Source organism: Larimichthys crocea, chromosome XVIII, assembly GCF_000972845.2.
Source record: "Larimichthys crocea isolate SSNF chromosome XVIII, L_crocea_2.0, whole genome shotgun sequence".
Classification (NCBI taxonomy): domain Eukaryota; kingdom Metazoa; phylum Chordata; class Actinopteri; family Sciaenidae; genus Larimichthys; species Larimichthys crocea.
In genome coordinates this window covers 11,575,484-11,692,779 of record NC_040028.1, presented here as the reverse complement: position 1 = coordinate 11,692,779, position 117,296 = coordinate 11,575,484, and the positions used below count along the sequence as shown (strand labels likewise).

The 117,296-nt window shown below is 40.4% G+C and overlaps 3 protein-coding genes across 10 annotated transcripts; 1 reads left to right on the top strand and 2 right to left on the bottom strand.

Annotated features, from left to right (window-relative positions):
- The first annotated feature begins 31,477 nt into the window (after positions 1 to 31,477).
- On the top strand, positions 31,478 to 47,002 carry prpf40a (PRP40 pre-mRNA processing factor 40 homolog A). Of its 3 annotated transcripts, XM_010730917.3 has the most exons (27): positions 31,482 to 31,617; positions 33,684 to 33,764; positions 33,910 to 34,053; positions 35,348 to 35,431; positions 36,031 to 36,049; positions 36,150 to 36,169; positions 36,296 to 36,337; positions 36,486 to 36,596; positions 36,862 to 36,982; positions 37,219 to 37,243; positions 37,432 to 37,647; positions 37,822 to 37,927; positions 40,022 to 40,086; positions 40,187 to 40,351; positions 41,420 to 41,528; positions 41,628 to 41,778; positions 41,915 to 42,048; positions 42,151 to 42,265; positions 42,573 to 42,664; positions 42,777 to 42,893; positions 43,118 to 43,255; positions 43,901 to 43,996; positions 44,086 to 44,172; positions 44,281 to 44,371; positions 44,468 to 44,529; positions 44,626 to 44,781; positions 46,015 to 47,002. In XM_010730917.3, the coding sequence occupies exons 1-27, from the start codon at positions 31,615 to 31,617 to the stop codon at positions 46,102 to 46,104; spliced, it is 2,640 nt and encodes an 879-aa protein (XP_010729219.2). In that variant the 5' UTR covers positions 31,482 to 31,614; the 3' UTR covers positions 46,105 to 47,002. The 3 variants fall into 3 exon arrangements, with proteins under 3 accessions (XP_010729220.2, XP_010729219.2, XP_019115399.1); XM_010730918.3 differs by lacking the exon at positions 33,684 to 33,764 and having other exon boundaries at positions 31,478 to 31,617; XM_019259854.2 differs by lacking the exons at positions 31,482 to 31,617; positions 33,684 to 33,764; positions 33,910 to 34,053 and having other exon boundaries at positions 35,346 to 35,431; positions 36,296 to 36,336; positions 36,484 to 36,596.
- Positions 47,003 to 47,788: 786 nt separating this feature from the next.
- On the bottom strand, positions 47,789 to 101,069 carry fmnl2a (formin-like 2a). 6 transcript variants are annotated; one of them, XM_027291042.1, is made up of 28 exons: positions 100,315 to 101,069; positions 83,363 to 83,446; positions 79,282 to 79,362; positions 73,642 to 73,718; positions 68,954 to 69,037; positions 67,669 to 67,824; positions 64,484 to 64,592; positions 64,170 to 64,246; positions 63,021 to 63,114; positions 61,693 to 61,767; positions 60,116 to 60,226; positions 59,696 to 59,845; positions 59,168 to 59,269; positions 58,587 to 58,911; positions 58,305 to 58,502; positions 57,164 to 57,184; positions 56,152 to 56,276; positions 55,866 to 56,068; positions 55,418 to 55,652; positions 55,260 to 55,328; positions 55,092 to 55,172; positions 54,873 to 55,002; positions 54,616 to 54,779; positions 54,424 to 54,525; positions 53,596 to 53,691; positions 53,067 to 53,190; positions 50,198 to 50,297; positions 47,789 to 49,816 (listed from the first exon to the last, which is right to left on the bottom strand). In XM_027291042.1, coding segments are annotated over exons 1-28 (3,288 nt in total). In that variant the 5' UTR covers positions 100,429 to 101,069; the 3' UTR covers positions 47,789 to 49,815. The 6 variants fall into 6 exon arrangements, with proteins under 6 accessions (XP_027146843.1, XP_027146842.1, XP_019115395.2 ...); XM_027291043.1 differs by lacking the exon at positions 50,198 to 50,297 and adding an exon at positions 51,539 to 51,658 and having other exon boundaries at positions 49,692 to 49,816; XM_027291041.1 differs by lacking the exon at positions 50,198 to 50,297 and having other exon boundaries at positions 100,315 to 101,068.
- A 5,662-nt stretch (positions 101,070 to 106,731) lies between these two features.
- On the bottom strand, positions 106,732 to 111,520 carry sumo3b (small ubiquitin like modifier 3b). The gene is made up of 4 exons (XM_019270580.2): positions 111,383 to 111,520; positions 110,551 to 110,679; positions 109,013 to 109,084; positions 106,732 to 108,099 (listed from the first exon to the last, which is right to left on the bottom strand). Exons 1-4 carry the CDS (start codon positions 111,401 to 111,403, stop codon positions 108,034 to 108,036), a joined length of 288 nt encoding a protein of 95 aa, XP_019126125.1. The 5' UTR covers positions 111,404 to 111,520; the 3' UTR covers positions 106,732 to 108,033.
- Between the last annotated feature and the right edge of the window lie 5,776 nt (positions 111,521 to 117,296).

Below are 117,296 nucleotides of genomic sequence, written 5' to 3'. Positions count from 1 at the left end.
GGCTTCACACACAAAAAAAATCCTCTCATTACATTAATTCAATTCACTCAACTGATAATAATGAAGTATCTATATATTCTGGGAGTGTTGTGTAACAACCTATAGTTTCTGTCAGAGTCAGAATTTGATCCACGCAACGTTTCACATCCTTCCGTCTTCTATCAAAGCGTCTGTTGTGCTCTGCTCCTGGCTTACCTGGATGCCACCTCCCCAGGGTGAAACCAGCAGCTTCAGAAATGACTTGTCATGTCAGCCCAGGGAGGATGAAGCCACCGGGCAATATGCTGCCGTCTGATTACCCACCTGTGCTCCACGTGCAGAGTTACGTAGTTTCAATCTTGCTTTTTTTCCCTCCCTAAACTGTCCTTCACCTCCTCCTGTTTTCCACAAGTCCTGCTTTGACGAGGCCTTATTCGGTCTGGCTGCACTGTCACACTCAGCACTGTCTAAGAAAATCCGTACAATTATCACAATAAGTATTTATAAAATGTTTTGTGTAGAAGGCAGCTGCTAAAATTTCAGAAGGCAAAACAAAAAAAGGAAATTGTTTCATCACTAGTAAATGAAATAATTTGGTTTTCCATCATTTTTTAAGGATGGGCAAGACCTTTCACACATATTGGGCACAATTAAAACAACCCCTGTATAATATATTTTGATCCAGTGGAGTAAAAATGTGCATTTCTTCAATTTGACGTGAAGCGTATAATGCTCAGTTTGAGGCTTGGTGCCGTCGTTCACAGAGTTGCAACGGATTGCAGTATGTTGCCTCTTTTTGATTGTTGCGTGGATATACTAGGTAGATCTTGCAATTCAGTACAACCGAATATAACACCACCGAAAATCAACAGCTTCAAAATGGCCACACTTTAATCAACACTTCTCTGGCACCGTCTCCTCCAAAACTCAACGCTGTAAGGTTCAGTCCCCCTTTTTGTCGTTGCTTTGTTTAACCCTCCAACAAGAAAAGACTGCAGTGACGCATGACGTCTACACTGAAACGTCTGCTGTCAGTGCAGATTAAAAATAGCATCTAAGTATACAAATCACACTGAATACATTAGCACAGACCTATCAAGGTCTCACCTCTACATAATCAAGCAAACAGCTTTATTCTTGATGGTCCATACTCATAACTGTGTATTTATTTGTCTCATTTGGCCTCAGACAAGATTGGGCATTATGGGAATAACACATTAACCAATTAGCTGAAATCAAGACTTTTATAATATAGATATAGAGTGGATGTAGAAAAACAAACTGAACTTAAACAGACCAACATTTCTACTTCTAGACTTCCAAAATAAAACCTCATTCTTAAAATTCATTGAACAGATTAAATATGGGGTGGGGAGGGGGTGCTGATTTAAGACAATGCAAAAGAGAGAATCACACCAAGTGTTTCTCTCTGCTTTGTGTGATTGCTTTCATTAGTGAGTGCTGGGAATAGCTCCCAGGGAAATGTTGTGGCAGTTTAATATCCAGCAGAGAACAATCTTGTGTCTGCAGCTGAACCATTGTTAGTGTATCCAGCTGTGTCTCACACTCACATTTATTCAGAGTAGATTCTGATCGATTTTTATATTTATTTATTTTAAGAGCTAGATGTAAAGTTGGAGATTAAAGATAAAAGAAAAACGAGGACTTCATTATAAAGAGCATTTCTACAGGAATTTACTGCGGAGAGTCAGTTTGTTGACAGACAGTTGTTACTGCCGACTCAAAGATTTCACACACCTGTCACACACCAATGCTCAGAGAGATTTAGGAGATAGCAACAGCAAACAGTCTTCTATACCCCTGGTACTCCTGCTGTCAACAAAATGATAGTCCTCTTCGAGGCTTATGAGCAACTCCTCCCTACATATTTAGGAATGCGCTGAGAGACTTTCTCTGCGAACACCAAAAGACCTAAGCCAGGACACTAAAAAAAAAACATTTCTTCAATTCACAATTTTTGCCTGAGGTCACAATATGTCCTGACATTTGTTCCCAGAGGCAAAAACTGTTATGTGTCAAACAAGAAAAAACAAAAGAAAAATCACTGTTCACATTTTCATCATGTATCTGCAGCATATCACCAATGTAGCACAGGTCAGAACAGCATCTGTGCACTTTATCCTATGTCTACTGTATGTGAGCTGTGTTCGACTGTGACAGCATCTGCAGGGTGTTGATTGTGGGCTAAAATGGGCTTCAGGTCCCTGCTTGCTCGTATGCGATTGGCTGGCGAGAAGAGGTCCAGTCGATGAACTGGATAGTGACTCAAAGCTCCAAATAGCAGCAAGGCAGCCACCCCCCGTTTACTCCTATTCTCCCACAGCTCCTCATCCATCCGTCATCAGTTTGTCATCATCGTCGGTTCGGGCTTGAGTAAGAGCTTTGACACCAGTGGAAACTGCACTTTTGATTAAGACTCTAGACAGATGCTCACCTCTGCTTAATCCAGTTTAAAGTGGTACACAGGTCTTATATTTCAAACTCCAAGTTATGATTACAAAATTATGTTGCATTTATCCTGAGATTAGTCCTTACTGCGACAAATGCAAAAGTGCTGAATCCCCTCTTGTCCATATGTACTGGTCAGCCTCAACAAGTTTTGGATGGAGATCTTCCACAACCTCTCTTAAGTGACAACATTTTCTGGTTGCTATGTTTGGGGTGACTGGAGGGGAGATGCAATCAACTGCTGAAAAATGAAATAATTCATTGTTTGGTTCCCTCCTGGCTTGCTGAGTGATCCTGCTCAGGTGGAGAGACGCAGGATTTTTCACACACAATGATTATGATACATCATGTCCTGCATAAAAAATGTAATTCCTGGAAACATGGGAGACCTTTTTAAAATCCAGATATTGTAAACATTTGATTATTAAGTGCATCTTAATGACTTGATGACAAGCCCATGGGGTGGCAAGTAGATATCAGAATGTACGGTTGTACATTGTGTACGATGTCCCTGGCAGTGACTGGGGAGAGATTGTTTTATTGTTTTGGGCATATACTCATCTCCCTTTTTTTATGATCAAACAGCACCGCACTTTTCTTATGTCCTGCAAAACCTTAATAAAAAGATTTTGTGAATTGCAGACGTTTCCACCAGCAGCAAAGCCTAGTCAGTCTCAACCAAGCTGCTGCCGGCATCATGTGGCGTCGGGATTCTACAGCAACAGCAGTAATTGTGGAAGTCAAGCTGTGACAAATCCATGCAGACTGGTTTTGAAGAATGATTCCATTAGTTGACGTCTCTGATTCCAGTTATGGGATGAGTCATGGCTCTGTTGTACCACTGATTGTTTCACACTCAAACATCACAGGGATTTAACATCTGAACAATCCTGCCAGTACTTCACTGTAATCCAATGTGTGTGTATGTGTGTGTGTAATGTTGCTGGAACAAATATGTTTTCATGTAGTAACACTGTGGGGCATCGCCACTGATTGGGAGACAAAAACCAGGTTACCATGTAAACCATTAAAATGAAAGGTTAAGACTTATTTTTGGTTCAGATTAATTAGGTAAAAGCTGCAAAAGTCAATATTTTTATATTAACAATGAGTCAAAGACTGTTTTGAAAGTTGTAACTTTCCGGAAACCACAAACTACTTTGCAGTTACCCTCAGATGTACAGAGCGCTGCAGCACCTCTCAGCTCCTTGTTTTATTTTTTACAACCTGCAAATTTGAATTTAATTTTGTTCAGCTGCAACAGATTGCTGTTTTCAATGAAAAAAATCTCTCATAAACCAATCTCATCTGATGATATGAAAGCAGATGGGTACAGAGATTGATTTTCGAGCAATGCGTTGCGCTTCTTTTTCTCTACATATGTTGCATGACTGTTGCAACCAAAGCCTGCTCAAAAATGACAGACTACAAACAGACACCAACGCTTCCAGGGCTACGTTCATGGTTTTTTGCCTCTCTGCCGATTCTGCATTCATATGCGGATATCTGTTTAGAGAGAGATTAAAATAAACACACTGTAAACTGATTGCCAATCACTACTTGGCAGAAAGCAAAGAGAGTGAACATATTGGAGTATCTAACAACCTAAAGCCAACTGCAGTAGCTCTCTGTAAGTTCAGACGTAGTTATAACGTGGGTGTTTATTGGAGTGAAAATCTGTACACCAGTCTACCTCAGTATAGTATTTATACATTATATTTTATCTTCTGCCTCATATTTTGACTTTAGATTTTTTTTTTCTTTACTTTTCATTTTACTTCTTCTATACGCATATTGTATGAGTGTTGTTGGAGGGAGCCTGGAACAACTGCTTCTCTGTTATTGTTGTGCTTATGACACATAAAGAACTCAACTTAACAAACGTATTAATAGTTATTAGATAGTGCAACTGTTGCAAACTTAACTGAATTACAAAGCTTGCCAATATATAACCACTTCAGAGTGACAAGTCTTTATAAAATGCAGTTTAATGATCAATCAAATTACATTTCACAAACGTTTTTTTCCATTAGCATTACAATAAATGAACAACAAATCTGTTGAGCTCGTGTTTCATTTGCTCTTGCAGTGAATTAGTTTTGTGATCCCAGGCTACAACCACATAGTAACACATCAGCAACTTTGTCACTTGTTATGCAGTAAGAATGTAATGAAAGTAAATCACTGGTTTGAAACCAGTTAGTAGTTACTAAGAATAAGGAGACCATGCACACAAGTTAATGTATTTATAGCGTGTATAACGCAGCCCAGATACTTTACTCAGGAATTGATGGAAATCAAAAATCAATGTTATATTGAACTTACATTTGTTAGCAGGATAGAATAACGACTCCAAATAAATATTGTCCCATGCTATGATTTCTCTCCTGTTGTCTTGTCTGTTTTGTTTTTTTTGAGGTAATCAGATTATTGTATTGCTCTGTTCAAGAAACAAATGCCCTCTTGTAATTAGATTTTTCTAAACCAAACAATTTCCCGTTTGACTAATATTTGCATTTATTTACACAAGTGACACAACGCAGAATCATTATGGACGACCAGCAGGAACTCATTACTCATTGCAGTCATGCAAATGTGTAATGAGTGTTTGTTGCTTTGAAAATAATAGCTGTGATGATGTGATATTGACCCTGAAATCCATTTCAATTCTTGCGTGAGCGTGTTTCAGGCTTTATTGACCTTCTAATCATGCAGCTCTCTGGCAGCTACATCAGCGTCAGCACAGCCATGTCTCTGAAAGTGAACTATTACTTTGCTTTTAGAGGAAAGTTTCTTCATACACCATAACCACAAAGGTAATAACCTTTTCAAGAAAGCACTCAAAGCACTGATGGAGTTTCAAGTGTTTTTTTTTTTTTCTGTAATAAGATATATTTTCAAGGTAGCTTTCAAACTCACTTCTGAAGAATGTAAGGATTTGCTACCGCTTTTAGTGTGATATATGCAGTTTCATAGGGCAGACATGCTTTTCCTATATGATTAGGCTTTATAGATCATTTTTATCTCATCATAATCACCTAAAGTATTCCTCAGACTATGTATTACAGAGCATTAGCTGGCCTATAGTGCATTCTCTATGTACAGTTATATCAGTAAGCATACTCTACTGCTATTCAGTCTAATGCCCTTAAACCCCCTCAGTACACACTATTAGCTGTCATTTTCTAAATCCACTTTGACTTTGCAAATCATATTTTTCAATGCACAGCAGCCTGTCAGCTTGGAGATAGCCATTACTAATGTATGGCAGGTGTGATGAGCAAAGCTTCCTAATCATACAGCAAGATGTAAAATAGAAATATGCATTATTTAGCCGGTCTCTGCACACATGACCTGTGTCCGTTTACTGCATGCTAGATTACTGTTGTTCTCACTTTTCCAGCACCTATAAGACCTCAGTTCACTCAAGCCTCTTGTTGTGGTTGTATACAGGATGCAAGAGGGGCTAACCGTACAACTACTTGTGCACTGAATAGCCTGTCCCAATAAGAGATACTGCAAAACATCACCTGATTCTGTATGCGACTATCTTTGTGTAACCGTTGGACATTTTCTCTTGCTATAGTATTTTTTTTTTGAAAGATTACTTCAACAGAGCTCCACAAAGACCCACAGGCACTCTGCTTCCTTTATCCCAACCTGTCACTGTGACTCAAGTGTATTTGAACGTGCGTTTGTTGAAAAGGTCTTTTTTTGAGACGATTGTGCCCAGAGCTCTTTGTTGTTGGGCTCTGACAGGTGGTTTCAGTGGTCATGAGGAGACCTCAGGACCTCATCTCTAGACCTAGCTCACATTGGTATCACAGCTACGGATTCATTCTCAGGCCATATGCTATCGTAATCAGTGTTGTCATTATCAACGTCATCATCACTTGCCCTCCTGAGATCTGACTGACTCATGGAAGCTGTTGCTGACTCACAAGTTTAAGCAGAATTGTGTCTAGAGCAAAACAATAAAGAATACCACCAATGTCCATCATAAGTGATACTGGATATTATCTTTACAAACACAACATTTGTGCATTTTTCTTCTGTCATGCAAACAAAATAAAAACATTGTGAGGCCACACATAATTACAGTCCTTTCCAGTACCCTTGGCTGAGCAAAGATACACTGATGAGAAGTGTTCTCTTCAGACCCGACTGTAGAAATCAGCCATGACAGTTTGGACCTGCCTGCCAAGTAGCAGTGTCCTGCCAGCCTATGTGGCGCACTCCCGTGCCCCAGCTGTCAGCTGCATTAAGTCACTGTACCAGTAATGAAGCACCTTTGGCTAAGCCATCTCCATACCACTACGTACAGCGTGTCTTCCCGTTATCATCCTCTATGTATGTACAGGATTTAAGCATAATGCTGTTTTTGTCCAGCATACAGTTTTACAGTGGAAATCATTCGTAGGAGATTGTAGATGGTTCTACAGGAGCACCCACTTCACAAACTATACTGTCAGCACACTGTACAAATGGTATCTCAGCGGAGCAGTGTCACATGTTTCAAATCAGATGCTACACCTTGGGAATTCATGCCTAATGGTGCGCCTCCTGGTTCTGTCACAGCACATGAAAGTAAACCAGAGTGCTGTATGATAGAACCTCTGCAGGGTCATGACTTATTGAGCTATCTCAAATTGCTTCTCACGGTGCTGCAGGCTCTTCCTCCCTCAGGCCTTGGTGGCCATTATCGCCTGGTCCTGTCTGCAGGAGCTCTTTGGTCACATCAATGACTTCCTGCATTTAGACTGATGATGTTGCAGTTTCGCTCCAGAGAAAACAAATAATAACACCGATGATTATGACACAGCATTGAGTAGACCTTTTTCACAGCAGACATTTTGTCATGAAATAGGGTCCACACAGGTGTTACCAATGATACTAAATAAGGTCCATTTATTACTGAAGAGCCTTTCCAGCGAACCAACATGCACCACAGCAGCACCCTGACTCTGTTCATTGGTAACACCTGTGTTTACCTACTAGTTGATGACAAAATGGCTGCTGTGAAAAAGGTCTATTAGAGTATTAATGGTGGACAGAAAGACCAACCAATCTGTGGTTGTAAAAATAAAGATGAGATTCATATTTGTGAAGATATACTTTATACAATACCTAAGAATTGGTATAAGAATAGAAAAAGAACAATTCCACTGAGCGTGAAGCACAGTGTGTGGTTAGATTATTTACACGATATTATCAAATGAATGTTACTAACACGATACCGGTAATTCATTTTTTATATATCATTCTTATCGCCAATACCGCTATGACTAGCTGACTTTCTTAATGACAGTTCTGCCTTTGTGAAAACGAATGATTACTCCCACGTATGACTTCCCGATTAAAAGTATCATATTTTATAAAAGACGTAATCCTTAAAGGGGAGACTTGGCGTGCAAAGATAAGCGGTTGCATTGACAGAACAGATCTATCATAAAGCAGAAGAGATACAGGGAGACTGAGAGAGAGAGAGAAAAGCCAAGATTAAAAGGAGAGGGGAAGTTAAAGAAAATTAGTCAGAAAAGAAGATAACTTGTGAAAATGTTATTCTGTACAAATGATGTTATCTGAGCAGAGAAAAAAAAGCGTCAATCACTCAGTGTCAGAACCATCCACTTTACTTCACAAGCTGTGTGTGACTTCACAGCTACTGAACAGGATGACATTCGAAAATGTCACTAATATAACACAGCTGGTCCCGGTTACAAGACAGTCGCCAAACTGTAACATACAGAACATCTTTCCATACGTGCTGAATTTGTTGCCTTATTTCACAGCTCTACAGGCCAAAACAACAGTGAATAATCTTGGATTTCATCAACAGCCGCAATCACCCCGATAAAGTCTCCCTATCATGGTTCTTTTGTTCAGTTCGAGCAGACATCCCTGTCTTCTTCACAGTGTTATCTCTAGCATGTGGTGCGTGTGCGTTTGTGTGTGTGACACCTTTCTCTCCTGTGCTTATGAAGCCACGCGGGTCAGCGTTACAGGTGCAGCTGTGTGTCCACAGAGTGTTGCAGCAGTGTGTGTGTGAAATGACATCCCAGCCTAGCAGAGCCACACCTTACAACGCAACAGCTGTCACAAAGGATCAGCATCCAGCCCACCACACTCCAGGAGCCGCTTTCTAAAAGACCTCTGCTGTTCTGTTGTCCACACCGCTTATTCTTACAAATGAAAGGTCAGCTGCATCACATGACCAATAAACTCTCGCCTGTTTGAGTGTGTCAGTTTGCATCAGCTCAGGTTTGCAAAGTAGGCTATCGTTTTCAGTTAAAATTGGTCTATTATCTTTAGGTCCGACCCCTCGGATGCCACAAATGACACCGGTTCTCCTTGAACATCTCCTGAATTCTAACGCAACATTTTAATCACAATCACAAATATGCCATTTAGCCTTTAAGTAGCTCTTATTAGATGTCATAAATGAGCTGCAAACCACAGCTCCTCTAAAGCACCAGTCATCCAATCAAGCATTTCAGATATGATTAGCCTATTCATGACTATCCTATGTGACCTCAGTCCATTTACATGAAGACTGAGCTGTAGCAACCATTTAAAAAAAAAAAACAACACAAAGGCTGCCTGTAATATTGTGGATCATCTACGCAGCTGCTCCAGTCCCCACATAAAAGCTTGGCTCTCAGAGCTTTGCACCTGGCTAGTGTTAGAGACGCTTTGATCTGTTTCTCTGCTTGTTTTCTCCTCTTTGTAACCATTAAACAGCTCCCTGGTCCCCCTTGAGAGGAAATTGATTAGTGATTTGAAAAAAGAAAAAAAAGGAAAGAGGTGGAGAGGCGTCTTTGTGTCCAAACAGACTCCCAGTTGTGTGAGTGAGAGAGACGACGTCAACAAACCAGCTAAATCTGAAAATGCAGTCCACGCTTGCATGCTTATTGTCCCAACCTAAAATATTTTGTCTCGTTTTCCCAGCACCACTCATGGATAGCTGACTACAATCCAATGAAAGTATAAAGAATGGACAGCATGAGTGACGTCCCACCCATGGATTTTCGAGGTGCTGGACATCGCCATGTTGGATGTACTGCTTCTTCCTCCTCCTGGTTAATCTAAATATCAGAAAATGAAGTGGATCATTGGTGGACTTGACCCGGACCGAATGATGCCTGGGTCTTCAAATAAGCCATCTGTAACAACACTTACTTGTCAATTAAGTGCCAACGCTGTTAATTATACATAACTTTAACTGGTGACCAGAATAGTTTTCTGAACCAGGCTGTAAACATGTTTATTTCTGCTGTGAAATTGGGCATTTTAATACAGCTTTTATGGAGATTGACTGACTTCTGCAGCCAGCCTCAAGCAGCTGCTCAAGGAATTTCAGTTTTTAGCACCTTCACATTGGGTTAATTTCCCAGCACTGGAAGCTGGATGTGTCTCAAACCATGAGTATTAATAACATGACTGGTTCATATATTTTCTTAATTTGCATGTGTTCAGTCTGTTTGCATCTGTTTTCTTTAGGTTAAGTGATTTAAGCTCTCATGGCATCATTTTAAAGTAATATTAAGATGTCTATATCGATGTTGAAGGTGAGAATGTCACAGTAAAAAGACCCAGACTGTCCAGTGAGCCAACATGTGCAACAGTAGCACCCTGACTCGGTTTGACCTGAATGGAACCAAACCTTGATTAGTATCATTGGCAACACCTGTGCTTACTCTACTATTTCATGTCAAAATGGTAGAATTTGTATAATTTAATGAATTATGTGGTAAAACAGTGAGTTGATGGTTGTTATCAGTGTTTTCCGACTGTTGAAGCGGACATTAAAGTGACAAAGTTACACAAGAAAGCTATTCCCATGCTTATGCTTTACCCACAAGTAAGTTAATTCAGTAACAGTTGAATATTTCAACCTGCGCGTCATCCCCGGGCTTTATTCGCGTACTTGATAAACTTACAATGACAAGAGGGAAAAGAGAAAGTGGAGAGAAATGACAGGACCTGCTGAGTTCTGAGATCAGTCAGAGGCTGAGCTGACCACACACACACACAAACAGTACTGTGCACACACACACACACAAACAGTACTGTGCACACACACACACACACACGGTAAGTGTGTACATTAGGGCCAATAAACAGAGACTGCACAAACAGTCCGGCAGTCAAATTCACATAAATAACAGCAGGCAAACATTTTTTCTTTCAGTGTTCTGTCTGAACACACATTCATGAACATTTGTGTGTCAAAACAACACAGACAACACAAAGTTGTCTCCTAACTTTAATGTCACACTGACAATATCTGGGAAGGCGTACGTCATCTTTCTATGAAAAGCTTTGTTTTTCCCGTCTATGATTAAAGCCATGCAATGACCATTTTTTTTTTAAAGAGCCCCATTTCTGGGTGAGAAGAAAAGCCAGCTTAGCGGGCAGAAATGGGAGCATTTCCAAATTTAGATGGCTTAGCTTATCCAGAATAAACCAGGCAGGTCTATGTTTGTGAGGGAGTGTCATGATGTGGACATTCTCTTATAGTGTCGAAATAAAGGTGTTTTGAGTGCTAACAGCCTGCTACGCCACTGCTGCTGTGAGAGAGGTGTGAGAGCGTCATGGCTGTCATTAATCTGAGCCCTGCAGTCGCAGCAGATCTCAGCAGCTGCAGCTGGTGTGCACCATTTTAGTCTTGACTCCCCGACTCCCAACTCTGACCTCCATCCTTGCAGAACTGATCACATCCCTTGACAACGCCTCAGGGCTTCACCTGACCGATGGTGCCTTTCACTACACCTCTCATCACACATTTACCTGTCAATGGAACTTGCTCGGGTGTCTGACGCCGAGCATCTGTCCCGTCTGTGTGTCCTTTTCAAACCGGTTAAAGTCACTCCGCCAAGATCTATTGTGAGCGTTGACAAGAAAACCCGCAAGAACATTATTATTATTTAATGTTATTAAATTATGTGTTTTTGTAAATTCTTAATGTTTTCCAGAAATGACACGAGAAGAAGAAGAAATTATTTAAAGTCTTGGAAAATGTGCTTACTCACAGTACAGTGATTATGAATCTACAGCCAGAAGACAGCTATCTTAGCCTAGAAAAAGTTTTTGCTAAGCCAAGTTAACAAGATGCTCGTTATGGCCAAGCGGCAACCTCTGTGGTTGTGAATGAAGCCATTGCTGTAGTGCCAAAACGGCAAACTTAAGTCTGGTTACAGACTTAGTCAGTCTCCCATATAAAAATGTCCAACTTCACAGCAGAAATAAACATGTTTACAGCCTGGTACAAAAAACAGCTTTGGTCTTTTTCCCTGTTCAACTGTACTGAGGCTGATTTAACTCACTTAAGTTATGCATAATAGAAAGTGTGGGTGCTTTGACTGACTGCCATCACAAGTGGCTTGTTTGAGCAACCAGGTGCCATTGCTTGGTCTCATATCCAAGCATGATCCACATCCTAGGCGATTTTCGGATTAGCCGGAAGGTGGCAGATGCCAGAAGAAGTGTAACTAATCAAAAAATAATATAATCTTTAATTTGTGTGTATGCATATATGTAAAAAAAAAAAACACTTGTGTAAGCACCATGTGCATTAAATAGTGTTTCTATAATAGCCGCCATGAGCATAAGGCTCCATGCTGCTATTTCTCACTGAAAATTGCACTTGAAAAATGTTCAGTTCACACACTGCCCAAACAAATGTTCCCTGCTGCTGCCACCCGCACATTCATCCCAGCAGTTTTCATTTATGAGGCAGAATTCAAATCAATGTGTATGAATCCATGAGACTTTCCACTGCAGCCTGTCACGTGTCTCGCTCAAACTGAGAGCACACAGGAACGCCGCTGTTTCACCAAATGACTTTCCAATATGGCAGATTGATAACAGGACAAAACAGTCTACCTTTATCACCGGTAAAGACAGTGGCCGGCATAGTAAGCCTCCCCACGTTAGACCAATTCAACATCAAGCCCCTCAGCTGACAGCCAGTAAAGGCTGAGCAGGTCCCTGCTGGAGCGACCCCAGGGCGGAGAGAGAGAAAGCAGCGCTCGGCTGCCCCCCACTTTCATCACGCAATGCACATCAGAGCGTCCCAAAACAGGCAACCTCTGAGGGGGGCCTCTTTGTCATATGTCAGACAAAGGCATTACTTTGTCTGGGTATTTGAAAGATTATTGGCGAGGCAAATTGGTTTCCAAAGGTTTTCTCTAAAAATAACTCAGTCAGTGTGGTGCCATGCCATGTTAGGTTATTTTTACACAGCAGATGTGATGCACAGGGAGTGTCACGGTACAAAATGGATGAAACTAACATGAAATGGGCTGATAATACTGCTACCTCCTTTAATCTTTGCCAACCTAAGATGATACCAGCACACAACAGAGGCTGTGATGAAAGGACCAGAAAGAAATGCACTTTTCTTCTCAAGCATGGCATTGTATAAGCATTTAGGATTAATGTCCTCTGACAGCAATGACAGCAGTCACCCCTTAAGCCCTGAAGCAATGGGCATATAGGGGCTAGTGAACTCCAAGCTTTCTCAATACAGGCAACGCACACATATAATTTATAAGCACATGCACACATACACATATAAACTTGTCTGAAAAGGTGACAGCTCTGGCAAAGACCCCTGGGAGTGTATGACAAGCTGCCTCCATTACAGTATATTTCTGCTGGTCAGCTGCTGATGGATGAGAGCCCTGAAAACTGCAGGTGACATTTAGAAAATTGTTTATTTCATGATGAAAATGTAAAAACAGGCTGTGTCAGCTCCTGAATTTCTGAGGTAGACAGGGCTTAAAATGGAGCTTATTTGAGCAGAGGAATATGAGCACTTCATGATGAATAAAATCAGATCTGTGTCTCTCTTTGCCTGTGTCTTTCTCTCTCTGTTTGTCCCTCCGGTTTTCAAAGGTCTTCAATCTCTCCTCTCTACCTTTTTCCATCTGTGTGTGTGTGTGTCACTCTCTCCGGGGTCCTCAATGTCCCCCTGGTTGCTTTCAGCCCACATTTTGGTGACAGCTATGTCAAAACATATCATCTGTATCCAGAGCAGAGCAGGTTTCAGTGCCACCAGGCTCTACCACCTGGCTCTGTGAATGCAAATGGAAAATCTCTTGCAGAGGCTACAAACGCCCTAATTTTTCCCTAAAACCATGACATCAAAATTGCTCCCACACCCAATAAAATAAAAGCATTGTTTTTGTAATCAGTGCCGGACAGACTGCTCTAGGCTAAGAGGAATATAAACTGAACTCTAAAAATACCCATAAATGTGATAATGTGTTTACTGAGGAATGATGAGTCTGTAGATAGCAATGTACATAGCAACAAGACCACTGGAGACAAGAGCAGGGAGTGATGTAAAAGCTAGAGGAGCTGCCATGGCGAACAGGTACAGTGATTAACTTTGCCATTAAGATTCAGCACTTCTCTCTTTTATTTCTCATCTGAAAAAACAACGCAACCCTGTTCATTTTTGGTAGTCAAGGCTGTCTGTAATCAATCGTTGTCATTGTGAGTAGAATAGAAAAGCTCAGCTCATGGCCCATGGTTGGAAAAGAGCCAAGTGCACACTGCCATTGAGTGTCTGAATATTGGTTAGCTTCATAATCCCCACTTGATTTTGTGGCATCCAATTTCAGACGCTCTTCTCGAAATACTCCCTCGTGGACACTACCCTTGTGGCGATCTATAAGGAGAGAAAGAGGACAACTGCAGCTTTAAAACAAATGACATCATAAGGGTGAATGTAGAAAATGGCATGCTGCAGACTGAAGTTGCTTAGCTAATTAATATTTTTACATTAAGAACGGATCAGAAGTTGCTTAGCTAATTAATATTTTTACATTAAGAACGGATCAAACAACTGTGTGATGTGAAATGGGTCAATCATGGTAATAAAGAAAGCTGATAATTATCACCTGACTGAGCTCTACAAAGCGTTTTAGCCTCTTTTAGCTCGCTGTATTGTTTTGGTTCAGTCTCTGATCTCATTTACAGTCACAGGAGGCAGCTGTCTCATAAATCCACTACCAGGCAGCAGACAAACTGGTCAAGAGCAGAGAATTTAGCTGTTAAAGCGCAGGATATTTTCTCTAAGGGGTTGGAGACAAAAACAGACCTAAAAGTAGCATCAATACTGAACTTTAAATGGAACTCTACTCTCTACTCTACTACTGCACTTTGCTGTTGCATAATCATCATAATGTTGACAATCAGTATTATTTCTATATATTTTATAATATATAATTATATATATAATTTTTTTAGTTTACAAAGCTTGCAATAAAAAAACAATCTTTAAATTAAAACAGTCGTAAAGAAACAAAATATTTCAAACTAATCAAATATTAAATTTAAAACACACACACAAGACTATTCTGTGTACCAATTATGCATGTCTGCTTTGCATACGCTATTTCAGACACACCAGAAAAGGGAAAGAACTTCTTTTTTTTAAAGGTTTCAAAAGCTCTCATGAGGGACATCTGTCAAATGTTTTATTCTCTATACATGACTTAACAAACTATATTTCAAACAGAATTATTTCCTCCTCTGGTGACACTCTGAATATCAAATGTCTAGAAATTGATTATCAGACTACCATCTCTATCTAACATGTATTGTCTAAATAAAGGCATCTACGCACTCTCTTTTTTTTTACAGTAATACCAAAATAGCTGTAAGCAGTATATTGTGTTTGCCTGGAAGGATCCAGAGGAGTGATGTGCAGCATGGGTTTGACAACTGTCACGTTATATTAGCCTTTTAATGCAAGCTCTGATTACTGGCAGGTTGGACAGATTTGACAGAAGGCAACTGACACTTTGAGATTCATGTTCGAATATCCAGGACACTGGGCTGGAATCTGAGAGCTGGATGATAAATATTCAGCTGTGCCCTGAGCCCCTCTCAATCCTTGTTTTTGTCTGGTCCAAGCATCACACACACACACAGACAACAAATTTCTGTACAAAGGATTGTTCTTTCCTTTTCAGTCTTTTATAACTGAATTAATGTCTGCAGCTCCTGACCTTTACTTCCATGTCCAGATCTAGAGATAATAGGCATCACATCCTTCAAAGATTCTTATAATGGAAATGAGCATGTTAGTGGACTTGTGAGTGGGTTTGCAGATTTAATAAGTGCCTGTAACAAGGAGCAGCTGCCACTCAAATATTAACACCACAATCACTGGTGGTATCGCAGGAAATTTCAATCAGTACTTCAGCAGACTAGCATTTAAATGACTGCATTGTACATGATGGCATTTCAGTTAATGTTGGAGTCAGCAAAGGTGAATGTATATTTGATTTTACATGAGAGTATATGACTGAGAAAGTCAGTCTACAGATATTATAGGGGGTTTGCAGTGATGAAAGATTGGTGCACGAGGTTACACAGATGGTGGAAAAAAGAAATAGTTAAATGACTCATACTTATTCTCAACCTTTTCTCAAGAAGTGGGTGAATGCATGTCTAGACAAGTGAATGCTTGACCTAGATATTGACTGACCCTAAAATGTATTGAATGGTTTGGAAGAAATGCACTGGTGATTACATTAACCAAGTTTATTATGTTTATTATTGCAGGATTTGTTGCATGCACATGTTTCAAGGTGTTTCAAATTGTATAAGATAATTTTTCAGGTCAATGCTGGTCATTCACATTGAAGAGAATATCACCAGTTGCACACATATCTTCACACATGGTCTCATCCCATCCATCCTTCGAATCATTTCCTTCCACTTATCCAGGGTCAGGTCGCGTTGGCAGCAGGTTTAGCAGGGTGTCTCCCCAGCAACACATTTCAGCTCCTCCTGCGGGATCCTGAGGCGTTCCCAGGCCAGATGGGTTATACAGTCCCTCCAGCAGTTTTTGGTTCTTCCCTGGAGTCTAATACCAGTCTGACATGCCCAGAACATTGCCAAAAGAAGGCACCCAGGAGGCATCCTAATCAGATGCCTGAACAACCTCAGCTGCCTTCTTTCGAAGCAAAGCAGCAGCAGCTCCACTCCCAAACTCCCTCCGGTTTTCTGAACTCCTCACAATATCTTTAAGGCTGAGCCCAGACACCCTGCAGGGGTCTAATCTCATTCACGAATGTTACGAATTGTGTAAAAACAGTGTGGAATCTGTGGAAATTAAGACTTATGTCCATAAGTTTGTTGCCCCTCGCACATCTGACTGCTACATTGCCCATTGCTCTGTGTAGCACAGAAGGGTTTGCTGCACATGTAGTTCTAAGTAGTCATTTCCTCTGCCGGCTTTGGACCCTCTGGAACTCCTGCTGTGTGCAACAGAGACGGATGTTAAAGCTTCTTGTTTTAATTTGAATGCACTGTGCACTGGACACAAAGTGCAACTGAGGAGTTTAACTGAGGACAATCATTTCAATCTAGCCAATAACTGTTTCGTCAAACAGTAAGATGACCACCAAACTCATTACAGTTCTCCATCAGTAAGCCATGAATGTTTGTACAAACTTGTTAATTCATCCAGTACATGTGATATTTCACTGGAAAGGTAAAAAAACATAAACCTATTTCTATACAGCCCCTTAAATCTAAGACGTTGGACTTCTAAATGTGCTTTCAATATGTCTGATATATCTGCCCACTTGTTTCCAGACTGTATTCAGTTTCTAAAGGAGCTGAAAAATGGTCTTTCTGTGCTCTGCTATCTGTCCCCTGTGGCTGCTCTGCTGATGAAGTCCCAAGACAGTGTTTTGTAAGGGAACTATGAGACTGACACAGACATTCAGTAGAAGAGAAAATAGGGACAACAGGGAAAACACAACTTTTAAACTGTACTCCTGTACTTTTTTGAAAAACACAATAATACAATACAAAAATAGTCATGGCTGCGTTTAAATCATTTCATTTCAAGTTTCACGGTTAACCTTAATGGAATCTGCTAGTTTACATTGTCACTGGTTTGAGTGATATCAATTATCATCAGGCTAACATTTGCTCGCTACAGAGTTGTGAGCGAACTTATAACGTATCTGTCTGACCTCAGCTATCGTCAGGCCTCACAGACACTTACTGATCTGAATGAGTTTTCAAATGACAAAAGAAGTTTGATGTTGTCATCAGAAATGCTTGGTGGGCATTCGCACGTTCTCTTCTCTTGAATCTGAAACTGACGACTCTTCGGACAGGCTTGATGATGATCATAATTTGATTTGATCCATAGATCTGTGCTGCAAGGAGCTTTACTGACAGGGTAGTCATCCAATCATGGTAATGCCATTTCCAGTATGTGCTTGCATACTGGGTACACTACACTGACACTTATCAACATTGACAATGTTAAACAAATTAATTTTTATTTTAGTTTAATATTTAAATTGAAAACATATCCTGCCTCAAGTCAAGTCATGTGTCTTAAATGTCAAAGTTGAGTCTCAAATCATTTCTTTTCTTGAGATATTATTACAAAGAAGATTTCACCACTTTTTTTATGCATTGTTAAATGTCAGAAGCCAAATAACTTTATATCATATTTTACTCTCAGGAATGATAACTGTTTACTGTCTTTATTCATCATGATATATTGTGCTGTGGGCCCCATTACTCTCTCTGGAAACTACGTATCAAGATGATAGAGTACATATTTGTCTCTTGGTGGACGGTATAGCAGATATCTGTTTTGATCTTTTGTAACTAATGCAACACATAGCGTTTCAGTAGAGCTGACATTCTAGCAGACTTTTTTAGATGTTTGCTTCAACTTTGAAATCAATACCTGTCGATAATTTGGACATTGGGTTTCCACCCAAATGTAGCACATTTGAACCAAAAAGACAAGCAAGACAAGACAAATGCAAGTTTATGCACTACTGTTATGCAAATACAGGGAGTTGGTTCAACAAGATAAGCACTAATGCTCCAGTCAGGTGCCATTATACCAGTGTAGAGGAAGACAGTGCGATACTGTAGCTAAAGGAGCACCAGCCTGAAAAAATGGATTGTAGCATCATGCATCAAGACGCCAAGCATGAACAAAAAAACACTGTCACAGTCATGCTGACTGTGAAAAGTGATGTTTCTTTGGAAAACAGTACACAGAGTTGAGCTTTTAGAAGAGCAGCCTTGCATATATAAACACACAACATCAGAGGAAACAAGATACATTTTATTTTATGGCACTTTTATACTTGGAAACATATATTCCATTTCCTACTTGTGACCCCACCAGAAGTGCCACAGTGCATTTCAGATATTTCCCAGAAGCAGCTCTCAATCAAGTTGCTTTCCAAAGAAATACACCGTGTGCAGACTTTTTTCTTACACAGAAACCAAATAACAAAGGGAACAAAATTAATTATGTATCTTACTTACTCATGGTAGAAGCACATAAACCATGGAAAATTACAAAATTGGGTGTGACACGATGACGTAAACCTAACCAATCCTCGATCATGACATTGTCAGATCTTAAAACATCATGTCAGTTATGGTGTCGTATCATATAATATCATCTATCACCTATAAAATAGCAGCTTAATTTCAACAAATTTCTGAAATATCCCTAAATCTTGTGGTTTTTTGTCTTATTTCACATCAGTGATCACAAGCAACTTGTAATCATCATAGATTTGATTCAGAGACCGTTCAAAAAGAGCCTAGAGGTGTCTATCAAATGGATATCTCATTTTAAAAGATGAAATACCAAAAGTTAGGGTCTGAAATACCTCTTGACCCAGTGAAGTGGAAGTGATATGACTCAAGGGAAGACAGTGAAAAACAACTCAGCAATGCTCTTTTAATTAAATGCCTGTCTCAAGTCTGACAGGACAGACCTGTGGTATCAGAGCTTCTGAGAAACAGCACAAAAGGATTGCTCCATGTGTGAAGTCAACACGATTACACCAGCCTAAACGAGAGCCATCGAAGAGATGGCCTCAGCCCAACTGTTTGCTGGAGATAAGGGGGAAGAGAGCATTTGGGATGGAGCAAATTAAATAAGTCAGACAAACAGAGAATGACAGTTTAACATGATATCTAATTAAAAATCAGGATTGCCAGATGCAGACACATTCAATTTGGCTCCAATTTGGCTCAAATGTTGCACTGAGGAATTGTGAAATTCCCCACATCGTTAGCAGCTATATTTTATCATTGGGGGGGAAGAAAACCTCAATGGTTTCATTGAAGCTTGAAAATTTCAGAAGTGTTGAGAACATAATAGTCAACATAAATTGCCGTGAACTGCAGGTGCTAATGCAATTTAAAGTGCAAACAGCAAATAATGAGTCAGGTCAAACGTATATATCAGTGCACAAATAGCAATAGCTATAATATACAGTATATAGTACAACAAACACTATTAATAACTCTGGTTCATTTTTTGCGATTTATCATCACTAGTTTTGCTGTCGGTGTACATTTTTTATAATTACATGATCAAAGCTTTTGCCAATGACTGAAAGCCAGTCCGAGATGTACTCTTGTCCAGTATCCCCCTCAGTCACTCTCTCCTTTTCCTTCTTAGCTTCCTCTGTCATCATCCTCTTCAATGTAACTAGCCAACAGCAGCTACAGTTTGAAACACTTTAAACAACAGATAGTTCCAACCAATTAATTTGATTGGAAAGAGTCACTCCATGAGTACTGATGGGACTTTTAGCTATGTGTACTACTCCGCTTTACAGATGTTACATTGGTTGTCCTCATCTATCTTAGATTGTATTTGTTAATTTGAAAAAAAAAATAACATATTTCTATTATTTCTAGTAGTTTAAAAACACACACAAAGGGGCAACCGTTCACTGCATACTGGAATTAGAAACTGGATACGTTTAGCTGAGAGTAAATCAGCCAGTGTCAATAATCAATACACAACCATTAATCAAAACAATAACTAACAACAACAGCCTTGTCATGCTTAAGAGTTAGCTAGTGTTTCTGTAGTCATGACAAAACGTTAAATAACATATCTATTAGCAGTCTGATTTTTAATTTAAACCATTTCTTACGTGTCCGTGAAGACACAACACTCTAGAAACACAAGATAAAGGTCATCATATGTCGACATTTTAGATTTTGTCGCCTCACAGTCTAAGTGGGAGACAACTGTAGGATTGAGGCAAACGAAACAGCTGGTCTGTGGTAACATCTGCATGTACTGTAGGTCTACAGTAGAAGTACCTTGGGAGATAGTGTTCAGGAAATGTGACAGCAGTACAGTTTTAGACTTATTTGTGTCAGTGGAGCCAAATAAATGAGTAAATAAACAATCCAATCATATTCTATTGTCACTTATTACTGTTAGCAAATAAATGGAGCCTGTTTAAGATAAAAGCGATATCACACTCATCAATGATCATTGTCGAGAATATCAGCACACTGTGATTATCTCGGCCTGTGGCCTCGTGCTCGTGACGAAATCGCAGTCATGCTGATATTCATTACAACAGCACTCCCTCTTGTGTGATATATTTCTTTAGTACTAATATAATGAGATTTAAATGTGAAAATGTAGGACCCTTCCTCATTATTTTCTAAGATTTTATCACAAAATAATGACTGACCTTTCACTGTGGTGAGAAATTGCTTTGTGGATTGGAATAATTATGAAAACAAACCTCAGCAGAGAGAGAGAGCTCAGAGAGCAACACGAGATCAGTTCATCACATTCCTGCGGCAGCTTAAGGCATCACTTTAATGAAATATCAAATGTGTCAGCGAGTTAAAGTGGTGAGGGATTTTTAAATGCAGCCACCCTGAGCTTCAGACTTTAGGTCATTATTTTTTGTCTGGGCTCACGGTTTCCATCAGGTTTTTGCCATTTGGTTCGTGCGCCGCAAACTCTGCATATTCATTACAGATTGGGAGCAGGTGCTTTCAGCTAACTGAATATCATAAGCCTGTGTCAGTCACCACATCTGGGAGGACAATAGGTCTGCCTGACTCTGTGAGGATCTTACGGGTCCCTGGGAGGTTTTAAAATTGAGTGTTCAATGTAGGCAGGAAAATAGAGTGGTGAGAAAAAAAAATCTTCCAAGAAATAAATTCAAAAGGTATAAGGCATAAAATGGATTTTTTTTTAAAATAAAATATTAACTTCACTTTTCTCCTGACATGGAAAATTAATTTACCAGACCACTGTTATAATTGAAAAAGCATGTCTTAAATAATGACACAGCAATAGAATTAGGTGACATTTAAATTAAAATCAGCATCGTTGACTGTCCATTTTAATTATGTACTCAACATATGCCACCCACACATTTTATATAGTTAAGTTTTGGCAGCACTGCTGTAGCTATTGTTAAGATCAAACACAGTACAGCTGAGACTGATTTTCACTAGTTTGCAGGTAATAAACTAAAGTATTGGACAAATTAGAAATTTGCTCATATGCTGGCACATTATGCATATAAAGGGATATTATCAAAATGTATCCTCTGGGAACCATGAATGCCTGAACCAAATTTTATCCAACAGTTATTAAGATATTTTAGATAGATACTGTTGGACAAACCACAAAACGACATTTCCATCCCTACTGTGGAGCCATACTGTGTGCTCAGAGCACCAGAGGAGAGTTGGGGCATACTGGTAGCACCAGAGCTTCGGGCCGCCAGGAGGAGGGAGTTTCCAGTGAGACAGGGAGGAAAGCTGATGGAGAACGGTGCCTGTGTCATGCCAGAACCGGAGCTCAACAGCTTCTATGGCCATAATGGCAGAATCAAGAAACTGAAGAGGATGATGACAGATAGGGGAAAGATAGGCTTCTTGCCGATACGAAGTACCAAAAACTACAATTTCTTCGAAAAGCCACACAGGCTAGCTATAAAACAAGTCATTCTCCATAAGTCCCTATAATAAAACAGTCAACTTCACAACAGATATAAAAAATGTTTACAGCCTGGTACCAAAAAACTGTTTTGGTCTCTAAAGCGAATTTCCCTGTTTATGACAACTGATTTCAAGATGGAGCTAAGTAAAATAAGTAAAAACTGAACCTCTCACTCACATACCACTGGGGTACATTGTCTGGGACCATGAATGTCTGTATAATTTCATGACAATTCATCCAACAGTTTAGATATTTTAGTCTGGACCAACATTTCCATCCCTGGTTAGTTTAAAGCACCAAAAATCTAAGATTATTTTGTCACTCATTGTTCCTAATGGTCAAGACAGCAACATCCTTTACCTAATATCATCATGCCCTGCAGCTTTTGGAGTCTCATCTACAGCTAACACATTAAGCTGTGACAATTTACAAAAAAAAGCAGTTGGTCAATATGCATATTCAGAGCATGAATCTAGTTAACTCTTCACAACACAACTTCAAACAAAACAAAATGTTCTGTTCTCTTGTGGCCTGAGTGGTCAATCTTGCATGTCTAATTGGTATTGCCAGATGTTCTAAGCATTCCAGTGTGTTACAGAATTAGTCCTCTTGCATAACAGATGTCAAATGGTTCCTCCGAATGAGCATTTTTTGGGATATTTATCTCCAGTTTGTCAAGTATTATGGAACTCAAGTGTGGCGAACCTGTCATCACTGTCCTATTTTACACTACACTTCCCACAGTGTCCCCCTCTGGGATCTACGTCTCATTCCACACCTGATGTTGGTTCCCCCACCTGATCTCGGCAGTCTGCGCTCAGTTTCACAAACAGATGCCACATGAGACCTATGCGTAGTTATGATCATGAATCTTTGCCTTCTGAGTTGTTTGTGCCAGGATGACTCATGCATTTACATTGATGAAATTTAGTGAGCAATATTATCTCCATGGAGTCACTCTGTCTGATTGAAAGGCAGGGTATTGCATACAGACAAATGAGCACTGTAATAGCTAATTGACCGCTCATTCATGTCCCGAACACAATGTTCTGTGAAGAGGGGAGCAACTATATAAGAGCAATTACAGTCAGCAGTGGAAGTCAATGTGCTTATCGATTCTGCGTATTTTTCTCTTCCTTTGGGTGAGAAAGTCCTATGCTGTTCCTTGGAGATAGGACTAATATCAGATTGGTTTAAATGGACTACTCCCTTGAAAGTGGTCTATATTTCAAAGTAATCTTGCGAGACCAGTGTGGTTAGTGTGGTTAAAAGCCATAGCTGATCCAGAGATTACACCATAACCCACTTGCTCTTTGTCAAGATAAGCTGAAAAAATCCTGTGGGTAAAATATTCATCCCACATTTGAGCATAAGTTCCCATGACTATTAATATATGTGGTCCTGCGCTCACTAGGTAGAGAGTTCATGTTTTAATTAAACCTGATATGTTTAGTACAAAGCTGTAATATGTGGTTGCATAATGCATACATTTAATTTAAGTGCCTCTTGCACGAAATACAGAACTGTTGAACTGATGAAAAATGCTGCATGGAAGGACTGAAAATGAGCTTAATTCATACTTATGTTGTTGATTATATGATGGGGTAAACAAGCAAGCAAGGAGACAAGATAACACAAGATAATACGACAATACGTGGCCTGGCAACAAATAAAAAATCGTATTTAAACAGTGCCAGAAGAAGCCATCACAAACTGTCTTGCTATTAACAGATTCATATAAAAATACCACACAAAACACATTGCAGCAACGGTATATTTGAAACGAAGGACATGGAGCATAAAGGCCAATTTCGTAGACAGCTATTACACATAAATCCCCTGGCATCCTCTTTGTGCTCCCACTGCCCTCCCCCCTTTTTCTCCAGCCATTTCCTCTCATTATAAGGCACATACACGGCAGCCAGCGAGTGCCAACAGCTGGACATCAGTTCTCAAATGAAAACCACTCACCACCTTCATTCGTACCTCTGATGCATCAAACTAGAAATTATATTTTATGCTACATTTCAAAGTGGAGCCTCCCTGCAGAATTGCATGTACTCAATGACTGAGTAAAGACGAACTGCATGAGAGTGAGAGTGGTCTGCCACATTAGAAACCATATGTGCCACAACTCTTCTTTTCTTAGTCATTAAAACCTTTTGTTTTAGCAAAAGTTGCGTCAATAGTTGATGGTGGTGGGGCTTTGTAGAGTTTCATTCTTATACAACATACATGTACCAAGAAATGTATTATAACTTGTGGCCTCACTTTAAAAGATTATTTTGCCTTGGCTTTGTTGAAAAATATTATTTACTTTATTGCCAAGAGTGAAATTGACATGATGTAACTTTTCCATCTTAAATAACAGTTTTACTAACAATGCTGCACTGAGTAGGTCAAAAATCGGCTCTGACGTTCAAACTCTGTGCCTCGTACACCTGTTCTCACAGTGTATTAACGTACAGTAAATGTCAAACTATACCTCCAATTACTGAGCTTTATCGAGAAGATCCAAGCTAGATCAATGCTTCTAAGATATCCGGCTGCTGACGGTAGCTTTATATACCATATAGATGTTAAAGTGTTGGTTATGTTCTTATGTAACTCTTGGCAAGAAGCACAAATAAGCACTTGTTACTTAGGCGAACAATTCCTACTGCATCGGCCTATTGTAACATCTTCTTTAATACAGTATAGCAATCCAAGCCCACAAATCCCAATCATCCACTACTGACAACGCTTTGATGACATACTGACTTGAATTGAGAGTTTCATGCAGCACTAATTGTGAAAATATGAAGAAATCCAATAGTGATTTAAATATATTTATTCATGTTGGGAAGCAAAATACATCAATCAGGCAGCATCCATTTTGTCACTTCAGCCTTGAGCGAGCAAGTGTGTGTGTGTGTGTGTGTGTGTGCTACTCTGTGAACGCTGTCTTTATACCCATCTCTCCTATATCACACATGCACACACAGCCTTTCCAGAGTGACAACCTGTCAGCAGAAGCCTGACCAATTCATTTTCTGACAGATGACAACGCATCTTAGATTCTTTCTAAGTGCTTACACGTCATCGAAGACCACAGAAGAACACATTCAGCAGAAGCTCCCAAGTTGTGAGCAATAATGTGGAAACTATCAGACAGGAGATATTTATACCCGATGCAGGGAATCTTCCTGAGTCTTCACGTTGAGACATATATGTATATAGTAGTAGACACTGAATATCCATGAAATCAGCAACTCTTTTAAACCACGAGACTGTGAATAGCTGGTACTCAGCAATCAACAGCTTTGTGTGTTCTTGCTTGATAATTGCAACCCAGGGAGGAATCTTACCAAAAATAGTTTCTCGACTCCTGTAATAAATTTGCTGTGCAGAGCTCAGTGTAGCCGAGGTTCAAATCTATGATCCCACTGTTCGATAGAAGTAGTGCCATGTAAAGCTGCACATAAACCAGACTGCATGTAGAATATGGATAATGTTTGAGTCATACTTTAATGTGGCACACGGGTCAATGGGCACCCAGAGGACTAATATGCTTTTAGAGACAGGGAAAGAAAAGAGACAGGATTATGCTGTCAGCCCTTGGTTTTTAATAGTCCAGTGTACTTCTATTTACAGAATATTGTATTAGTGTATAATCACCTGAAAATAAGAAGAATCACATTTTTGTTACCATCGAATAAACCTTTCACATCTACAGATGCCACAGGTCCTCTGCCATGTTGAATCACAGAAGCCCACAACAAACTAAACACTGGCTCCAGATCGGGCGTTTTATATATTTTGCATGTTTTGTGTGAGGCGAGGGAGTTGCAATCAGCAACTACACCACACACACACTGGTCCTTTAAATGAGACGATCCGAATAATTTCCTGAGGACAGATTATGGTATGCTACAATGATACAATTCAACATATGCACATTTGAAATAAGAGAGAATGATCCCAACCCTTGTAAAAATCTTCCCCTCATGAAAGAAATGGATTCATGGATCATAAAAAGAAAACTGCATGACTTTGCAAGAAAGCAAACAAAAAAGAAAATCAAAGCAAACAAACTTTGTTTCATAAAGTCGACTCACAACTCACAATAACCTAATTTTGTGCTATTCTGGCTCCTTTATCGTCACAGGGGAAATTGAAAAGCATGCTGCAAATGTAATAGTGTGTGTTGATTGTTAATGTGACTGTGGTTGACAGGAAGCCAATTGTTAGATGAGAAGAGAGTGCCTGTAAGGCAGGTCAGCAGCATGCTGGACTCAAAGTCACTGAGTAAAATGGCCAGAGGCAAACATTGACCAGCTCATATATTGTGAATCAATCACACACACAACACTGAGGCACTGGCAAACTGTGTTAGGGTGTATAAATAGCACAGTAAAACATATAAAATACTCTGCATACATCTGTAGGGTATGGAATCAGTTGAGAAGCGGTTTCTGCATTATATCAACATTAGGAAGGAAATGAATGATGAATAAAAGACGATGGTGAGATACAATTATGAATCCAAAGAGTTCTGCCAGTGTGATATTTGATTTGTGTGAGACATCTTTTATTGACTGAAAATCTTTTTTCACATGTACTCTGCAGTTAGGTCTGGACGTGTTGCCAGCCACAGGACAGCGCCCCTGCTGGCAGCAGAACCACTAACTTAACTATTTTCATTTTGACTTTAGTTAAATAACATCTTGTCCAGAAATTTATTTAGAACGATTACATTTCAATGAAGCAATATCACATGAGATGGAGTGCTTTTGTACTGAATATAAGCAAATATCAGACTGCATCAAAGCCATCAGCTGTGCTGATATTAAATACAACAGCACAACCTTGAGTGTGATATTGCTTTTATACAACAGCTCTACAAGCACCATGTATCATTTAGCAGCAATAAATGACAACAGAGTGTTACTTTGGTAACAGCTTTTGATAGCATTTATATTTACATATAATACAAATAACCCATCCATCCATACTTTATCTGTAACTGCTTATCGTCATCAGGGTCGGAATGGGGTTGGAACCTCTCTCTGCTGACAGGGTGAAAGGCGGGGTACACCCTGGACAAGTCACTAGTTCATCACAGGGCACATAGAGACAAACAACCGTTAACACCCACAGGCAATTTTCACCAATTAGCCTGTTAAGTGCATGTTTTTGGACTGTGCCAGAAAGCTGTGAGTGCCTGCAGACACGGGCAGAAACTTCACACAGAAAGGCCCCCGGGGTTCGAACCAGGAACCTTCTTGCTGTGAGGCAACAATGCAACGCACTACAAATAATAATATTTTAAAAATATCAAATTTGTTTCCTGATATATATGATTTGTCTGAGTTCTTGCTTTTTGTAAAACTAAAGTTTTAATAGGTAAAAAAAATAGACATTAAAAGCAAAAAGTTACCATTTAAGAGTACCAGGTTGAGGAAAAGTCTCTGATGCCATTTTGGCTTTTTCTCTAGTATCTTAACTTTAAATAATCTTTTTATTAAATCATTCAGTCCAACCAAAAAAAACAAACATTTGAAGCTAGGCAACAGTCTTGATTCATGGCTGGTTTGATGTTTGTTTGTTTCCCTGAAGACAAGTGATGCACTGTGGGTGACTGACTCTCATCATTAGGTTGAAGCTCGATCTATCACTGCCCTTCACTGTCGCCTTGTTGTCTTTTTGGCTTGTTAAGAGAATGGATAGGGAATTCTCCTCCACTTGTCAGTAAATACATCAGAGTTTATTGCAGTCTACCTTCACTGTGGGCTCATCTGTTTCCCAACTCTGTTGCATGCTTCACACTCCAACAGCCCACTAAATCCCAGGGACGACTACACAGTAAACAACAGCACAAGAGCAGCATATAGATAAGCTGCACGTCGTGTACATCTGTAATAACCATCTTTCACTTTGAAAAGATCTTGAATACACAACATTGATCATTCAAAATCTAGTGCACATGGCATCTTGACAGAACAAGAACAGTAATAAATGAAAATCATTGTGTTCATTTGGCCATCAAACTCATTTTCTGTTTGAATAACCCTCATAATGGGTGAGCTACTGCTTAACCTTGTTTTGTGTGAAGAAAATATATGACCAGGATCCAGCAGAAAAGGGAACAGGGGAAAAATGAAGATCATAGGCGTGTGAATGGCACTTAAAAGAGGTAAAGAGTTTGGAGATAGACTGCTCTCTAATTTCCCACCATCCTCTGGAATCATTCCAGCTAGAGGCAGCCCAGAGAACTGTGTCACAGAAGCCAATAATTGGAAAATCACAGCCAGTTCTCTAAATGATCCCCAATACACCGAGGTAATTTTGCTGTGTCTGAACACCATGCTACTCCAGCTACTGAAATGGGCACCTGTTATAACATCTAAAATAGCACTCATTGTAACAGTGTTAAGAATAACCTTCTGGCAAATAATTCTGTATCATAATAAGGGTGAGGGTGAGGATTGCAAATAAATAGTTAATGGAATGTAATTTAGGTCATAATGACGTTTGACAGCTAGAAATAATGACATTTGGGGAATACCAATACCAGTTTTTGTTAATTGCTATTTTTAAACCTATTGGTCTGTACTGTAGCATTTTGTAAATATTTTACATAAGTACTTTAATTACTTTACTTGAGTATCTCCATTTTTTACTCAAAAAGAATGGACAGCATATGCGTGATGTCACCCATAGCTTTCTGAAACTGGGCTGTGGTGGCAATGGATGCCACCATGTTGGCAGTCCTGCCTCTTCTGCCTCCAACTTAATCTAAAAATGGGCACAGACGTGGTTCAACGGTGGACCTGAGGGGGGCTAAATGACGCCTGGGTGCTCAAACAAACCATCTGTAATGGCACACATGTCAATCAAAGCAGTTACTGTACAGAGTCTATGTATATTTCTCTTTGTATATTTTGTATATTTCTTACATGGATAGAACAATATGTCCTTCCAGGATATAGTGCCACCTAGCAGTGAAGTTGCAGAATGCAACCAAATTAATACTCTCGCCACGCCTCACCCTCTCCTTTCAAGCATGTAAGGAAAAACTCCAGTTCTGGGCTACTGTAGAAAAATGGCAAGTTCAACATGGCGGTCTCCATGAAAGAGGACCCACTCTCTCTCTCTGTAGATATGAGGGGCTCAACGAAAGACAACAAAAACATAATGATTCTTATTGTCAGGTGATTATACACTAATGGAAATATACTAAGGAACATTGTATTCAATTACTGCCAATAATTACTCTGAAATGTTACACACGGGACCTTTAAACTGTAAATTTATACTGTGATGATATACTTTATTTTATCTACCTTGTGTCTTTTCGTACATAGTATTGTGTTTGTAATAAATCTATCTATCTATCTATCTATCTATCTATCTATCTATCTATCTATGTCGAAGTGTCCTTGGGCAAGATACTGAATCCCAAATTGCTCCCTGTAAGTCGCTTTGGATAAAAGCATCAGCTAAACGCCTAAATGTAATGTAATGTACTTGTAAATAATAATAATAATGTAATAATGTAATCCCTTTCACATCACAACTAAAGAACAGCTCTGTAGCCCAGATGTTGAACTGCTAGCAGTTGGACTCCATCCATACTATCTGCTGAGAGAGATTCTGCATGTCATCATCGTTGTCCTGTACATCCCTCCCTCTGCATACCCAACATCTGCCTGCAGCACCATACACACCCTCCTCTATTCACCTGACTGTCCCCTCCGCCTGTCTCACCACCATGGGGAGCAGAGCTTTCAGCCACTCTGCTCGACAGCTCTGGAACTCTTTTCCCCCCGTCATAAGGAACATCAACTGACTCTCACAATTCAAGTCTGCACTTAAAACCCACCTGTTTAAAACTGCCTTTTCCACCTGACTGATTCAATTGCATTGTCCTATTTTAACCTGTTTTTAATGTTGTATTCTTGTAATTTGATATACTTTTATGGTTCTTTTTGTTTGTTTCTGTTATTTGCTGTCTACTCTCATTTATTGTAAGGTGTCCTTGGGTGACAGAAAGGCGCCTATGAAATAAAATGTATTATTATTATTATTATTATCATCAGACATGGGGACTTGAGACTTAGTGACTTGGACTCGAGTCGACTCGAGTCACCGTTTTTATGACTTGTGACTTGACTTGACAAAACATGAAATACTTGAGACTTGCCTCGGACTTGGAAGTTTAAGACTCGAGACTTGACTTGCCTTCAGACACGATGACTTGAATGACTTGAGTGTTATTCACATCATGTTTTCAATGAGAATATGAAATGTGAATATAAAATGTATTTATTATTATAACTAATAATTATGTTATCACTGTTTTGTTTGATTCCATGATGTATTTTACTGAACATGAGTATTTACAGTACAAATATTTTTTTAACAGGTTGGGCACATTTGCCAGTGATGTTTACTTACACTTACTTATATATTGCCTTTCACTTTATTAAGATCAGATTCTGCAGCTAAAATTACAACAATACACCAAAGGTGACTTGACTTGGACTTGACTTGTAGCGGAGACTGGCACTGGTAGTATAGTAATCCACGGTAGTACTGTCATGTAGAATTTCTAGTATATAGTAGGAACCGTTATGATTTGGCACCGCAGCGTACCGTGGGTATCATGCAACTCTATTTAAATATGCAACATAAATAATGATTTCATTCATTTATATTTAGGGTGACCACATTTCAAAGTGCCCCTTTTCTCTTACTTTAGAAGTGAAAGTTGATTTAATGTCGTGTCTTCTATAATTATACTCAAATAACAATGATGAAGATAATAATAATAATAATAAAATGTATAATAATATAATAATAAAGTTTCTGAACAGGAAAACAATAAATATCTTCTATTTTCTTTTTTCTTTTTTTACTTGACATAGCCTGTGACTTAACTTTCCCAAGAAAAAAATACTTGTGACTTACTTGTGACTTGAAGGTTGCACATGTGTGACTTGGTCCCATGCCTGATTATTATTATTATTATGATTATGATGACGATGATGATGATGATGATGATGATGATGATGATGATTATTATTATTATTATTATTATTATTATTATTATTATTATTATTATTACTAGGTAGGAACTAGTATCCGAGTACTTCTTCCACCACTTGCAAATTTGCGCCAAAATAAAAAAGTCGTGTCACGGTCTTCCTCTGCTGTGTGTTGGAGATGTTTATGTCGTTGCGCATTTCTGCACTTCACTAACGCAGCGTGACGCTGCAGACTCTTCACCTTTGACCCTCTCCTCATTTCGAAGAGCGCTGGACCAATCACAGCGCTCGTTGTTGAGAGGCGCTGAAGTTCTCGGAGGTCCTTACCCTCTCGTCAACATGGTGAGTACAACCATTCATAACAATTTGTTGTTTACAGTGAAGCTAAACGGCGACAAACGACAAAAGTCTGCGTGTGTTCACTCGGCTTTTTGCTTAGCAACCGACTCCTTGTCTCCATGGTGATAGAATTAAGTTGCGTGACGTAGAACACCACCGGTTAGCACGTCGTGTTAGCGCTGAGCTAAGATAGCGGCATGGTGCAGACTAAGTCCTGGAGCTGCTGCTGCTCAGTCTTAAAATTAGAGACTACTAACAGGTAGATACATTTAAATACATGTAACGTTATGAAATACATGTAAGGGCATTCACGACTTAAAACTTTAGACCGGTAGAAATACGCAAAAGTACGTTAACCATTATTCTTTACCGTGAATTAGACGGAGCCCGAAGTCATTCATCACGGCAGCGAGTTGATTAGATACTTTATTCATCCCACCACGGGGAAATGTACTCGTTACAGCAGCAGGGGAAAATGTAGCATACACTACAGAATTAGAAAAAAAGTAGAGAAAGGCAAAAAAACACAATGAACAGACAGAAATATCTATAACCTACACAATAAACCCGAAAAACAATCAACCTTCAAACAGACAAGTACTGAGGGTAAAAGTGGCATGAGATATAAAATGAGTATTGTAATGTAAAGTGACCATAGTGTGAGAAATATTGCAAAGAAAGTGACCATGATACAAATAATAATATTATTGCAAGAGCAGTGACCATAATATAAATACTATTACAAAAGTAATTGACCAAGATATAAATAATAACTGCAAAGGTATAAATTAAATAAAAGAAAAAAAATGCAATGAGACATGAACAGGAGAATACAACATGCTGCATATAAGTAACGTTTGGTGTGTTTTTAAACTTTGAAAATTAAAATACTCTTGTGGTTATTATATGCATAGTCCATTATGGGACAAGATGTGCAGATACAAGATTTGAGAGCACAAAACAAAGTAGTTAGTGGTAGTAGTTAACACAGTATAGAGCACTATTAAGTAAGTAGGTTTTCACATGCAAGCAGTTTGTCTTGGTGTCATTGATGCATAATAAACCTTATAAGGAAGTTAAAAAAAAATTTAACTATTTGAAAACTGAACTACTAAAAAATAAAAATATTTAAATAGGCTGAAAAGAGCTGGATGGTCAAGAGTTCACAGTATGCAGAATATTTTAAATATGCAATGTAATTAATGATTACAAGGACCCCCTCGAAAATGAGATGATACATCTCAAGGGGTTATCCTTTGATAAATAAAGAATAAAAGAATAAAGAATATTTAGGGTGACCACATTTCAAAGTGCCCCCTTTCTCTTACTTTACAAGTGAAAGTTAAATTTAATGTCCTGTTTTTTAAAATTATACTAATAATACTAATAATAATTTATTATAATAATAATTATAACAACAATAATAATTTATAATAATAATAAAGTTTCTGAAAAAGAAAACAAGAAAAATCTTCTATTTTCTCTTTTAGTTTTGGGATCTTAAAATTTAAATCAGTCAATCAATTTCAATAATTTCTTATTTATTGATTTCTGTCATTGACGGAAACATACACGGACTTCACACGCATCACTAACAACTGGTTAAAAGTGTAAACCATTCCACAAATATCAAATCCACCACAGCGTCACATATTTTATAATAATTAGTCCTTGTCCTTTTCAAACCGTCATCTGTCTTGTCTTTGTTCACGTAAAGTCATTCATTAAATATTCAGAGTCCCAGATTCCCTGCTGTTAATTTTGCATTCCAGTAAATAAAACAGAAAATGTGACATATTTGAGAAGTCTAGTCGCTGTCTTGGTCATTAGGCAAATTGGCTGGCTCGCCCGGTGCTTTCTATGGTTAACCCGACCCGGCTCATGTTCACCTGTCAGCTCGACCTGCAAGTGAAGGCTTGTCCTGTTAGACGACAACTCCTTATTCTTTTTTACGTTTTTATGAATAACGGTGGCTTTATTGCATTAAGCACGCTGCTAAGTACACACTACACACACCACTGGCTGCTGTGAGTTCACTAACTCTCTGTGGTGTTTCTTATTCATGACAGTCTTCATCGGAGGCTAATAATGGCCCGAGCCAAGCGCCACCTTATCCAGGTGTACCGCCCTCAGGGATACCTCCCCCATTTGTAAGTCAGTGACAGTTTATGGCAATTAGCTTTTTACCTCTTGTTTCCAGTTGGTATACAGGGCTGATCTAAGTGTTGAATAGTAAAGGTCTTTATTGATGTTTAATCTAATCTAACGCATCTTGTCTCTTTCCTTTTTGTCTAGATGGGACCACCAGGAATACCGCCTCATTTCCCTCCCATCGGAATGCCACCGATGGGACAGCGACCGCCCAGCATGACTCCTTTGCCTCCTGGTATAATCCCTCCTGGTATAATGCCACCTATGGGAGCACCACCAATGGGACAGGTGAGCATTGTAGTAAGCCTGTAGGTTCGTCTCTATTTAGCTGATATTTCAGCCGTTCAGACGGCTTTGTGAGCTCACACACACTGCCTATTTTCAAATGTGTTTCTAACTAGTGACAGATTTTATGACTTATATAACATATCAAGGAAAAATTCAGAGTCTTGTATTGTAATTCAATTCCATACAAGCTACTCAGAGTAATCACAGTCTACACAGTGTATCTGTCAGCGACAGGGCCTCTCTCTCTCTCTCTCTCTCAGTAGGTGTGATCCTATAGCTTCAATGTAAATTAAAAAAAAAGCTGAGTTGTAAATATTTTCATAGTCTTTTTGACCTTCTCTCTCACTCCTTTTTCCGGATCTCTGGATTAGGATGGTTTGATTGTTTAGCCTATATGTAAATTTACATTGTCCATCATCAGGTTTACATATGTGTTTAGTTCAGTTGAGTTCAGTGTCCATCACAGTTTACAGTCTGGCTTCCTGGTTTAAAATCTTCACTGTAGATGAGTGCACTCGTGGATTTTCCTCTTCAGTGAGGGTGTGAAACTTTATTAGTGCATTCATTTATTGTTTTACCTCATTTTAAAGAAAAAAAGAGGAAGCTAATTTGGTAAAATTGTTGCATTGGCTTGTTTGCAACCTGTCTGATCATCTGACTGCTAGTACTTCTTTCCCTGTTGGATCTTATTTTAGCAATGTTCTCATAAGTGATGGAGCTGCCGGTCAGAAATAAACAAAAATGAAATAAGTTTATCCTCGACACAATTATGTCTCAGTATTAAAAAAAAATCTGTTCAGAGAAGTTGGTTGTTATTTCATATAATGCTCATCGTCCTCTAAAGAGATGGATTAACTGAAGATTGCTTGTTCATCATTTTGAAACTCAATTTGTCGAGTAGATATTCCGCTGAGGTAGTCGCACTCTTTTTTTAAAATAAATTACGCCCAATTATTTATCTCACTTTCCACAATTGGCCTGCATATGTGATCCTGTCATGCATATAAATAGGGGTGATTGTGGGGGGTGGTGGGCAGCAACACAAGTCTGAAAAGGTGGTAAAGCGATGTAGTCTGGTGTGTTGCTCCTTCACAGATCACAAGCTGTGGCATCACGCCATTAAATAAGCACAGCAGACTCAGTTTCAGTCTCACCTTCACCCCCAGTGGCAGGCAGCCTTCCACACACACTTCCACACACCAACACCCTGTCTCACACTGTGTCTTAATACTTCTGCCTGCACTAGGTGGTATGGAAATGCCAGATGAATATTTCATGATGCTTCTTTTATTAGATGCCAGGCATGATGCCACCTATGATGCCAGGGATGATGATGCCCCCTCGCATGCCAGCTGCGGCCGTACAACCGACGGGACCGGTAACTCTCCTCACTACTTTTTTCATCAGCGCTCTGCTTCACGCTTTTTAAAAATACACTGAAATCTGTGAAATGCTAAATGAAGTATTTGCACAGCCAAGTTCTCACTGCTGGATATGAATTTATGCCGTTTCAAAAAAAAAACACAATTTAAATACACTCTCTGATTCAAATTAAAATGAACACCTGCGCGCAATATGTTTGTTATTGGTATTGTTTTGGCCTTGGTTCTGCTGTAAATCCTGTTAATCGTAATGAAACACACAAGCCTCTCACTGTTGGCCTTGTGTTAATTTTTATCGAGTAGTAAGCAAGTTATGCAAATGAGCAATTTTATGTATTAAATGTGACAACATCCAGGCGGCGTTTGAGATCCACTTAATCATCACGAGTATATTTTTGCATCTTGAGGGTACAGACTTCTGTACTAATTAGGAAAGCTTTGTCAGTTCCTGTGTATTGTGAAAGATGAGTCTGTATTCCCAGCTGAATTCATCATTCAGCGGTAGAGATTCGCTGATGTAAACTTCCACATTTGTGAGTCTTTCCTGGGGAAATGGTCCACTAATGAAATTGTCTTTTTTTCTTTTTCTCTACAGCCTGGTGTTGAGTCGACAGGTAAGATCCTTAATTTGTCACTTTCCTCACAAATCATACTTTTGTATTCATTAGAAGCACATCCTCTGACTCATTTGTGCTTTTTTTTTTTCCCTCACAGCTGCTGCACCTGGAACAGCTGTAAGTGTAACATATCTCTTCATATGCTAAGTTTAATTTTGAGTTTTGGTCATTAGCTTCGGATCTTTCTCTTCTTTTTTTAAACTGCAACTTGTCAAACTTTGATTTGTTCCTTTGCCCCTGCAGAGCACCACAAATGGATCTCCACAGGAAGATCAGCCAAAAAAGGTTTGTGTATGTGAAAATGGAAACATGGAAGTTAAAGACATTATTAACCAACAACTGTAAAATCATTTAAAATAGAAACAAAGTTAAGCGGCTGCTTGCTCTGTCACACGAAAACAGCTGAGTTATCTGTTGTTTTTGTCTGCCTCAGAAGTCCCTGTGGACAGAACACAAATCACTGGATGGAAAGACCTATTATTACAATACAGAGACTAAGCAATCCACATGGGAGAAACCGGATGACCTCAAATCTCCTGCAGAGGTACAAACCTTTATCACTTACATAGCATGTATTACATGTTTATGCACTTGCAAAGTCACATTTTACACATAAAATCCAGCATAATTTCTATCCTGTTTTGTTTTTATCAGTTCAAATTAATGTAAAGGTACCAGATTCAGCAAATGTTGACTATTTTTGTCTACATGTGCGATATTAATATCAACTATGCCCCACTTGCATATATAAATAAAGTCTGACATACTTTTATATATCTCACTCTCCCTTCTATTTCTCCATCTTTTAGCAAATGCTGTCTAAATGCCCTTGGAAGGAATACAAGTCAGACACAGGGAAGCCTTATTATTACAACTCCCAGACAAAGGAGTCCAGATGGACCAAACCAAAGGAGCTTGAGGATCTGGAAGGTAAAGAGCCACTGTCTGATGATGTCAAATATGTTGTGAGAAAGGAAGCGATGGTCAATACTGAGCGATGGATGAACCTTTAACAGCATGACGAACGGCAGGCTGCTGAGGAGGTTTTGGACATCGTTCACACGAAGCACAAATACAGAAACATATGATGTCTCCCGCATTTATCTGCAGTATGCTTTGAAATGAAAACAAGTGTCCTAACAGCTGTCTCCTTTTGTCTATTGCAGCTATGATCAAAGCAGAGGAGAATGGGTAAGAGCTTCCTGTTTACCTTACTGTTCACTGCTGCGCCATGTATTATGGCAGCTATTAAAAACGATTTCTTCCACCATGATGAAAACCCTTTTATTTTTTTAATATGACTGTTTTTCCAGCGCCATTGTCCTGGTATTCACTGGGTCATGTCGTGTGATTTTTGACTTGTCATGGTCTGATTACAGAACGGTGGAGGCAGTGGCTCCCGGTACCACAGCAGCTCCTGCAGTGCAAGCAGATAATGCAGCCACTATGGCAACCGTAATGGAAGCGGAAACTGCAACAGTGGTCTCAGAGGAACACCTGTCTCAGGCGGCCGTGCATCACGCAGCTGAGGTCAAGACTGCAGACGCACCTGTGACTTCCTCAGAGAGCTCAGCCGCCACCGAGGCCACAGTCAGGTAAGCAATTAAGTCTGATACAGAGACAGGCACCGTCTCCAGTGCTCAGATATACACCATATACGTCAAGCCAGAACCAGAGTTGCAATGACACTGCACCCTTTTCAAATTGATATTCATAATTAATATTCATGGATGAGGAGGTTATACATTAATGTCTTACTTTGCCCTCAGTGTTGAAGTCACAAAGGAAGAACGCCCAGAACTTCAGAAGAAAACGTACAAATGGAACACAAAAGAGGAGGCCAAGCAGGCTTTCAAAGAGCTGCTGAAGGAGAAGGTGAGTCAGTCAGATAGAGTGCGGCAAGGTGGTACTTTTGTAGGCCAACCTGGAACATCACCCTGACTTCCTCGGCAAAAAGCCAATGGGACTTTTCCACTGGATTTTGGAATACTGCAGAGAAAAAGCAAAAATGTAGTTTTGTTCAGGAAGATAATCTTCACAAACGGACACCACTTTTCAAAGTTTTCAACAACACTGTAGCATATACATTTAGGCTACAAACAAACAACATCACAGTCACATGACTTCAACATCACCACCACAGCTGTGTGTTTGGCATGATGACGTTTAACGTCTGTGACAACCTCTGCAGTGTCTACGTATTAGCAGTCGCTGTTTTTAAAGGTCCAGTCTGTCCGATTTTAGGGGGCTCGATTTGCAGAATATGGCAGAAATAGAACATAATATGCATTAACTATAGTGTATCATCACCTGAAAATAAAATGATTTGCTTTTGTTACCTTTAGAATGAGCCTTTTATATCTATGTGGGTCCTCTTCGACAGACTCCACCATATTGGGCCACTGTGTTTCTTGAGTAGCATAGATCTGACAAACTAAACACTGGCCTTTCACATGTTTGGTGGCCTCTGTAGTTTCTCCTTCATGTTAGGAAGGATAGGGTAAGCCATGGGGGTTGTACTCAGCAACAACTGCCACTAAATCCTGCACATTGATCCTATAGCTAAATTCAAAGTGGGGTATTTACTGGCATATTTTATGTCGTAGAACAAAGCAGACCTTATTTTCATGCATCTAACCAAAAATCTTTGGTTTTCCGTTCCTGCAGCCGAGGTAGACCTGTAGATGAATTAGAGAGTAGAGAGACTGTGCTGTCTGTGTCAGCCTGTAGTGCATGCGCACATTACCTGACATTTAGCAGGTCAAATACACCAAAATCACTCAGCTTGTATCAGCGAGCTTGCCTGGACATACTACTTTAGTATCCACTAATGTGCTTTTAGCTGTGACCAGCACCACGATTACTTAATTCTGTGGGTTGGTTGGAGCCGCGCTGTCACATGCAAAATAAAATCTTTTAAAATCTTTGACCAAACACTGTAGGGCTGCAGAGTGCCTCATCACTTTGAGTGGAGCTCAATTTGAAATATCCAAGAATTTAATCTGGACAGTTTGCCCTCAAGGTGGATGCAGTTTGTCAGTCATTGCGTGCTTGTTGTTTTTGTCAGTACACGAGCGAGTCTTTCACTAAAGGTTCCTGCCTGTTTTATACATTTTTAACTAATAACATTTAGTTCACTAATACAGCCACATTAAACCTCTCAATAAGTACAAGATCTCCACTTTATTATTAAATATTTTCATCGAACTAGCTCCAACAAGTGTTTTGCTGATTCAGTTGTACACCATCATACATAGGTCTGTTTTTAAGGTTAATCTTTACTGTCTCCCTGATGTGTGTACCTACGCATCCTTTGCATTTTGATCTGGATCTAATCCCTGTCCCTTCTTGCAAGCCCCCGGGAGGTCTTAGCACGATTGTTAAGCCTCATCTCCTGTTGCTGCGGATGTGTTGTGTGTTTGGTTGTAAAGGCGGCCTAGCGCCACCCACCTTGAACGCTGCTATATTTAGGCTCTTTTTAATTTTGTGCACAAAGCTCTCCTCTGAGATTGCTTGCCATTCCCCGCAACATCTTAATGGCTCTGTCTTTATGATTAGCTTTATTGGATCAAAGGCACAGGGCTGGGCTGGGATTAAGACAGTGAGAGAAAGTGGCATGCCTCAGTGAGTTAGAATAACTGTGACAACTGACAAGACCCGGCACACGGTGGAATCGGTTCATAATGGATAAAGGAGTCACTCCCTGGGAGAGGGAAGTGGTGAAAGGGTCCTTACATAAGTCCTCAGCGGCACTTCTTTGAATTATTGCGACTCCACACCTCTTAACCAAGCATCAATTAGTAATTAAGAAAATGTATGGAGACAAAGCAGCACAGCTCATTGTTCCTCTGCCCGCCTCACATGCAATAAAGCAATCAGTTTTCCTTTGTCGGCTGGATGCTGGAATAAATTTCTTATACTCTTATAAGTACAGGCATCATGACTATCATTTTATTCTCTGTTTTTCAGGGTGTGTCCTCAAATTCCTCTTGGGAACAGGCCATGAAAATGATTATTAACGATCCCCGCTACAGGTACGATATTCTCCTGGGAACCGTTTAATCTCATTTACAATATGAGGTGAGACTCGTGCCCAACTGACCTCCCAATTCTCGCTTTTCTTTATCGACAAAGTGCACTTCCCAAACTGAGTGAGAAGAAACAGGCGTTCAATGCCTACAAAGTCCAAACGGAGAAGGAAGAAAAAGAGGAGGCCAGAATCAAATACAAGGAATCCAAAGAGACCTTTCAGAGGTTCTTGGAGAACCATGAGAAGATGACATCTACCACCAGATACAAGTAAGAGCTCTCACCATAGAAAGTTTTTCTTTTTTTTTTTCCCTGTATTGATTTGTGGTTCCCCGAATTGTCAATATGATTATCCAGATAGGATCAGTGAAAGGTCATCTATGGCTTATGCACGGCATCACGCAGACACGGCACTGTTAGCTTCCACTTAAACAGCTTTGACCCGTTCGCTCTTGTCACATTGTTGCTGCTGAATTGTGTTTGCCATAAAATAATGTTGCAAGGTCAAAATTGAGTTAACAGGGTATTTAAGCAATATTGCGAGTTCTGATATTGGGGCTAAAGTTCATATGATATCTTGGTGTAATTGGATTCACAATGTTGGCGTTCTGTTTTAGCCTCTTTGTCATCATTATCAATGAATTTTCCACAAATTAATGCAACAAAGAAGCCAGAAACTCCAACATATACTAGAAAATCTCTTACTAAATTCAGTTATTTAGTTGGTTCAGGGTTTATTTACATTATAAACATGCAGTAAGGCATTATGCATTGGAAATTATGCCTGCAGCATTTAAAATGTTTAAGGTCCTTGGTCTTGTTTGTGACATCCAGTTCACCAGCGCACTTCGCTTTGGCATTTGGATGAAAGTCACTGTGACGGACAGACTGACGGATCGACTGATGACCTTGACAAAGAGCCAGTTTCAGAGTTCAGTTGGCACTGGGGCCGTAATCTGGGATGGTACACAACAGGCAGTCGGACTGGACTGTGTGTGTGTGTGTGTCTGTGTGTCTGTGTCTGTTTACTACCTTATTTCACTGTAGTCGACCACAGCTGCTTCTGACTCTTCTGAGCATCAAGTTTGAAACGGCCATCAAAGAAATGACGTATTCACTTTGCACATCAGGAAAGACAGCGGCTCTTAATAAGTTCAACTCCATTTTTCCATTTTTATTCCATGTTCCATGAGTTTTGCACTAAGATCTAAGAACCAGTGTGTTACAGGTAAATTTGGCTGGTGAAATGCTGCCCTCATGTGGGTTGTTGTGTAAGCATATAAATGACTGTTTGTGTGTGTGTGTGTGTGTGTGTGTGTGTGTGTGCTTGCAACACAGGAAAGCAGAACAGATGTTTGCTGAGCTCGAGGTGTGGAGCTGTGTACCAGAGAGAGACAGACTGGAGATCTATGAAGATGTGTTGTTCTACCTTGCGAAGAAAGAGAAGGTAAGGCTTGGTTCAGATCTTTCAAGAGATTCCCGGTCTGCATGGTTATCGTGGGCTTTGTCTACAACTTTGGTTTCCTCCTCTACAAATGGTTTCTAGGAGCAAGCCAAGCAGCTCAGAAAGAGGAACTGGGAAGCTCTGAAGAACATTTTGGACAACATGGCCAACGTCACATACCGTACCACCTGGTCTGAGGCCCAGCAGTACCTGTTGGACAACCCTACCTTTGCAGAGGATGAAGAGCTGCAGAGTATGAGAGAGCACACATTCATCATTTAGTTTGAAACAGATGTTAGAAGCATGAATGAAAAATTTCCATCTCACTTAAACCCCACTGAGACTCCCACTGAGTTCTCCCTGTTGATTGTGTTGTCATCTGCTCACAGATATGGACAAAGAGGACGCTCTCATTTGTTTTGAGGAGCACATCCGGGCACTGGAGAAAGAGGAGGAGGAAGAGAAACAGAAGACTCTTCTCAGGGAGAGGAGACGACAGCGCAAGAACAGAGAGGCCTTCCAGGTGAGAGGAGGGGAATGGTGGGAGGAAAACGTGCATCTCAAAGTCAGCCTGTACTAAATTAGTCGCTGTCCTGAATTCATACTTTCCCCCTTTTTCTCTCAGAAATTTCTGGATGAGCTCCATGACCACGGTCAGCTTCACTCCATGTCTGCCTGGATGGAAATGTACCCGACCCTGAGCTCAGACATCCGCTTTGCCAACATGCTCGGCCAGCCGGGTAGGACAGCAGGATGCAGCACACATGGCTTCACACACCCGGCATGAGCTGAATGCTCTGAAGCACGTGGATGCAACATGCAGACAACAGCACATGACACGAACACAGAAATGAAGCATACACAGCTCAGGGTGTAAATACTGCATGAAGAACAAAAACAGCAGAGTACTGTTGCATGTTTGAAATCCATTCATTTTAAATTTGTTTATTTTTTATTTCCCAAAAGCACTCAGCACACAGAGTCTTAGAGTTTTTAATGCTGCGTATCTCTCTCTATGTTGTTTGACTTATTCAGTCTGTTCTACAGGTTCCACTCCTCTGGATCTGTTCAAATTCTACGTGGAGGACTTGAAGGCCCGCTACCATGATGAAAAGAGGATCATTAAAGATATTCTGAAGGTAAGATTGTTGTAACTTTGGAGGAAAATCTCTTTACTCATATCAGATTTTCCGCTTAAGAGGTTTGTTTTTATATTTTCCAACAACTTGTTCTTTTGCTTCCCTTCTCCAGGACAAAGGCTTCCTGGTCGAAGTCAACACTAGCTTTGACGACTTTGGGTCAGTCATCAGCTCAGACAAGAGAGCCACCACACTGGATGCAGGAAACATAAAACTGGCTTTCAACAGTGTAAGACTCTACTTAGATTTGTTGCTCCTTAGGACAAACACAGATGCTGGTAAACATTTAAAATAACTTGGCTTAAGGTTTAGGAAGTTTTATTTTTACATCCGATTATTGGCTTCTGACCAAGGTTAGTCTGTGTCTTTTGATCTCAGGTACAAAAACTTAATATTGGATCCTTTTCCGAGTTGTTTTCATATTGATCTGAGTAACCCGTTCTTTCTGTGCAGTTGCTGGAGAAGGCAGAAGCCAGAGAGAGGGAGCGAGAGAAGGAGGAGGCCAGGAAGATGAAACGAAAAGAAGCAGCCTTTAAAAACATGCTGAAGCAAGCCACACCACCACTGGAGCCCGAGACTACATGGGAGGGGGTATGTGACATCACAGCACCAACCAGTTTCTATTTATATCCCTCCCCACTAGTGCTGCACGCTGTACTAAAAATACAAGTACTTAAAATTCCCCCAAATCCAGTACCAATAATAAAATTCCACCTTTTTTTACTTGCACAAGTTTGACTGTGGGGTTATTTTTGTTTATTAACCCCAAAAGCCTGTGTGGCTTACTGCTGTAGACGGATAGAAATGCAACAGTAAAGATAAAAATAAACTTTTTAAAAAACTAAACTATCCTCCTGCCGGATCAGAGGTTCATCCAGAAGCTCTGGCTCTGACCAGACTCTCTTCTCCAAAACTCCCCAGCACTCAGCTGCTGTTATGTTGGTCTGCTCTGCTTTTTCCAGTCCTCGTCACAACAGCAACTCTCTGCAAAGCCTCCACAATTGACAAGAAGTTTTCTCTCAAGTTGCATATTTGAGGGTCACTTATTTGCTCAAGATTAAAATGAAATAGCGCACAGGATTAAGCGTCGTGGACTCTGATCTAGTATCATTTTAATGTCAAGTATCATGATGCTAAACTTGGGGTTAATCAAAGTCAAAATTTCTAAATTATTTGTAATAAACAGTAGCTTGTCTTTGCTAATGTCATTGTACTACTGACATTTTACAATTTCAGATCAGAGAGAGATTCCTGAAAGAATCTGCCTTTGAAGACGTGACTCTGGAGTCAGAGAGGAAAAGGATATTCAAAGACTTCATGCATGTCTTAGAGGTAAGTCTGTCTCGCCTGAGAATGGGCTGAACTGATCTTGGCAAAAAAAGATGATTATGTTTTACATGTCATGTTTTTTTTTTTAACAGCACGAATGCCAACATCACCACTCGAAAACAAAGAAGCACTCAAAGAAGTCCAAGAAGCACCACAGGAAACGATCCCGCTCTCGATCGGTTCGTAGTCTATAATCAATAATCTACAAGAATACCAGTTTTTGTCTATATCTCTCAATGCTCCATATCACGCCTCGCTTATCTACGAATTACCAAATGTATCAACAGGGCTCAGAGTCCGAGGACGAAGAATACCACAAGAAGAAAAAGAGGTCACAGTCCAAATCTCCTTCTGAACGTTCGTCCAGTGGAGAATCTGGTGAGTGGCTTTCAAAGCTTGGATGATTTATTTATCGTTGTGTTGAGAAAGTGCAGCAGTATTGACATTTACTGACATTTTACTGCCTGAAACCAGAGAGAAGCTATAAAAAGTCCAAGAAGCACAAGAAGAAGGCCAAGAAGAGGCGTCACAAGTCTGTAAGTACACGTGAAGACTGCACACACAGTATGTATGAAAGAAGGATGTGCATGTTGAGTTTGTATGCGCACTAACGATGATTATGACAAACCCAGGCATCGCCAGACACTGACAACGAGAAGAAAGGAAGAGAGCGCGAAGGAAAGCGTGAAAAGGACCTAGAGAAAGATAAAGAGAACGACAAGTCTCGGGGGAAATCTCGCTCGGACTCTAAACAGAAGTCTCCTAAAAGAAAAGCGGCGAAAGAGGAGGTTTGTTTTCTTTATTATTATCGTGGATATGAAAAAATGTGAGTACACATTGTCATGGTTAAGGTCGGCCTGAGGGACCTTCACACTTGGCATACTGATGATGTGCGAGGAGGCTTGGGCTGTCTGGTAGATAAACTGAAGGCCTTGGAGATGCTTCATGTTCATAATAAGCAGAACATAATACAAAAGTATTATCACGTACCTACAAATGAATATATACTAACATCTTCTGATGGGATGATTTGGGTTGAAATATTCCAGTACAGACAACTGTTACCTGGACGTTGAAGCTAATGGAGATTTAAGTAGTGACGTTTAAAATATTCAATCAATCAGACTTTTTGTATAGCAACAACTCATTAAAAAGTATAAATAGTTTTTAAAAAATAGAATAAAAGTAAAGCAAATAATACAATCTACAGATAAGCTGAAAATAATGGTTAAGATATATAAATAGACAAATACTAACCAAATAAAAAATATATATAAATACAGTCCAAGTAAAAGCTGGATTAAAGAGATAAGTCTTAAGTTTTCCCCTTTTAAAATATGAACAAATTACTAAACAGAACAAAGATACTACTTGTTTTTTCAGTAAGTTCATGAGTTGATGTCAGAGATTTAAGACTTCTACACACACAAACGGTTTATTCCTCTTAAGTCTTGTGCACAAATCTGTAGGTGAGCACGTCTTTGCCAAAAAATTACCCATCCACCTGTGACAGATGTGGAGATTACTGATAGCAGTACTAGCACTTGTTGCCTTTGTTGGAATATCAGTCCTGACTTTGCCTTCCTGGAGAAAAAAAACCCAAATTCACCATAGTTTGCTTTAGTTCAGTGCCTAATAATAATAATAAATGTATATTTCCAAGATAAAACTGCACGTTTTGTTGGAACCAGACCAAGGAACACTTCTGTCATGTGCTGCTCATGTGGCACACGTCCAGTGGATGAATTTTCACTTTAACTTATGAAGAATAATTACAAAAACAAAGTGTTATATTTTCATTGAGTGCAATTACTTCAACTGTGATTTAAAACCCAGAAAAGCAGCTTTGTGTCATTGTGTGTGTGATCGTGGAGGGAGGTTTTTGTCCAACAGCCAAGAGTTGGTCTGTTATCCGTCATCGTGAGAGGAAGTAGACACGATTGTTTAGATGTTGTCTGATAAACAACACACTTTCATCTTTATGAGCATCTCTGACTGTGTGTTTTCCGCGTTGTGTTCAGGGCGGCTGGGATACGTCAGGCAGCGAGCTGAGCGAAGGCGAGCTGGAGAAAAGAAGAAGAACTTTACTGGAACAGCTGGATGCACCTTGATGATCGCACTTGCGCTGGCCTTTTATTTGTGTTCGTACACTTCAAGAAACATGCATTCCCCTCCGAGCTCTGCTCTGCTCATACCACCACGGGCGGACTGTGTGAGATAACACCCTTTCTCTGGCATTTACGGGAATGTGCTACACTGAGCTTACACACTTATTTGGAAACTAATTTCATATCAGGAAACTGATCAGCTGATCAGCCGTTAAAGGTCTGGTTGTCTTTTTGTTGCTTTTGTTAGCTTTAAGTATTTTTGTTTATTAGTTGATTGTAGTGTACATGTTTTTCCATTGCCAATACGTTTTTTTATATTCAATTAAAAGTTTAATTTTACTGTCACGACATGATAACATCTCTGGACACATCTGGATGAAAAATGTTTTTGGTTTGATCCAGCTTAATCTGCAGCTGTTCTTGAGGAATGATCCAAAAAGATTTTAATTGGAGCATTTGTTAAAATTGACATACTGTAGTGAAATGTAATAAAATACTGTTTCAATGGATCACGTCTGTAATTTGATAAATTACAGGCAAATGTCCTCTTATTAGTTCATATGCGACTTCTTACTCTAAAGAGACAGAAATGCCTTGTACCAAACCCTCCAAAGGGTTTGCACGCTCTTCTACCACATAGACATAACTGACAGTGAGTTTCTCATTAAAGGACCAGTGTGTAGGATTAAGTGACGTCTAGCCTTGTAGTCGCCTTCGTAGCGGGAAGGATAAACTATGGTGTCCACAAAAAACACGAAATGTATCTATTTGTACTGTAGAAACATGGAATGGGACCCACAGCGTCTATTCTAATTCTTATTTTCTGGTGGTTATACACTAAAACTTAAGTTATGAATATTATATCTTACACACTGGAACTTTTAATAGATAAACCAGCAGATATCTTAGTGGATATCAGTCAAACGCTGTATGTTAGAATTAGACCCACCTGAAACGAATGCATTCCTGTAATAAATCCTCCATTCATGAAGTTTATAGTCTTCATTTGCTGTTGAAACTTTTGCATGCCGGCATAAAATCTGTGCTCCGTTTATGTCGAGCTCTTTTTTGATATAACACATTTACACCAAAGCACAATATACTTGAATAGCACCAGAGACTGCAGCCTGAAGTGACAAAAGTTAAATCGACACCTTTATGCAACAGTGTTAGCAAAAACTTTAAATTCTAACTCTGGTGGAAGTAGAATTTATTGCGCAGGTGTTTTACCTCCACATCACATTTTAGTTACTTACTAATTACTAATCATGGATGTATGCACTCTATGTGCATAAACATGGTATTCAAAACAAAGTGTTTAATTTTTGTAGTGTGTGAAGGTTCTCAGTCATCCAGGTCATCTTTCTTCAAGAAGGGTTAAATCTGGGGCAACTGGATATGAATGTAAATCTTAAGGCTTCTTCAGTGAGACGTCTTCACAAACCTACCAACTAAGTCCAGTTGCCCCAGATGTAACCCTTTTTTTGTTGTTTCTAAATGAATTTATTTTAAAATATATATTTCAGAGACTCCTCTACGTACCAGTTTGAGGACCACTGTCTGACTTTAAATACTTCTCTTCATGCAACAAGTCAGTCCTTTTCAAAAAACAGTCAAATATATATTCAATGTAAATAGTTTATTTGATCATATTCGTTGAAAAATCTCATATCACCTATTTTTTAAAAAAAGCTTGTTATTTTGTAATAAGCACAAACTGCCTAAAATACATTTCTGGTGAAAAGTAACAAAAAAACAAACAAAATAAAAACATGCCAGTATTATCCAGTTAGAGAAATTATTACATGAAAACAAAATATTACAGAAGTTGAAAGAGAGAGAAGAGATGAACGGCAGCACGTGCTTCAGTGGAGATAATTACAGGAGGGTGTATCACAGAGCCACAAAACCAGCGAACCACAGGTCAACCAGTGGAAAACTAGTTTTTATTAGATACAATGTTTGATTTAAGAGTTTTAAATCTGTTCAAACGCTTCCACATCACACGCGTGTTGCGTGTTTTTTGTAGCTGGCTTCGGCGTCTCTGTGACACACCCGCAGACAAAAGTCAGTGATCCGCTGCCTCCTGCTGTGAGACATTAACGAATGATTCAACGCACTACTGTAGATTCATTTGGCTTAATTAAATATACAAAAAAAAAAAGGAAAACAAAAACTATAAGTTAAAATAACATTCAAGTTGTATAGCACAAGGCAATGAAAACTTTTTTGTTTAAACAATATGTACAATATTAACCATCTGGTAATGGGAATTAAGAAAAAAAAACATGGTTTGTAGCAAAATATCTGTACATTTATGGAGCTTTTTTTTTGTGTACTTTGTTTTGCCATGTTTTTAAAATGACCCACATTTAGATGAGAACATGAGCTTAAAGGAAATCCTTTCAGTGGTTAAATACTATACATTAAAATTACAATAAAGTGAGTAGACACAGTAGCCTGGAAGATAATTAATTTGTAAAAACAACAACAGCAACAAAAAAAAAAAAAAGGTGACAGAGATGTAATGCAAAGTTATATCCAGTTTTGACAATGAGATCGTCCAGTAGGGTTCAGTATCTTTCATGTGGTTTCTACGTGTGGTAGAAAAAATGGATTTCGTGTTGCTTTACAGGCTTGTTTACTCTGTTTTTATTTGTTCCCAGAAACCAAACCAATTGCTGTGCTGCTACAAAAATGCAACATTTACATTTTTTAAATGGACGGTAGACTTTTTTTTCTTTTTGTGAATAGGAGAGCCTACTTCTGTTTGATTTAGAGCTACAAATTCAGGCTTGATCCGGTGCGAAGATGCCTGATATATACAATTCGCATTAGCCCGGTCTTGTTTTGACATGAATGACTGTCTTTTTTTCTTCATCATCCTTACTTTACTACAAATATAGAGTTTCTGATCTCCGTGCCTTGATCAGCAGCCCTTTTTTTTTCTTTTTTCTTTTTTTAAAGTCAAAGCTGAAAAGCCTCATGAGATGTACAAAAAGAAAGTGCAGGTTGAGCACGTCTGTATGATACAAGGAATGGGGGAGACAAAGAGCGCTGGAATGTACCAAGATACTACAGTGTCAAACTCAACACTTCAAAGATGGAATATTTGTAACAGCTAAAGGGAACGCGTCCCATACATTCTACGTTATGTTTCCAGAGGAAGCATCTCTCTTTACGTGGCTCTTAAGGCCACCGCAAGTCCACTTTTACACACCTTTTACAATTAAAGCCAGGTCAAGTTGTATTGCTTAAAGTGGGGGAATAGTAAAAAAAAAACAGCCATCAGACAGCATGACAGTTAGCCCACAAATATAAGTTCAGGCACTTGGCTTGTCTAAGGTTTGTGAATCAACCTTTCAGACACTTTAAATTCAGTCCCATACATGTCCCAGTCCTTCATAGTTAAAAGCTACTATACCACAGACATGGAATAACGTGTATTCTTATGTAATATATATACATACTCATCTCTATGGTTGCTACAGCACTCTTTCACTTATCGTCCTTCAATCTGCATCCCGTCTCTCCCTCCCTACTTTACACATCCTCTCCATCTTTACCCCCCTTTACCCCCCCGAGCACATGCACTGTTTCCCTCGTCACATGACCACTTCGCCGTTGTTCACCGGCCGCAGGTTCTGATCATCAAAGCGTCTCCTGACGCTCCGCCGCACAGCGTCCGCTCGCCTGTAAGGCTGATTCCTCAAATCTGAGAGTGGAAAGTGCAAAAAGATGTGTCAGTCATCTTTGTCGGGGCGTTTTTTTTTGATGAGCCCACATGCTCAGAGTGCTGGCAGCCTGTCTTTCAAAGCAGCGGGAGTTTTACACAGAAAAAAACAAAAAACTAAACCCTGGTGGATCAGCTGTCTGGCGGTGTTAACGGCTGAGACAGGCCACAGGCTTCCGACTTGTAAACCTTACATGCATCTTGTGAAAACGAGACGCATCATCCCCTTTAAAAGGGTGAATGAACCACTAAAAAAGTTTTATCAATAGCCACTAATTTACTGTGAAGAAGGAGAAAACAGAGGATGGGCCTTAAAATGAGAAGACAGTAAAACAGGAAGGGAGGTAATAAAGAGATGCTTGCCAGGTTTGGGACACATCCACCACTACAGGGGTGCTACTGGAGGAGTTCCTTACCCTCGAGTGGACATTGGGAAATTTAGTAATATTATTCTTCTTTAAGGCTAGATGAAGAGAAGAACAAAATGAAGGTTAAAAATGGAGGAGGAGGCTGACCGGAGCATGTCAGCCTAACATATTCAACACTGGCTTTGCTAAAGAGAGCACCAGCAAAGCAAAGTGGCAGCAGGGGAAAGGCCAGAGAGGGATAAAGGCATGAGAAGGGACAGAGCTTGAGGATGTTAACTGGTTCAACTGGCAGGAAGGAGGATGGAGTAAAAGATCAAAGCTTGTATAATTGTCTTTTTTTTCTTTTCTTTTTTTTTTCTGTGTTATAAACCCAGGCTGCTTTGCAGAGTGGCTACCAGCAGGACAGAAGAAGAGCCTGTTTCAAACGTCCAGTACAGAGCAATTGTGAACTGCAATAAAAATAAATATGGTTCCAGGATACAGCAGGATTGTTACGTTCAACAGCATTTTTCACCAAAAAAAAAACAAACAAGCAAAGCATGCACGTAGCCGGGGGAAAAACACTGATGAATGAATGAAACACGAAGCAGGTGTAAACGCAGTGAAACAACCTGTTTGCATGTTAGTAGCGTGCACACACACACAGACTGCTTCAATGTGAATGTGATTATTTACATGGAGACGTCATGCAGCATATTACGCGCAGGTGACCTGCAGGGGTCAAGCGCAGTGCAGGGATGCATTGTGGGAAAGCCGCAGGGATGCAAGCAATCGGCATGCAAGAAGCTGAATCAGCGGATATGTGATTATGAACACACAAACATTCATTTTTGATTGAAACACACCAAAAAAAAGCAAAGTTATAATGCCACAGGCACTTACACATTAGTCATACCTGCCATGTAGGTGATGAATGAAATCAGTATTTGTTTTCACCACTAGATGGCAGCTTAACTTTTCTGCCTCTGTTATTTGACGAGGGAAAAGCAGCACTCTGCACCCATTTTTATTTTACAGAGTTCAAGAGTTTGACCTTGGAGACAGTTTCCTCTGTGACATTATGGTTTGCCATGGTTGATAAAATTAGGATAAATGAGGGTGTCACACTTGCATGCAGGTGGGCAGAAAAAACACCCGACACCAAGTCATGCTCAGAGAGGGTGGTGGAGGAAACACGTGAACACACACAAACACAAACACAAACACACGCACTCAGGCGTGTGTGTGTGCGCATCTCAGGTCCGAGGTGTGAGAGTCAAATGTGCCGAGTTAAAAAGAGGAGAAGGGTGTGACGACACATGCAAGGATAAAGAAGATAATGTTTTGTTCCAGCAACCTTAGAGAAGAGAGACAGTTCTATAAGCTTAGTAATGGTACTCCTCATTGAGGGCGGGCTCGCAGAAGAACCGAGAGCCGCGTTTGGCTGTGCGGGCGGTAAAGGGCACTGTCTTCAGCACTGCATTGAGAACAACAAGGACAACAGCCAGGACAAGACAAGACAAACATAATATAAGAAAAGCAGACTCCTACAGAGGTTTAGCACTTGTTAGCACTAAGCAAATACCCAACAACAGCATCAGAGGGGGGGCATAATGTCTTTAAAGAGTATTACGTTACTGAAGGGCCTGAACAACAGTTTTAATATGAACTCTTTGTGGTTTTGTTTGTTCGACTATAGCAAAGTTATATTGTTACAGAGGTTTTAAGAGATTAATTTAAATTCAGGTCTTTAACACTAGAAGAAAACTTACATTATTCCTGTGGCTAGTGGTGGAAAACATGTTAAGAACCTTTACTTTACTTACTTTCAATGTACCACTAAATATTCACATGTAAAAGTACTGTGGGGAAAATTTAATAACGTTATTAAATTGTTAATATTAATGCATTTAAAAGGTCCCGTGTTTTAAGTTTCATGACCACTGAAGGTCTCCCTTATGCTTGAACCGAGAGGGAGATGTGAGGGGTTTTCAGTTGGTTGCAATCTGAAACCTCACCATTAGATGCCACTAAAAGCAGCTGATTGAACTAGAGCCAATTTCTAATGACCATAACCCAAACAGTATTTAATCTATAACAATGCACTTGTCACATGTTTGACACACTTACAGTATATTGCCTGATATATTAGCTTATTCCAGATATACCGTATATATATTGGTGTAACTTCTCAGTTCCATGTTCCTTCATCAGTATTATTGTATTATAATATTGTATGGTATGTTATGTTTGAAAAAATGTACTATACTGTTGCTACATTTCTAAAACTTCCTAACATCAATACTAGCATCGGCCTCAAACATCCTATATTGGTTGGGCTGTACTATAGAAGTCGCATGTACTAGAGAAAAAGTACAATATTTGAGTATGAAATGTAGTGAAAGGCATATTAAGTGGCATAAAATGTAGATATTATCATATAATATATGAAATACAAGCTTCTCCGATCTGTACAGCACTTGATGCACTTATAAGTTCCACCAAAGCCCTTTAGTAACCGGAAGATGTATTTGATCCCTTCAGATTAATTAATATTCTAGGAGCCCCGTCTGCATACAGATGGTGTTACAAAGCAATGACAAAGCAGATAAGATAAGCAATGATCATCAGACACATTTGAGCTTATTGTCACTGGATTAGCTGAACTGTCAGTGCATGTTTGTACTCATTCGGTTATTATACCTTTGGTTCTCAAACATCTGACAGCTGAATTTTGAAAGAGCCAAAGTCATTGTGTTAGTTGGTTTAGAACCCCTTTGTTAACCAGAGAGGACCTTCATGCAGAGCGCCCTGTATAGATAATAGATATATATATATATGTATATATATGTGTGTGGCAAGAGTCTGTAACCAGGTGATGTTACCCGTGATGATGTCCTCAATCGCTCCGTCTTTGCCTTCGTAGACGTGGCGGCTGTCTTTCACCTGTTTCCTCCTGAGCTCCTGGATCAGCTCTTGCTGCTGCCGCTTGTTCTTATGAGATGGAGACTGAGGAAGACACACACACACACACACACACACACACACACACACACAGAAACACACACATCATTTCACATCTATTAATATGTCAGTTTTCAGTCTGTTTGTGCACGTCTTAGTTAAATGGACCGTTTTAGGTATAAGTATAACCGCTGATCCTGAGTTGATGTGATGTGGCTCAGCAGGACTTCAAACTGTAGAACCGGATATAACTACACCCGGTGGGCTGTCAGTGCTCAACTAATCCTGTGAACAGGATTCTGGAAGATGAAGCAGAAGGGCAGGAAGTGGAACTGGCTTACCTTCTGATCGTCGTGATCCACTGTGGCCTCCTGCCCTAGAAAGCCAGGGGGTGAGGTATAGGGAGGATGGGGGATGATTTAGAGAGTTGTGGAAAGAAGCACGACTTACCTTCTGGTCTTCCTCCATCATGGCCTCCTGTTCCAGAAGTTTCTCCATCAGAATCTGCTCCTGTCTCTTTCTCTGCTCATTGTCCTCCTCCGCTTGCTGAGGAAGTTACATATACATGTCACGTACACAGAAAAGCGGTGAATGGAGTCATTAACAAAGTCTAGAAAGAAGGATTGCACTAAACATGAGCAGCTGGGAGACACAAGCAGCTAAAAAACTGATCTGGCCAAGTGTTAAAACTGAATCTCAGTTCACATAAACCTGCTGCTTTGAGTAAAATATAGAGCTATTCATTCACAAAGAGTCAAACATTGTCAAGAAAAACACATGGTGTAATGTTTGTGATCACATCCAGACCAACTTTAAACTTCAAAACATCTTTGTGTCTCCACACTGAACTTCTCTAGACGCTCCTGTGATTTAAGAGGGACGTTTGCAGAGTCCCAATAACTCCCCAAGTCTAAAACATATGTGAACAAAAGTTGTATAAACTCTTCTGTGGCTCTAGAGGGAGCTGCAAGAAAATAACTTGACTCGAATTAGGTCACTTGAGGCAGCTTTCACCAGGGCTGAGTATACAGGATGTGGAGTTAGAAACAAGTCAGCTTAGCAGACCTCTTTAGCCTGGCTTGAGGCTTGAGGTCACATTAGCCGCTACTAACTTGACACGCTTGAATTTCTGACTGAATTTTCGTTGGTCAATTGCATTGTGGGTAATGTAGGAGGCCAGGTTTTGACAAGAATGTGTGGAATAAAAAAGACAATAATTCAGGTTCTGCTGTATCAGTGTTTTTTTGTGATCGTGTGAGAGATTATTATCCGACTCACCCTGTAAGCTTTAACAAATCGCACAAACACGGGGAAGAAGACGGAGGGCGGCGTCGTTTTGGAGTTCTCCCCGAAGAATTTCACTGCCTCGTCAAAGGCGTCCTTTCAAAGACAGACCAGCGTTTCACCAGAGCTCAACAAAAACAAAGGCACTATAAAACAAATCACATAGCGCAGGTGCGCTCATGTTACCTGTGCAATCTTGGCATCATCCTGCAGCTTCTTCAGCTTGCTCTCATTGTGTGCGATGAAGTCTTTGAGCATGGTGTTGTGGCCGTGCATGCTGTACTCTCTTTTGGTCAGCTCCATGCCTCTGTTCAGCTCCTTGACATCCAGCAGAACGTTCTCCAGCGACACTGTGGGCACGAGCAGCAGAGTGAGTAACGTGCAGAACGGTAAAAAGTCAAACAAGCATGCACAGCAGTCAACACGTGCACCGTACAACTCACCTGCTGCAGCTTTCTCCACGTAGTGCAGCTCGTTGTAGAAGAGAGAAACCTGCGCGTATTTCTCCTTCACCACATTGGCTATGTAGTGTAACAGCGTTAACTTACGGTCTGTCGACTTGGTATCAAGTAGCTGTTGAGAAAGTGAAGGAGAAAAAAACAAAACTTTAAAATTCTGTTACGAAGAAGAACGCTTTAAAAAGGCAAAACGAGGAAACTCACCAAGTCTAAACTCTGCAGTTTGAATCCGTACACCGCTCCTCTTTTGCTGCTGTTCATGTAGTTACCAAGCGCCAAGATAATCTGAAGAAGGAGACGAGAATGTGAAAAAAGTGAAACCACGTGTGCATTTGACATCACGTTCGATCCAGGCACAAATCATTCAGTAACCTCGAGGATTTTCTTTAGCTTCTGCGATGACTTGATGGACACCGATGCAGCGATGACGGCATGAAGTTGCTGCACAGAAACAGAGAAGACGACGACATGAGAAAATGTTCAGAGCAGCACAGTCACTTTCTCATAGAAAAAGAGATCCCGGTTCTCACCGGCGTGAGCATCTGCACGCTCTCGGTGAAGTTGCCGATGAACGCCATGATGGTCATCTTCTGCATGAGCCTCTCGATTTTACTGAACTGCATCATGAAGCGGTCCTCATCGGTCAGGCTCTCCAGCGGCTTGCGCTCCTTCTCAAACTGCCGCAGGACTTTAATCTCGTTCTCTGTGGGCTGGAAGCGCATCAGACACTCCACAAAGTCCACCGGCAGAGTTCGTAGGTCAAAGCTGAATGACAAATGATGATGCATATATATTACATACAGGAAAGCCAATTACAGAAAATTTTTGATAACACATGCTTATAGTCTTAAAAAAAATCATGGAAACACTTGTACAATCAAAATAATCCTTTCCCTCATTTAGGAAAAAAATACAACATGCAGAGAAACATGAAAGAACACCGGAAGGATTTGGGTCTTTTATTTTGAAGGGGCTTACATCTGAATGGCCTTGCTGATCTCCTCAGGAGTCTTGCCCACTTTCCTCAGTGTGATGGCCAGGTTCTTTGCTCTGTTGGAGTCCAGTAGCGTCACCTTGCTGGGCCCCTTCTGAATGACCTTCTGCTTGCTCATGTTGAGGTCGATTGCCGGGCCCTGGGCCTTCGTCTTGAACATCTCCTCGAACTCGTCCACGTTCAGGTCCTTAAAAAGGCGGCAACAGAGAATCAGTTAACACTCTGTTAACTGAACAATTGAATAGAAAGAGACTTAGAGAAGACTCCTACCTCGAGTATCCTCTCGTCATCAATCTCATTGAAGACAGTCCCGTTGATCTGGTTTGGTTTCAAGGCTACCCAGTTGAAGACAGGCATACGGAACTTTGTCTTGATGGGTTTCTTGATCTTAACAGCTACACAGGACACAGAGGAGTTAGCACAGCGTCCTTATCTACCATCAGACTACACACACACAGACACACATACACATTCACACACGTGCAGGTGAAAGGGTAGACTGATGACACACATGGATATGACTCTAAATACACACAATCATACTTCAAGTTGATCGCAATTTCGACCGACGCATTCCTTTCTTTAAATTAATAAGGACACTTGGTGATACAGAGTGAAGCGCCTGAAGTTAGCCTCTGGCACAAGTACACAGCTTATGGTGAGGATCTCCTGCGGCGAGGTGACAAACTATTTATCGGACAGATTACGGCCATTTGTGGCCACCATTCTTTGAGGCGGCGGCGAGAAGATAAGGGATGCCGTCATGGGAAAGGTAAACAGCATTCCAGCCCTTCGCGCCTATCGCGCTTTCCATCGTCTGCATGCCACAGCAGGTCATTGTGTCCCAGTATGCATGCAACACTTTGAGATTGTGGCAACATTTAATTCATACAAACACACACACACAAACACACGTGATGACAAAACTACAGCAAGATGCGAAGGTAAACCATGCAGGATTTTGAAATTTGGTATTTTCTGTTTAACATCAAGTCTTACTACGAGAGGAACAACAGCAATGACAGAAAGAATATATAAAGCTCATGTGTTTTATATGTCGAGAAAAAAAAAGAATGAAAATAAAAATGATGTTTGTAAAAAGCTAAAACAATTAGGAATTATTTCTAAGAGATTTGAAAGGACACAAATGGGACGTGTTCCTGCGTTTTCTACTCAGAGTAAGAGACTGAAAATACCATTTTCAAAACGTGTGATCGAAGGAAGGAAACAGTTGGGAGGAGGGAGGGGGGACAAAACACCAAACATGACAAGCAGAACCTACAGAAAAGTTTGATGGGTCCCTCTGGTTGGCAGAAAAAGAAACAATTCAAAGACAAATCATTAAGAAGTCGGCAAGAGTTAGCGAGAAAGCTTTACACATGCACATCTCAAACGCGCATCAAAAGATCTCACTGCTGTTTACTGATTGGTGGAGCCAACAAAAACTGGCCTCGCTGCATTTTACACATGCAGCAACAACGTACATGCATACATACCAAGAAATGTGCACCCACATCTACATATAGTACAATAACAGGTCGATCTGGTTATAGAGAAGTCTAATTCACATGAGGGGAAGTTTGATAGCTTACTATAGGTTATAGGTTGATTTGTAAACCTTATTATAGTTTAGTCGCTCAAAGTTAAAAGGTTTGTTTGTTGTCAAGAGCAAAATAATCACATTTTCAACAAGATTAAAGATATTTTTTTTGGCCTTTTTCATGCTTTATTTTGATAGAGACAGCTGAAGAGTGCCAGGAAATGTGGGGAGAGAGAGAGAGATGGGGTATGACATGCGGGAAAGAGCCACAGGTCGGATTCGAACCCTGGGCTTCCGCAACAAGGACTGAGCCTTCGCACATGGGGCGGCTGCTCTACCAGTTAAATGCCGCCCCACATTTTCAACACGTTTCACATTAGATTATCACATTCTATCTATCCAATTATAATTGCATAATATACTGTTCTGGTCCACCAACCAATGAACCTTTGGAAAACATACAAATACAGATTCAGACTCGCTTTACTTACACAACAAGCCGTAGCCAATCAATAGCAATCACACGCATGCAGCTTCACAGTAAAAGCCTCAAAGCCAATTCTTTTATAACATTCTCAGCCACTGGGAGGCTTTTTACTGTGAAGCAGCTGCAGGAAGTGTTAAGGTGGCATTTAAAGTTTGTAAAGTAGCTGGAATACAACTGGATTTCTGTATCGCTCTGACAAAGCAAGCATAGCTGAAGCAGCAGCTGCCAGCAGTGCGGTTATCGGTCCTTCTGACTGCAGCGCTGAATGATGTCTTTATTAGAAAAATGAAAATTGTCCTTAAAAATAAAAAGCACCACTATCGTGTATACTAATGCTACTAATACTGTATGTATAAATACATGTACACTGCTTTTTTCCCCACTAGATGACCTTACCTGCTAACCCAGAGTTCATGATGACAGTGGGGGTCCCACAGCCGGGCAGCGGGGGAGCTACAGGAGGAAGCGGAGGAGGCGGAGGCGCTGAGAACGCCGAGGCTGGCCCTGGAGGAGGAGGCGGAGGTGGAGGTGGAGGGGGAGGCGGCGGAGGTGGTGGAGCTGCTGCAGGTATGACCGATGATGGTCCGTTTGACACTGGGAGAGACGGTAAATGGAAATAAATGTTCTGCATTTCATGACAGTTAATACGCTAATAAACTGGGCCTATATTAAACATACATATGCCATTCACAGGCAGTGGAGGCGGCGGCGGAGGCGGTGGTGGTGGAGCGGGCGCACCCGCTACAACTCCCATGTGGTACGGACCGACAGGAGCACCGTTTCCTCCCACCATCATGCCACCCGGCAAGCCCTCCGCACAAGAGGGTGGCGATGGCAGGATGGAAATGTCTCCGTCTCCCTTCTTGTGGATCTTGATGGTGCCTTGTTTCTCCAGTTCGTGGATCTTCTTCTCCAGTTTACTCTGTCGCTGGATGGCCTCGTCCTTCTCCTTCAACATCTGCCGCAGCGAGTGAACCTGCGAGCTGGTGTCTTTGTAGACTTCCTGTGTGGTAGAGGGACAGAACCATACGTAAAAACCATGAAGCAAGAAAAAATGGGTCTAATGTTTGTCAATAATATCTGTTGTGTTGATGTAAATTTCCCTCATCTTCCCATGAAACACTTCAAACCTTTTGGAATACTTTGTGTCATATGTGGATGCTTTATTATTGCCTTTTTATTTGTACTTTAGCGAGCACTGTGTGTGCTTAAATGACAACTCAAAAGATGGACGTGAATGTTTAAAGTCGGCGTCTGACCCTGATGGATTCAAGATCCTTGTTCCTTTGCATCAGCTGCTTCTCCAGCTCCACGATCTTGGACATGGCCTCATTCTCCATGTCCTGCAGCTTCTCCGTCATCTATATGAACAACAGCCACAAGAGGAAAAAAGGAAGGGTCACACGGGGGAACTTGTTGCTATGATGTCCAACTCAATATGACAACATAGAGATTCAGTGGAGAATTGATGTAATGTGTTAAATATGCATATTTCACTGGATTAAAAGTAATCATGTGGACTTAAAGTGGCAGAAAGAATGTGTGTATGTATGTGTGTGCCCTTGCTGTCTTTTTTATGGTGGCTGAAAGCATGAGATTCCACTCTGAGAGGGCACTGCGTGATAACAAACAAGTGTGACAGAGCTTCAAAACAGACTGCCATCGCTTCTCTGTGTCATCAACATCCTGACATGTTGGACGTTAATACGTAGTGATAGAAAAGGAATAAGTCTGAGTAGTTTGGGGGATTTCTCATAGAGTAAAAATTAATCGTCGAGGGCGCTCACATGTGACATATTCTCCTCCAGCTCCTCAACGCGCTCCAGGGCAGCGTTTTTGGTTTCTGCATCCTCCAGAAGGGCTCCCACGTCAAAGACATTATCCAAGTAGGCCTGGATCTGGACCTGCAGCTTATCGCTCTCTGTGTGCTTTAGTTTCTGGAAAACATACACACCAAAAAAAAGAGATATCATGATGATAACAGCAAGGGAGTTCATTTTTTCCAACATCTCCTCCTGCAAGGCCAGCATTGATCCCAAGTATGGATTTACAGGACCGACTGTTTTTTCTGAAGTAATGGAAAAGCCATTATTGACCTGCTTTTCTGTCTCAGTGGTGCTGTAATGACAACCTATACTCTAGACTGAGCTTAATATTAAAGAGTTCAGTGTGTCTGCTTGTCCCGCAACCAGCATGTCTAAACTCACGTCTAAGTAGTCGTCCAGACACAGCTTGGTGAAGTCGAACTGTAGATGAACTCTGAAGTTCATATCCTCCACCGAGTGCACGACTATGTTGATGAACTGCATACAGGCCACCTAGAAAAGAGAAAACACAGTTAGTTTTTTCCAAATATTTTTATTGAACCACAAAAAATGATCGATGCAGTATATTGTTGTGTCAGTGATCACTTTCATCTACAAGAATTAACAGAATATATTCATGCACTTTCATAGAAACAGATAAAATAATAGGGTCACATCAAAGTATCAAACAGTATATAACACAAGTGATGAAGCATTTATTCCACCTTATTCTTCCCTTTAGTCTTTTTTATGTTATAATACTAAATACTTGTCTTTTTATTCTGGCTTTTACTTCAACTATATTTATATTTTTTTCTGTTTACATACCTTAATCAGTTACACCATTTTCACTTTTATTTATTTGGTTAGTATTTGTCTATTTATATATCTAAACCTTTGTTTTTAGCCATCTGTAGATTGTATTATGCTTCACTTTTATTCTACTTTATCTTAATATTTATACATTTGAATGAGTTTTGTTGTTTTGCTACTATAAAATGGAAGTAAAATCATTAATAGACTATGGCCTGGCACTTCTGTGAAATGGTTTTATGCTCATTGTCACATTTATTTACTGGAACTGTTTATAAATGTATAAATCATTCATCTTTGTCCCTGCTCGGTGGGCAGAGTATCTTGTCTGGCAGATTAAAAGGGATCTGAATAAATAAATTAACAAAATCAAACAGTTCAACTCATAAACGGATCAAGGGGGATCTCCTCGTGCTATCTAACGTACATAAACACACACACAACGATTCCTTAATGAACTTCCAGTAAGAAGCTCAGTTGTCTCGCTGCGACATGGAAGCTTTGACAAAGTCTGTTTGCTTTACTCAGATGAAAGCCTACCAAGGGACTGTGGGCTGTGGGCTTGTGACAGAAGTCCCATTGAAGTACTATTCAAACACTTTACTCACACACCACCACACACACACACACACACACACACACACACACACACACACGTGCTGTATTTGCCTCACATCAATTAAAGACACTTAGACGGACACACACGCTGGATAAAAATCACGTCTAAGTTGGCACTTTCTTCACAGAGTCTTTTAGGCCGATCTGCCAGGCTAATTAGCACTACTCAGCCTGGAAATGACAGACTTGGCGAGGAATCCTCGCTTAGGGCCGTCCTCCTTGATGTGCTGCACCGCACATCTGTAGGTTGTGCTGTGATGAGAAAAATTAGAGGGCTCGCTCAAAGACTTTGCAGCCCTGTGAACGTGTACGTGTCTCCTCGTGGAGTTAATTTTGGACGACCGCGTGAGGACAAGCGTTCAAAATATTCAGATTTAATCCCGACTGTTTCCTCTAAACGTCTGATAGTGATGATGAAGGAGGAGGATTCGCTCAAAGCTTCACAAGCCATGTGTGCTGGGTGATTTAGGAGTTCCAAAGGGTTGCAGTGTGATCGATAAGCCATTAGGAGCATGTGTGTGTGTTTGCGCGTGGGTGTGTGAACATACCATGAAGTCGATGTTGTTGTCCTCGTTCTTGAAATACTCCATTAGCCTCTCGAACCGCTGCATCTCCATACACACCTGCAAAACAAGCCACGTCTCACTTGTATTTGTTGGAGTGACCCACAGCGATTTATGCATAAATGACACCACTGACAAAAAAACTCCCAACACAAATACATTCCTTTCAGCATTAATTTCAAGCAAAGTGACACTAAAAATGAGTGCAGTGTTTGGTGAAGACTCAAAGTGAACGACTGCTAAATACACCACAGGCCACCACGACCTCAGAGAAAGGCAGCTGATTTGAGAGCGATAATTATTTTAATCAGTTGTCCGTGGACTGCTGCTGAATGATTCTTCTTGTACACAGTGCATGTGAGCTTAATATTGCTTGTGGTACAACTTTTACTGCATAGACTGGAGACTGGAGAATTTGGGAAAAGTGAGCGAGAGGGATGCTCTGCAGTTCAGATGGTTCATCTGAAGGGCAAAAAGGGAGATGGAGCATGATAAAGAATTGAAAAGGAAGGAAAGGAAGGAAAAGCAGAGGGGTGTGTGCGTGTGTGTGTGAGTGTGTGTGTGTGTGTGTGTGTGTGTGTGTGTGTGTGTGTGTGTATCCAAAAACCGCGACATCAAAGTCACTTAGCAAACTAGATGCAACGACGCTGCATTTAAAAGTGTCACTTGTAAACAACCCACCTCCGCGAACTAGGATGCAGATCTTGCCCTCAGATGCTCCCTCCTACGCTATCATGACATCAACCTTCGTCTCATTAGACGAGCTGTGTTCTCCCTAAGCCTTTTTTTTTTTCTCCCACTAATGCCACTGAGAGCAACACTCAATATTTCATTCAGGGGTGTAAATATTGCATTAACTGCAGTCGGCCCATTTTTGCGAGCCGTATGCTACAAAATTGGACTGCCGTTAGCGCCCACTCCATCATAAACCTCCCACTCTTTTCTCTGGCAGCCAGACTACCTCATCCAGACAGGCAAGGGTCAGGCAAGGTTGTCTGTTACATCTTTCTTTCTGCTATTCGGAGCTTTGATGTGTTTGCCAAAATCCCGTTGCACACGCGATTAAGTGTTTTCTCTGGATGTCGAGTGAGTCCTCCTGCGTTCTGCAGCTAAACGGCTGCCTGTAATCTGCAGACAAAAGAGCTCCTAGATGGTATCCCCCTATTGCAGGAATGAGGAATTTGCCCGTCTCACATCTGCCCGTAGGGAGCATTCCTCCAGGGCTGAGTCACTGTTTTAAACTGCACAGTCGATATGTAATGACATATTCGTCTCCTCGGACCCCGCTTCCCTTCCCTCCGTGCAGCTCCTACCTCCTTAAAGTTGTCGAACGCAGAGAGAATAATTTCATGGCCTCCTCTCACGAGACAAACTGCCGCCAGGAGCTCCAAGACCAGAGCTTTAGTTCTGCAAAACAAGGAGAAAAATAAAGGCAGGGATGTTTAGTAAATGACAAGCACCAGCGCTGTGACAAACCAGTACTTAAACACAGAGCAAACAAAGTGGAAAACTGTCTCATTGAACATCCTGCCAATGCAAAACCTCTGTTACCTATTACAGTGTCATTTACAATTAATATCTTAAGTTGTTTTTAAAATAACACAGCTTCATAAAAATGTATTAGTATGCTGATATATCATGGAGACGAGGTCTGCCTTCAATAACCCACTCAAAAAAGTTTTGTAATGTCACAACCCAGAGAGGAAGAAATGAATAAAAGAGCTCCACATTTTCATTTTATGGATTAAAAGGCTGGTATAAAAAATGAATACTTCAGGCCTAAAGCATGCGTGTGCGTGCGTGTGCATCCACTCTCCAGTTCATTCAAGCAGGATTTCTCTGCGAGGATGAGACGATGTGTGACAGGTGATGCGAAGTGGTTTCGCATCCACTTTTGAAGAAATCCTTGAGCCTCGGGGCACAAAGTGAAAACACACACACACACAACCACACACACACGCACACACACACACACACACACAGAAGTGGGTCCTTCTGTTTGCTGTTTCAAAAGCAGCTGCCAGTGTAGAGGAGTGTGCCAGCGGTGCCCTGACCCGTCTGTCGGGATGAATGCGCCCCTGAGCTACAAAGACACTTAGTCTGGATCAGACTGTGCAGGTGCACTGAGGCTAATGTTGGACTAGTGCTCCATTGTGAATTTGGGTCTTTGTTGTTGTTGGTCCTCTAAAGCTGTTTTAGTCAATGAATTAATATCTGATTATGATATTGATTTATTTTGTCTCACTGATGAATATCAAATCAGATTTTATTTGTATAGCCCAAAAGTCACAAAGTACATTTGCCTCGGAGGGCTTTACAATCTGTACAGGGAGTGACACCCTCTGTCCTTAGACCCTTGGTTCGAGTGAGGAAAAACTTGCCCACAAGAAACCATTTTAACAGGGAAACAAATTTCTTATTATCTTTCTGCAACGCAAAAACAATGATCTTAATAATCTTACCGTGGGTTTTTATTGTTGAGACTTAGTGCAATTTCATTCACAGCATGTGGGTGTGACATCACCATGTTGAAGCCATACTGGAAGATGAAAAACAAAAAAAAGGAGGGAGTAAGACAGAGACAAATAAGCTAATTAACAGAGAAGAGGAACCACAGAATAAGCAAGTGGGCGCATTCCTCTGCATAATAAATGAAATGTGGAGAACTAGCAGTGGAACAAATTGGATTTAGCTCGAGTTAGATAAGTGTGTACTTTAGTCCAGAGGGACATGCAGTCTGAGTGGGCGTCCCCCTGGGGACGGCAGAGGGGCTGACCTGGTAGTTCATGATAGCACGCAGGCACATGATGCAGACGTGGACGTCGTCTTTCTTGCAGACCAGTCTGGAGTTTTTCAAGGTTCTCCGGCTCGGCAGCGTGTTGCAACTAAAACGGCAGAAACAATTCAGCGTTAAAAAGGAAACTCAAAGAGGTGTGCACTGGATAAACAAGAAAACAGATGCTATTTCGGAATGAGCCTCCATCATACTCCACCTCCTTCACATAGGGAGGCTATTAAACTGCCACACCACCTTACATTAACACACACAAAGGCTGTATAATCTACGGCCGGGGCCGCAGGATAGCCCCTCTTTCAATTGTTTTAATTTAACGTCCTTCACAAAGATATCATTTACAGCTAACACAATATAAGCCAGTCATTTGCATGCAGCACAGTGATTGTGCAGCTTTATGTGGGCAACAATAAGACCTTTTTCTCGTGGTGCAGCCCACAATAAAAAAGAGAAATGCTGGAGCAGCAGTATTACTGAATAATATGCAGAGCCAGTCAGAGCAAAACGGTTTATTTTCAGACTTTTGTCATGAGGTTCAATTACCAGCCCGAGCTCTGAAGAAAAACGTGTCTCCGGGCTACTGATAGGCACGCCAATTCGTGTCCGCTCCCATGTCTGAAGGCATGACTCTGTGAGTCACAACATGGTGTGTGTGCGTGTGTAGTAGTAGTTTTAAGACAAAGACGGTTAAGATCTATTCTTTAATTTAATCAAATTCGTGTTTGTGCTCACGCCAGTGTACGTCTGACATTTACTATGCCAGTCTGTTGTGTTTCTGAGATTCCTTCACGTCGTGTTAAGTAGTTTGTGGTGCCGACTGGGTACAAAACAAACTGGCTCCTAAAAGATCTTGCAGGGTTTGTTTTTTTTCCCTCCACTGATTTATCAACACACAAAGGAGTGGCACAGTATGAAGGGAAATGAGTAACAGTATTTCTTAATCTCAATTCAAAGTGCACTAATGATAAATGATTACATAACACAAGCAACCTGTGTTGGCCTGCTATGGCTCGTCTGAAATGACTCAGCTGAACTTTATATAACACGTCAAACGTGACAGAAAAGAACAAATGATAGAACAGATTAACATAAATTCTGTATCGTTTCAGTAAAATAGAGCAAAGCAAAAAGATGCAGATACAGTTTAAGATTGCTGATGATGATCGATAAGATCAATGAACGTGGGAAGGGAATTGCCTTTACACAGACTTTAACGATGGGAAGCCAAAATCAGAGTAATATGGTGCCTGTATTTTAATCTTGTTTAAAACAATGTTGACATTAGAGACAGAATAAAGAATTCTGAGTTACACCATCACATACAGAGACGCAGTATTAATAATTATCGCTGAAGGTACGTTGGGACGTCCATGTTTCGAGTCTTTCCTCAAATCATTCCTCTAATTTCCTCTCCAGTTTTTTTTTTTTTAATTGAAAAAAATATATGAAGGTGTGTGAGACAAGCAGAAGAGTTTAAAGAGTTAACCAAACTGGATATGACTCTAAGGAGATCAGGCACACAAAACTGAAGGAAGAAGAGAGGTGAAAGGTGCCTGTCCTAGTTACAAAAACATGAATACAAAAAAAACTTCCTGCCCATGTTCTCAAAACTTCATGACCATAATACAGAGTATGTTCTAAATAACACCAAAGAACAACATCGACCACTACAACTATAACTAGATGATAATAACTATAAAACACAGCTAGCAAACTCTACGTATCTCGTCACATACCGTCTTTTTTGAGAGCACTTTGGACAGCTCAGTGTGCTTGATGTCCTTCACGATGGCAGTTTGTAGAAGACACATGCAAATCTTAATCTGACACGCAGTTGTGTGCGGTTATTGAGCTGACATCATTCTAACTAAAAGCTAATCTAAAGCGAAATAAGCACAGCAAGGGACAAATATTCTGTGCAATGGACATTTAGGAGTTATAAAACAGTAGCAGTAGTGATATCACACAAATCAAGCATCCAAAATACAGAAGAGTCTTTAGAGGCCGCCTAATCTAGCCTTAGTGGTTGTAGTCTAGTGAAAGCCTTAGCTTTTACAGGGCTTTTGTTGAAACTAGGCTAGCTTCTGCACAGAATGGCATTTAGGGAGCCACACAAGCAGCACACAGACACAGAGGCAAGAACAATGAGTGCAGAAAAACCCATTTGCCCCGAGGAGAAGAAGAATTCAGTCTGATGAGCAGGAGGGGAGGCTGGCAGTACAAATAATTCACATCCCCGACACAGACAGCGGGACAAATAAACTGGGCAGCGCTAGCAGGGAGGTATAACACACAATGAGGCAGGGAGATTTTGTATATGTGTGTGTGTGTGTGTGTTTCTTAGGAGGAAGCAGGGATGCAGGGTTAAGGCTGCAGAAAGCTCAGCAAAGTGAACCTGCCTGCTGTCGAAGACTGGCAGACAGGAGAGCAGATGACTATGGAGGAACGAGAGACGGTTAGCCTCACTGAAGACACTCAGACATACAATGTGCACGAGAGCGATGACACAAGGGGACATCCGGTGGCCTGATTGTCTGGTTATTGTTTGGATATTAGAAAATTCAGAAGAAACTGCTGCAAACTGAGGACGTTTCCATGGATGGTTTCCTATGAAAGGCCACACCTGTTTTTTTATTATTCACATGCATTATCTTAAGTACTTAGCAAGAAAACTAAAGGCAAACAGTGTTGCACTGAAACATCAATGGCAGAGAGGATTAGAGAAATAATGCACAACATTGGGATTTGAGTGTCGGAGCTGTTAAGAGTCTAAATGGTCTGATGTTCATAAAATAAGAGATTTTCCTTCTGCTGCATCATCTGTCACATGAAAAATCGCTGTCAATCATGTATCATAATCATGTGCAAAAACCGGCCCAAGTTTTGAACAATTAAAAACATTCATTCCTGCTGCAGAAACGTGTCTTAAGCCATTTAAGGTCTTACAGACCTCATGACCACATAAAGGAGCTGCCGAGGCATCATATGAAATGTGTGACTTCTTAAAATAATCACAATACAGCCACACTGTTCCGGCTTAACACCAGATAACAAAGGGAGAGAGAGAGAAAGAAAAAAAAAGAACTCTGAAAGGCAAAGTTAGCTGTAAAAAGTTACAAATCACACAAACATACATGGTGAACCACAGTAAACCATGTGCACCGTACCGTAACGTGGAATGACGCCCGGCACGCGTGATGCCGTTCCCAGTGATGGGAGATGGCAGGGTGCTTCCTCCATGTAGATCTTCTATAGAGCGGCTCCAGGGCTTAGATTTATCTATCACAGCCTCTGGGTTGTTCTCCACACAATCGCCATCAAACCTGCCGCACCGTGGAAACAAGACATAAAATAAGAAACCAGCATAGTTAACATTGTGACATTTGAGAATAATAACACCAGTTTTGTTTAAGACATAAAACACAGACAAATTATTGTTCTACGATTTCTAAATGTAGTTACTAAAAGGTATGTCTGAGGCCGGACATTTTACAGTTGAAAATAAACTTTATTTGAAACAGTAAAAGTAAAATATTCGACGCTAACACCTGGATAAAGTTGGTCTCTGAGACACTTGTGTTACTTGAGCTAGCCTAGTACAATAAATGAATTGAACTTTATTTAAATATGCTCATTTGGAGCAAAACAAGTATAAAAGATAACATGCTAAGATAACCAACACTAGCCATAACGACCTACGCTAAACCAAACAAGCCACATCAGCTAACGAACTACTAGGCGTAAGCTGCGCCTATTACATCAGCAGCTCAACATATTGAAATCTAAATATATATATTAAAAAAATACAGATACATCTGTACTAACTCATATGTTGGTCAGACACTTTTATTAATGAGTGCTAGCTGTGGTGAAAATGTGCTCAACTGCAGCGCTAAAGCCAAAATTTCAGGTTTTGGGTTTAGACGTAATATGTAAGCTCAGTCTCATGTTTTGTTGTGCTTGGCAGGGACTGTGGAAAAGGCTGGTAGTTACAGCATACCTGTTATGATCTATTTCAGTTTTCAGACAGCTGGTCGTTTCTATGACTTTTTAAATGTTGCTGCAGTGGCACTGAGGGTGAACACGCTTTTTTTTACGGCTAACCATTCATAATGTGGACAGACCATAATAACATATGGTGAAGTAGGAGAGTGAATTAAACATTTAACTGCGTGGCTCTTTGGCCCTGAACAGGGACCTTGTGACTGACTAATAATCACACCGTCAATCTATGAATAGAGGCCTATGGTTGGTATAATACACAGTGCCAATGTGTCAGCAATGGGCCCCGAGTGACTCAGTGTTTCTGAGAACCAGGCAGCAGCCACAGCAGCAGTGGTGGTGCTGTGTTGAGATGCATCAGTGGCTGTGCAGAATAGCAGCATTGTGTCGCCTGTCAGTTCTGTATATAGACTATAGTGGTATGGAGAGAAAGAGCTGGTGGAGACTTACGTGACGGCATACTGTGCAAAAGAAAGATACTCCACCAGCACGTCCAGGCCTTTGTTCTCCTCATTTAGGAACTCCCTCACCCACCTGAAGAGAGACGAAAACGAAATTTATCAGCACACAAAATCATTTATAAAGTTTCTGGATAGATCTAGGCATACTTTAAATATACTTAATCAGCAGTATCCTACCTTTCCACTCTAACATAAAACACATTTTAGACCATTTTGTTGCTACTTTGCTTGATTGAAATCAGGTGAATGGTGTCTGCACCCCATACACCATGTCTACACTATATTACCCGTGAGAAGTACCATCAACTATTTCTGGTTTTCTCCCCTGCATCAACTCTCTGTGTTTCCTGGTGGTCAGTAAAGTGAACTGCTGTGAACATTGACTGTGAGCTCAGAGCATCATGGCAAGAAGCAAGACGTGTGATTTGTGGTTTTGAGCTACAGTAATATATTTGACCTGACTCATTCTCAGAGTCTGGAAAAAAGCTGTGTGTCTAAAGTGAAGCAGTGGCTTGAGAAAATACCTTTTTTTAAAAAAAAAAAAACAACATAAAAAGTCTGTGTAAAGGCAATTCTGAGATTTATTTCAAAAGACATTCAATATGTTGGAAATAGTTGCTGGAAACATGTAAAAAGACTTTGAACGATATATTACTGAAATGTGGAGTTAGAGGTTAAAACAGTTTTTCACCAGTTTTCAGTCCAGGATTTTGTGGGCGGTCCTAAAGGGTGGCTCGATGACACGCCAAGGCCACCCTGAGCATACCCCTGCACCCCTAGCAGAGAGATTAATTAATCTCGCTCATAGTGTTTTAGAGGTAGTCATCTAATTTTCTGAACTCATCTGACACGTTTCAGTCGCTTCAAAATGTCTGCTTGACTGCTCCCATGAGTGGGTGTGGCTTCAGCACATTTTTACCCGATTTTGACACTTTTAACACTTTCTTCGTTTGTCTCACAAACTCAGAACACATTTATTCTTACTTTACACGGACTTTAAACATGCTTTGAAAGAGAAACTTGAAGAACTTAAAGGTCCAGTGTGTAGGATTTAGAGCCACCTAGCAGTGAAGTTGCAGATATAAATATTCTATAACATCTCACCCTCTTCGTCTAAGCATATAGGAAAAATTCTGGCCGAGAAATCCACATAAAAGGCAAAAAGGCCATATCATATTAACATGTCTCACAACCACAAATTAATGTAAATACACGCAGCACAAAAAAAGGGTTTCAAGATATTTTGAGATGCGTATAATTGTAATTGGTGTTATTTCCTTTTTCTAATGCTGTGCAGGCTCTGACCATACCTGACCTTGGTATCCAGATGTTTTCAGATTATTCACCCTCTCGCTACACCTCAGTTTCTCCCTCGCTTTGCCAAGAAGAACTGTAATGACCCGTTTGAAAAACTTCAAAAGCTTCCTGGCTCAGAGCAGCAAACATATCACACATGCATGTGTTGTGCCAAAGCATGCACACACACACACACAGAGAATCTCATTACTGAGTCTGCCTCTGTTTCTCTACAACACACACACACACACACACACACACACACAGTTTCTAACTCTGGTAAAGACAAGCCCCCAGATTGATCAAAAGCCCATTCTCACCTTCCTTGCAGACACTGAAGTGGGCCACCCATTCAGCACTCCGCATGCTTTCATTTTTTTGTATCCTGCACTGAAAAGTGAAGAGTTTTTTTTCTGCAGGAAAAGCTCCCGCTACCTTCGGCATGTGCTGTTCTTGCACCATATTTATAAGCAATGTGAGCTGCAGAACATCTTTATTTTTTTTATTGGAGCCCCAACTGCTTCGACAGGCCTGATTGCTCAGTGATTAGAGAAATTTGCAGGGCGTAAACATAACGACACACAGCCGGGCTTTTTGAGTGGTACCGTGCTGATGAAGATGTAATGCTTAACTGCTTTAAAAATCCACTAGCTGTTTCTTTATTAGCTCCCCTGTGGTGTAACTATATGGGAGTGAGTGAGACGAATGGGAGCGTCCAGTAAAGCGGTGCATGCTGGTGTGGGGCCCGACGTGTTTTAAAAAGGGATTGGGAGGAGGTGTGGCCTTGTCGGGGCCACATGGTAATCATTACCGCAGGACACTAACTAACAATCCTCCCATTCACCACATGTTGTTGACCACTGAGCAACATGTGAGGAGCAGGCAGGCAGGCAGGGGGCCGGGGTTATCATCGGCAGTGCTCGTACAGGGACAATCTGCCTATTATACGCAGCCTACATGATGGATATATTTCTTAGTTTCACCTCTGAAAAGAAAGAAGCTGTAATCATTCATTGTCTGAGAGAGTGACATCCTGCTCCCTCCTGTACTATCTCAATCTCTCCTCCCGTCCCTCTGCCATTATGGTAATGCATCATTGTCTAATCTAGATTAAATAGATTATTAATGTAATCTAGTTTACCGACATAAGGTCTCTCAAAAGAGTTAATCCATGTAAGCAGTGCATGACTGAACTGCCTGACCGACACAGTCTCTGGTTGTGATTTATTCAGCGTTTATTTTGATTCGAGGAGCAGGATCTGATCAGTGTGTAATCAGTGCATAGGAGTGTGAGAGACAGTGTTGTCAGAAAGATGAGATGATTTGTGTGCGATTCAGCAAAATTTAACAATTGGAGTAAAGTTATGTGTGTGGGCGGGAGGAAAAAGAGAAAACCAGAGGGATTAAGAGATGTAGTTTACATATCACGTGTGTGTGTGTGTGTGTGTGTGTGTGTGTGTGTGTGTGTGTGCGTGTGTGTGTGTGTGCGTACATTTGAGTTTATGTGACGGTTGTGTAACCAGAGTATCTCTGCATCTTTGCTGTCACAACAGTCCGTAGCCAGCGGATGCTCTCATGGCTGCCTCATCCTGTCGTTGATGGGGTCTCGAAGTCTCCCGTGACCGCCCACCATCAACATCCCTCCCAGCTGCTCATCCTCATTCCTACCAAACAATCCTGGAGTTTCGTTTATACCCGCCCAGTGTTATACACTCATTTTGTACTGATTTATCGATTTCTTTGTGTACTTGTGAGGATCTAGTCATGTTTCGAAACCACAAGACCCAACAAACTCTGGTTGGCATGTAGTTTAATTGTTAATGTAAATGTAATTCCTAAATTACAGACACACAAACCAACTTCACTGTCAACCTTGTCCACAGAAATAAAGACGAGTGCTTCAGTTTTTTATATTTGGAAAACCAAAGAGTGAAATTATGCCACTGCACTTTTATAGCATTATCAAACTCACAATGAGCAGTTTAAAAAAGGGTCAGAGATATTGCCTTTTTTTTATTCTTTCTCTTTTGTATTCCTGACAAAACCTGGCGCCTGTATAATCCACAGTGTAATGCACCACGACCACTGAAGCCAGAGATTTGTCTGTGTTACACTAGTAGCGGCTAATGTAGACTTCAGACTCGAGCAGACATGCAGAATGACCGACAGAAATCTGGTAATCTCACTTCTTACTGGAAACCCCCACTGGGCAGGACTCCTTCACGTCATGTCTACACCGCTGATTTTGTCAGACTTTGTTTACTTGCACAGATTTAGTCATTTTTTTTCCTGGTTTATGTGCTTCTGAATATGTAAATATGATAAAAAATGTTTCTCTTTTGGCTGTTTGGACGTTTGCACAGGGGTTTTGTCTGGACTGGAGCCACAAAACTACCCGACCAAGTTTTAAAACAGACTTTGATGTGTGAAATTGGCGAAGTTCCCCTTTAATGCTGATATTTAGTCTTTTCTGTCATATTGCATAAATTAAGAACTGCTTTGATACCACTGATTGTAATTGAATGAACTAAGTCAGGTATATTTTCTATTGTTTCGAAACTGTTAAAAAAAAAAAAAGTGCAACAATTATTAAAAAACAAAAGCAAATTGATAATTTATAATTTGGTTGTACGAGCTGTTTTTTGTGTACTCCATTTCTTTATCTACCTCATCTGTCCCCATGCTGAATCTTTATTCATTTAGATGTTGCCTTGATAAATGTGGGCCCTGCCTGGATACTACACATCCCAGAATGCTTTATGCCTCATTAATGATGCTAAACAATCCATCATAGTCTTTACCTATCAGGGTCTAATCGGAGACAGACGCCGTGATCTCGAGCAAGACGAAACGTTGGGACATTCTGTGATGCCCCTTGAGATATTGATCTTTCCTTGAGGGTGACTGCACAACACTGAATCAATATCAGCTGCAGCGGGTTCAGGCTTGTTATCCTGGAATACCTGAAATTACATCTATACACTCCAGGGATTTTATCTGTTGTGAAATCATGATCTCTCAAGCAACCACTACAATATTACATCTTCGGGATGGCAGACGGAAACGCTGATGTATCAAGTTGTGCAGCTCAACGACTGAAAGAAAAATGTGTTTTTCCTTCCAGAGGCTACTCATGTGTCAGCCGCTCCGAACAATCAATCGATTCATCTTTTCTCCATCGCCACATGGCTTTCTGTGTAATATTAGGCAGGAGCAGCAGAGATGAATGGGGGATGGTAGTGGTAGTGGTGGTAGTGGTTAGTGTCAACGTCTGCGTCTCCGGGTGTCTGGAATGTCAGACTTTTCCCCCTTGAATCTATTACAACCAGGTCCTCGACATTTAACACTATACAAGCTTCACACAATCCTACAGTGACTCACCCTATATGATTGGTCCGTAACGAAATTTCCAGTTCTCTCAGGACTTGGGTGGACTCCTGAACTCTTCGTCTGAATTTCTGAGGAAGGAAAGAAGGAGGGGAGTTAATATTTCACCATACCACTAGCACTGTAAATCATCAAGTGGTAGCACTGGGATGGTTTGGCCGGAGAAAACGTTTTCTGACTGAAAGGTCGGACAAACAGACGCAAACCACAGTGACATTTAAATATGAAAGCAGGCAAGCTGTGGAGTGATTACAGAATAAAAGTTTGGATCGGGTTGTTCTAATAAGATTTTTAAGTGTGCAGTTTATTTGCCAGTAACAATTCAACAGGCTAAAAGAGAAAGTGAGCTGACTCACTGGAAACTGTGAATATGGAACAGTTCCCTTTATCTTGTTTGCTCACATTGGTTCTTTATATAGCAGTAATCCCCTCCCGGTAGCAACATGATAAAATCAAGTAACCTCATTGGTTACCTCTCAAGCCCTGCGAGGACACCCAGCAGCCAAACAAACACACAGGTACACACACACAGACACACACACACACACACACGCATTCTCAGTCCTGTTACTGTGGCTACAGTTGTGTGTGAATGACATGCATTGAAGTGAGTGAAAGAGCAGACAACAGAGCAGAAAACTTGAGCTGGTTCCTCTTTGACTTCATCCTCTGACAGGACGTGATCTGCAAAAACTATGAACAACGCAACTGTGGCAACAAAACAAGCAAAGTGAATGACCAGTGGTGATCAAACGCACAAGAGAAATCCCTGATGTGAGTGAGACTGTGGGGGCCTTGAACAGCTCATTCAGCAACAGACTTCTACTCCCACCATGTAAGAAGGAGCGCTACCACAGGTCCTTCATTCCGACTCTTCAACATCAGCATGACGTCATGACTTTCTTCAGCATGACATTAAGTCATTTCTTATCCAGCTTGTGTACACGATAAGTGATAAGCGAATTTCCCCAATTATCTCATCCTAACTTATTTCTGTGGGTCTCAAATTTTGTCTCACGTGTTGTCCGGGACATCATCTCTTAAAAAGATTGCTTATTGCAGCCCACTCACTTCACCTTTTCCTTCCAGGTGTGACATAGAAACATATGAAATATGCTATCTAGAGCCAGTATTTAGTCCGTTCTGGGCTACTGCACAAAACATGGCAGTTCAACTTCTCAGCATTTATTTATTTATTTACTGTATTAAGATGATTAGACGGCGCTTCTTCAGCTTGTATTTACTTTTGTTTATAATGGGATGGTTGGTGGGTATAAAGTGATTGATCTAAATGTCTCATTCTAAAAGGTAACAAAAACATAACGATTCTTATTTTCAGGTGATTATACACGGATTGTTGTGCATATTATATTACATTTCTGCCATTTTCTGTAAATAGAGACTTATCTAAGTGGAGCTTGCATTTTATTAAATATTGTAACAAATAAATCAACAACAACTTACTTACATATAAAACAGAGCTTTTTTCACAGCAGCCATTTTGACATGAAGCAGTAGGTAAACACAGGTGTTTCCAATGATACTAATTAAGGCTCCATTCAGGGTGCTGCTGTGTTGCATTGTTGGCTCACTGGAAAGCCTCTTCAGCAATAAATGGACTTTAATTGGTATCATTGGAAGCACCTGCGAGTCTCATGTCAATCAAACTAATTAACTGTCTCCAGTCAAATGTTTTGTTTTTTTTAACCTTTGTTTTACATGGTTTTCTGTCTCTTTTTCCAAGTTATGAGGAACCTGAGGTTATTAAATCAACTTTTAATGCATCACTATCCTCATATAGTCCAAAATATTACTGTATGTAAAAAAGGAAAAAGCACAAAAAAGTATCTCATTACTTAATTCTTATATTATGTTTTTGTAGTTCATGACTACTGTAATTTACATGATCTGACGTTTATTATATGAAGTCCTATGTCAGGAAATGTTATTATGTAAAATGATTAAAATGTTTAAATAAAAAGTTCAAACAAAAACAAAATGAAATGGATTATTAATTAACTAAATAAATTGTATTACTAAAAAAGTTATTCATGAGAATATTTCCTAAAAATGTCAAACTTTCTACAAAAATATAAAAAACAGTTTTGTGAGTTTGTTGAGGGGTTTTCTGCACTTTTTACTAGTTATGGGAAAATTAAAATTAAAAATAACAAAGTCTAAAAAAATCTCTCTAAACCATAAAACATTATAAATCAATTCAAATTTGAAATAATCATATTGATTCACATGATTAAAGTGATTAGTCGATTAATCAATAAGTCTACAACAATTTTAATAACTGATTTATCAAAGTTGTTTTGTTTTTTAAATCACTAGTTACAGCACCTCAAATGTGACTTTTCTCTGTTTTAAATCATTGTAAACTGATTTTCTTTGAGTCCTGGACTTGATCAGACAAAACAAGACATCTGGAGACGTCACCTTGGACTATGGAAAACTGGTAAGGACATTTTCCACGGATTAATCTGGAAAATAATATTCAGACTATAATCAACAATGAAAATAATCACAGCACTAATCATGACATCCCCTGTCAAACCCTCTAAGGTAATATTGAAAAAAGGGCTTTTTGATTCTCGTTAAGGCAGTTTCTGCACATCTTGTCTAGTCAGAGAGGAGAAGAAGAAGAAGAAGAAGAAGAAGAAGAAGGAGTCCAAGTATCCACCCAGGGTTGGAGGGCCTGGTCACTTTCCATGATGTGTTTGTATCAGGGAGGAAACAGAGCTCAGCCCTGTGTTAACCTATTATTAACATCCACAGAGAAGAGAGCTGTTCCCATAGCTAGGGTCTCTCTCTCTCTTTCTCTCTAGTCTGTCTTTGGGCTTGGGCGGTGTGTGTTTGGCACATGAGGAGATGAGAAACAGAGTGTTTTTATTAGGGAGGAGCCCTTTGTGCGTTTGTGTGGAAAGCGGAGCACATTTAGGGGTACTGCGCAGGCTCCCAGAGGCACCCCCTCCTCCTTCCTCCTCCTCCTCCTCCTCCTTCTTCCACCAAACGCCCTACACTCCACACTTTAAGTACTACCAGCTGCAACACAGAGAAAGAGAGAAGAGCCGACAGTGGGGGGAGAGAGGGGGTGAGGGTGAGGACGACATGAGGACGAGGAGAAGAAGAAGAAGAAGGTGGAGACAGGGAGGGAACAGTGAAAGGGGAAAGTAAAGGCAACCAACAGTGTGGAAGAGAGGGGGGGGGAGAGATTTTGGGGAGTGTGAGCTCAGGAGGGGTCATCCTGGAAACAAATCAATGGCTGATACATTCTTGGGGACTAGTTGGACTGGAGCTCTTCCTCCTTGGCTGCCGATTGGCTGGGAGCTGCCCAGAGGAATGCATCGAAGCCTGCCTATGGAAAGCAGAGGCAACGACCTCTAGCTCTCTCACGGCGGCACAAAGTGGCGATTGTTTTGAGTTTGAAGAAAAGGGGGATGGAGCAGGAATCTAGAAAGAAGCCCATAAGTCTTTCTTTTCCTCTCTTGTCCTTCTTTTTTTTTGTCTCTGCCCATCTCTTTCCCCCTCTACACTCTCTCCATTATCCGGTCTCCCTCTCCTTTGCCCTTCTCTCGTGCAATCCCTGTTTCCTTGCCTGCTTCCACTTTTGGATTTTTTCCCCCCAAAATCCCACATGTCTCTGACCCATGAGACTAAACATTGATAGATAGAGATGATAAATAAACAAAAGAAACGCACGGGAAAGTTTCTCAAATGTTGCCTCATCTAGTGTAGTTATATATAGACCCAACAAACAGTTAGTCATGTAGCCACAGATGAGTTTAATCAAAAAGAGAGAGAGAGAGGAAGGATGTGGCTCAGATAAGCTCTGATAGACACACCACAAACCTTGTTGTCTTGTCTGTTCTTCAGCCATGACCGTGTTACATGTTTACACACAACGTGCTTTAAACATGGCCATCATCTCCTTCAAGGAATAGTTTGGGAAAATGTGCTTATTGATGCCGCTCTAGTGTCTGAACGCTAAATACAATCAGGTGAACATTAACTTAACTTAGAGGGACAGACATGCTCATCCAATGTCAAATTATGCAGGGCACCCACCTTAAATCTCTTACTGAGCGAGGACCATGTTGCAGATAATTTGACGTCCACTGGGCGCTAACTGCCTGGCTCAAAGGCACTTCAGTAGTAGATGTACATGAAGGGCAGACGAATACCTTTCACAGCGATCCAAGCCTGCTGTCAACAAGCCTTGAGACTATCTCTGCGTGAGCACACACTGTTACGCTTTAACCTTTACAGTGTTTTGTCTCCTTTAACCTGCGTCATTCTCCTCTCGCTTCCTGCGTTTATCTGATCTCCTGTGTCATCTCTCAGGCATTAACGTTATGCATCAGAACCACAGGACTTTAACAGTCTCTGAGACCTGTGGGTCCCATCATTTTTCGTCTGATATAACCCCCAACAGGCCGTCAGATGAACTCAAGTAGCCCTTCATCAACAACAAACTTGTTGTTCATTCATTTTATCTTGAACAGTTCCCTTCAAGGGCCTTGCTGTCTATTTCATTCATTCATTACTTTTCAAAAACTTTTAGCCACCGATACAAACTACTAAGTATTCTTCACTTTGCAATCAATCATCTTTTCAAGCATTTATCCATTACCTTCAACCAACTATAGCAAATGCAACTTTTAACTGACTATTTCAACTCTACTTCAATATCACAACACACGGTGTCTTAATTAGTTAAGCCACTCCATGCGTACATAGTCTTCCATGTACCCATGGCAAAGCAGCAGCATTCCTATTCCTGTGTCTATATGCGAGCCATTGTCTCTTGCCGTTGCGTGGTCCATCCATTTGCCACATATACCTCTGCTCATGCTGCTCTAGCTGGCTTATTGTGATGTAAAATTTTAACTCCAGTCAGCACAAATTGAATTATTCAGTGATTTGTTGTTATTCTGGCAGAGTCTATTGGTTAATTTGTTTATCACAGAGGCTCGTCTCCCAGCACTAACCCCCTACAGCTTTCTCACCCAGGCCAGAAAAGACTTAATTCTGGCAAAGCCTGAGAACTGGCTGATATTTGCTTCATGGAGCCCCTCTAACTCCCCTTTTCTCCCTTCCAAGCAGCCAGAGAAGCCAGAGCTGCTGCTGCTAAGATGACATAAGACCATTATTATTATGTAGCTAAGACACTTCTGATCTCCTATTAGCTCATGCCACTGCAAGCAATTAGCAACCTAGATTCCCCTCTGACTATCTTCAACACTATTATTCTCTCCTCTACCGTCAATTAACTCTTTTTTCCATTGCTCTTCCTCACATAGAGGTCAGAGCACAGTCAGCCACAACCACCACCACTATACCACACCACACCACAAGGGATTGGTAAGGATTCAGTGTCTTGCTTAATGACACTTTAACTGGGCAGATGTTTCTCAAAAATGGGGCGTTCCAGATAAACAACTGTCTCCTTTCTCACACTATTGACTGTTTTGTGACTAAAGTTCCAAATCTGTCAGCTCCAGAATCTTTCCTCAGCAGCAAGGGGATATCCCGGACACGAGATAGAGGGTCAGAGGGGAAGGAAAAGCCAGAGCAGTGGAACGGCCAGGCCGCTGGAACAGGATAGCGTTTTTTTGCAAGGGCACTCACCTTCCTTGTGACTGCTGGATCTAGATAACTCCTCAGCTTTTGGAGGTACGTGTGCGGCGGGTTTTTCACTTGGAAGCGCTCCTGTCACAGAAAAAAAAAGGAAAGGAAAACAAGATGAGAGAAAGAAGACAATGAGAGTTCGGAGAGAGGAAGTCAACCATTTGAAAACATCTGTAGTAAGGAAGAGGACAGATGTTACATTTACAGTAATTTCGCTTTAATTTCAGGCAGTTCACACCCTCACATGTCTGAACACATTGAGACCAAAGCCATCAGATTAAAACTAAACAGGCTGTAAGTAAAGTCATCATGAGTCATTCTTTAATTGATGGGAACCCAGATTATAGTTTGAGAAGCAGACAGAAAATAACAACGATTCCTCGACTCATGCAACGATAGACATACAAAGCATTTGTCAGGTGCTGGTAAGAAAACCAACACTCTGTGGACCAACTGTTCATGGAGGTTACCTTGTAGATCTGCATTATTTGACTCCTTAGAAACTGAACACTGGACTTATTCAAGGATATAATTAAGTTCCACTTTAAGTTAGCACTGTCAAAGTCACAGTTGTACTGTACTGTAACATGACTAATGTTTGTTAGAGGAGATGTTTCCACTCTTGTATCAGCTAAATACGCATCAATAGTTGAATACAACAAATGGCCGACGGTTAAGGGTGTTCAGCTTGCACGAGGCCATAAACGATCTACCTGTTAATGACTGTGATGAGTTTCCATGTGCTTAAAGTCTGTGTAAAATCAGACTTAAATTTGTTTGTCAGACTAAAGAAGAAGTTATTAACCACCCAGCTAAATTCGGGTGATTAAAAATATCGCCAAGTTTATGAAATTAGGTGTCAAAATCAGGTAAAAATGAGCAGTATTCTCAGCTCCAGGACTGTGGGGGCATGTCCACAATGAATGCACTAAAGCCACGCCCACTCGTGAGAGCAGTCAAGAAGCAATTTTGAAGCGACTGATGTCAGATGAGTTCAGAAAATGACACGACTAACTTTGAAACACTGAATTCATCTCGATGTCTCTGCTAGGGGTGCAGAGGTATGCTCAGGGTGGCCTCAGCGTGTCATCGAGCCACCCTTTAGGACCGCCCACAAAATCCTGGACTGTTTTTAACTCCACATTTCAGTAAAATATTGTTCTTTTCACATGTTTTGAGCAACTATTTTCCAACATATTTCATGTATTTTTGAAAGAAATCTCTGAATGGCCTTTACACAAAAACCATAACCTTCCTGGAAATTGTCGCCAAACGTGTGTGGATATGTGCGTGCGTGTCTTGAAATCAAATCCCTCACTGTTGTGCTCCAAATATAAATACAAGAGATTAGTGCTGGATTTGGATCAGTGTGTTGAGCGAGAAACCGTATTTGGATCAGGCTAAGTGACACACCACAGAAGCATGAATGGTTCTGTTCACCACACTGCATTGTATCTACAAGAGCATATCATTCAGGAAATGTAGTCTCTATATGATGTCAAGACATATCCTGATTTAAGCAATTAGCTTGTGCTGCCGGGCTTTCTCTGTTATACATCACCCGTCTTTGATTTTCGATGCATACCAAAGTATGAAAGGACCTCGGCTGCACTTTTTTTGATCTGCTTTTCATGTGAAACATTTTCTCTTCAGGACAGTAAGTACAGTATGAAGTCACGCATTCATTAATCAGCTCAAAGAGAGTTATAAATCCACATACCAGCATATTTTTGACATATTCTATTTCGTGGTTCAACACCAGAACTTCAGAGGTCCCAGCAGTGTAACAAAGACACAAATAAGACATTACGCTTCAGATCTAAACCGGCAACCTCTGTGGAAGTTGAAAATGGAAAAATCGATCCCTCACTGTCTTCCCACCAAAGTGCAGCAAGTTGTGTTCACAGGATTGCACAATTTAAAAGGTCATAACTGGAGCCCTGTGTCTCTGCAGGGGTGGGTAAAAATCACACAAATTTTCATGCAACCACTTTTTTTTCAACCCTGCTGTGTCTACTTCTACGTGTGCTCCTTCATTTCCCAGAATGCCTTTTGTCCTTTAAAAAACCATCACCACAGACTTGTTGCTGCAAAGAGTGTAAAGGTTTTTCCAACTGAGAAAAAGTCAAATCATTGTGACAATCAAGTGTCTGTCAAGGGCCGAACTAACACCACAAACTACAGCTTATAATATAAGGTAGCATTTGCTACAAGGCTATTGTATTGGATCAAATGTTGTAAAAGGTGTTCACATCATTGTGCCTCTCTTTGTACAGACACTGAGATCAGATCAAATTTCTAGGCTATTCTGTATTATCAGCCACATCACAGTTATCACTGCCAGAGTGTGTCTGTCTCACGAAAACAGGAAAGACGAGAGTGGCGACAGGAAAGAGAGCTAGAGCTCTCATGGACACAGTGAGAGGCAGACAGATGGATCAGCCCTGTTTGCGTTTCATTGCTTAAAAATGATCTGTCAGTGTGCCAAATGATAAATGAGTCGACAAGTATCCTGTTACACGCAAAGTAACGTGAGGAATGGAGGGTAGTAAATACATGAAGAAAAGGACTATAATATAGAGAAAACATCTGTTTTTTAGGAGCACATATAAACAGGTTCCAACATGCTCTGTGGCAGTTATAGAGTTTGTCTGAGGGAGCTGGTTTGGATTATTTTGAGGGGTGAGGTACACTTCGCCCTCTGCACCTGAGGAGTTCAGCAGAGACGCAAGAGAGGGAATTAAGTTTATATGAAAGCAGTTGTCTGCCGTCGCTTTGTTGGTTGGAAAAAGCCACAGGATTGCAACAAAGTCTCCGTATCTGACAGTGATGAGTTCATCGTACTCCGTTCTTTATGCGTCGGATGTCTTGAACTTGTGTTCACATCAAGAGCGTCCTCCATATTTCATAAATTCTTGTAATTGCCCTGAAAAAATGTTTAATATTTCAACCTCTGGTGCGTTTGCGGGGTCTGTTCTTCAAAGGCGATGTACCTGTCATCTCCGCTTCCCTGCCTCCCTCCATCACTGTTGCCATGGTTACCATAAAAGTGATTCACTGTAGCTATGACACAGAAAATACTTTATTCCCAGAGCTGATTTGCTGTTACGGGTATAGGCTTGTTGGGAAAACAAGGGGGGAATAAAGAAATTGGAGGACTAACTATATTCCTTGATCTCTAAAAAAATGGCTCGTCTTACATAATAAACATCAACTTTTTATAACTTTCTTGAATGCAAATGCAATATAGTTCAGAAACTTTACACCTACAGGAGATACCGGCCATTTTAAACATGGATAACACATAGACAGCTTTGTGAGGAAGCATGTTGTTCTGTTTCAGTAAGTGAGAAAGTATCAAGAAAACAAGATGCCTGTCATCAGAACTGGTGTTTTTGGGAAACTACTTGACTGACAACGAAATGGAAACCAACTATTTTCACTTCAGGTCTGACAGAGGAACATGGAGTCCACTCCAAACTGAAAGAGGATCTCTGACTGCTGGTCAGAGATGCTTTCAGGGTCAGTGGCTGTCAGTACAGTTTGAGTGGGTGGCGGCGGCGGTGGTCTTGATTTTGTCTCCGTTTTTTCTCATCTGTTCAGGGAGGCAGAAAGACTCTCTGGCACGGAGGTTTTGTGCGGGCTGAGTGGAGCACTCAGACCACAGCTCACTGCACAACGTGCACCCTCTGTTATTTCCTACATGCAGCACTGACGCCAATAACAGGCCGTGTTTTTTAACTGGATAACTGATGTGTGCGCCACTTAACCCACTTGGCCAGAGGAGCCAGGGGTGTGTAGAGACCAGGAAAGGCTTATAGGATAAAGGCAGGACAATGGAGCATGGGTGCTGTGTGTGGGACAGACTTTCTCCAGGATTGGATCAGAATCACTTTTATTTGTTCAAAGATTGATTGATTTGTTGACAGGTGAAAAAAAGAAAAGCTTCATTAATTCAAATATTTCCTTTCTGTCGAATTATGCAGCTACATTAAGCACACTAAGTCTGACTTGTACACTAAGTCTAACTTGTACAGCTCTACATCACACCACATCATACAGACGAGTGACTGATGCCCACCTGATCGCAGATGAGTTCCCACTTCTTCTCGTTGTCATACTGCCGCAACAGTCGTGCTTTGTCCGGAGGAAGATTCATCGAGTTCTGAGAGAGAGAAAAAAAGGTCAGAGTTAATTGGATGCGGATAATGAAACACCATCAGTCACATGAGTCCAGTAAAAGCGGACATCCCAGATTAACTAAAAACACTCTTGAGCTCATCGACAAGAGAGAGAAATGTCAATCATTATTAGTAATATTTCCTTTTTTATTCCCCAGAAGTATTACGCACCATATCAGGGTATTTACAGCAAAAATAAAAACAGATTTTAGAGATTGAGAAGCAAAACAATGAGTTACAGTTCTGCACTAGGTTATCCTCTTTCTGCTTGGCCATTATCTTCAGACTGCAACATTGGAAAGTGAGTACAGTAAGAGCTATAGTAGCCAAAGTATGGTGGGATCAATGTGGTAAATTAACAGCTTCTCTTCCTTTCTGGTACACAAAGCAAGTAAGTCAGGGGCAAAGTACTGTTGTGCAAAGTAAAGAAATAAAATCTACAAATTTGTTATTATATGATAAAGGAACTATTTCAGCACCAACAGACTTCCTGACTGTGATCTGTCCACTTCAACTCCAGTAATCTGATGTGTTGGACATTATGAGTGACTCAAAGGTACATTGGAAACAGCTGTTGAAGGAGTTAAAAACAATCATCACTCACTTTCCCTGATAAGATTTTCAGTCTAGAAATCAAACCCTGATTTAAACCACCCCCAAACCCTCCTGGTTGAAACATCTTTCCTCAATATTTTCCATATTTTCCTACAGCACCAAATATAAGGCAGACAGAAAAAAGGCACTAATGAGAAAATCTCAAAATAACCAGAATGTGAAGTGCTGCAAGAGTCTTACAACACAGCTGGGAAAAGGAGCTTTCTCCATAATGAGAGTAAGGTTGCGACACTGAGGCAGAGAGGGGAAATATCTAAGCTCTGTTTTCTGAGTCGACGCTTTGAATTTGAGAACCGGGCGACCGAGTTTGACCCCGGCATACTAAACGAATCCAGCAGTCAGTCATTCCAATCAATTGACCAGACATCCTGAGACACTGTAGAGGGAGTGAACAAGTGTGAGCGGGCAAGCGAAAGTGAAAAACAAACAAGTAGGAGGATGCTCTGAATGTTGTGTGCTTCTTTTTCTCCTGATTGCAGTCAACAAGATATTCCTCATTTAGGATTTCCTTCGTGAAAAGTGTGCATTCTTCCTGACAGATCTAATCTGACTCGTGCTGGTTAATGATTTTGGGTTTCTCGTTTAGTGTTTCCCCTTTTATTTTGTCTCCCATCTCCTTGTACCTGTAACTTCACTGCCTGCCATTTGTGTGTTTCCCACCAGTACTGATCATCTGTTCCAGCCTTTTAGTTTTCACCTGTAACCAGCCATCCTCATTCTACGTTAAAGCGTTCCAGCCAATCCTTGTGTTTTGTTTGCCAGTCTGGTTTTGACTACTTCTTTGTTACACTGGACCTTGCCTGTTTCATGGATTTTGGATTTAGCCCGCTCCTTTATGGATTTGTTTGGACTGCCCTTCCCGGTCCATAAGCTTTTGTAAATTCTCTTTTGCTTTAACCATTGTTCTCCCTATGTAGCATTTGGGCACTATTCCTCATGCTCCCTGCTTGAACTATGACAAGCAACATGTCTCAATCATACAAAAACTATTACATAACTCCTTTCTTTATGCTGCTTTGTCTCCTTTCCTTGGACACCTCTGCTGTTGTCTAGAATTTGGCTCAATGTAACACAAGCTTGATTCACCCAACCCCCATATGAATTAGAAAAGCTTGGAACAATGAACCAGCGCTTTATCGTGCCACCTACAGTACAGAGAGCACAGAATAAAACTTGTGACCCAGCTGGAGATTAACTAGCCACCCTCAGCAAAAATCCAGAGAGAAAAATAAATTAAAAACATGATGTGTGTGCGCGCGCTCCTCTAGCAACAGGTGGAATTGTATTTTACAGCCTTTGCAGACAAAGGCTGTCAAATCAAGGCAACAGACATCAAAAGTGATTCATCTGCGTCCTTCATCTGCACTTGTAGAGGGAATGTTTTCCACTGCTAAGGTTAGAAAAAAAAGGGGGGAACATGTGGCCATCTTTTCCCCCCTCCTCATTCGATGAGCTGGATCATCTATCAGTGCGTGTTCAGCACTCAGCATCCACTTTTTTTCTCACAGGGGGGAGTGAGAGGAAGATGGATGAGGAATATCCTGGGATCCAGCCTGTTTCCATGAGTGAGTAATACCAGGATAGAGTCAGACACTGATGGAGTAGTCTGACCCACAACTTGCTTCGGAGCTTAAAAGGCATTTTATCTTTTATACTGTATATTACAGACTGGCTCGGTTATTGATGATCCATTTTAATATTAAAAGCGCACATTTAGAAAATAAAAATCAATGCAGAGAGAGAGAGAGCTGTTTGTACACATCGTTGCATCTACCTAATTAATAATGAGAGGAGCTACTTTGCTTTACTAATGTAAAGACACGTTCACCGATTACAAAAGAACAAGAGAAGCTTGCAGGATAAAAAGATTGACCAGTTTGTAGACCTTTACACTGACTGATAATTATATTCATTATATTCTCTCATACTTAAAGTTTGCTTTTCCTAACATATACTGATAAAGCTCAATTAATTCCCGCCACAGGTCTGCCAATAAACCTGCAGTGATTTTAAATCCTGATATGAGAGCACAGCTTGATCTGTGAATGTATATAGATGCCTTTTGATGCATCAAAACCAACGAGCAGCACAACAGTTTAAGTTTTACTTGGTACAAACACAGGTTTCAGCCCATCCTGCCTCCTCCTACAAGAGCAACCAGGACATCGCATTAGTATTCAGCAGACGCTACCAGTCGGCTGATTGCTGCTGTGCTGACTGCAGGGAATAGGGAGTCAGAGAGGCTCTATTGACTCAGTCTGGCTGCTAACCAGGGTTAGTACCCACTTTCCTTCCCTAAACACATTAGAATACAATTTGACACCTGAGTAGACGGTCACGTTAAATGACAGAAAGCCACTAGCGGTTTCACACACAAAATGAAAACTAGGATTCAAGGAGGGTAAATGATTTATAATTATAATAATTTCTAGTTCCTCCGTTGTTATGTTTGGATACTGGCGAACTACTGGCTTGCAAACAAATGGGTTTGTGGTAATCATGTAGGTGCTTGGTGTAGGTGCTGTGCCCCTGCAGACGGGCTGCGTTGATTTGCTGAGTCGCTGTGGGCTTCCTGCCTGGTGAGGCTCCAACGAAAGCAAAAGAACCACTTCTACCAGCCTTCATACATCCCGATGCTAATGAGCTGTGACAGGCACTCAGCTCGCTGGGGTCAGGTTACCCTATGTCTACAAGCACACAGTTTGTGTGTGACGGTAAGTGTGTATGTGTGCATGTGGAATTAATGGGGTGATGTTGACGTGGGTGTGGTAGCTTTTCAACAGCACCTGATGGTAGGCCACCCTGACGAATACACACACACACCTAAATGTTACTCATTAGGATATCTCGGAGTAATTGAAGTATTACTGCAATAGTATATGGATAATTATGACAGTTTTGATCCGTTCAAACGTAGATGGTTCTCATGGTTCAACCACCACAGTTACAGTTTGATATAAACTAGTGGCAAACAGTGCAACCTGCTATTAAAACAAGCAACAGTGATGTGACTAGAGTTGCACGATACCCACGGTATACACGGTACCAAATCATAACCGTCGCTACTATACTAGAAATTTTACACGACGGTACTACCGTGGATTACTATACTACCGGTGCCAGTCTCCGCTACATACCTCCCGGCTTCTCACTGCATGTTTGTAAACAAACCAAAAGGAATCAGTGTTGGAAGCGTCAATAATCCAAATGTGACAAAAGTTTGCACAAGTATCATGGAAAGGAATATGACGTTGAACAAATATCAAGCAGAAAAACATGCCAGGGACCAACAAACATTGTCGGAAACAATGGCAAAGCATGAGAAACTCCCTCCAGACAGAAACAAAATGAACGTCAAGAGGGGAAATCATGGAATTTACTGTGTTGGATGACCAACCAGTGTGTGTGTGTGTGTGTGTGTGTGTGTGTGTGTGTGTGAAATGTGGGGTTTCAGCACTTCAACATCTCTAGCCTCACTTCACGTTGCCAAACAGACATTTCATATCTGGAGCAGCTGTCCCACATCTGTACTGTTAGACAGTGAATTCCTTTAGAAACATTTGGAGGCGGTGAGTTTGAGCTCAAACACAAATCCCGTCATAAAAAGCCAGCACTATGGAGAGGGTTTAACAACACAAACGACAATCTAGATTATGCTCTGACTAATGATATTAATGCATGTTAAAGATTATGAAGTCAGTTGGTTGGTTGAAGATGTCACTGGCTGTATTAGATTATTGCTGTTTAATTATACTGGTTATAGTATATTTGGGGCTCTCGTGAACACACGGTGGACTTAAACAGTCCTTTTCTTATCAGCATTTAAAACAGGAAAAATGAGTATTTGATAAGTGGATTATTGGCAGAGAGTTAAGCTGTAGTATTGTATCAATCATTCAAAACCTGGTATTCATTCTCACTGGCTTTGCGTCCAAGAATCTTGCTGAGTAAAGGAGAGCGAATTAATTACAAGGACAGCAAGCTGAAGAAAGTACTGTATATCTTAGAAGGCCTGTGTATAAACCTTAACCTAGGATTAAAAGTTATATTAGTTAATCCTGCAAACTTTGCTGCAGCTACAAAAAAAGGCTTGCTGAATTAGAAAGACAAGACTCTGCATTTGAAGTACTATGTTCACTGGCATGTTGTAAGGACAGACAGTACAAATTATACAAAAAAGCACAGTTCCTGCTACATTTAACATTTGTATGTACAGTCAAACATAAAGCTTGCGTAGCGGTAAATGCTTAAACACAAACTACCCAGTGTCAAACAGTGTCTTCTCTTTGCTTAACTATAATACACTGGCCACAGACAAAATTATGATTATTTAGGCCACATTCAGACAGAATAGATCACTGCAACAGAAACCGGTGTGTGCTAAAATTAACTGCTGTGAAACAATCAGGAAATAAATTTTTATTTTGCTGTTTGCTCACCTTCACTGTTTCTCTCAAACCAAAAGGAAACTGTCACTGTCACTGTTTTGGGGCGTAAATTGTGAGCCAGACACAGATTTAGAAGCTGGGTACATGAAATGTACAAATCCAGAACACAACAGGTAGTATCACAGACGTCAATCGTGTTCAGCTCTAATAGCCATCCTGCATCTCTGACTTGTGAATCGATCGTTTGCTTTTACTGTTCTGTCCTTGCAAAAAACGATGAACTAACCAAAAAGTGTTGAAAATGTCCAGACCTTCTTGTACTGCCCAGTGTTTTTCAAGCCATAGCACATCAGGCGTTTAATGAAAAAGTAGCATCAAGAAATCTTTCAGTACATCTCCAACAGAAGAGTCAAAGTGAAACTAAAACAAATGACAAATCTTCAAAACATGTTTCCCGGGAACTGAAAAAGTTCAACCTCAAAATGGTTTAACGCAATCTCACAGCAAGAGTGTAAACTAAGTGGTTATCCTATGCTGCGTCTCACCACACCATGGTGCTGCTAATATCAATCTAATGTTAATGTCTCACTCACATGAGGCTTTAAGGCTCAAGAATATTGACAGAACTTATTAGTTTCCATGTGTCCTCTCATTAGGCAGCTTGAGTCATAAAAAGAGTAAAAATAGCCAGCTGGCTCGAAGCCCACCAACCAACCAACCCACTACCTTCCAGGAGGTCTGCGGAGGCCTGGCCCCTCGCAGCACAGCTGGCTACAAAAGCAAACACACAACCCACGTGAAGGGCCTGCTTTAGTTGCGGTTGCTGTGAAAAGATGTGAAGTATGTTAACAGAAATGAGAAGCTATCCATTTTATGTCTAACACGGAATATTCCACAAGCCAAACTAACCACTAGCTCATCAAGGATCAGCTGGGATACTACATTCATCTCCTTGTGCAGATAATGTGTAAGAACATTTGAATATTCGTTAACCCTCAGTTTAAATTACGTTCATGTGCATTTATCCGTGGCCTGTGCATTGTGTTTTCTGTTCTTGTAGATGTTCAATATATGCACTTCACTAGGAATTAAACTGTGGTACAACAGACAAAGTGGATTGTTCTGTAATCTCTTGGAAAAAAAATCAACTAAAAGCTGTAGAGTTCCACCACTTGACTCTTGAGGGGTGCTCGTGAACATATTTCATCTGAGTGCACTCAACAAAAGAGCTGAATACAACAGAAAAAAGGAAGGGGGGAGGCAAAACTCGCTGTAAATGTGATGTGTTGTGGACAAAAACATATTCAAGTCAAAGATTGGAGGTGAAAGTCTGTGTTAGAAAGCCTAACACGGGGTCTAAAAACCAAGCTACCATGGCAAGAAGTAACAACTTTCTTTAAAAGCATTAAAGTGATTGGAAACAAGCCCATGCTTCACTGCGTTAACTTCCTCTAATGTATGCATTATACTGACAAAAGTGTGCAGCCACACAGCCTCCCTCTCAGATATCTTTCAGGGATTGATTTGTCCTTAGGGACTTAATAGGCTGCAATGAGTTTGAGACACGCCCACGCTCTCCTCTTTCTTCCATCTCTTCTCTCTTCTTCCCTGCTAATGCAGCAACAACTGGAAGGAACTCATAATCTTTCAGAATCAAAACAGTTTTCTCCGCTCATATAAGCAGTATTAATAACGCAAGGCAAAAAAAAAAACTAATGACCTTAACAGATCGTATCTCTTTCTGTCGTAAACAGTTTGCATCACTCGAAGCAATGTTCCAGCCTCTAATTTATTACTGTTCTCTGAAACCTCTAGCTCTCTTCTTTAATGATCGTTACAGACCGCCGTGCGACTTGCCACAACATGAAAAGCTCTGACTGGCATCGCTTATTGACGACTAGTCATAACAAAATATTTGCAAATTGCTCAATACTGCGGAAATGACTGGATGCTGTGCTGTTCTCTCCCAATACCTGCTTCAACAGTCACAGGGGTGTTTTAATGCATCGTTATGACTGCAGGCTACACTCACACGTCCCTAGGTGTACTAATACGTGACAAGCTGCACAACTTGTATTGCATTCCACATATTTCTCTTCTCATTTACCCTGCAGGAGTTGACGGAGCTGTGCAGCTCCAACATATAAGAATCAAACTGTCTTTTTCACAGAGGAGGCAGTGAAGCATAACTGCCTACATTAGGGAGAAAGGAGTACGACGGCCCCCGAGGCATGTGCTATCCAAACCAAGCCATCCTCCCCTCATTAGCGCAGCGTGGATTCTGTAATCCCTGGCGTTCTTTGAGGGCACAGGTGTCCCCTGTCTGTCCTCAGATTAGCTTTGTAATCCCCAGGACCCCCTGCTCCGGCTCAGCAGCCTCCTCCATAGAGACGGTAGTGTTTGTGTTTGTGAAGCTGTTCGCTGGAATGGCGAGTTCAAATGTTTGAGCGTGGCCTCTCATTTTACCCCCTTTACAAGCACATTCCAGCTGAATTCCTTTCATTTGCTTCAGCGCCATGACTGTATAATATTTCTGTACATCTGCCAACCTCGCATCCTCGCACAGGAGCTCTTCAGTGAGTACCAGCCATTGTTGGTGAAAGATAACACACTCCGCACCATCGCTACTGTCATCAAACCACTTTCTGAGAGTGCGTTCAGTAAGTCTTACCACATGATACGCAATACCATACTGTTTATGATTAACGACACAGTCAAATCAACAGTGATAAACACAGAATACAGCAGCTGCAAGCGAGAGAAATCACAATTAACTTCCTCTGTGCAAAATATAGACATCTGAGCGTAAAGCCAAGCTGCCTCCTTAGCTTGAGGGAAGACATCTACACAACATATGCTCGACTGTGTTGCGAGCAAACATACGGTACTTTGCAAAAAAAAAAAGGCTAGCACGATGTTTACACTGTGGGTAAAATCTTAATACAGAGTGTCTTTCATGCTGGACGATGTCCAAATACCGGAAACATTATGGAGATGATTTAAGAGCAGCAGGAAGTTGTCCAAATAAAACAAGTGATACATGAAACACAGAGGAGTCCTGGCCAGGCCAGATGTTGCGAGGTTGCGAAAGTGTCTGAAATGAGGTGGAGTCCATGTCCATGTTGAAGAAGTGAACCAAGAATACGAATCGGAAAAGTTGTTTATCTGCAGGGCAAACAACGGCTCACGGGAGTGTAAATGCAGTGAAATCATTGGTTTACTTGAAATGTGTTATATAAGGTTTAAAGAAACACCTTCAGATAAAGTTAAGTTACTTCTACAGTGATAAGGGTGGCAGTGGGATGAACAGCACACAGAAAGGAGGCCGATTAATTTAATGATGCTGCAAAGTATATAATCCTTTAAAGCCTTTAATCTGACATCCCGGCATATAGAACCACACACTAGTCTGCAAAGTTGCAATGTAGCAATATAAAGTAAGTTGTAGGTTTTTAGAATATAAATATAACACTTTTTCATGTTTTGTTACGTAATAAATTGATTCTTTTTTTTTTTTTGCATCTCTACTATTATTTTTTTTGTCAGTACGTGGGCATCGTCTTTTTATGGGAATGTTTGGATGTAGCAAAACATTACATAACAAATATAATCACATGTATTCTGTCCTCATCAGACTGGAATTGCCTTTGTGGTGCAATATGTCAACGCCTCCTCCTGCTTTAGGGCCACAATCAAGCAACTGTCCCTTTAAAAACAACATAAAATACGGAAACTTTTCCCAAAAGTCTTTCTCTTGGAACAATAGAATCATTTTAGAAAACACCAAACAAAAGTGTAACAAACTCTCATAACACTGAAAATGACCACACTGGAATATTTAAAGACTACTTCCATAGAAAGAAATATGTCATTATTTTTATAAAAGTGCTGCACATTTGCATTATTATCCACTTTTACTACTTGAATAACAATAACAGACTCATTTAGGGTGGAAAATCGTTTTTTGGCTTGTTCTCAAACATGCGCACCACTAACAGGCACAAACACTCATACTGAAAGCTGTGCTTTCTGTTTTGTTCTTGCTGATATGGAAACAACTGGCAGGCTTTCCTGGTGTTTGGAGATATCAAATTATTACACTATCATTTCAAAGTTATTAGCTTTAACACATTACTGACTTAGGCTTGGTTTCTTGTTTGCTTAATCTCGTCTTCTGGGATAGTTTTGGTATCCCTGCTAACGTATCTGACAGCTAAATAGATGATTACCAATTAAAAGCCCAGAACACACTTAACCCTACTGATTTCCCTGACATCATCTCTCCAACACTGAAGAATTCATCACACTTCTTCTAATGAGATGACTGATGCACTCATGTGCTTCTGCATCGTCTGATGAAGAAGCCTGAACGGGTGCTCGATCACACGTGAAAATACACGATGGCTGATCACGTCATTATCTTTTTGTCAACAAAAAGTAGCAAAAACAGAGCAGCAAGAAGCAATCCAGAGGGACAAAGAGAAACACAACAAGCAGAATGACGTGCACTATGTACTGAGCAATTTGGATTAGGATTGGCCCAATTTTAGTTTGTGTCTTTACTAAATGTCTGAGTGTTACTGACCTACCTTATTCTCTTACTACTATAAGAGACGGATGAATCACATTGACCCTTTTGTGGGAAAATTGAGTGCTTTAAATCTTTAAACCCTCAAACCAATTTCAGAAGGATGAGTCAACTTCCTGCTTTGGCTTTTGAGTTTTACTTAAAATGGGTTAAATACTAAACTTAAACCCTAAACCATGAGCAGTCCACGCTGCTTTGGTTTCACGTGGGGGGTCCGGGGTGAGATCTTCTGTCCAATAAACCCTGAAACAACAGACTGCTGCATTGTCTGGAGCTGTGATGGGGCCTATATCAAACTCCGACAAAGAGCACTGAAGTACATTCAAATGCAACAGGACCTCCCATTCGCCTCTGCAGATGTTAATTCTGGCAAGTCGTTACCCGACAAAACCTGCCTTTCTGACTCTGGCAGCTTCAAAAGAGGCATATGTCCCAAGAAGAAAAGGCTTAAGTAAACTGCTGAGCTTTTACAACAACCAAAGTATTATAGTAAAAGATGAGGACACGGTGCTATACTTTGTTACAACCCTGTCTGCACACTTTTTTACATTTGGAGGACAGAGTAGATATTGGACAAGCTTGTAAAAAGTCCAAACATGGACAGCATATAAAACAACAAAAATATGCTGACAGACCATGAATCTTTGGGAGCCTCACAGATCCACATTATTCAGCTCCGAAAAGCAGCCAACAGATGAAACCATTAAGATGAATCTGCAATTCAGCCTAAAATCAAACAGTAAACATATTCAAGGAAAGCCAAGGCCCCTAAAAGAGAGAGTGAATAACATCAGTGCCACAGGGTAAAGCAAACCCCGAAGCCACAACACACCATTAATTTGTCACGATGACACCGACATTTCAAGGCTTTTCTGGACGTAGGGTCTGATAAATCTTAACAGTTAATAACAATACGCCCACTCTTGTGCCACACTTTGGCAGGGCAATCTCAACTTTACAGCGCAGCTGCCATCTTGGAGCCCGGACAGATCCTAGACCATAATGCACTTCTCCACAAAGGCAGCAACTCCTGTTCTTCTATGCGGCCTTTTGGACTGGTCCTGTTGGTCAACACTGGCAACTGGCTGTGACTAACATATTAAAAGGATCGGCTGGTCGTTTCCATGCTACATCTTCCTGCCCGTTACACAGGAAGATCTACAGCAAAGATACTGATGGCCAAGTAGGAGGCTGCATTCAAAACTAAACCCTTCCTCATGAGTGATGTCAAAAATCTGCCAGGGTTTCTTTCAAAACAACAACAACAACAACAACAACAGCTCGACTGCTCTTGCTATTCTATCAAGGGTCACCAAGCCAGACTGCTGGGACTCTTCTTATTAGTCCAGCACCCAAACAAGGGTCAGGGACTGTTGTAATCCCATGTGATTATACTGGAAACCCTCTGAAAGGTTTTCGCAACACTTTGGTCAGTACCCTATGTACTCGCTGCCACCCACACAGCAAAAACCAAACCACCCCCGAATGTGCAGATGTCAAAACTGAACAGAGAAGAACAATAGTGATTGAAGCCCCAGTGGTTTCAGCTCAGCGGTTGCCTGCACACAGTCGAGAGACCTGTTCCCACATAATCAGCTGACCCTCTGGCAGTCAGGCAAGATGCCTCCAGGCTCCGCTTCGGGGTCTTGAGCAGCACACTATCGCCCCAACACTGCAGCACCTCACATCCCCTCTGAGAGGCTGCAAAAGTCCGGCAACAACAACGGCCGCCGGATCTCATCGCTGCCCGAACATTTCATGCTCAGCTCTGTTACGGCTAATTGGTGGGTGAGCATCCTGGGGCTCCGAGACAGCACAAAACACACATGCCCATACACAAGCATGTAAGTACACACACACACACACACATATTTGGGTATGTGTGCTGGCTTCTCGCAGCCTGCCGGGTCTGGGTCTAGTGCCAGGCTCCGTCTTAGGCTCTCCACAGAATAAAGAGCAGCTCTGTTCCCTGGGCCTGCTGCACGGGATTCAGCCACTGTTCACCCTCTGCTCCTCAGACAATACCCATTGTTCTGCTTTTTAATGAAGAAGAGTCGACGTGGAAAAACTAGGAGGGTTTGCTTAGTCACTTCCTGGGTCCCGTATAACACTGTAGGCGATGGAGGCATCACTGTGTTCGTACAAGTTCGTAACAGGCTTTCGTCTTTCAGAATAAACTGAATGTGTGGACATAACGACACATCTAGCCTGATTAAACATTTATTATGCATTTTTTTCATTCGTAATTGGTGATAAATTAAAGAAACAGTGTCTTTTAAGGTGTCAGGACACCACGGACCACCCGATAGATGCACATAAGCGAAGACTGTACAAGTCTGTGAAACTCCACTTGATGATACAGTAGATGTTCAGGTGGGTTGAGATGTGGTGATGATCTCGTGATGATCTCAGATGTTTGTAGATGTAATTTGTCAGCAACCTTTGACATACAATGTTCAAATTAAGTTGTTATGTCTAATGTTATGTTAGCAAACAGCTGACTATTTACACACCCAGCAGTTAGGAAGCAACGTTTTCATTCAGTGCAGTCCGGTTCAGGACCAGCTGACGACTAAAAGTCTAGTATTAACTCTCTGTAGCTCTCTTTTGGCCTCACTAGCTAGCAGGAAAACAGTTGGCAGAATCAATCAAAACAGTCAAGTTGGAGGCCATAAAACCAAAACAATGAGCTGAAAGACACTAAAACCCTCTGTAGGACTGAAGGAAACTGCGGTCAGATAAATCTTTGTGGATTATTTACCACAAGTGACATTTTCACATTACGAATACTCATTTGATCCATTGTTTATAGAAAAATATCGATTCATGCAGCTTTAAATACACCTTTCAGTCAAAAAAGTTTTGTTGAAGTACAGCTGAATACTTCTGAGAAGGTCTTCGGGGGTGAAAGCACAGCCATTGGACCTGTCAATGTGACAAACGAGCCTTCAGTTGAACATGAGGGCCACTCATGTGATTAATCTGGAGAGTAGATTTCAGATGCAGACCCCCTTACAGCACAAATAACAGCCGCTCGGGGTACTTTAGCAGCCTTTAAACAAAGCAGCTTAGATGTAATCTGGGCAGACTTGAAAAGAGCAGCCACAGCTAAGTCTATAGTCTCCCATATGGCATTTAAACAAATAATGGCTGTAAACTTCTCCACTGCCTCCCTGACAGCAGTCGTGATATTCAGCAAGCCTTACGGTCATGAGATTGAAGTGGATGCTATCCTGGATGTGGCTACAATCTAATTTGATGTCAACTCAGTGGTTAGCTGAGGCAGACAAGCAGACATGAGGCCTGAGCTGAATTCCTGTTACACAGAGTCATTTTCCTGTGGTTCAACTTGAAGCATATAGACCGACTCAAACTGTACACATGACTCACAAAGATTGATTGCAGTCATTTCACATGCTTTCAGCCAGTATGCACTTACAGACCAAGAGATAAAATTGCCACTTTGAAGCTTTGCTTATACTCTCTAATAGTTCACTAAATGACAACGTTGGATTGATTAGGCAATATAAGTGCAAAGCAAATTGATCTACCAGGATGTTGATATGACCAGCTATAAAGTAATTTCACTGGGATATCAGAGTTGTCCTAAAGGAAGCTACCCTGATACTGGCTAATAATCATGTGTCACCCATCTTCTTCATGTAGACCGCAAGAGAAGTGAAGGCTTGCAAACATGCTTTCCAGAGTAACTACCCAAGTCATTTTCCCTGGATGCTGCATGGGAAAAGTGAAGCCCTCACAACACAGCGTTACAGCAATATTCACAAGACATGCAAAGCAAAGAGCACGGCAAGCCGCTTACTGAAAAACAGTGTAAACAGTGAATAAACTCAGCATGGAAATCTGTCCCCCCCTTTAGTACTATGCATGAATATTTAGGTATAGACTGCACCTCGCTTCATGGCCAAGGTCACATGTGAATTAGCCTCTCTTATCATGGCAGAGGCCTTGCATTACAATTAGTCTATTTCAAAGATCAGCCCTTGGCTCCAGGGATTCAACAGAGAGAGAGAAAGAGAGAGAGTCTTCAATGGGAGCGTTTCATTTAGTAGAAAACGTTGACTCAGCCGTCAGCAAATCCAAACTTTTCTTCTTCTAGAAAACGGCACTACAATCACACATAGCCACATCAAACTGAGTTAAAATATCAGACTGGGAATAATGATATGTATGCTGACAAACGCTGGCATGATACCACACACACACACACACAACCTTCTCCAAGCAAGGTGAGTTCATACTTAACTTTAGCCATGAATGAGCTGAAGTCAGTTAAAATGCCACATGTAGGCTAAGGAGAGATGTAGTGTTCGCTGCATTTTATAGTTTAAGACTAAGGTAATCTCCTGGTAGGGACTTCTGTTTCTTACTCTGTGTGTAGAAAAATCACTCAACTTAATAAAAATAAGCTGAGTTTGCATTCAACAGAACAATCTCCACATCTGCGGATGAAGACCACAAGTTCCTGCAGCTTTGGAGCTTCAGTGGAAACTGTTTTGTCAACTAAATTCTTCATGTTTACTGGGATAAAAGAGCTGACAAGTTAGTGGAAATAGTTGTTTTTTTTATATATACGGTACAACTTTAATAGGAACAAATGGCTCCTTTTACAGGGAAACAAATGGGCCTCGTATCTCCAATTATTACTGTAAGTATGCGTAAGTATTCTTGGATATTTATACTTTGACGTGGTATTTTTCTGATTTAAATTAAAAAAAGAAACTTTGCTACAATTTTTTTGTAATTTTTACAATTGATGCACTGGGAAATTTGCCATTTTTTAATGAATAAAAAGAAAAAAACATGCCAGCTTTCATAATTAATACAAACTCTTGGACAGTAATAAGCGCTATATCAAATTTTTAAAAGCCTCCTGAAATGCATAACTTTGTCATCTAAATTCAAGGAGGAAACCTCTACAGCTCAGCTGCTGATGAGACGTTTCACTTTCATTATTAACAAGAACAATTTGTTGCAGATCTGAGACTAAAATAACTTACGGCTGATGATCTACACACAGTTCTCGCTGTAGGAGAATTAGCTTCATCTTATATGCGTGGTTACACGCATACATGTTCTGCTCAGATGATGGAAGTCATGGGTCAACGTTTGAAAGGAGGCTTTTCACAGCACGCGGCATGGACCCAAATTTAAATACTGTATGTCCTTGATAAGAAATTCAAGGTTTTATCGAGGTGAGTGCTTGAATGTGGTCGCACACAGCAAAGGGATTTAATCCAAATGACTCCCCGCTGTGATGTGATCAAACATATTAGGAGTGGCAGGTAAACAGTCCTCAATCGCGCCTAGGTCGAGCTTATTTTGAGTGAAGTCTACAGTGCATCAAATTCAAAATATGTGTAATTAATTTTGCTTTATGATTGATTAAAGGAACAATCAGATTAATAAAAACATCATGGGTGTCAACGCGACAGAATAAAGCTCAGCGTTGGCAAACAATATCAAAACTGATTAACAAGTAGGCGAAAGGACCGTAGATCAGCAGCCAAGTGCACTTAAATCTTGATTCACCAGCACTGGTAACCACTGACATGTTTGGATACAAAAGAAGCCTGAGAGGCGTGAGGAGATATCATCCCAATCATCTGCTATTCAAACTGAAGTGAGGTCATCAGAGTCACACAGTGCCACTCGCTCGGGCGATCAATGGAGCCAAACAGCCATCAGGCACGGCTGAGACACATTAAGGTTTAAATGGCAGTAAATAACACTAAATGCAGTGATTATAGCACTAAATTCCTTTAATGCTGGAGGGCTTCCATCCCGCCAAGAGTTGAGGCATCACGCTGGCAGCAGGGAGGAGGAAAGGGAGGCAGGGAGCTGGGAGGGAGTTCCCGACACGCTATGAGGATCGACTTTTCTGACAGCCAGGCCCACGAAATCCTCAAGTTAGACAGGTAGATTTTAACTGGAAAGCATAATAAGGATTAGTTTTGTAAACCTTTACGGATCCTAATAGCGTTCACACCCCTGATGTTTATAGACCCAGATGTAAGAAAGGAGGAAAAGCCTGCTCAGAAACTGTAGGAAGTAAGTGATTCTAAAAGCAGACACGATTAAAAAGGAGAAGGCCCAAATCCGTCTGCAGTTTGACGTCAAAGTCTGCTGGATGGGATTCATCAGTGTCCGACAAGAAGCAATCACACCCCACAACACACACATGGTGATCCGACTCCCACTTTAACTTGATCCACTTTCTGTAATGGGCTTACAGGCTAAAAGATCTGCATCACCTACACTAACAAAAAAACAAAGCTCTGGACCAGAAAAGCAGAAGAAAGACTTTTTTTTTAAAAACTCTTAAATAGGTTAAAATCACACAGGCAGAAGAACCTGAGCTGCTCCCTAAAGACGAATTCCTTCTGCCGAGCAGCTAATGTTTATGAGAGCAGTCGGCCAGGCGACAATCACGTTTGACCCACATTTTGCCAGCTCTCAAGTTTCACCATCACTCCACTGTTCTTCTATTTAGGCCTTTTTATTCGCTGACTTGGAGGAGCTGTGTACTGGAAATTCCCCCTGATCAGCAAAAAGTTCATCATGGCCTACATAAAAACTCTGATTTGGAGCACAAGAGAACAGCGGCACAAACCAGCCAACGTATTGGTTTTTACGCGCACACGGCACAAACACTTTCCCTCTTCATTTAGGTCTTCATCTTTCAGTAAACTCCTTCCGACAGCAACAACAACCAGGAATGTTCAGCGCCCCGCTCCCAGGTAACATAATTGTTGACAGACTCTGTTGACACTTTATGATGTGACAGATGTTTCAAAAGGACCTGGCATGCTGGGCACTTAGAAAGCTTCAGTAGTGAACCACAGCGTCCGGACTCATAAAGTTTGTAAAGCGGGGGAAGAAGAAAAAGAAAAGACTGCCATAAAAGTAATAATTTGACATGTTGTGACTGCAGGTGTCTCGTGTGACCACGCATGGAAATTTACAGAAGCACCTATAGTAAACATTTATTATCTAATACTTTGGAGTCATAGGTGATGTTGCATCTTCATCACCACTTTGATAAAAGCTCTTTTTTTTGTGTGTGTGTGTGGGGGGAGGAATGTCCCTTTTTTTTTCCTGCAACAACAAAAGGACAGGACAAACAGAGGTCCAACACACACACACACACACAGCTGTCCATGTCCCAGGACACACTGAAGCATGGAGGGAACAAAGAGACAAACATGATTTCCTTTTCCTTTTTCTTTCTCTCTCTTACCAAAACGGTTGCAAATCTCTCCTCCAGCTCACTTTGCTCGGGCATGGGTAGTTTCAGAGGCATGTTGTGTCCTCTGAAATCAGTGTGTTGGTCCATGCTCCCTGCGTTCCCCATGTTTCCTCCTCTTTTTGACCAACAAGTACAACTTTTCACCCCCCACCACCTCTCCTCTTTTTGAGAAGAAAATCTCCGCACGGCGAAAAAAATAGAAATATCCTCCTCTTTGGTTTGTTTTTGTTTTGAGGCTCCTCTCCTTTTTTTTCAGCTTTTCTCCTTGCTCACTTCTTCTCCTTCTCCTTCTTCTTCTTCTTGTTCAACATAAAGCACATGTGAGGGAGGCAGCAGAAAGCGTCGGGTCCGAGCAGCAGCAGCAGCCGCAGCAGCAGGAGCAGGAGGAGCAGGAGGAGCAGGAGCAGCTCAGCTCCTGATGAGGCATTTTCACGGCAAAAAAAAAATTAAAATATGAGAGAGGACCTGGAAACTTGAGTCGATCCACACGGACCCTTTCCTCGCTGTTATCCGTATCTTGCACAATTTCGGCTCCACTCCCAGTCGGTAGTAATGACGACGAGCATGATTCACCGCTTGTTGCAATCTAACCCCCGCCGCCGTCTGTGAGTTCAGTGTGAGTGGAGCTGGCTTCACTAATCCCTCCGCTGCTGACCAGCTAGTTTAAGGAGAGGAGGGGGCTCCTCACACACACTCACACACACGCACATACCACACACACTCTCATCCCTCCCTACAATGAGCTCTTTCAGGGGCAATCCTCCCACTTCTTCTTCTTCTTCTACTTTGGGCGTAGCTCCCCAAAGCCGTATCTATGGTATTTTCTGTGTTGCATTGTGGTACTTTGAGTCCAATGTGGGACCCCCAACCCTCCAAAAAAAAAGCCCCCACCCCCCTAAAACACACACACACTTTTTTTTCTAAATTCATGTACATTTAAATGTTTGTTTAGTTGCTTTTAAATCAGTGTTAAGTAGCATGTGATTACATGGAATCTGGATGTAATCATATTACAACATACAAGTAACTATAATCACTAATTAAATAGTTACAAGATATCCTTAAATATGTATCCAGATGTACTTAAAAAATATGGCAGGGGACCCCCCAAACACACACACATATACACACACACTTTTTTCCAAATTCATGTACATTTAAATGTTTGTTTAGTTGCATTTAAATCAGTGTTAAATAGTATGTGATTACATGGAATCTGGATGTAATCAGATTACAACATATAAGTAACTAGTCCAGATTGGTCTAATTGTCTAATTAAGTTATATCCTTAAATATGTATCCAGATGTACTTAAAAATATGGCAGGGGGCCCCCCCCCCCAAACACACACACACATACACATATACACACACACTTTTTTTTTCTAAATTCATGTACATTTAAATGTTTGTTTAGTTGCTTTTAAATCAGTGTTAAGTAGTATGTGATTACATGGAATCTGGATGTAATCAGATTACAACATATAAGTAACTATAATCAGCCCAGATTGGTCTAATTGTCAAATTAAATAGTTACAAGATATCCTTAAATATGTATCCAGATGTACTTAAAGATGATTAGATCATTAGTTACTTCAATTTATGCACATTTAAATGTTTGTTAAGTTGGATTTAGTCAGTGTTAAACTGATTACATAGAATCTGGATTATCAGGAAAAAATGTGTACATTAGACTATTATTCCCATTGTAACAGATTACTTTAAACTTCTTCTTCAAACTTGGGACCCCCACCCCCAAACACACAGACAGGCAGACAGACAGACAGACAGACGCACACTCCCTGGCAACTTAGAGATGATAGATCATTATTTACTTTATGTATTTCTTTTCTCAATGTATGCACATTAAAATGTTTGTGTAGTTGCAATTAAGCAGTATTGGGTAATGTAATCGGATTTTGTAATCAGAATACAAAAAGTAATGTAATTAGCCACAAATACATTTGGGGGGGAAATAAGGCAATGTTTTTATTTGAATGATAATCAGTTATTAACCCTCTGGGGTCTGTAGATCTTGATCTAGTATAGTACTGCATGGTATATAATCATGTCATCGTTTTTCTTTATTTCAAATGTAACTAGTGACTAAGCTTCAAATTAATGTGGTGTAAAAGGTAAAAGGTGCAATATTTCCCTCCGAAAAGTAAAGTCAAAGTTTAAAGTAGTTTGAAATGCAAATACTCAAGTACCAGTATGAAAGAAATGTACTTAATACTTATAATACTTGAGTAAATATACACTCCACCACAGGAAGATAGTATCCTGTTCACAAAATGTACATGAAGCAAGTTGTAGCATAATTACTCAATAATCTGCTCTACATTGTGGAAATAGTTTGATTTGTGTGACTCAATTATCACGTTTGAGGGTAGCCAGACAAACTATCATATTAAACATCCATTTTCCAAAATAGCCTGTGGATGTGTAAACCAGACACTCCAGTCAGTTCATCGCAAGTCACGACAAGATGTGATTCTGAGGAATACGCAGTCAGAAATTACTATGAAATGACTAAATAACTAGAAAATGTAAGGTGTGTGTCAGTCAGCAATAGGAAAACACTCACACATGAGTTGTTATGTCATGATGTTTATGGTTAACCAGAAGAACTTCATGTTGTACTATCATTTCTAAACCGGATCTCCTGCCAATGTGTCACTACTTATGATCATGATGTTGTAATTGTTACAACACACGGTTTGACTCGTCAGAGCAGAGGTTTAAATAACAACATTAATCAGGTGTCTTTTATGTATGAATGTCTCAGTGAGCCATAACTGTGAGATAGCATGTACATTCACAAGACCCTGGAACTGGCACACCGGAATGAGATGCAGTACAGTAATTATGATAATTATTGGTCATGAAAATCTCATGAATTGAATTCATCAATTACTCTGGTAAACAAACTACATGAAATCTGTTTCACAGCAGCCATTTTGACATGAAATAGTAGGTAAACACAGGTGTTAGCAATGATACTAATTAAGGTTCAGTTCCATTTAGGTCAAACAGAGTCAGGCTGCTGCTGTGGTGTGTGTTGGTTCACTGAAAAGTCTCTGCTACAATAAATGCTCCATTGGTGTTCTTTGTTGTTCTCCTGTCTGTTGTGTATATCTGTTAAAGTCTGTGTAAAGTAAGAATAAATATGTGTTCTGAGTTTGTCAGACCAAAGAACACACCCAGTCTAATTTGAATGAGTAAAAATACCGACAAGTTTATGAAATTAGGTGTCAAAATCAGGTAAAAATGAGCAGTACTCACAGCTCCAGGACTGTGGGGGCGTGTTCGCTGAATGTGCTGAAGCCACGCCCACTCGTGGGATCAGTCAAGCAGCAATTTTGAAGCGACTGAAACATGTCAGGTGAGTTCAAAAAATGACATGACTAACTTTGAAACACTCTGAGCGAGATGAATTCATCTCTATCTCTCTGCTAGGGGTGCAAGGGTATTATCGGGGTGGCCTCAGCGTGTCATCGAGCCACCCTTTAGGACCGCCCACAAAATCCTGGACTGAAAACTGGTGAAAAACTGTTTTAACCTCGAACTCCACATTTCAGTAATATATCGTATATAAGTCTTTTCACATGTTTCCAGAAACTATTTTCCAACATATTTAATGTATTTTAAAGGAAATCTCAGAATTGCCTTTACAGGGGTGGAAAGCTGTATGAATAAAGTTGGACTGAATTAAATAACAGTAAAACTGAAGAGTGAGTGCTATTCTCTTTATATTATTTATTTCTTCTTCAGAGGGCACCGTGAGATGCTTCAAGTGGATCTCTGGGAAATAAATTGGATTTATTTAATTTCTGTGGAGGGAATATGTGATTAGTTTAACTTTTATCTGTCCCCTATTCCCGTCTCTAACATCTCTCTTATCACTGTATCAAAAGAGGATTTTTGACTTGAAAATCATCCCTAATTGAGAGCAATGGGCCTTTTTTCACGAGAGACACTTTAACTGGTGTAAAAAATAATTTTAATGGTGGTTGAATTAGCTGCTTTAGTTTCAGGGTCCTGGGTTTCTAGCTCGGCTCATGGTCTCACGGCCATGGCTTTACTTGAATAGAAGGAAGCCATCTTCAATGTTTTTAGCAACAACTGTGACAGATATCAAAAAGTGTCAAATCCCTGCGCACTCAACAGTGCTTCTACTACATTTAAACAGCTACTCTAGAACAGGTCAAGAATTATTGTATTACTACAATTTTAAGTTAACACCGTCGCCAAACATTCCCCCTGAAGATCTCAACATGCATCAGGGTGAAATCTGATCTGCTGACAGGGTGGAGACCACATTACGCACAAGAGGGTGACATCAGCATGCAGCGCTCTGGAGGCGATCCAGAGGTTCTCCAGATGCACAGTGGTTTCATTCAGGCTGCTGAACTGATTCAACAAGGGGAGGGAGGGTGTCGCATCTGAGGTTGGTGGCTGGACAGCTCACAGCTGACTGACCTCATATGACGATTACGTGCTCCGAGTCAGGTTGATTTTCTGCCTGAAGACCCCTCCCACTGTGTTGCTATACTTTTATCCACTTATTTTGTTTACTTATAAGGATGCTGCTGCTCACTTGGGTGTTTGTTCAAATGTGTAACACGTCAAGAATGTAACTAAAGGAAGGAGCTGAGGAAGATGAGCTCAACAAATACAAATACACACACCACTGCTCAAAAGTTTGGAATCTTCTGTTATATTGTTTCTCTTTATTTCCTTCGGTTATGGCTTTTTGATTCATACATAATACATACATACATGATTAAAGGTCCAGTGTGTAAGATTTAGGAGTATTTATTGGTAGGATGGAATGAAATATTCATTTATATATCTCAATTAGCGTATAATCACCTGAAAATAAGATTTTTTGTGTATTCGTCTTAAAATGAGCTCTTTATATCTACATTTTTATATCTATATTTTTGTACAGTAACACGTTTACAAAAACTGGAACTTTTGGGACGCTTGCATTCTTTGCCTGGTTGGTAATGCAGCTCTTGTGAAGGAAGGCGGGCCAAGTTTCATTCACCAATAGATGATTAGTTCTTCTGCAATTATGTCTTTCATACACAGGAGCGCCTATTTGAAACTATGAACATAAACTCATGTGAAACCCTAGTTCTAGTCCTATATACTGTGCAGTTGGATTCAATAATCCACCTATTATCCAGTTACAGTGATAAACAAATGGACCTGACTGTACACTGACAGCAGAGCAGTACGTGGCATGAGGCAGACAATGAATGAGCTGTAAAACAATAACACAAAGTGTCTTTCCATTAACTGCAGTGTAAAAACAATTGAGGTTAGTGCTGCCTGACACAGCTGATGGTGACTCACAGCACAACAATAAAAAAGCGTAATGCGTTGATGGCATTCTTGTCTGTTACAGTTAATATCTCTGTGTTCTTCGACTGCTCAACTCAAGTATTTATTATTTATCTTTGGCCTTGTGCTTCTTTCCAGGAGGCCTCAGCTTCAGTCAATCTTCACAGGCGATTTGGGGAATGAAAACAAATAAAACAAACTGTGGCATTTCACCAAACACAGCACATATATTTTAAGAGTCTGTGCATTAGAAAGCAGTGGGGGTCTCGATGTATGGGTGGAGGGGGCACCTTGCAGCTGCATCTCTGAGAGGTCTGGGGAAATATGAGAGGCTTTAGATATCTCCATGAGGAAATCTAAAATGCAAAGGAGATGCCAAAAATAAAGGCAGCACAATCGGACCACTGTGCGTGGAGGAGACTCACAGGGAGTTCATTTGGCTGCACAGTTAAGTAACATCTGTGAAATGAAGTCCTCTTAAAAAAGAGAAGACTCGTGAAGTTATGGCCTTCACAAGGCTGGAGTGGAGCAACAAATGTGTCTTTGTGTATTAATTTAAGGGGACGGCGATGTGTAGATTTAGCAGAGCGAGCAGTGATCTTCTGAATCTCCAGAACAACAATGCCCTCTAATGTATGTAAAGTGTATCACCCACTCTGGATCAGAAGTCTCTATTATGAACCCAAGATAAACTTTCTTGTAATATTTTCAGCTTAATTCCACAAACTTTTCCAGGAGAGACTAAACTAAAACCATATAATTGTGGGCTTGGACAAATTAAACTCTGTTCTAGGGTTTCCACAATAACATAAATCAGTAGCCATGATCGTTTATTTGCACCTCTGGTTATATAAGACAGTAACCGCAGATAAAAACCACCTCCTGGGTTAGAGATGACCATTTCATTAAGCAACCAGCCGTCCTCCTTTTAACCTTTTAATGCCTGCATGTTCATTTACACCCAAGTTATAAATATTTCAAAACATTCTAATTGTGTAGCTAAAAATATTGATTTTATAGCAGCTCCACACAAAAGGTGATATATATAATTCAAGAGGCTGAGTATCAAACTATATTTATTGTATACAGTATCGGGACAACAAATAATGTACAAATAAAAAATAAAAAAAGTGGAATATCTGCCAATGCCACCTTGCAAATCTAACAAATGTTACTTAAAACAAAGGCGGACATTCTTAGAAAACAAGATTTCTACCAACACACGAGAGTCAAAACAAACTAAGTGTCAATATCGTTTGGATAGATTGATGTACAAACTTATTCAAATTGGCAGCACAGCATTGACTATTTGTTTATACACTGAAATATATATACACTTATTGAAATATATATATATATAAGCTTAGATGAGATCACTCAATGTCTTGACTGGTTAATGTGAATTATTTTTATTCTCAAGTCCTGAAAATGTGGAAAGGAAAAGACAAAAATTAAAACATCGAGAAGTGTTCTCCTGCTGTGCAACAACAAACACTGTTACAGTCAGAGTAACCCTTCACGTCGACAGTATTAACCCTTTTTATAAAAGAACACTATTCATTTAGCTTTTTGGTCCAGAAACATTACTGTACTTTATTTACCATTCAGTTAAATCTGTGTTGAGGGTGACAGTATTGAGGTAAACCATCCATATGGATCTCGGCACAAGCATTTTTTTCTCTCCTTAGCAAATGTTGAAGGTAAAATGGGCATGGATACAAATTATTTAACTTTTCAGATAAAAACAAAACAAAACAAAACAAAACAAGCACTACTAAAAGTTACACAATATGTCATAGCATCTTTCCCAACTATGCAGAGAAACCACAGGCTCCTTTCCAGCAGCGTCCCCCTCATAGCAATCATCAAGTACGTGAATTAAAAATTGTTGAACCCATCCTGACCTGCAACAATCCAGAGAACTTGAACAAGAAAGGAAAAAAAAAAAAAAAAAAAAAAATTTTGGCATGTAGTTCAGCTTATGGTTTGAGACATGTAGGAGGTCATCTCAACATCAAAAGAACATTTTTTTTTTGTTTTCATTACGAGCCATATCTGATCTGAGATGTGTCCCTGCCTTGGACAATTTCAAAATCATCCATTTTTGTGAATAAAACATGTTTCTTCTTTTTAAAAATATTACCCTGCATCTCAAAGTTTGGATTTGGCCCAGAATGAAACAAAAAACAAACAAACATAAAACAACTGTACAATTCTTTTATGTTGCGATGAGCCTGACATTTAACCAAGCACAGGAGGGGGGGAAAAAAAAAGAAAAGAAAAAAGAATCAAATAAAGAAATTAACAATTACAACATGAAAATAATGGTGTGGTTGTTCTTCCAAGAGTCCACATCCCGCTTAAGAACAGACTCCTCCTGTCTGTTGTTGAAATACATCAATAGTGTCCTCGTCCTCCATCTCCAGCTGTAACAAACAAATAAAATTACATTCATTATTAATAAAGAGCACAGAAGTGATTTAATCTTCGGCAAAATATAATACTTATTGGTACCGACAAGCAATGACCCTTGAAAAATCATAAGCTGGCATTAAATGTCCAGTTATATTAGTTTAATATAGTATTATTATTTTGTGTTTTTATTCTCTGCTCCATCTACAGTTCCTGATTCAAAACAACATTTTTAGACAAACATTTAAGCGCTGGCTTTGATGATTAAAAATATAGTTTTTCACTTTGATACACTGACGATGACACCCATCCCTGTGACATGGCATTTTCTACCACCTACATATATTTTTTTACACAGTTTAAAACAAACATGCTCAATATTCAAGCAGCTTTGAAGAAATGGTTTGTCATTTTGGAAACATTCCCGAATTTGCCTTTGTGCACAGATTTTGATATAATCAATACAACTTCTAATGTCCGCAAGCTAAAAAAAATTAAGCTACAGTCAGCTGGTGAAAAGTGTAGCATCAAGACTGGAAATAAGGAAACTGCTAGCCTAGGTGTATCCAAATGAAACAAAGTCCATGTACCAGCACCTTTAACGCTTGCTGTGCATATCTGTGAGATTATCAGAAGACTGGTTACTTTCTGCAGCTTCTCCATCAATTTCAATGTCTACTGTATATGGGCCAAGAAGTGAGGAGTCAAATATATATACTGTGCAAATTCCTGCAGGAAGGACAATCTGTGAAAACTTTCCATCAGTACGTCTACACCGCACAGCTTAAGAGGAGCAACAGCATAAACAAACAAAAATGGGTCGACACACAAAGAGCAGCGGCATCATCTTCACTAATGTCACTTTAAAATAAAAAGGAAAACGTTGCGGACTAAAGAAAAACACAAAAAAGTCCGGCTTTCACCAACCTGTGCAGGTGTGTCCGTTTCATTAATTGGCTGTCCGTCAAACCTAAACCTTATCTGACGAATTGACAATCCCTGTAAAAAAAAAAAAAAGAAGCATGTCAGTTAGATTTTGCACACCGTTACATCAACAAAACACAAAATACAGTTTATTAGGGGCAGCTGTGGCTAGACTGGGTCATCCACCAAGCAGTTGATCAGTGGTTTGATCCCTGGCTCCTCCTGTCTGCATGTCAAAGTGTCCTTGGGTAAGATACTGAACCCCAAACTGCTCCTTGAAGGCCTCGCCATCAGTGTATGAACGTGTGTGTGAATGAGATATGTGAGTAAGTGGTAGGAAGGCTATAAAAAGCTATAAAGTGCAGCCGATTTTCAGGAATTAAACCGGAAATTTACAAAACTGAAGGTCGGTCCTTAACAGCAAACTTAAATACAGTTGGGGAGAATATATTTTAACAGAATCTCGACTAAATGAACCAGATCGGAATATCTGCTACTCCTCAATCACATGAACACAGCACACTGCTTACTGCAGGGCTACTGAGGCCACGCCCCCTACATACATGGTGCATTCCTCCATCACATGCACTGATGATTTCCACAACCTTGGACCACACTTGGAGCCTCTGGACTACATAAAGTCAAGTAGATTTTGATGATATTATGGAGGTAAATATATTTGATGTATGGGTTTTAATGTTTTACTTGCAAAAAGCACATTAACATGGATTCAGCAGATCGCTAGATGATGAAGAGCATTTCATTGATCATTTATGAGGCTCTCTTGTCATGATGCTATCTTAATTTCTATAATTCCCATGGAAACTTTCTGATTTTGAATATTTCCAAAATCCCCCCCTTAGCTTAAACCCCCTATGGAAAGTTTCTGGAAATGTTCCACCCCTTAACGACCATATATAATATATTGTTATTAAAAAATAAAATTATAAAGTTCACATGACTTAGCACACAGGAAATAAAAAGGTTTATGGCTCAGTCTTTCAAAATAAAACTGAGATAAGTCAAGGCAACTTTATTGTCAGTGCTGCTTATATGTACAGGACATACAGAGTATTGAAATTTTGTTTCTCTCTTATCCTGGTGCAAACAGCAATAAACATGACATATAAAATATAAGTAAAAGATGTAAAATAAATATAAAATATGCACATTAAAAAATATATACAAGCTAAAAGACATCTGTGCGGCAATAAAACAGCTAAAAACTCAGGTCATAATTCACAGTCACTGCACATTTATCCTTTCTTACTTTGCACCAAATCAACACTGCCAATTGGGAGTATAAATATAAGTATGTATGGCTATATAGCAGTATGGAATATTCAGTAAAGATACTTTATAGATCCCTCGAAAGGAAAATTATTTATTTTTTTAACATGCATTTCAGCTGAAATACACACAGACTTTTGGTCCATGCTGGATTTGAACCAGCCACCCTCCCTCCTCTCTCTCTCTCTCTCCTAAGCCAAATCCCTGCAGCCTGCAGCTATATTATGCACACACACAGGTGTAGGACTTACCTGTCTTTCGCAGTACGCCTTCATTAGTTTGCTGAGCGGAGTATGCCTTTTGATTTTGAACTGTACGACCGAGCCATCCTGACCAGCTACCTTGAGGTTGATGTGGTCGTTCTCCGTCTTCACTCCTTCCTGCAAACAGGGACACTCGGTGTAAGGCTTAATGGCGACACCATTCACTCCAAAAAAATAATAAAAAGAAAATGGGGGTGTGTGTTTAAAATTAAGATAATGAAGTAAGAAGACATTTTCAAGCAAACACCCATTCAAGTCGCCTCCTGCTCTCTGAACACCGGCGCTAACGAGCTCTGCCCGTTTGAGGCCAACGGCAAACTTAAACCAGCCGAGCTAACTCCAGTTAGCCACATTCACAGGACGAGCTTGCTCCTTTGAGGCAGCTTTCACCGTCCAAACACACAAAACAAAAAATAAATAAAATCACACAAACACGTAAACCCAGCTCGGGTATTAGCTCGGTTAGCATTAGCACGCTAGTCTGCGTTTAAAGTGGCGCAGAGAGCCACAATGGCGCAAACGGAAAGGAAACCAAATCATTCATTCTGCTACAGACGACGGCAAACGGATTAAACCGGCGTGTGGTTGTAGTTCAGCAGGTGTTGTAGTAGTATTTTTTGTTTGTTTTTGGAGGAGGCCACAATACAAACACACACAAAAAAAACTGTGCGCCGAAGCTGAAAAGATCCGCAAAACCTTTTGTTTTCTCCGTCGACCCGCTCAAATGCGGCTATCTGCGTTAGCACGGCGTGCTAACGGTTAGCGCACAAACGTTCAGCCGTTAGCCGTTAGGAAATAAACCGCACACCACGTTACTGACCTTTGGCTTTTCTTCAGACATTGTGCTGTTTTCCAGAGGATTTATTTAATAACGTGGAGACCGACCCGACTGCTAACGATGAAGCGGGATTATCAGCTCCCCTCCGGCTCTCTTTTTTTTTTTTTTTTTTTTTTTTTTTCTTTTGGGCCGTTTTCTCCTTGGAACCAGGAGCGCGCACAAATGTAATTCGACCACAGAGGTCACGTGTTCCACTCCTGCTCACGGGACCGCGGATACGGGAGCGCGCAAGCTAATTTTGCGCGTGCCCGCGAGATAGGTAAAACAAAAGGGGCCCCTCTGCAGAGAAAGATCTCTGTCTAGACCAGTGGTTCTTAACCTTGTTGGAGGTTACCGAACCCCCCCAGTTTCATATGCTCATTCACCGAACCCTTCTTTAGTAAAAAATAAAATATGATTTTTTTTACTGGTGCACAAAATGAACCGTGCATTAACATCACCTTGTTCAAATAACAAAACCAACACAGTGAATGAACTCACAACAACTTACCTCAGTGTGACTTCTGCTGTTGCCTTTGAGAGACCAGTTCAGATATGCGTGGCTTCGCCTTGGCAAGTGCCAGCCTCATGTCATTTTCACAGCAAAGTCTGTTCCTTTTCTTAGTTTTTATGTCCAGCATCCTCAAAAAACGATTACTCACAAAGATATGTTGTAACAAATGGTATAAAAAATTCCAGGGCGGAGGCTCCACCGAACCCCTAGGGTTCGATCGAACCCAGGTTAAGAACCACTGGTCTAGACCAAGAGCCAACCTTTTTCAGCCTGAGGACCCTTTTGGACCAGAAACAAACAGAACAGGGACGCCCACATGTAATTCATTTTTTAAAAATGTGGCCTATAATAACGTTTATATTCACTTTAGTCACCTATAGCTCACATTATTTAGTAACATTATTGATTTGTGTTAATTTCACAACAAAGAGAACAAACTGCTGTGTTTTGCTGGTCACGATATGAAAGTCTGCATCATACCCATTTTTTAAATTCTCACAAATTATTGTGGTGAAAATATATTATTATTATTATTAATTATAATGTCAAAAATGAGCGGACCCCCTAGGGGTCACGGACCCCTGGTCTAGACTAAACCAGACCAAAGATCCAGATATCCAAGATAGATAGATAGATAGATAGATAGATAGATAGATAGATAGATAGATAGATAGATAGATAGATAGATAGATAGATAGATAGATAGATAGATAGGTGGGGCTGGAGTGTATCCCAGCTGACTTTGGGCGAGTGTTATTCTTGCATTCTTGTAATTCTTGTATTACAACACAAGACATGGATGAGCAGGGGCGCCGTTCTTGTATTACAACACAAGACATGGATGAGCAGGGGCGCCGTATAGGGGGGAAAAGTTAGGACAATTTGAAGGGCCCACGACTGACAGGGGCCCAAAAAAATAGGTAAACACCAATATAAAATTATTAAACCATCATCATTGAGTATATATATTTCAAATATAATAACGAAATTAATTATCTCTTTGTTTTTGCGTGTTTTGGGCAGTAAAAGTTAAATAAAAATGGCCTTTAGCACATTTTTATGGTGGCTTTTAATCTTGTAAATCTTGTAAACTAATCAACTGCACTACATACTGTATGCAGACTTGCATGCATGTACAAATCACCAGCAGTAAATATTGTGCTAGTACTAGTATTTTTTGATTTTGAGTATCATTTGATTTTTTTGTCATGGGGCCCAAAATTTCTGCCAGCGCCCCTGGGCATGAGGCAGATAGTTTAAAGTGACCACAGAATGAATAGAATTAAAAGTCTAAGGGAAGGAAGAACATATTGTTCCCTCCATGCATTGTACAATTTTATTCAGTGCAACAGACTCCCTGCACAGAGAGGAGTCTGATGGCAGTGGACACGAATGACTTCCTCTAGCTGTCCTTTTTACAGTGGCGTTGCAGGTGTCTCTGACTGAGTCTGCACTGCTGCTTCATCAGAAGGTCATGTAGGGGATGTGAGCTACCGTATTATCCATTAAGAAGTCCATGGAACATCCATCTCTCTACAGCTGACATGACTCAAAATGATTTTGAAGAATAAGGATTCCTTGTGAGGTTATATAGACTTAGTTTGAAAGCTTCTATATGTCCTGTACACATGACCCCAAATCCAACAATTCTGGACGGGGATCCACAGTCGAATTATTGAACTTACATGTTTGCATGGAGTTTTAGGCCAATGGTAGATTCAAGGTTGTTGCATATATTAGAACGTCATATAGGCGTGTTCTAAACTTTATATACCATGTTAGACATTAAAATCCTGCAGCGTAGGGCGGCCATGATCAGCTAGAGACAGTTCATACAGAAGAAAGAAGAAGACTATTGACTGTCATTGAATCATTAACAGAACCGGCTCAAGAACCTGAGCTCATTTGGTGTTAAAAGACCTTGCCTGATCCTAATTCCCTCCATTTAATATCTCACATCAGATTTGAACTAATCAGTGATCCCCTAGTTTAATTTCAGTCAAATTTTAGTTTGATATGTTTTGAATTATTTTATTTAATATGAATTTTAAAAAAAACATTTCAGAGATTCCTCAAAGTACCATTACGTGAAGGTCACCATACTCTCACAGTTTGAGAATCAGTGTCATATAGTCATGTGTGAAGGCATTTCCTCAATAAATACCAGATGAAAGTGAGAAGTGAAAGCAGACTGACATTGATTCCATGTGTGATATAGAGTTTTTAGTGTTTTCTCAGACAATTAAAAAAATATAAAAAAAGACAATTTTTGGCTGACTTGTCTTGTTTCTACGTTGGGGTGAGGTGGGCCTAGGGAATTGAGGAAGTTGTAAATTGGGAATAATTTCTAATTCGAAATGTATTTCTTTATTTAATTTTTAAAAGGGCACAATAAGTTTTTAACAAAAGCGACACAAGAATCGAACGCCTCACATGTAGTTCAAGAACACTTTATCCAAAAGTTTGCCATTCGATATTTGTCAACAAATAAAATAGCAAACGAACAAAAAAAACGTGTACATGTGTTACATGTTATGAATCAACCTTCATAGAAAATAAAAGTTGTACCTTAGACATGAATGACAACCAGAAAACATTGTGTATTACAAATAAGTATAAAATGAAACTGCTAATATAAAGAAGCACTACATGCACTGAGCCATAAGAAGTAGAAATCATAAAATACTGCATTTTTGCATATCACGGTGGACAGAAAACAAGTTAACGGAGTGGATTTCCCTATAATCATTTCATCAGAATTAAAGGTATATTAATCTAGCATAATGACAGAGAGCAACATGATAAAAAATGAAACATTAGGTGACGAGATCAGTTTGAAATATAGTGCACACACAGTCAAAATGATTTCAGCACTTGGTGAGGACACCAACTCACGAAATCCATTGAGATATCACAGTTTATCACAGGCTACATATGGATCATGTACGGCATCGGACGATCATCTTAAGGGATGTTCTTCAAGAATCATAGCTGACATTCTTCTTAATGATCGCCATACGGGCGTATGGATTATCCTTTGCCAGACCTGAAAAAAGCAACAGAACTTAAAGCAATAAACTCCCAAACTTCCAGAAATCAGTGCATCAGGCATGTGCATTGTAATGTTTCTTCAGTAGATGGCACTACTGAGTCGTTGTTACTTTTTGTTTTGATCATCAAAGTCAAATCTCTTCTTTAATTTATTGTATCCCATCTTATCGCTTCACCCCCGCCTCGTTGTAACTCACTGTTTTCATTCAGCTGTTTTATCACTGTGCATGTAAACAAAGCTGAGTGAAATCTTCGAGCATCTTTGATATTCCACATTTACATTCATTAACCCACCAAACCACGCAAACAAGAAGTGTTCTCACCATATTTCTGCCTGATTTCATCGTGTCTCAGCTGCATTTCTGTCCTCCTGTTTGGGAAAGAAACAAAGACAAATTGTTTAGACAACAGAGAACACTGGACACAGCCGAGCCTACGATGTTAGAGGACAACACAAAGCGCTGCTGTAGTATGCGATGGTATATGACAAAAAGGCCTTATTTCAAACTATAATAACTTTACAAAAACGATAGAAAAACTGGGGGAAATGATAAGTGAAAACATCAATCACTGCATTACAATCCTGACAGTCAATCATACTTACACGACACTTACAGAACAATAATAAGACTAAAAATCAGTGATGCGTTGAAATGTTTACTTAAAAACAAATGGTAAATAGACGTACTTAGGTATCGCTTTTATAGTCTTCTGACACTCAAAGCGCTTTCACACCACATATCTCATTCACCCATTCTACACTGATGGCAATGGCTGCCATCCAAGGTGCTCATCAGTTTTAGGAGCTAACCATTCATACGCAATTACACGCCAATGGCGCAGGGAACAATTTGTTGGATCAGAACCTTGCCCAAGGACACTTCGACATGCAGACTTTACCTCCTGAGCCACAGTTGCCCACGATAGACAATAAACAATAGTGTGGAGAGTAAGAAGTTTGATACAGGACAGGAAATATTATGATGGATAAAAATGACTTATTCTTTGAGAGTGAAAGAAGATGTGTTGATGTGAAAAATGGATTGAGTTTAAACATGAAGACTTCAGCAATGTATGATTTATGATTTAACTGATGATACTGTAAACTGTTGTATTAAAGTGTGTTAAGTCAAGTAAAAAAGTAAAACATACCCTGGGATGTAACTGTGACCTCTCTGTGTGGTTGTAAGTTTTGTTTTTTGTATTTTATGTTTTGTTTTGCAACAACATATATATATATATATATATATATTATATATATATAATAATATATATATATAAATATATAATATATATAAAATATCATCATGCATCACTTTACATGTATATATGTGTTTATCTACATGCTGATGAGTGTATATTGCCAAATGTAGGAAAGACTGTTTATTATTATATGTCTACTGACTGACTGATAATTAATAATAAGTCTGATTTATTCTGAATATAAGAAGGTGAATCACTTTTTGACCTCTCTTTTGACGGGCTTTCCTCAGACGGGTTTGTCGCTCCGCCTTTGCGTCTTCTCGCTGGTTCTTGGAATGTAAAAAATGTACCCTGTCATCATAGGTAAGTTTTTGTAAATAAAATCTTACAATCTTACTGACGATTGTGAGATTCAAAGCCAATACAGCACAAGTAACAGTCAGTTAAACAACAATAATCAACATTCTCCTTTTAAACAACACCCATTAGAAATTAACTAGTTTTTAGAGGCTAAAGCACATCATAATAGAAATAGTAATGTTTTTCAGAGCTAAACCGCAATTACAAATTCTGGCAGGCTTTTGGAGACGGCGGTATCAGCCTGGCCTCGCAGAAGAACAACCCATTGTGTTCTAACCCCCGCCCCCGCCGTCCTCCTCCTTCCATGTTGAGCCGATTTCACAGCTAACACTTCATGTGACTTAAGCTTACCCAGTCCTTTCACACTTGCAACAGCAGAGGCAGCAAACGAGAATGGAAATGACGATGACGGCAGCCAGCACTGACATGGTGATATCAAACTGGAAGTTTACTGGAAATTCAAAGAAAAAGAGGAAGAAGTGAAACTAATGTAACGACGAGCCATGGTCACACTAGAATCCTAATAAAATGAGACTAAAATGGCTTCCGTACTCTTTAGACTTTAGTGAGATACTTGGCGTTGTAGTACGTTTGTTATGGCTCTCTGTGGAGAATAAGCGCCATAATAGTCACTAAATCATTATTAAGTTAAGTAATCGATCAGTAAGAAGATCTAATGACTCTTTCTGAAGAAAGTTTTATATTCAGGCTGTATTTAACGACTAATTTCATGACTGACTGACTTCTAAAATGATAAATGCACACACACACAAATTCCTAAAGCACGAG

Excerpts from the sequence above, each read along its gene's own strand:
- prpf40a (XM_010730917.3), top strand. Across the intron at positions 36,338-36,485 it reads AGGAAGATCAGCCAAAAAAG|AAGTCCCTGTGGACAGAACA; the intron begins GTTTGTGTATGT and ends TGTCTGCCTCAG. Across the intron at positions 40,087-40,186 it reads ATTAACGATCCCCGCTACAG|TGCACTTCCCAAACTGAGTG; the intron begins GTACGATATTCT and ends TTATCGACAAAG.
- fmnl2a (XM_027291041.1), bottom strand. The coding sequence starts at position 100,428 with ATGGGGAACGCAGGGAGCATGGACCAACACACTGATTTCAGAGGACAC. Across the intron at positions 55,653-55,865 it reads ATCAGCAAGGCCATTCAGAT|CTTTGACCTACGAACTCTGC; the intron begins GTAAGCCCCTTC and ends TTTGTCATTCAG. Across the intron at positions 55,003-55,091 it reads AACTGCAGAGTTTAGACTTG|CTACTTGATACCAAGTCGAC; the intron begins GTGAGTTTCCTC and ends CTTTCTCAACAG.
- sumo3b (XM_019270580.2), bottom strand. The coding sequence starts at position 111,403 with ATGTCTGAAGAAAAGCCAAAG. Across the intron at positions 110,680-111,382 it reads TGTCTGAAGAAAAGCCAAAG|GAAGGAGTGAAGACGGAGAA; the intron begins GTCAGTAACGTG and ends CCCTGTTTGCAG. Across the intron at positions 109,085-110,550 it reads AGGCGTACTGCGAAAGACAG|GGATTGTCAATTCGTCAGAT; the intron begins GTAAGTCCTACA and ends TTTTTTTTACAG.